This window comes from Sylvia atricapilla, chromosome Z (assembly GCF_009819655.1).
Source record: "Sylvia atricapilla isolate bSylAtr1 chromosome Z, bSylAtr1.pri, whole genome shotgun sequence".
NCBI classification, from domain to species: domain Eukaryota; kingdom Metazoa; phylum Chordata; class Aves; order Passeriformes; family Sylviidae; genus Sylvia; species Sylvia atricapilla.
Window position 1 is genome coordinate 42282659 of NC_089174.1, and position 144179 is coordinate 42426837.

The 144179-nt window shown below is 43.4% G+C and overlaps 1 protein-coding gene across 2 annotated transcripts; it reads left to right on the forward strand.

Moving 5' to 3' along the window:
- Positions 1–4500: 4500 nt before the first annotated feature.
- Positions 4501–108119, forward strand: PSD3 (pleckstrin and Sec7 domain containing 3). 2 transcript variants are annotated; one of them, XM_066339219.1, is made up of 16 exons: positions 4501–4563; positions 16725–16833; positions 29568–30630; positions 32045–32425; positions 45359–45565; positions 45667–45747; positions 49261–49373; positions 52180–52238; positions 55822–55911; positions 77915–77958; positions 85715–85908; positions 88331–88401; positions 94202–94359; positions 95197–95341; positions 98511–98654; positions 105061–108119. In XM_066339219.1, the coding sequence occupies exons 1-16, from the start codon at positions 4543–4545 to the stop codon at positions 105271–105273; spliced, it is 3093 nt and encodes a 1030-aa protein (XP_066195316.1). In that variant the 5' UTR covers positions 4501–4542; the 3' UTR covers positions 105274–108119. The 2 variants fall into 2 exon arrangements, with proteins under 2 accessions (XP_066195316.1, XP_066195317.1); XM_066339220.1 differs by lacking the exons at positions 4501–4563; positions 16725–16833; positions 29568–30630; ... (4 more) ...; positions 52180–52238; positions 55822–55911 and adding an exon at positions 67284–67668.
- Positions 108120–144179: the final 36060 nt, after the last annotated feature.

The window sequence follows — 144179 nt, forward strand, 5'->3', positions numbered from 1 at the left end:
GAGCTCTGGCTATAAGTCCAAACAAATGTGACAACCTGTGAGGAAAAAGCCAAGTGAAGAATAGTGATAATGTTGTGGCTTGCAGCCACAGTGAAACTCACAGTGGAAACAGTTTCACAGTTTCTCACAGTGAAACTGGCTAACTAGCCAGTGTGTTCACTGGCCCATTCCATGCTGTAGCTGTCACTCTGGGCCTTACTATAATGATTTATAATTGACTCTTTTAAAGAAATAATAGGAAAGTTACCATCTTTACACATGCCCAGATTTTCTTACTCTTACTCACGTCCAAATTTGTTGTCCCCCTTATGCTGTTGCACCTTCTTTTCCACTCTTAGTTCAGAAAAAAATTGGTTGTGACGGTCACTATATTATTCTGAGTAAAACAGAAAAAAAATATTTTCCCAGCTGTGTCCAGAAAATCCAGACACACAAGGAAAATCCAACAAATAATTAACTCAGACTTTCCATCTGTAGATAGTGGTGTTTCTGGTTAGGCTTTTTTAACAGCATTATTTTTTTATATTGTTAGCCTTCTTCTCCCTCAATACAAAAGAGAGTCTCTTTGATTTGAAATGCAATGTCCTGAGAAATTTTCTGGTGAGTACACCTAGATGATTGGTTACTTGTCATTTTCTGCCTTTTGAAAAGGAAAGATTATCTGGAAGTGAGTTTCCTGTAATACTTCCCTGTGAGAAGAGAATAATGAGCAAGACAGCAACATTTTTATTGGCAAAAAATTACAGAGTTTATGCAATGGTTACACTTTGCAGAACACTGATTTTAATACACTACTTTTTTATTTTTCCTTCTTATTTTTTTCTTCATTATGGGGTGGTATAGTGAGGTAGGGTATTTTCAGCTGTGAGTTTTTGACCCAGACAATTAAGTTTGTCTTAGAAAGTGGTGGGAAGAGACTGGTGCCATCTGGCTGGAACAGGCACTGACACAGCAATGCTCAATCCATGCATCCACCTAGGTGCTGCCCTGCTGATGAGAGAAAGCACACTATGACCCCTGTGTTGTGACCAGAAGCAGGTTTGACCCATGGGTTATAGTCAGAAAAACAGGTTTGGTTTGCTGCCCTGCTCCCACTATGGTGGTCAAGTGTGAGCTTGCTTGGCAAGCACACCTTGGCAGCCCTTGACACTGCCTGTCTTATCCATTTTCCTGTTTATTGGCCTCCTGGTTTTTGTACTCAAGACTCTTTGCAAACAAGCAGTACACTATAACCACTTTTTTGCCCTAGGTACCAGTTTTGCTACCTGGCATACCCAAACTTGGTATTTTCAATACTGTGACCTGGGCAATCTCAGTTGAGAACATTACTAGAGCAGTCTTGGCTTTGCAAGGCTCCGCTCCTCCAAATACTCCCAGCAACTGCCTTTGCAGTTTGGCCACTTCTCACACAAATGCCCCTTATCCAAGCTGTGGGATCCAGCTGTCCCTCATGGTGCTTTCACACTTCTGTCTGCTGCAGCCACCAGCTTCTGAGAGTCTCCCATTTCATGTACCCTGCTCAACTTCATTCTGCACCCATGCCCAGTGTTGACTCCCTGCTCCCTATCACTGTCCATGGCTAGGGAATTCGGAGCAGCTTGGCCACTGCACAGGCTGAACTTGACTGCTTGCCATCTTCTGAATTTTTAATTTTTTTTTTTTAATTTCTATTTGGGTTGTGTAAAAATACACGCGGTATGCTTACAACTGAATTCTTTTACAATTAAGAGCTCTCTCCAACTGTGATATGTAGCTCATAAGTACTTAGCAAGCTGCCAGGTTTTGTGCCAGCTTTTTGTGACTTTTATTTTGTTTAATATAACTACCTGGAAATTTATATCAAGTGTTTGGACAAAAAATACAGATTTCCTTCATAAATATACTAACCCCACCACATTTTTCTGCTGATTGCTCATTCATAGAAATGTTTTAGGATTTAATAGGGCCCTTCTGCAGAAAACAATGATCAATAGTGTAAGAAACACCAGTTTGTGCCAGTTTCAGGACTCCATCACCCTTCTTTTCAGAGAAGTTAACGAAGAACTAGATGCACACACAGAAGAGGCTTGCAGGACCATCCTCCCTCGGGCTGGCAAATGCTCTCCTTTCCCAGGCACAGAGCATATTCCTGGCAGCCTAAATGTCTGGGTGACTCAGGCTAGGTGCCAGGATCAGAGAGAAAAGGTCAAATTTCTCTCAACACAAATAGTGGGGGGAAAGCTTCAAACTGGCGTGCAGTGGCTGCATCAGCCACCTAGGTGCCCAGGGCAGGGGGATGTGCCTTGCAAGGGACATGACCAGCCCCGCACTCCAGCCCTGCTTTTGCTCCCAGCTGCCTCCTGGCCTGCAGTCGCATGACCTCAGCCTGTCAGGGAAGAGGCAGGCAGAGTGCATCAACTCCCCGGAGATTCAGGCGCTGGGTGGTTTATTTTTCCGCTGCATTAGCCATTTCAGATGGGGTACAGATGGGGAATCAGCAGCCTGTGCTGCTCCCACACCGACTCCCGGGGCCCCCAGGGTGTCTGACAGATGGGACAAAACCCTGTCGGGGCCAAAACATGTTTGGCATCACAGCTGCGGCTGGGGGAGAGGAGAGGGGTGAAGCAATTCAGCACGCCGGCACAATTCAGCCACAGACGATGGGCACGGAGGAGCTGCATCACAGGGACCTCTTCGGGACCCACGCCAACTGTTTAAGGGGATGGAAAGACAGGTTTTCACTCACCTGTTCCCAAAGGACAGAAACAACTGGATTAGAGTGTTGCTGAGCAGAGCAGGGGACAGGTCCTATGCTGCTCCTGGGGTGGATAGTTAAAAGACAGCCTGTGGTGCTGGGGAGCAGGCAGGAGTCTTAGGATTGGGAGAAGGGAAGTTGTAGGAAAAGAAGAGAATGCCTTCTGAAATACAGTGTACACCACTGCCACCCAGATGACAGAGACAGCACAGTCTGCTGACACGTGATGTGGGTATAAAGCAGGAGCACTACTCTTTGGGTAAACGTGGAGCTGGAACTGCTGAGAAATAGTGGGTTCACTCTAGAAGCAGTGTGTATTCTGCATGCCACAGCCCTATTGTGAAGACCATGGGGAGGTGCTGCTATATGGAGCCCCCAGACAAACTGGAAGAGCCCAGAGATGGTGCTGCTACCCCTGTCTTATTGCCAAACAGGGAAAGCTTTAGGCCAGAGTGCTTCAAGCATTATGCCTGGATGTACGTTTATCCTGCTGGAAATGGATTTTTTCCCCATGGGACTGAAGAAAAGCTGAGATCGCCCAGTGCTGGCAGGGAGGCCGGCTCTGGCACTCAGCTATGAAGCGAGTGGGGAACAAAGCAGGGCTGTCTCCTCAGGCACAGAGGTGCTGCTCTGTCTGGGTGTGGTACTTATGTCAGTGACTTCATAGTGATGCACTTCTACCACCAGCACTGTCCAAAGCCTTTCAGAAGAGCACAGCATTAGACAACAACCTTGCCTACCACCTAACACACAGATTTTTTTTACCCATGCTCATAATGAAGCAAACATACAGTTTATTCAGTGCCTCCTGGTCCTCAGAGGTTGTTCCAGAAAGCCTATCCTCAAATTTGATTGGTTAAAACCGAAGAAGTTTTCAGCGGCCACTGAACAAAACACAGATATACTAAACTTACAGAAACTGACAGCCTTCTTTATTCAGTCTGCCAGCTAATTGTGTGGTTAACTCTTCTATGTAAGCTAATGAGATCTGGAGGTATTTTCTAAGCCACAGCTCTTGACAGGGAAACCCCACTTTTACTTAAAAGAACAAGGCTCAGAGGTCCTATTTAGAGAAATTATAATGATGTGGCTGAGTGCGCTAAAACCTGACGATGCAAGAGAGCTTCCAGCAAACCGTGAAAAAAACAAAGGTGGAAAATCAGTTTCGAGTGTTCAGATGGGGTTACTCCGAAGACATCTGCTCTCTTCTGCTTTGTGAAGTCGGACTGCGAGGGAAAGCCCCAAGGCTTTCTGAAGCCTTTTCTACAAAGGCTTCTGCTTTTTCTTTTTTTCTTTTTTTTCCCTCTTCGCCCCCCCCCCCCCCCCCCCCCCCGCCTGCGAGCCGCACTGAGGGGATTTAAGAGCAGAGTACGGCATGTCCCAGCCCCCGCGGGCTTTGGACGTGTTCCTGCTCAGCGCTGCTGCTGCGGGCACGCGGTCTAGGTTGTGCTTTTCACCCTATTGCTTTGCTAATCCTGAAATAATTTTTTTTTTTTTCTTTCTTAAAAAATCTTTTCAAGGAACACGTGGTGCACTTCGCTCCCCTCCCCGCCCCTACATCGCGCCGACCCCCGCCCCCGTCTCCCTGCCCTCCCCTCCCGGGCCGCCGCCCCGCCCCGCCCCGCCGGGCCCGGCCCGGCCCCGCCGCCCGGCCCGCGCCGCTCCGCGCCCACCGCGCTGCCGGGCTCCGCTGCGGGCCGGGGGGTGCCACGGCCCGGCCCGGCTCGACACAGCCCGGCTCGGCGCGGCCGGGCTCGGCGCGGCCCGGCAGGAGGGCGGCTGCGATCCGCCGCGGCCGGCGATGGGAGATGGAGGGAGCCGGCGGTGCGGTAAGGGCCGGCGTGTGCCCGTGTGGGTGCGGGGGTTGCGCTCAGCCGGAGGCACTTTTTCCCATTTACTTTGAATTTTTACTTTTTCTTTTCAACCTCCCCCTTTCTTTTTTATTCTTTCTGTTTTCTTTTTGTTACCCTCTTTCCCTTCTTCCTTCTTCCCTTATCCCTTTTCCTCTTTCCCTTTATTGTTTTGTTTTTCCCCTCAATTTCTTTCTCTCTCTCTCTCTGTTTGGGGTTTTTTTTTTTTTTTTTGGTTGTTGTTTTTTTTTTTTTTTTTTTTTTTAAATCCTTTTCGCGGTTCCCTAAGGGAGAAAGCTCGGAGCCCACTTCTGTGCTCGTAACTGCTAGATCTCCAGCTGCAGCGGGGAAGCGGCACTCAGGGCTGGAACCCCGAGCTTGCATATCGTGCAGTTCGTTTCGCTTGTGTCTCCAAGTAACTTGTCTGTGAAACACATCGGCACTGTTGCTGCGCTGACAAGCTCGCGCAGTCTAGCCAAATTCTTGACTTAAACAAGATGTCAGAAAAGTCAGCGTTTGGCTGAGTAGTAGCATTGCCACTTTCAGGGCAAGAGTGGGGTTTAGATGATTTCACCAAAAGTGTAAAACTAGAATATTAAACTATGCAAGCATGCTTCTGTGCAGTTGAGCTGCTATCTTCATCCTTGCTCCCGGGAACTGGAGCTACACTTTTCAATGGGAACATAAGCATACAGTTGTCATGAGTTTGAACTTCACACAAACCCACTGAAGTTGCTAACTCCCATATAGATATTTCCGTGCTACAAACATCAGTTAACCTGGCACCCACAGGGTCCAGTTAGTATATTGTAAGGCAAAGCCACATGTATCTGTTACTGAAGTGATTTGGGTGTGTAGTAGGCAACTGCAAGTACTATTAGTTTTGTACCTTCAGTCACACTTTAATTCCGTCTGGGCATAGGACCATTAACACAGAAAGTCAAATGCAGTATTTGTAATGGAACTGGAGGTTGCACACCCGGTGTTTGAAGCAATTGTAATAGACCGCTGAGAGTCATCTAAGCCTTTCTGGTTTAGCTAGTAGAAAGAAGCCTCTTTCTACTCCAAATGCTTTTTCATCAGTCATATCCTTAGTTGATGTGTTTCAGCACATGAAATGCTCTCTGTCCTAACTCTGTTAATTTACCCAGAGTTGGTTTTGGGGCATGCTTTTGGTGTGAGAGAGCTGAGGTTTAGCATGTAGGAGACCCTGTGCAAGTCGTCCCATTCAGTTAGAGCCTTGGTTCATTGGGGAGTGTAAGAACATCCTTTGCGGTACCTGGGTTGTTAAGAAAAAATCCAAGAAACTTAAATGCTGCTGTTTTCAAAACCTGAAACAAGTTTTGAAGCAAAAAACCTAGAACTTCTTCTTAATCCACACAGAAAATTCTTGCACAACTGACCTGTGTGAAAGTGGTTCTCTTGTGCTATTTGTGCTTAAGTGGATTATTTCATTTATTATTTTCAATTTGATCTCTGTGCCATTAAACTGAGAAGGAAAAGAGCAGTGAGGATCTTAATGAATGTGCTAGTGGCGCTTTTTTTTTTTTTTTTTTTTTTTTTTTTTTTTTTTTTTTTTTTTTTTTTTAGAAAATCCTTCTTTACTGTTGTCAAGGTGCATAGCTGAAAGACGTGGATGTTGTTCAGAGTATTTCCTCTCCCTGCCTCCACACCAACACAGTCCTTTCTGTTCTTGCCCATCACACCAGGGAAGTCTTTCAATTGATTTTGCAGCTTTGATATAAGAGATGGTTTGGGGTTTGATCCCTGTGGACTGAAGAGGCAGGCTCTCTGTGGGAGTGCCACGGAGCATCTCTGCAGGCGCTTGTCTCTGTGCGTGTGTTGTGAGACAAGTGCTGGAAGATTCAGCGTTTAGGCAGCACAAGTTGTACACGACACAAGGCCACCAGTGCTAAAGTAAGGGTGCTTGGGCTGTGGCTGATAAACTGTCTTTGTGCATGCACAGTAGCTGATTGCTTGAAACCATCCCTGCTTCACGGAGAGACCGACTGGCAGACCTGAGGGCTGGAGTGATTTTTCTCAGGCATGTGTTTCTCCTTGGAGAACCTCTGTTTGCTTGCAAGGGTCTTGAGAGAGAGCAAGAGGCTGGGGTACTGCTGGGTGCTGATTTAAAGGTAATTTAGAGATAGCCCAATGTGGTGGCCTAGTGAAGGGACCCCAAGAAAAGAAGGGACAGGGTTGTATCTGCAGAGTAAGATTATGTGGATGAGTCCCTAGGGTACTGGGGAGCCATCTACCAAGCTGCTGTTCTTCAGCTGAGGCTGGACAAACCTGTGAATTGCTGCCAAAACCCAAAGACTGGGGCTGTCAGAGTATCCTGCTCGAGATCAGCTCTGCCTTGAGAGTGCTGAGGATCCCCAGGGTGCAGCAGCTGTTAGAGTTGCTTGGCGTGAGTCTTGCTGAGCTCACCCAGCATAGGTGGGAGAATGTTCCTGGGCTCAGCAGGGACATATGCCACCCACCATCCTTGAAGGGACATTTCCTTGCAAATGGTCCCTGATGGAGAGCTGGCTTCTGGTGGAGCAGGGATTTCTCGATTTGCCTGTCCCACCCAGACCTGCTCTGTGACCTAGGTGGTTCGTTGCATTCTGACTGGTTGTAAAATTGCGTGTGGCTCTTTCCCTCTGGAAGTTTGGCTGAGAAGTGGGATATGTGCTAGGGAGCTTCTCTGGACAGTCACTGTACAGCCAAGTGGGTCTGCAGATAAACAAATTCAGGTCTTGTGCAGTTTGTGTCCTAAATTTCTGAATATCTTTCTAAACTGATTGATGCCCTCTAAACCCCATGATCACAGAGACTATTTCCAGACCTTATTTTCCTGTTTTTAGTGATGTGAAATTGAGGTTGGGGGTATGTGTGTGTTAGAAATAATTTTGCACTGTTAGATGAAAAGGCTGTTTGAGACTGGCTCAAAGTGTCTGCCTGACACTTTCATTCTGGATGTAAGTGTTCTATTACTCTCAGGAATGGCACTGTTTGAAGTATACTTCTGCAGTATGTTTCCAGATACTTTCTCCGAGTGCAGCTCCTCCTTGCTTCTGAGATGTTTCTTGCTGTTTTGCCAGCTTCTGTTTGAGACCACAGACTCCTGTGATGCTAATTCATCCAAACGTTTCTTCTCTGCATTAAAGAGATGAGCAAGGCAGTTTGTGGATGGTGCTTAAAAGCAGGGTGGGGTGAGAGCTAGCCCTCTGGGATCTGGCTTGGTTGCTACAGGGTTGAATCAGGAGTCAGAGCAGCTTGGTTATTATCTAGCCCTTGAAGCTTGAATGGCTCCTGAATTGACTGTACTTCCTGGATGCTGTAAGTAAAAAAACCTGTTTGGGCACTGGATCAGGCTGTCGTCAGGGATCAAGCTGTCCATCAGAGTGTGAGCACTGCATTTCCACCTCCACTGAGTACCTCAGCCACCAGTGATGGCTGTGGGAAGTATGTGGTGTTTGCTGTGGCTTCCCTTGGTAACTGCACGGAAAGATTTTCAGTGTTGCAACTGCTGGGATAAGCCAAAGGAAACCAGGCTGGAGCTGGCTTCTGAGGAAGGCCTGCAAGGGTAGAAACACACTGGTCACTTCTGTGCTTGCCAAGAGCATCATGTCATAGCCACAGCAACTTTCTGCTGCCTGGTGAAAAGATGGTCTTGCCCAGGACCATGGGTTGGACTTGATCACGATGGGTTCCTTCCAACTCAGTGTATCTTATGATTCTATGACTGAAAAGAGGCTCTTGTCTTGAAACTGTGTTGCAGTAGTCTGGGAGTAGTTTTAAGAAAACAACCTAAATGGCACCCATTACATAATACAAGCCTCCCTTTTTACAGAAGCAATGAATGAGGCTTGCTTTCTCGTTTTTGGCATGAAATGGCACAGTGGAAGAGGTGGCTTAAAGTGTACTCATTATTTTTTTACAACAGTTTTCAAATGGGAAGTGTCATTTGAGTAATAACTGCTTCTCCCAGGCTGAATGCATGCCAAGTGTGATGACAAGATGCACTTAGGCCTGGGATATGTCTGAATGTCAGACAGAAGAATGCTTGCCAGGGAAGCCCTGTTCTCAAGAGGAAACAAATTCTAGTACCAGCAAGTTCTGGTTGCTGTCAGCTGTCTTGTCTGTGGACTTGCTGTGACTTAATGAGGAAGAAAGAAGAGGTATTAACTTCCTCACTAGTGGGACATGATCGCCAGCTGGCCTGTGTTGTGCTGCTTGTGGGGGATGTAACATCTCTGGTGTCTTCTGCCTTCCTGCCACAGCTGAAACTGCCTGTTGGCTCCTGACTGCTTGTGGGGCCATAGCTGCCCAACAGTGCTGCAGTCCTTAAAGTGCACTCTGTTAGCAAGCAAACAGTCTTACAACAATATTTTGAGTCTCCCACTGCCTGCCCATCAGGAGAAATTTGTTGATGTGTTTTCTTGCTTCTGCCTCAATTGTGTCTGAGATAAGATGGCTCAGATCAACCTTCAGTCAAATTTCTGTTCCAAAAAACTTCTGTTAAATCTAGGTAAGAAAAAACTGCTGAGGTGAAAGCTGTAAAATTAATTTAAATATATGATATGAAATAACCATGCAGAATCAATAAGCTATGTCTAAGTTTGCAGGAGATACATACCCCTTTTTGTGTAGTCCATTGCTGTGTTATAATTCTGCAGTTTGTGCTTGCCACAGAGAAAATGCAGATTTTTTCACTTCTGCAGATGTAAATTCTTCCATTGTAGAGTGGTCTGATGGTCTGATGGTTGGGTGTGGGGTGTTGTTTTTTTTTTTTTTTTTTTTTTTTTACCCATTCACTGAAGTGGAATATTTTAATCACTTGGGGATACTATCTTAAAACTATATTAAATTTATAATATTGATTTGGAAAATTAAGATGATCTCCTCAATACCGTGTCCTTCCATCCATAAAAGCAGTGTATATTTAGCTGGACATAAAGAATGTACAGCCCACAGCAAAAGATGCTCTTTGTAAATATTCAAGGGACAGCAGATGTTAGCCTGGGTTCTGGGAAGAATTTAGTTGCTTAAAGATACAGAACTAACTTCTGGTAGGCTCATAAAGCCTTTAGGTATACTCAAATTTTAGCTTCCATGGAGTAGAAATCCATGTGGAGCAGACCTGTAGCCTGTCTAAACATTGTTCTGCCATCTGAGATACCTAAAGAGGATGGAAGCACATTACCTGCTGAAGAAAAGCAGTCTGTCAGTTTGCTAAATATACTGGAACAGATTGAACAAAAACAGTAAATGCAATATGTCTACTACATGCATCACTGAATTCTCTGGATAACTAGTACTCTTTGCACAGTTTTTCTTAAATCATATCCTCACCCCAATGCTTTTTGACATAATTTGAGAAAAAATACTTGCACTGTGGCTTTATAAAAGTTTGGGGGGGTGTTTCATTATCTCTGTGTGTTATGTCTAAGAACATGGTGGTTCAGACATGAGCTGAAGAGCTGAAGCCTTTTTCTCAGAGGGCTTGTTTTGATTCTTGTCTATACCTTAGAAATAATGCACAGATATCCAAAGGTCCATACAGCATGCATCAAAAATCACTCACTTGGCAAATACAAAATGCTGAGTGGCCTTTAATGGTAAAATGTAATCATACAGACTTTGAATTAATATGCTGTCCACAACCATGTAGTTATAGCTCAGACAGCATCAGCCTTTGCATAATAAAAATTAATTCTGTGTAACAGCTGACTTCTTCCCAACAACTTCAATGAAACAACAAAGCAAACATTTCTTTAAGGGGAGAAAAACTCAGGTGCAGTTCTAAAACAAGGCGACCAGACTGGAAACAAATTTTACCTCCTTGATACTGCTGCTAAGGCATTAATTTGAGGGTTTTTTTGTCACTGTTCCCAGTTTCTTTTCCTAAGCAGCAAGTCCTTTGCTTAATTTCTGAACTGAGCCTCTCTTTAGACACTGAACTTCTGTGAAGTCTGCCTTTGCTCAGGGAGAGCAGCTTTGATAGTATCTGCATCCTTTCAGTTTTGCTCTCTCCAGCCTGACTGCTTCCTGTGAGGCTGCTTATAGTAAACAAATCCTGTAGTGCTGGGAATAATGGCATAGGAAGCCTGCAGTGCCCTGGTGCCTTTCAGTGATCCCTGGGGTAAGCTGTGGAGTGTGTTGTGGTGATGACTCAAGAGGAGCCGGCTGGATGATACCAAGCCTGAGGTCTGTCCACTCCATGGCCATGCCAAAGCCTGGGTGAGCAGGTTAATACTGACTCACTGCACTGATGTAATCACTGATGTGGATTCAAGGCTGCTTTAGCCCAGGAGCATGTATGTGGTCATGGAGGTCAGCAGAGGTCCAGGAAGAGTTCAGCTTAGAGATTTATGAGAAGGATGTGATTTCAACATCGTTGGGGGTTTGAATCCCTTGAACTTGTTCACCCTCCTCATCAGATATATCATTATTTTGGTTTCTGTGACATTGCTTTGCAAGGAGGTTGGTGGTTTTGACTACAAACTGTACGAGGAACCATGTCCTTTTTGGTGTGGTGCTGACTCCCAATACCTTCTTTTGTTGTCTTCTGGCTGTTGCATTAAAAAAAATGGTGCTGAATTTCTGATTGTTCATTTTTTTCAGGCCCCTTATAATTGCAATCACCTCTGCCGCATCTCCCAGTTGCCTCCTAGCTGAAAAGTCTTTCATGATCCTCTCTAAAGTCCTGACTTCTCTGCTGGAAAACAGCTATAGGCAGTGCTCTCACATAAGCCTGTTCTTTCCTCCCCACCTTCTGGCTTTCTACACATATCCCTACATCTCCTGATGGTTAGGAATTAGTTTAAAACCCAGGCTGAGATTTCTTCTCTTTCAAAACCTTGGCTAGCATTAAGTTTTAGCAGCTCCAGCTGAGATTTAACCGTGCAAAGCTTCTGTTTTTTTTGAATTTTAATCTATTTTACTAATGCTTTAGTTCAAGAATTGCAAACATGTATTAGTGTGGGGAGGTATGAGGAAAACACAAGTATGATGTATGAGGTCACGTGGAATTAAGCACTACAACTCTTGCTAGTGGTCCTTCTGTGAGCTCTTCCTGTGATGTTTGTGCACTAGGTTTCACCAGTTAGCAAGTTTATTTTAATGCCGGTTTTCTGTATTTAATCCTGTTACTTAGGAAAGTGAATTTTAAAAAGCTCAACAGGCATAGTCTTTTCAGAACAATTGGTATGACCTGTCAAAAGCAGTGAAGCTTGCTAAGCTTTTGGCCATGCAGGGATGATGTGACAGCAGAGGCAGAGCTCTCAGTTCAGGGTTCTGTAAAGACTTGTCCATGACATTGCAACTTGCTTGCGAAGGTTTTAAAATCTGTGGGAACCTTCTGTCCATCATTCCTGCTGAGTGCCTAAGCTTATTGTGTCAGGGTATTTGATAGGTTGCTGACAGGCAATTGAATTTTTTGCTGCTAGAGATATCGGTGAAGCAGTGAGAATGGAACAAGCATAGCCTGGGATTAGAAATGGTCCAGGTGTGGCTGTGAAGTTTTCCATAGTAGACTGTGATTTACAGGCATTCTTCAAGGCTCTTTTCTGCTTTCTCACAATACTGCAGCGTTTCCCTAGTAGCCTCAATGAAACCTCCAAAAGGTGCTGCCATTGCAGGGATATTGTTGCCTGCTGTCAGGATGCTGACATCCAGTGGTGATATGGTTGAGGGAGAAGGCAGGGAGCTCTGGGAAACAGAACTGTGCACATGTGAAAGCATGTAAAACTGAGGCTTCCTCATGGTATGGCTTAGCTGTGGAGACATGCTGGAAGATGCTTGCACCTGTCTGTCCCAGCTAACTGTTCTTCATGAATGGTCCTTAGGTCACTTCCTTCTGATATTTCCCCTTAGCATGAGTGGTCTCTTGCTGTCCAGAATTTTGGCTGACTCTTGCTCTCTGAAGACTCATGCTTGAGGACCCATCCTGTTCCGCTTTTTCTCAAGCACTTTTCCCAGGTCTCCTGGAAGGAGTGAGTCTGTCTTAACAACATCTGTCCTCTCAGGGACTCTGAAAAATTCCAGACTGTAATCTGCCGTTTGCCATTTAATTATCTCATCCTTTTTTGAATACTTCTTCATTACTATTAGACATTTTCAAAGAAAATGTATGACCTTAAGTGTCAGGAGGCATGGGTTTATAGTGTTTCTTTGTGCTCGGACTGACCTGTTCCTTCTCAGCAGCTGCAGAAAATGTTATCCCAGTCCACGGAGACAGATCCCAGCTTTCCTGTCAGCTCAGCTGAAAATGGTGGTGAGATAGCAAGAGTTTGATGTTCTTCAGTTAAAGCTCTGTGACATGTAGGAATGTGTCATAGTTTGAGACAAGTTAGGAGGAAATGTTCACCCCAAGACAGTATGAAAAGATAAAAAGGCCCCAAGACAAAACCAGTTTGCCCCATAGAATGATCCCAACCAAAACCTTGGTGAAAGTCAAAAGAGGATGCTTTGGTGCTTTTCTTCTGTGGAGAAAGGAGAAACATTTTCTTCAGCTTTTTATGACTCACTCTACCTATCTAAAATCCACTGGGATTTTTGGACAGCAGTTTGAGGGGAGCTTGTGAGTTGAAATGAAATTCATCCAGAGAGAAACTGTGATTCAGGAAAGGCAGCACCTGGGTCTCATCAGGGGCTAAAGATACCTCTCATGGGTGAATTGTTTCTCCTTGCAGATCGTGACCTGCTGCTCCATTTGCACATCCAGACAGCAGAGCAGAGGCAATGTGTGTGCTTGGTACTGGGCTAACTTATCTGTCCTTGGCAGCTCCTGCTTGAAGTAGCAGGAACCCTGTGATCTTAGCATCCTGCTGCTGTTCAGTGCAGTGCTGAGACATTGATTCAGCAGCTTCATTCCTGTGCTGGCCTGAAACCACCACAAGCACCATGGGCTTATCCTAAAGAATCTCTCTGCTCCCTAAACATCAAACAGAAGGCCAGCAAGATGGGACCTCTCTTGACCCATGCCAGTGCCTTGGATGAGGTCAAAAAAACTCGTTCAGTGTGTTGGCAGGAGGTCAGAGGAATGAGGACTGCCAAGTGCAAATTTATGCAGCGTCATAAATGTTATCTAAAATTCACTGAGAGGCAAATGTAGTCTTCCTAAGTCCTGACCAAGAGCTATGACCTAAAGAAGTAGGCTTGATCAAACATGTTCAAACAGACAGAAAGCACTGCAAGAGTGATGCATAAATGGAACTTGCTGCCTCTCTGCCCACAGCATCGCTGGAGCAAAAAATAATATGTATATGGCTTGTGAGAAATTTATGTACAGCTGGGCTGATTTAAGGGTATTGGTGCTCTAAGCGTCACCCTCTCCAGCAGTGACAAAGATGAGATGCATCAGAAGTGGTGGTTAAAGCCCTCTGAGGGAAGCAATTATGAAATGAGCTGACCTGGATGCAGATTTCTTTGCCCTAGAGCTGAGAGAAAAGGCTTAAGCAGGAGTCTTATATCCCTTTCAATCTTGCTTGTATTTAATCTTTGCTAATGCAGCTTGAAAGCACCATGAATGTTTGTCCAGCCCATTTCTGGGCTCCTGATTTCAGGGCATCTTGACTTCTGCAAGGCTTGGGTGAGTGGTAGATCAAAAGAAAGAAAGGAGAACACATGTTGTCTCTTGATTTGGACATTGGTAAAGCAATAGTCTTAAAAAACTAGTTATGACTTCAAAGCATCCTCATTCTTTTCCTCTCTTGCATTTTTATTTTTTTAATATTTCTTGTTTGGATGAAATATGGTAAACTTACTCTTAAGCCTGGATCTGGACTTACTTTATACATCCTTTTAGTGCTCTGACAACCTAAATAGATGTTAAATACAGCTGTTCCCGTACACAAGCCAGTATCTGTAATTCTCATCAGCAGTGTTGAGCACTTCTGAAAATCAAGTTACTCCTTTCAGATTAAAAGACTAAGATCTTGCAGCCTCTGTTAAGGCACCTAACTCTGATAGATGATGCCCTATACACTGAAACCCCATTAATTTGACAATTTACTTGTGACTGTTACTGGATGATGCAGAGGGTGCTGTGAGCTGGAGTTTTCTTCTTTGCTTTACAATAAGGTACAGGCAAATAGAGATCCTTGGAACATGTGTTTCCTGGCAGGGATACTCAGTGCAGCAGATGTCTGTGGAACGTCAAAGAGCAAGGCTGAAGGATGGAGAAGCAGTGTCCCAGAGAGGTATAGATCAGAAATTCTTTACTGCTCAGGAACTGGATTGTTCTGTTTATTTTATTTTCCTTTTCATTTATCTGTTACTAGGATTTGGCACAAGGTAGTTGTTAGCCATCCCATCCGTTCACATCTATCTGAGTAGGCTAAATTTTTGTCTGGCTTTGTAAGCTATTCCTGTCTAAGCTGTTGCAGACAAAGAGCCTTCTCCTGTGTACCCTGGCCTCAGCTATTTCTTTTCTAGCCCTCCCTACCTCCCTGCCAGTGAATGAATGCAGCCCTGTAAAGGCAGGACAGACATGGAGATTTCTTCCAAGCTCATTTTGTCATGCTTGTGATAGTCATCTTTGTACTAAAAAGCACTTTATCTGTTCTATCACATCTTTACCAAAGGATTGGATAGGCTGGTAGCATGTGCATCTACGTACTGGAAGCCCTAGTGCAGAGTAGTTGGACTAGGGAACGGTAAATAAATTAGTCCAAGACCCCTGTTAGCCCAAGATCTGCTGTTGACTTAGGGCAGAGTGTTGGACTACATCTTGCAGAACTGGCACAGTGCAGAAAGGTAGGAGAAGAAATGGGTGTAAAAGGCCAGGAGAACCTGGAGCAAAACCATTCTAGAGCATGGGGCAAGATAGCTATTCATCAGTGTGCTCTTGGAAGAAAATGTAATTGTTGGACAGATGGCGCTGGAGGAATATATGGATTTGTGATTCCATCCATCTCTGATTAAAGAGCCATGACTATGGGTTCCTGTGAATTATGTGTCCCTTGTACTTTGAACTTCTGTTTGTATCTGATGCTTATCCTGAGTATTTGATAGAAGTGCATAAAAGTTATTGTTGTCCTGGGGGGCAAAATGTTCCATTAACTTTGTTTTTTAAAGACTGTTTTTGTGAGCTAATGCTTCCACCAATGTAAACCATGCCGTAGCTTGCTATGCCACAACAATTTTCTGCTTCATATGAATATAAAGTTCACTGAAGAATTTATAGAGTTAGTGATTTATTTTATCTGTCACTTCAAACAGAAGAATTATGGGCTCTGTCTTGCCCAGCTGAGAAGAAACTTAATGCTGACTCTAGATGTTTTTTGTACTACAGTTTATTGCTGGTGTGTGCTTTATCTTAGAGATTTGTTTTGTCCCTACCTGTTCAGAAAAGTATTTTGATCTTAGTCCTGTAGCCTTTCTCTCTTCTGAGAAACCAGATTTTGACTTTGTCAGAGTGTTTCTTACAAGAAGGGAGCAGTGGGAAGGTGCTGGTGGCATCGGGTGTGGGTAAAATGGGTTGCTCAATCCATCTGTCCATCCACTCCTCCAGGTGTTCCCCTGCTCAGTGGGCTCACCACCCTGTGTCCCCTCCCTGCCTCCTGGCCAGATAAGCAGGTTTGACTTGTATGGATGGTATGGTTGTAAAACCAAGTTGAGCTCCTATCCTGACCTACACACTAGGTTGCCCAAGAGGGACCCTTAGACAGTACTCGTACCTGCTTGCATCCTTCTTCCTTTTTTTAATCATCCTTGTTGTAGTCCTTGCTCCTCACTTTCTCTGCCCCACTCTCTTTTCAGAGAAACAGCCTGCCCCATTTCTGGTTTTCCTATGGGTCCCAGTTTTATGACATACATACTCTCAAATTTGCTATTTCTGGTACTATTCCCTTGATATTTTTAACCCTAATTGGTATTATTGAGATAGTTGGCCAGTGCTGCTGGTCTTTCAGTGGGTAAGCTGGCTAAAGGGTAGGTATAGAGTGGTTAGGTGTTCTAACATCTCTGTTAGATCTTTGTTCTTATTACTGAAATTCTTGGGTTCTGAGTTGGCCCTTGTCTACTCTGGATGATCTTGGTGGTGGCCAAGTGAAATGAATACTTCAGAAATGCTGTCTGAAGGGATTTCATATTCCATCTGCTGTTTTTTAACTAAAAGGTAGATAAGCTTTGTTTATTTTTAACTCTAGGCAGAAGCACTTGTGTGGGATAAGGATGTATCAGCTCATGCCCAGAATGTTGCCAAGGCCAAATATGAATTTTTATTTGGCTTGGAAGAAAAGAAGTCTTCAGGAATGGGTAAGTGCTGTTTATTACTATTGTGTGGAAAAAAACCCCAAAAAACCAAAAAAACAAAAATCCCTTAAGCCACTCAGGAAAGTTCTGCAGAAGCTGCTCCTTTAATGATCCCATGAGGGCTCCCTCACTGTGCTATGCTGCCCTTCACAAGTACCTGGCTATAGGATCCTGCTGATTTGGCCCCAGAAAACAACAGTGTTTCCTTTTCTTATACTCCTGCCATTCTTTCTGGCTTATGTGGGCCACCATGATGTGACAGCAGGGACTCCTGCTGGAGACACATTGGTGGAGAGAGTCCCTGCACTTTTCGTTGTTCAGCCACGAATTCTGCAGTTGCACATGCTGAAACATGGCCATTTCTGCCTGGAGGTCTTTCCAGAAGTGGTCTTTCTACAGGTAGAGCTAGGTAAGATTTTAATTTAAATACTTGAGGTGGTACCCAAACTGCTCTGCCCTCTGTAGTCAGTAATTCCAGAAGTCCAGGTGCAGTATCTAATGTTATGCCTAAGTATCTGTCTTGTTCCTGTTGTCTTCTCGTAAATAAATACTTCTTGTAAATACATTTTCTACCTTTTAAGAGCCCAAGTTTAGAAGAAAATAAATGTAGTTGTTGTAGCTGTTCCTCTTGCTTCATCAAAATTATCAACAAGCCCTGCCCTCTTTGAAAAAGTATTTCCTCAGGCTCTTCTCTTTGTACCTTGATCCTTTCTAATTGCAAACTTTCTGGAATGTCACTTAATTAAAGACTCCCTTGTTGCCAGAAAAAGCCAGCACTTTGTTCAGAAACAAACTGTGTAGGCTTCTCAACTTCAGTAAAAGGAAAAAAAACCAAAAAACCCAGCAATAATTACAATAATAACAATAATAATAAAAGATAATAAAAAGCAGAACTTGAGTTTCTTCCTGGATTTTTAAAATTTGGTCATCCACTTAGGAAATCCTAATTGCAAAGTGAAAAAAAATCTATATTTCCAAAAAGAGAAAAAAAAACTCAAAAAACCCAAACCAAAAGGACCACATTTAGGAATTTTTAAAACCTTTCCAAATTGCCACAAAATGTGTATCAGTTTATTACATGGATCATGATGACCTAATTTCTTGCTTGGAAAGACACAGTGTGAGAGCACTGTCAGCAGGCATTGGTACAAATCCAGAGATTGGTATTAAATAAAGTATGCTGTGTCTAATAAATCCAAATGAATTTAATGTTATTACCAGCCAAAACAATTATCAAATATGACAGGTATTCTGAGCTGAGTACTGAGCTCTAAAATAAAGGGTGGCAAAGAGTAAGCCAGATATATTGACTTATGTGCCTGATTCTTTATGCTGCTTCTTGCCGTTTTTCTGGATCTCCTTCTTGTCTTGTTTCTGGACCTCCTCCTGTTCTTTATTAATGAGAAAATACCATTAGGGGCTAACAGTTAGCAAAGTGGGCCTGATTTCAAGGGACCCTCACAGGAGGGTTTGTGAATATTTAACAGTGGTTAACATACAACATTTGTGAATTGCACTCAAAAACTGGGTGACATTCTGCCTACCCAGACTGATCTCATACAAATGACTGATCTCGTCACAGACATATGCATCCTCCTCCTTCTCTTCCAAGTTGTTTGACCACCATGGATAAATAAAAGTGGTTCTGCCCCTTCTAGTTTTCTCTTCAAGTGAGCGGGTTTTAACTGCTTATTAACTGGAGGTGAATGAGGACAGGGTGACTGAGGGGACAGAGGTACAAACGTAGGGCTTTTGTTCACCAAATCATGCTTTTTTTTGGATTTCATGTATATCAAATATGTCATGACATGCGCTTTTAGGGGAAGAGCTATGCTTTAAAGTCTTTCTGTTCTTCTCTGTGTTAGATGGGAAGGAAGAAAACACCACTAAAAATCCAAATAAACATGCTATTTTCTGAAGTTTCCTTTAAAAAAAAAAAGATGTGCCTTTTAGGGGTCAAAGTATGAAGTATTTCAAGCAAATGAGTGACAGGGGCAGGGCTAGGAGAAATGTTGGTGTTTAAACTTGATCACGAAAACAGCTTGTCATTGTGGGCAGTTAGGCTGAACTTTAATTTATCTAACCTAAAGCAGCTGACCCGTGCCATGGCTGGCCTCAGAAATGAAATGTAGCATGTGAGCTGCTGAACAGCTTAATTACTACTGCCTTCTGGTTTTTCCTTTCCTTTTTGGCCACAGCCGTGTTACTGCAGCCCTGCTGATGGCTGCTGAGGGTATACATTTCTTGACTGAGTACTGAAACACTTGGATCAGACACACCAATTCACAAAGCAGGAAAAATAATGGGGGGCAACTATGGCAAACACTTCTGTTTACCCAGGTGGGAGATGGTGGCTTTTGTTAATAAGCTCCTGTGCTGATTTTTACCTTCCAGGTTGAAGCTGCTGATCATTTTCAGATGACAGAGGAGAAAATAAAAAGTTAGATGGCTTTAGAGGAGGTGTTTCATCAATGATATTCAAATGCTAATAAAGCTGTCACATGTAAAACATTTTCTCTCCTTTGCTGTCTTCAATCTGGTTTTATCTGGGATATTTGTGATCACTGATGTCCTAATGTGCTCTTGTCTTTAATGCATGATGCCTCTTGTCTGGGTCCTCTCCTCTCTTGTCCATTGTCTATCCTGCCCTGGATGCATTACTCGGAGCAGAAGCCAAGATCCAAGCCCCCAGGACCATCCTGTTGTGGAAGGTTTCAAGACCACACATCTCCCTGCAGACCCCTCCCACTGGGGAGGATGCACCACACTGGTCCACGTGGCCCTGCACAGCCTGGCCACCTTCCTTGGCGAAACCCCAGCCTTCTGCCTTCCAGCTAAAGAAAATGTTTTTTAGAAACTGAATTTAGCTGGGTTGGACAAGACCTCTTCTCAGACTCACTGACATAAAAGGCCACTTGTTGTATGTGGAAACATACATTCCTCCTCTGGAAACTGCTGTGGAAACAGTTATCCCTATTGAGCAGACTTTTCTCTGGGCTTGGCTGTGCTACAGGCCTGATTTTTATGACTTTGCCATTAATACATTTAAATACCAAAAAGAAATAAAAGTCACAGCCACATGACTTAGTCTTAAAAGTGCTTCCTTGGTGAAAAAAGTGGGGGATACTACAAAATAATTCCTTAAACAAACACGAAGGCCAAATACCCCATAATTCCTGTTATATGAGAAAATAAATCCAGGCCTGTTGTTAGGAAGAAAATAGCTTCTTAAGATTATTAAACAGTCTTTTCTCTGATGCTTCTGAGAGGAGAAAGCTTTCATCCCTCCTGTGTACCAGAGGTTTAATCTCATCCTTCACAAAAAGGCCCTGTACAAATACTGCCTGTGTTGCTATGCAAATCTGGTCTTTCCCAACAGCTGCTGGAAGAAGCTTGGTTTAGAATTTCTGGTGAAACAAATAGCTTTTTGGAAAGCCTGTCACTTGCTGTTTTGTGTTCAGTGAGGTGTCATGAGGCAAGTGAGCTCATTTAACATCTTGCTTCTGCCAAAAGAGATGGTCCCAGACACATACTGCCACGGATTGTCTTGTGCCAGTTCTTGTGCTCATCTGTGTGCTTAGCAAGCTCAAGCCAGCAAAAACTGAGTAACAACTTCCCCCCCACCCCCCCCCCCCCATCTCTGCCCAATGATTCCAAAAGAACAATTCTAAGAAAAGGGCTTATTTTCTACTGGCAATGTGTGCTGAACCACCTTTGCAAGGGGTCAAACAATGTCAGGTCTGACATGTGAAAGAAAATCAAACACATACTTTGACCCATACAACATACCCATTCCTGAACCGCAATCACAGAAATGATTGCTTTTGCTTTAGAGTTTCTAGAACTTGAATCACTCACATACTAGTAAAATGAGCATCACTCCCATACTAGGTTGTCCTTAATCATCTTGCTTGTTTGCTCTGTTATTTTGAGGCATGCATGTCCAGCTCTGCAGCATCCTCCTTGCATTGCATGGAAGTGGCACCTTTCTGATTCTCACTGCAGGAACTGCCCTTAGACCACATGCACTCATTTCATTGTTCTCATGATCGCCCAGACTGCTGATTGTAGTCTTGCCCAGTGCTCCAACCCAGTTGTTTTCCATTTTTAGGCACCACCCTTGCCATATTTTCATCTCTTGCTCTTTCCATCTCCAGGCAATCCTGAAAGTCTGGGCTCCTTGGTCTGGTATCTTCTTTTGCAGCTCTGCTTTCCTTAAAAGGTGCAAAACTGCATTTTCTGAAGGTTAGAGGACTGCCTGATTTTCACATTAATTTTGCTTAATTATGGTGAAGGATTAGCACATCAGATGTCCTGCAGCATTTACCAGGAGCACACACAAGGCTGAGATACAGAAGAATTGGAGCTGTGGTACCCTTCTCCGCTGTAATTAAAATTCCATCATCCTGTTGTGCATATTTGACTTTATCAGCTTGTTGTTGTTGTTTCTAGTGTCCCACTGCATTTTCTGATATATAGAAGACCTGCAGGAATATTTAAATCACAGCGTGTAATCAATAGTTTTGTCATAAATATCCATGGTGTTTGATTGGCATTGATTGACAATGATGCGAAAAGAAGGTTAAGTTTTTAAATTTAAGTCTCCAGAAGTACTGTATTAGAAGGTACTTTTCCAGTTGAATTATAGGAAGTGATTACCTCTTTGGCACCAGCATGTTCACTGGCCATGCTGAGTGCTCCTCTTTCACTCCGACATTGAGTAAACCAGGTCATTCTGGATGTTCTGAAGAGCAGCAAGCTCTTACAGTTCTGTCAGAAGAGAATTGTTTATATGGGAAAACAAATGCTAGTGCAGGAGGACAGGTTCTATTGTGCTCTGCATCTTGGCTGCAGAGGTGGAGAGGTGAAGCTGTCTTTTTATCTCCTTTGAAATTGTGAGTCCTGCTTCCTGGGGCGGGGAGAAGCTGAGACATGTTCTGGATTTGTCAGGTGTGTGTGATGGATGTCTGGGTTTCCAGTCCAGGGGAGAGGAAAACTAAAGGGGGCACAAGGCATTATGCTAAGTCCCTTACTCCACAAGAGGAAATTGTATGTCTTGTGACCTCCACTTGAAAGCTAGATAGTTCAAGTTATCATAACCTACAGCTGTAGGGAGGAGATTACCACATCCTCAACATTCTAAACAACAGAGCTGTTTGAAGGCCAAGGGTTTAGTACAAATAATCATTAAAACATGGGCTGTTTGTTTATTGTTTTTTAAAGGTGCAGAATTAATCACTCAGAAGTTAGGAAATGCCAGACATAAGACAGTAAATGTCTCCCTGGCTGTGCTCTGTTGGCTGAAGCTGAGAGTCATGCTGAAGTGAGCACACAAATATTTGGGGATCTTGTGATACTGGCAGTCTGTCAGTGTCTGGCTACATCAGATGCTCAGAGCACACGTGGCACTGGCTGAATTTGGCTGAAGCTGGCAGGACTCAGCAACATTTTCCTGCAGGCAGTCAGGCCATCCCCTTTCATCAGGTAGACAGAAAATAGGGCATGCAGATCAGTGGGCACAACAGGAGAGGATCAGCCAGCTGACTTAGCTTGTTATTGGCAGGTACAGTGGGGCACAGCTGTATTTTTACCTGTCACTATGGCCTCCTCGCCTTGGCCGTCATCTGGTGAGATCTGCAGCACATCAACACAAGCCCTCTATTGTGCTGTAGCCTTGCTTCATTTCTGAAGTTTTCTGAAGGAAATGATGCATGTTAAGTTGCTGTTGATGCGCACATGGAGAAGGCATTTAAAATGATGTGGGTAGATGCAGTTACGGCCTGGTACTGGACTGAAAAAGTGTAACACAGAGTACAGCATGTATTTTTCCTGTTCGCAGTTCACTGCTTTAACAAGTACCTTCTGCTTTAGATCCCTGTGTTTATTTAACTCTATCCAGCTTCCTGAGGAAGGGAGTCTCATTTGCTGTGAGAGCCTGCTGAAAAATTTCTATGCAATGTCCAACTGCACCTTTAGCAACAAACACTTGGAGCATGGGAGATGCACATGTCCCTCTGTGTCCTACTTTTGTTTTAGCTGGGCACACAACTTGAGAATCATCTCCTAGAGGGCTTTAAGAACTGCCTGGCAAGACTACTCTTAGCTTGGTTAATTTGTCCCAAACCATGAAATGTAGTAAAGGATATCCTTTTCTGCAAATGTACCTGGTTTCTGGATCTACAAAAATCTAGAGTTTCTGAGATCTGTGCTTAGAAGTGAGGGATTTTTAAGCCAGTTTTGCTTGCTCAAAGCTACTTTCCAAGGGTTTTGAGAGGATTCTTTAAAAATACGGTGTTTAAAATATATAACATTAATTACAAGTGAATTTAGAGAGGCTGTAAGGTCTTTGTAGATGCTGAAAATGTCAAAGCATCTGTGAGTTGTCACTGCTTTGGAAGTTTCTTCTTCAGTTGAAGGCTCTTATGGAGCTTTTAAAGTAATTCTTGCTAATTACTGTGTGTATCTACACTTAAAATATCGCCTCTTACCTGCTTCCTTTCTAAATTAAAGCAGCAGAAAAGAAAATTTCAGATTCTTTTTCGCTCTGTTGTTTACATTTTGGGTTTCAGACTTTTCCAAACATAAGCCTTAAATCAAAACCTGAGATTCTTACAGCCATGTCATTCCAGAGTGGGGGACTTCAAAGAAGAAAAGTGCATTAAATATTGTAGGACCCACTTGCACTTTTATGTCAGGATAAGGAGTCTGGATACTTCATTTGTATTCCCCCCCTGTTACTGCTCGTCCTAGCAGCTTTTCCACTCTACCATTTTGCTTTCCAGGGTAATGACTCTTGGGACTGAGCTATCTCACTGACCATCTGTGGCCCATACAGCAATTTGTAGTGGATAATCCCTCACACTAAATCCTCTCAGCACGTGCTGCATGTTAGTTTTGGACTTCGTCCTGTTTTGAGCTCTCTGTAGGGCTGTGAGTGACTGCAGCAGGGTGCCATCCTTGCAAGCAGGAGAAAGGTGTGGGGGTCTTTGGAGAACACGTAATTCAGTGCTGTTGGGGTTATACAAACTGTCCCAAACCCATGTTTACCACTGGGAATTAGTTAAAATCTGTGGGGAAAAATATGAACCAAGTCACAGCATTGCTTGCATAAAGCTTTCCATCAGGGATAGGGTTAGAACTTGAGCAGTTGTAAAAAAAAATCCACACAAACTCTCAAAGAGGCATCTATTTTACATGCTTTCTAAATGGTCATTGCTTTCTAAATGCATAGGATTTACATTCTTATCCTAGTGGATTTTCTTACTCTGTTTTCCAAACCAGTGACAACTTGGCACCATCACATCACTACCTCCAGCACTGGGATTTGACTAGCAGAGAGGTTTGTGACAGATTTACCATGAGCATGGTTGTCCTGTGGCAGACTGAAGTTTCATCTAGCACAGCCTCTGGTACCCCAACCTCCCCAGAATTTAGGGAACTATGCAAGAGCGGTGCTGAGCAGTACCTTTTTGAGAATCTCTTCCAGTGTGCAGCAAGCTGTGGGTGTACAATTTCCTAAGCAACACACTGCCCCTGCATGCTTGCAGGGGGATTAATTTTTTTCCCTGAAAAATTAGTTCAATTTCTGGGTAACCCTGAGCCACTGGCTGTCACACCATGATCTGGCTGTTCAAGCATGGTGATTGCAAAGAGCATGCAGTCTGTGCATGCTTTTGGGCTCTGTGCCAAACCTCCCAGTGACCACAGCAGAGAGTCCCTCTGGTTGTTTCTTTTTGGGGTGAGGGTTCTCAGCCAAGACAGTCAATTTTTCTGCAAGGGCCCTGCCGTACTTGTATTCCCCTCTACCTTCCCTGCATGTTTGCTAAGGCACAGAGGCATTTCACCAGGATTTATTTCTAGGCAACTCTCCCCAACCTCTTCCCTCTGTTTCCCTCACACTTTCACTCAGCTTCCCCATTTCCACCAACTTGTTGTTTTTACATAATGCCGCTGTAACTTTTGACGGGATGAAGATCCAGCTCCACTTCTCTTTTTTGGAGCAAGCAAACTACCCAAAAGCCTGGAGTGCCTGCAAGCTGCAGAAAATCCTGCGCCGAATCTGGTGTGGATGTTTGCAGTCCAGTTACAAAAGCTCCATGTTTGCATTATGTTAATCCCCTGGCTTTGGCGACGCTGGCCAGGCAGGACCTATCACAGCATGGAGAATGACATCATTTGGGAAAAGAGCTGCTGCACAAAGCTGCCAGAGGCTGTGCAACGTCCCTCCCCTTTTACAGGGGACTGCTGCTCCATCTCAGCAGGAGCAGGTTTCTTTATCAATTGGAATAGTTTTAGTGACTGTAGAAGTTGTAACATGATGCAGTGCAGGAGGAGATACAGATATGTGTAACCCTCCTCTTAGGCAGGCTGCAGTAGTGATATAATACTATAAATCCTATGATTTGCTCATTAAGTTCTGTCACCTAGAGATTTGTTTCATCTTAATGCGTACATTGTTTTTTACTTGCCCTAATTTGCCTTTTACAAAATAGTGGCAAGAAATACCAGGAAAACGTAACTGAGAAGATGCTGCATTCAAGCTCACCCACGTGCTACTTGTGATTGGCGCAAGGAGCTGCAGAGACATAAAATGCAGGATGACTGGGCTGCTTAGCGAATGCTTCCAGCTCACTAATGCCGAAATGCCATAAAGCATCCTGCATTCCGAGACCAGCACATGACTCTCAGCATCGCCATTCTGTCCGATTTTCCCCTTACAGAATCAGTTACAAAAACGGCAGCTAAGCACAGACGTATCCCTGGCATGCTGTCAGGCAGCCTTGCTGGAGGAAATTTTTTTCCCCCCCTGCAAGCTGCCAAGGTGGACTCCTTAGCTGCGATAGACTGAATGAGACTGCAGTTCCCCCATCAGTTTCATAATACTCAGAAAGCATCCATTTACATCATTGTATGCTGTGCAGGGCAGCAGCTGCCAGGAAATTTGAAACTATTTTGATTCCAGTTGACTAGAACAGCAGGAATTGAATTAGCTGGTATCGCTATAGATAAACTGATGATCTGTGCATTTTATTTCTTTGACCAATGGGTAACTGCTGGAGCTACAGTAACCTCTGTGAGTAAGGAGACTGTTCAAGCAAATATATCTAATTTCTCGAGCTATATTATATATATATATATATACTGTATAGAGAGAGACACTCACACCATTCTTTTTTAAAATGTACCTGTAAACAAAATGTCTGTCTATGCTTTTAACTTGTGTTTTGCTTCCTAGAATTTCCTTTTATTGTGCTGTAGACAAGTTTGTTTGACATGGAATGGTTATTTACCTATGAAATATCATATCTATGCCTGATTTAAGTCATTAATTCTTTCAACGTCTAGTCATCAGAAAGGCTGCCAAATGCTGTTAGGTTATATCTGCCCAGTCTCAGTTTTCTAGTCACTCACCCCCTTTCTATTTTAGCTTTTTCTCTATCCATTTCTTTCTTTTTTTTTTTTTCTTCCTTTATTTTTTCATTTTTGAAAGAAGCCACCTTCAATGCAAAGTAGAAATTTGTGTTACCTGAAAGTGTGTGTCCTTTCTTTGTTTGTTTGATGATGGGTGTTTTTTTTCCCTGCGCATCTTCAGTGCAGTCCTTAAATTTTGTTGTTGTCTTTCTAGCCTTGTTTGCAATGCGGTCATATTGGGGGATGGGGTTGGACAGGATATGCCAGTAGCTGCAGCAAGACATGATGCTGTGGTGGTGGATGGGAATAAAGGAGGAGTTTCCCTTAAAGAGCTCAAGCTCCCCTAAGCTCTTGTAGCTGAAATAGCTCTCTGAGGAAAGGGAAAGGCTTTGCAATTTTGGCAGAGAGAGGCAGATTGGCCGTGGTTTACTTCACAAAATAGAAACCTTGGCAGTCCTGTGCATGGTGGTACCTAACATAACGGCAACAGAACACTGCTTTGATGTCATGTATGAGTTTTTTTTCAGTCAGAGAATTAGGCAATATTCCTGCATAAAGGCAAGAATCCCACTGACTTGTACTACAGCTTCGGCAGCAGCAGCAGTTCATCTAGAGGAGGACTGCTGACATCTCACTTTAGGAAAGCCATTTCATTTCTACTGTGGTAGTGCTGCTCTCTTGCCCAGATGGAACACAGCTAGCAGGTGTGGCAGAGGGGAGTACATGTAAGCACTCTCCCTCTTCTTGGACATCTCTTCGTGCCCGCATGTGCGAGTGTGTGCTCTGTACGTGTACCTCTTCTGGAGTCTGATGGGCTTGCTAGATGTGAAGTTCAGGAGAAGTAAATCGGAAACTTGCTCAGGATTTCTTTCCACCCTTAGCAGTGGCTGTTGGTGGCAGATGGGGACGCGCAGCAGAGCATTTAGCATTCACCACCAGGAATAAGGCCCTCTCTGTTTCCCTCATGTTGGTTCAGAAGCTAAGATAGCAATTAGCAGAGAGGAGCCTGGCCCCTTGGCAGGATCTGTGTGCGGTGCCTTGTTAGGGCTTGGCCTCCGGAGCACATTGGCTGCCTCCCAGCCCCACAGGAGGCCGGGGCTGACACTCGGGGCTTCCTTCCAGCAAGGCGGGATGTGTGGGTTGGAGTGAGGCACAGGGGGTCCCAGCTCTTGGGGCACTATGTATTGCCTTTCTTCAGGCAGTGCAGCCAGAAAGTGTGGCCCAGGTGGCCTGGCCAAGTTTTGTCCCACAGAGTGCTGAGGGCACACACTGAGCATTGCTGTGGGTGGATGTGTCCAAGAAGGGTTTATGTTACCATCTACAGTAACAGGCTCTCTATCTTAAGAATTCCTGCCTCTAGACCGGGCTGAGAGCAGTAAGCACTAAAGCTTCTGCTTTAGGGAAGACTAGGGTTGTGGGATGAGAAAGAAGCTTGGGGTTGCTTGCTTGGGGTTGTTCTAGTGCAGGTGTAGGGACTTCGTAACCACAGAGCATCACTGTCATATATGAGTTTGTCCTGCTGGAAGTGTCCCACAATGGTAACCTAGTAGCTGTGCCATGAAAAATACAGGCTTGAGATGCATACAAGCACTGTGTGGCTAAGTTGTGTGCAAAGAAGACTGTTGCTTCAGACACTTAGGAAAAGCACTGTGGGTGCACCCACAGCCATGTGTTGAAAACCTTGCTATGAAGATGGGCTAGTGATGCAATTGTGGACAGGGCATTCTTGCTTCTTACATCTCCCTGGGACCTTGCAGCAGAGAAGAGGTCCCTGCTTTGTCCAGTTACTGTCCTGAACAGAAACCAAAGTCTTCCGGATGAAGTTTAATTTTTATTATATAGTGATTAAGTCAATGGCATGGAGGCATTTGGAGAACCCATGGGGAAAGATTTGCAGGCTTGGCAGGGTCCAAGACTGTCAGTTTGATCCTGCCCAGTGTGTGGTATTTACCCTGTGGCTAAATATACTGGGATATACTGGCAGGTGTAAGCTTCTGGTTACCTTAACCAACCACTGGCAGAGAGGTAGCCATATTAATGCAATTCTGGACTTGTGTTAGATTATCCTTTCTTTCACCTTGAACTCAGCCTATCATTAACCACAGCTACATGGCTCCCTCCTCAGAAACAGGCCGTGGTCAGTCTGCTCAGATCAGAGCTGGGAATCAGTTTGCAATGTGGCACCTAGAGATGCAGCTTGGGACCAAGCCATTCAAATGCAAGTTGGTGTCTGGTTTCAGAGCTGTCAGCCCTGATGCTTTTAAGAGTAGGTGTTCAGGTCTTGCCACCCCGCAGTTTGATTGAAAACACTTCTATAAACCTGGCCAGTGGTGGTTCCCCCCACCCCCCCGAAGGAGTGGGACAAATGCAGCTGTTGATGGTTGGCTTTTTTGTTGTTTTGGGTTTTTTTTCCCCCAGAAGCTCAGTTCCTCCTTGTGCTGTGATATAAGGTGGCCAATTATCTGTCATTATGTGATCCCTGAAGTCCCTCCGGACAGATGGTTCTCTGTTACCTCACAACAATAGGAGCCAGTGGGTGCTTGGCGCTTGGAAAATGGGACCACTCATTTTTGCTCCTGCTTTGTTTACATCAGTTGGAAAAGCAGCACAAGGAAGGGAGGGGTAGCAAGGTTTTTGTGCAGCAGTGTACTTGCTGCAGTAGAAAATGTGAATTGCTTGGTATGCATTCATTACTGTAACATGGCCTTCAGCTACCTGAGTTGTTAAAGGAAGAGGGTAGTGCTGGCAGAAAGTTGAATTCCTCATTCATTGCTTTGTAATTTAGCTAATTAGTTTTGTCAAGGCTGTAGAACATAAGGGGTGTGGCTGATTATCTTCCCAGTGTTTCACCTTTACAAGTGCAAATTACCTAAAAATGTAAAACCATCATGTGTGGTGTCTTTTTAAGGAAAACCGTCATGTGTAGTGTCTTTTTTAAAGTAAAATCATCATGTGTGGTGGTGCATGCTGTGGACGGCTTTCAGACATCTGAATCTGTGCTTTCTTAGGCCTGTGCGCTTGGCCTGTGGCCTCAGACTGTGCCTGTGCCACTGGGACCTTTTCTGAAGTGTAGCAGACATTTCTGGCATTCCTTCCTCTGTAGTACTCACTCCCAAAGTAGAGCTGCCCAAAAACTCTTATATAAAAGGACCAGCTCTGGATAACTGCAGTGTGAGTGTGTGCAGAAGTGAGTTAAACTGAACAGTATTTTCCCTGCAGGGGAGAGCGTTATTACTCTGTTAGGAGTGGGCCGGCGAGAGAGATCAGGCTTTTTGCTTGGTGCGTATGGTGGATAAATCCAGGGTCTCTTTCTTTTTTCTTTGCAGGTAGTGGCCGTGGCAGCAGCAGTTTGCCGCCTCATACCATCATCAATGAATTTCCAGAGTATGGCAGTGTAGAGTCAAGCAGAGAAGCGCCAGCGGCTCCAGCGACGTGCCAGGCCGAGCCTGTAACGTGCAGCCCGCAAAGCCGGGACAGTCACCAGGGCGTCGGGCCTGTTCCTCTGGGCACGGCTCCTGCCGATAACGTGAGGCCTGATGCAGGGGCACTGCAGCTTCACACCTCAGAGGAAGGTTTGCAACCTGCAGGTGATCTGCCAGAGATTATGAAAATCTCTCGACGGCTAGAAGCAATAAAGGTGCAAGAAAGAGCAAATACTTCTCTCGATTCTGAGACACAAATGGAAAAAAAGAGTGTTACTGGCAGCCAAAATGTGCAGGCAGCCAGAGAACCAGTTCAAGCAGGCCAAGAAAAACTCTCAGACATGCTTCTTCCATCTGAACGAACAGCTGAGGAAAAAAAGCATTTGATCATGGAGAAAGATCTGGCTTCAATATGGGCTGGAGAAAAGCAGTCCGAATCCTCACAAGCCATAAGTAATAAAGCAGAGGAGATCCACGCAGGTCAGGAACCAAGCTGTCACAAACCATCTGTGACAAATCTGGAAGCAGTCAGCAGTGTGGAAAGGGGCACACGTTCTGAGGAGTTTTCAGAGTACAGTCAAGGCAAAATGCAAACAGGTCCTGAGAGAAGGCTTGCTAAAGAGGCAGCTGTGAGTAAACATGTAGAATTTCAAGGTGTGGAGATCTTATGGCTGCAAAAAGCTGAGGATCAGAGAAGAAAGAAGCACTCACTGCTGGACTCTGTGTCTGTGGAAAGGAAAGCATTCCCCAAAACATCCAGCCACTCTATGTCACCAATTGTCTCCCCAGGCTTGATTTCCTTGCCAGACAGTGCATGTAGTGAGGTCTGTGAAGACCCAAGGCTGGGACCCACTGCCTCTGGAGCCACTCCTCCAGCACTGCTCAATGAAAGTGGAAAGGATGAAGTGAAGGACAGGAAGAACTGTGGTGAGGAGGAGATGGCTGTGCTTGCAAGAGGCCAGGGGAGGTGAGCTGGTCCTAAGAGGGGGGCAGGGGTCAGGCAGGGGTCGCCTTGTCTAGGCATGTGGCTTGTGCCTACCTGTTTAGGAGCTAATAAGAAGTAGCAAATATTTGTCTGCTGCCTGTGGTGTGGTGTTTACAGTAGTAGTTCATAGCTCATGGTTGGCTAGTGCCTGAAATTGGTACTGAAGCCACTCCACACCATCTCACTGAAGTTTGCTGTCCATCTCAGGTTTTGAAACATGAAGATCAGAAGTCTTGCTGTTTGCACAGTGATGTCCGTGTGATGAAGCATCTGTGGCAGGTGTAGCTGGGATCTGGACATGTCATATAATTAAATACAGTTGGCATGCAGGCCTGGCCATACAGATTTTCTGGTTTCATTCAGAGTTTGTGCAAGAACAGTGTGAGAACCTCTGAAAGGTTGGATAATAAAGACATTTTATCCAGGGCCATGTAGATCATAGGAGGATAAATGCTACAATATGTACTTTCTATATTCTATCTATCTATCTGTCTCTCTGTCTATCTGTTTATATCATTTCAGCAGTAGATATTGCAAGAATGGCAATCTGCATTTGTGTCTTGATTTGCTTTGCATCCTGATGTGCTTGCTTTTCTTTCCTGATGCACGTCTCTGATGAAACAAAGGGTTCCACTGGTGTGATCTGAGCAAACCATGCCCACTTTGACCTGGAGAGGTGTTTGCTGCTGAGACAAGATCCCTACAAGGGAGGCTCTCCTGCCTCTGCACCTCTGGATCTCTGGCATTTTGCTTTGGCTAGTGCATGGGGTTACTTGGACTGGCTACCCTAACCTCTGGCATGTTAAGGAGCCCCACAGTATCTGGTGCAGTGGAGAAGAAAACTCTTCAGGGGGATGGTATACCTTTTCTTGCATCAGCAACCAGGCTGAGTTTTCTCCTTTCAAATCTCCTCAGGCTCCTTATTTTTAATTGCATATGCTTCCCTTTGTATTTTGGAGTGGTTTCCTTCAGCTTTTTGCTGAAGACCCCAGTCCTAGGACTGCAAAGATAGCAAATTGTCCTTCAGTGGCAGAGGCTCCATCTGGATACGTATCTCCAACACCTGCAGCCTCTGCTATGGCACTGGTATTTGGATAGATCTTACACATTTTGCTTTCCTCCTTTGCACATAAGCAGCTGATGTTACCTGTTAGACAATATTAGGCTGTCTCCTAGCCCTCTTCTTTTACCTAGAAAAAAGTTTCTTTCTGTGTCCCTGGAGAGGGAGATGTTGCCAGTCGTAAATAGAGGTAGTGCAAGGAAAAACCAGCATTTTACCTGCAGTGCATAAAGCTGCATTGACCTTTCTGCTCAGAAAGGTGGAAGGTGAGAATGGTTGCCCAAAGTTTAAACCTTGCCCCCAAGTTGAAATAAGCTGTTTCTGGTTAATTTTCAGGATGGTGGAGGAGGGGGAAGCAGCCACAGGAGGATACGAAGATTTCCTTGGGCAGAGGCACTCTGACGTCTCCACCGATGTGTACAGCTCACAGTTTGAAAACATCCTAGACAATGCATCTTTGTACTACAGTGCAGAATCGCTGGAGACATTGTACTCGGAGCCTGATAGCTTCTTCAGCTTTGAGATGCCACTCACTCCAATGATCCAGCAGCGCATGAAGGAGGGTGGACAGTTTTTAGATAGGACATCACCCTTGGGGCAGACAGATGTCCCTGACAGGGAGGTGAAGGGATGTGGTGAAGGCATCGCCAATGGCTTAAGGGATGCAAGTGAAACACTCTTCAAAGGAGATGTCACAGAAGTCCCTCGTCTGGAAAGGTAAAAGTAGTGGGTGAGCTTTCTGCGTGCCTGCTGATTTGCCCCAATCTGTGCTTACTTCTGTGTACTGTCACATAGTGTAGTTCTGACTCTTTTAACACTTCAAATTTTCCACAGAGATTAATTCCCAGGGTGACTGCAGGAGAGGAATAAGCCATCTAAACCTGCCATTCATAAGGAGAGTACAAATTTATTATGAAGATTTATTAGGCAATGCTGATGTATTGATATATAAGTCTGTCTGGTATTATCACATCTCTGGGACCTGTCGCTGGAGGAGTTAGTTATTGGTTACAAATGAATCTTGTTAAGCTCCAGTTCCTGCCTGAATTTATTGGCAGCAACTTTAGGAGCAGTAACACTTGGTGTACACAAATGAGTTGTCCAAATGCAATTTTTGATCTGGATGTTAAAGATGTGTCTCTGGGCACAGTGTTTCCTCTTCTGAGGCCAGTGGGAGTTTAGAATGTTACTTCTGCTAGGATGAGATTTTGCTCCCACCACATTTACAGATTAGCTGCTTCTTTCGTTTGTGCACATACTTACTAAAAGAGGAGCAAGCATTGCAAAAATGTTCCTAATTTCTGTTTAGGTAGAACGGGAGGTGAGAAAACCTATTGAAAGGAAAAATGATGTGAGAAGCAAAAACTAGGCTGAGTGGTTGGAAAATACTGTGCAATTGTAGAAAATCACTCCATGTCTGAACTTTTGTAATAGTGTGCTGTCCAAGAGAGTGGGGGCAAGTGAAAGGCAGGCACAAAGTGGGAGGTTGAGTTAAAAGCAGAGTAGTGAGGGTGCAACTCACCTGCAAAGTGGTGAAGGACATTGTGAGTGACAAAGATGCCTCTGGTCTTCATCCTCCAGGGACAGGCTATTATCTAAGAGTTCTACTACTATTCCCTTAGATGGGACTAGTCTAGTTTCCTGGGAGTAAGCGTGGGAGTTCTTTTATCTGTTTTATTTCTTTTGTGCTAAAATGAAAGAAGTCCTTTGAGCAGAAGTAGTTTCGCTAACTTTATGGATTAAGGTACAGTTTGCTCTTAAAACAACAGGCAGAAGGACCTTGAAGTTCAAAATATTTTCCCCTCAATCATGCAGTAAAAAAAGGTGTTTAGATCTTGGGCATGCATGGTGCCTGCCAATAGGCAATAAGTGACTACTAATCTGCAATAACCTGTATGGAGCCAGAAACTGAGTTCAGTCCTGAGACTTACAGCTCCTTACTTACAGCAAAACCAAAGACTGACATAAAACTGGACAGGGGAGAACAAGCAGCATATTCAGATCCTGATTCTGTTACCCCCTAGTTGGAGTATCTAGTATCTAAAAGATACTGCCAAGTAAGGCCCACATTGGCTCATCAAGACAAAAAATTATCACGAAGACAAGGTGTGCTTAGATGAGTCACATCAGGTACCTGCCTAATGTGGATTTCACTTGGAATTAATTTTAGTTTAGATTTGCAGCCATACTGATAAACCAGCAGTAGATGTTTAAATAGTTTTTTCTCACTTAATTTAAAAAATAAGAAAAAAAAGTATTTCTGGTTTGTTAGAGACAAGCCTCAAGGGCTCACCTAAGGTAGGTGCCAGTAGAGAATGTCAGCACAGCAGGATGGTTAGCCACAAGTATGCCCAACAGAGTAATCCTCCCAGCGACAATCTTACAGCCAACACCACCCTTCCTCCTCCAGTATTCTAGTATCGTGTTGTATTGCACCAGGCGTGTATGTTGTGTGGTGACTGGCAGGCGACTGACAGGTCGTAAGTACTATACTTTGTTGGAGCCGGTGGGGAATCACGGTGTCAGGAGCGCGTGGGTGAGAAGCAGTTGTGTGCGTGCTGGGGGCGGCGAGAGGTTTATCGTATAGAGGGGTCAAGGTGGTGTGTCCTGGTGATGATCAGGTGAAGCAGAAATAGCCTCCTGAGCCCTGGCGGCTCAGGGAGTTTGAATCCGAGACTTAGGTTTACTTAAGTCTGCCTCTGCGATGCGTATGTGGCACCTCTCTGCCTGCTGCTGAAGCTCTCGTTTCCTACCGTGCCGAGAGCCTGCGGTTGTGCTGGGGGCTGCAATTCCTCCCGCGTAGTGCCTGCCTGGCGCTCCAGAGGGCACTCTCCGCAGTGGTCCAGCCCTCCCGGAGGAGGAGGGTGGGGGGACACAAGCCCTCGGCCCTGCCGTGCCCGGCCTCGCGCGGGGCCGCCGCGGCGCTCCGTGCGCCTTGCCCGGCCAGGGCTTCCGCTCCCGCAGCCCCCCCCGCCGGAGAGCGGCGGGAGAAGCCCCTCTCAGGGGGGTGCGGGTTGCCGTGGGGGCTCGGCATGTGAATACTGGCAAGTGCAAAGGGAAGCGGGTGGATTTTGGCTGCGGGGGATTTGGGAGCAGAGCAAAGGCAGTGTGCGCGACTGCAAGGAGCATGAGACCCTCCCCCCCGGAAACGGTACTGCCAACCCGAGGGAGCAAAAACAGAAACCAAAATCTCAGCAGTGCCCTGTGCACTGTGTATTTTGATGATATAAAAAGTGATTGGGGAGGGAGCATGGTTCCAAGTACTAGCATTAGTTAATAAGTGAGTGGTGAGAAACACGAGCAGTTCTTCCTGGCCCAGAGCAGAAGAGGCCGGCCGACTTGAGAGCAAAGAGCTGGTGGTTTTCTCCCTGGAAATTGAAAGCCATGTGCCAATTGGGAAAGAAGGAGCCGTGGCTCCCACTGGCCATGCACTCTTGATAGCAGGTAACTGAGCACCATAGCCCCTTCTGCACCAGTTTGGAGGGATCCAGAGAGTACCTCACACAGGGAATGAGGTTTTGATGCGTAAGGACGAGAAAACCTGGCTTCGTAATGAATAAGCAGGAGGGTAACATCCTTCTCCGCTCTTAGGAAATGCTGGCTTTGGGAGGGGTCAGCTCTGGTATGTGAGGGCCGGTCACATGCCTTCAGAACTGAAAAAGAGGAAAAAAAAAAGCTATTTGAGGCTTGCAGGCTGCAAGTTCATATGAGCTCCTGGGTGTCTGAAGATTTCATCCCTGCTGTCCTCCCTGTCAGCTGCTGGCCGTGGTTAAACGCAGTAAGTGCTGGCGAGAGCTGTATGATGGACCTGCCTGCTTTGACAGCCACCTGCTGTGCTTCCTTAGGGTAGGGAGATGTCAGCTGCCCTGGGTCTTCCGCAGAGCAGGCAGGCTTGCTTTTACTAGTAGTCCTTTCTTGGCATAGCTTAGGTGCTCTTTGTGCCTAGCCAGTGGAGGAGGGATGGCTGGGGGACAAGGGCGTGCAGCTTGCATTCCTGTGGGACTCTTCGTGTCTTTGAGGGTGGAGTTTATTCTCTTTCAGTTCTCTGAGATAAGCTCGGTTGATTAGAGCATGGTGTTAACAATGCCAAAGTTGAGGGTTTGATCCCTGTGTGGGCCATTCACGTAACAGTTGGAGTCGATCCTTTTGTATGCCTTCCAGCTCAGAATATTCTGTCATTCTGTAGCGATTCTCTGGGGGAGGGGGGCGGGGAGAAATATTCTGCAGCTGAAGTAGCCTTAAGTTTCCACAGGAGGGGGTGAGAGAACAGGGGGAGGAGGGGTGGTGTGTGAGGTTTCGGAGCTGAGCGGCAGCCTTACTGTGTGTCAGGGCACCGTGGGATCCTCATGAAAATAGGCTGAGCTGCAGGTTGCCAGTGTGATGAAGCTTTGTAATGACAGTAAGGGCGTTGCATTCGGGCCGTGTTTGGTTACCTCGTCTCTTTGTTATCCTTGCAGAGGCATGCAGTCCCCACTGTCACACCCACGCCCCAGGTGCTGTACTCTCTCTTCCCGTGCCAGTGAGCTGTGTTAAGGCGAGCAAGGCTCTGCCTTCCTATCTGGGAGTTCAGTCTTACTTTTAGACGCAGTAAGAAAAACTGTTTGAAAGCTGCTACCGAGACACGGAGCTTGAATTTGCGTTGCCTGGACTAGGTGTAATCATTTGCAAATTGATTCGGATTGGTGATCCAAGTCAGAGTGGGGTGAAGGGAACGTGTTTCCAAAGCAGTAAGATATACTTGAGGGGAAAAGGAGTTAACTTTTCTATGTGTACCACACAGAAAAAGCATCTGTGTGAGTAAATATGAAGTGTGAAATTATCTCTGTGATGATCTCTATACTTACAGACTTTAATGACTGGACTTCTTTTAGTCTTTTCTTTTACTGCATACTTTGCAGCAGGCTTTCCATTCCCCTTGTAGGCTAGAGTCAGAATAAGAAATTTATAAAGACCCACAAAAAAACCAAGAAAAAACTTGCGGCATTTCTTTTCCTGCCGAAAGTGCTTTTTCCTGTTACCTTGGGAAGTATTATCTCTGTTTGCAGGAGGTTGCCCGAGATTTTTGTAAATCCAGAGAGAAAATGAGAAAAAAATCTGTATTGCAACTCCTAATCCTCAAAAAATGCTAAATATTTGCCACCTGCCATCATCTTCAAAGAACTGCTGCTGCTCAGCAAATTCTGTAAGTTCTGTTATTTTTTTCTCCTAGAGATGCAAACACAAATTTGGTTGCATATGTATTCAAGAGGGGAAGAAAACAAACTCCCTAAAGCAATCTGGTGATTCTCAGAATAAATTCACAAGAACGTAGCCTGAAATTCCCATGGGTACCAGGTTACTTTAAATTGTTGAGGCCTCTTGTAGCAGTTCCCATGGTGGATATTTTTCTTCTGTGTATAGGTAATTTCCAGCAGTTTCTTACTTGGCACTCTGCTTATTCCTTCTTTAAGACAGTAAACTTTGTTGACAAGTCCAGTTTTGATTCCTCTCTCCAGGCTGATTCTCTAAATCTTTTCCCAGTTTATCAGTACCCAGATGCCAGTTATAATTTTGGTTTTCAGTTTGCACACTGCTATTTTTGTCCAAAGAAGCTTGTATTTGATTTTCCAATGTAGTTACAAGACTCAATACTTAGGAATCTAGCATGTAATTTTTATACATTCGTTTTATTAGTGTGTCTGGCAGAGGTCTGGTAGAATCTTTTTGCACTTTGAAGATTCACTTAGAGACCCAATTGAATTTTTCATTTAGTGTCAAATCTGGTGAAATCCCTGTTTCTCTGAGTGGATGTTTTTTCACCTTCAGACATGCCTCAGCTCATGGCAGACTGGGACTTAGGAGATATAGGTCAGTCAGAACATGATACTTCATATTTGCTGTCAACCAGATGCCCAGGATAAGGAAGTGTATTCAGAGGAATGGCACTGGTTATTGTCTTAGAAAAGCAAATGCATTAAATGCATCTGCAGCTGGTGAGCAAGCAAACAAGTGCTGGAGCCCATTTGCTGGCACATGGGCTAATGCATCTGTCGGTTATTGAGCCACTGGTAACCGCAATATGCTGGCATGGGTGTATGTTGAATCCAGGTAAAGAGGAAGTGGCACAATTCACAGAGGTGCATTTCTGACACCACTGGCATTTTGAAGCTGAAGATTTGCCTTGTTATTATATAGTCTACTAACTTCTAAAATGTTTTGTTGCACTGTTCACCTTGGTATTCCCTCCAGGAAGGGTGTCATCACTTTATCAAGGCTCTGGAGATAGCTGTACAGAGTTTGCCTTTGCTCTGGCTAATGAGGTGCTTGGAATACCAGTTTAGTGAGAGTTTGTAAATCTGCTTCTTCTAGTTCCTAAATAAACTGTTGTTCTATGGAAAAAAGGGACTGCTGACTTTTCGCCTCTTCAGTTCTCAGCCTCCTGTGAAAATAAAACAAACAAATCAAATATCCAGGAGCTCACAGAGACAGAAAAGAAAAATAAAAAGTGGAGCAGCTGATCAGCTTGCTACACAAAGCGCCTCAGTATAGAGCTGTCAGCAGCTCAGCTTTGAAGCTGGCATCTGTTGGCACATCTCCATTAAAGTCAAAGCCATTTAGGTCAGGAAGGCTTGATTCACCAAAACCGAGGTGTCTCTGGCAGCTCTGAGCTGGTCTCAAAGTGTAGCCTGCCATCTCATCCATTAGCCACGACTGGCTGCTAGTCATTCCCCTCTCCATGTTACTGGTGGCTATATCTCTTCTTCCTCTGTGTGTTTGCTGGGATAGAGAGAGACACAGCCTGGAAGCTGGTAGGATGGCATAGAGAGGCATGCATGTCCTCAGATGCTGGAGCAGCGGTGGAGAAGAACAGGGCAACAGAGCACCCAAACTCCTTGCTAGTACAGCTGGGTGAGCTGTGGGTTGGTTAGTAGTTGTTTTTTTTTTTATTTACAATTGTTTTTGAGGACAGGTGGTTCATTTTGCTGCATGGTTTAAATGTAAAGCTCCTGTGTGATACCAGTGCCAATGCTCAAGTGCTTCATCTGCACATTTGCAGGGATGCCTGAACTGAAAGGTGTAAACACATGTATTTTTATGCATCTGTTTTGCTGCCTGCCAGGAAAGGACCAGCTGGACCAGTTGCCTGGTGAATACGCTCTTCCTGGACCAGTCTCCCAACAGTTAAACCGAGCCCAAGCATGGCGGGGAAGTACTCAGCTGTCTTCCCAGTTTTGGTCCTATCCTGGAGCACCCCGTAGGACGATTATAGGGAAGGAAGGTCCTGTGGGTGCTGAATGCAGGGATGGTGGCTCTTGACAGATGGAGCAGGCGGGGTCTGAGGGGAGAGCCTGAGGATTCCTGAAACATGTAGGGGCTAAGTGTTTTCTGAGCAAGGTTGTAGGTGTGCAGTGCATTTGTTGTGTCTGTCTTTTTATTTTTATTGGGGCAGATGTATCAGATCCTGAGTATAGGACAATCCTAATGATTTCAAGAGACCAGTCTATGTGTCTATGCATGTCAGAAATATCCATTGCAGGGAAATATCCACTGCCTTTGGATACCCCCTGTGGTGAGGACCAGGTTTTCACTTTCTAGGCATGGTGATGTTAATGTGATTAGTGTCCCTTTGGAAGCACTAACCCTTGCCATAGCAATGTATGAAGCCTGAGGTCAAAATGGAATCAAACCTGGAGTATTTTTAGCAAGACATTTGTACTTGAGGTGGCAGCAGGCCAGCATGGCTGTGTAATAAAGTACATGCTGTCTCTCGGAAGGGCTGCAATCCTGTCCCTGCATGTGGCAGGACTTCTTGTTCTAATGCTGTGGTCCTGTAATGACAAATGCATTTGCTGTGTACAAGCCTACAGAAATGGTGTTTTCTGAATGCTTTCACTGCTAGCTCACTTTTTAACAAGCAGTAGGAATTATTTTAATGAAAGAAAAAGACGGATGATTACAGGAAATAAGAGGTTATTTTTGAACAGCAGTATGCATTTCATATTTTTTGGTCTGAAATTGACTTAACATATATGTTTTATTGATAACAAATAGGGGATTACAGGGATTGTTACTTTTAACTTTGCTCCTTTCCATGTGATATGACAAGATTGAAGTACTTTTTAATAGACACTTAGTGGTTACTCTGGCTTGTAGACGCCATCCTTGCTTTGTAAGTGCTGGCTGATGCTGTGCTTGTGAGACACCCACTGAACTGAGTTGCAGCAACGTGCAGCTGTGTCAGTCCTCAAAGAGGGATCAACTTCAAAGCATGTCTTTGAAAAGAATCCATACATAGGACTTCAAAGCTGATTAAACTATTTGGAGTAAAATAGCATACTGAGTCATCTGCTAGGAAAGGGCATTTTTTTTTTTATTATTATTATTTTTCTCCCCTTCCTACAGTTGTATCTTGGAAGAGCCAAGATACAACTGGAGCTGAAGGTAACTGGCAAGGTAAATCATTGCTTGAAGTGCTTTTGTGCTCACTGTCTCTTGGCCCTGAAGATGCTGGTTGGGAGCTGCAGCACAGCCGTTCCTAGCCCGTTTGTGTGGTCGGGTCATTTGTGCAGGAACTGAGTCATCACATCCCACTGCTGCCGGGATTTCTTCACTTTCTTCAGTGGGGCTGCTCGTTTCAGAGCTGGGCTGTTCAGGCACAACTTTCCAGGTCCTTTTAAACGAAATTCAGACTGTGCCACTGCTTATGTCTCGTCTGCTCTGAAATGTGAAAGGATATCATCCACTGAACAGCCAAATTTCTCTGAAGGGTTACAGAACAGGAATTTGTTTCTACAGGGAGGACATAGAGGGTGGAGTGGAGGAGTGAGGGCAGGACCTGACGGTTTCTGCTTTGTCCTTACCATGCTTCTGAGGGGCTGTTGAACTAGTATTAGAGCAGGCTTCTCATGGACAGAGTTGATGGTTATGGAGGGAATGCTCTCCTGCTTCAAAACCAGGAGAAGAAGGTTCAGAGTGAAAGCATTTAAAATAACAGAGCCAGCACTATCCTGCAGTGGGTGATTATCAGCTACAGTGTGGCTCCCCAGTGGATGCCTTACCCCTGCTGAAAAGGACATTGGTTTTGGCCCTAGCTTCAGCATGTCAGAATGTGTCTCCACCCTTCCTTACTTGTAATTATTGCTGCGTTTTGCTCTGATGGGTTTTGCTGGCAAATGCTTGACACAGCCTGCCTTGGAGTAAAGCTGATGTTGAAGACATTCACATTTGTTTGAGAGAAAAGCTTGGTTTTCCTCCTGTTCCATCCTTCTCTCTTTCCAAAATGTCTGTGAAGGTTCCAGCCCTCTCTTCCAAACTCCCCTGCAATTGGTGCAACCAGTGCACTTCCTCCAGATGTATATGCCAGATGAATTAGTGCTCCTTGGGGAAGGAACATATGCATCCAGGGAAGTCCATGTGCCACAAAGCATATGCTGTGCATCAGTGTGGTAAAAGTGAAAGGCGGTGTCAAGCTGGGATCACTGAAGTGGCTGTGATGAGGACAGCACTTACTTAGGCTAAGTTGTCACACCCTGCCACTCAGTGTCAACTCTGAATGTCACTTCTTTAGCTGGGCCAATTGCTCCATGCTTTTACTTCATAAAGGAAAATGCTAACATACATTTCTTCCTTGGAACTAATCAGAGAGTTTTATCTCTATGGATTTGCTTCAAAATGAAGAGCATACCAAGGTTGAAGGTATCATAAATGCACATTGAGGCTGAGGTTTCCTCTTGCAGCCTAGTTGGCTAGGGGGTTGGACCACTGGGATATGAGGTGCCTGTATTGTTACCATTTTGTTTCTGGCCTTGCTGTGTTTTTTTCAAGAAATTGCAGCCAATCTTCAATCAAACATTGCTGTGCAGTTTCAGTTTTGGTAGCAGCTGGGAATGGGAGATGGGGGCAATAAGTGAATCTAGAATATTCTTAAACAGATCAAGTGTGCTAAGTGCTGAACGTGACAAGATTGAGATACCTTGGCATTGGGATCTAAATCGCTGTAGAACTGGTCTATAATAGAATAAGTGAAGAAAACAGTATAAAATCCCTAGCAATTACACCTATTATGGTGTAATACAGGAAAGCCGGAAAGCCTGGCAGAGCTTACTGTCTTCAGGTTACATGTTTTATCTGTGAGCTTGGAGAGGTGTCTGCTGCTGTTAGAAAGTATTGTATTTACCACAGTGGCTGCTTATAGAATTCCTGTAATTTCTGCTGGATATAGCGGTCACCTCCTCTGTGCATTCCATGTGGATCTGGGGATGCTTTGACAGGAGAAAGGATGCATCAGGAGTCTATTGCTGGGTACAGAAATAACAAGGTCTGTAGACGTCTGTAGACCTGGTTTCTGGCCACAGCTCATGTGCTGTGAGACCAGAGAGGTCTGGAGTTTTTTGTAGCTTCTGTTTTCTGTGTTTTCTGATAGCAGATTAATATAAGTGTCTCTGGATTAAAATCAGCAGCCATTGCTGGACAGGCAATTACTAGTAATATCATTACAAGCACTTTTGGCCTTGAATCTAGGATTAGGGGGAATATAATCTATTACATTTTTCCACCTGTGTTTTTCAGTGGAGGTTTTTCATTTCTACGTGATAAAGAGTAAAGCTGCATGAGAAATCTGTGTCCAGCCTTGCTCTCTATTGCAAAGCTCTATCTTGGCACTTTTTTTGATGGTAATGCTGCTGTGGATTCTTTATGTGTAGAACCTGTAGACTGCAGAAGAGAGACCTACTTTCAGCCTTGGTTGCTCCTAGCCCTTGATTAGAATTCATCATAAGCATTTTACAGAGGGAGGCAAGTATTACTGAGTTCAGCAGATTAGTAAACTGAGGCACAGAGGGAAAATTATGCACCTGGAAAGCGCTGAAAGTAAGAAGAGATGTCAGCCTTTTCCCTGAGTAGCAGCACTTGGACCCAGCTACAATATCCTTCCCTGAAGGCAGCTTGCATAGTAGCCATGCACAATCTTCATTTCCTAAGCCCTCAGTGGTATGAGCACTGGGTCTTCAAGCCACCTAAAGCCAGTTGAGAACTGTAGTCTCGCTTTACTGCTAAGAATTTGCCATTTCCCCTGAACAAGAAGCTTATGTTACAGATAACCTGTACTGAATTGACAGCCTTTTTGTACTTCGTACTTCTGTATGAAGTCCAAAAAGTACTTGCTTAGTACTTACTTTTTGTACTAGGTACAAAAAGTTCTTACTTAGTCCCCCTTTTTACTAAGTAATAAGCTAATCAACTGTCAGAATTAAGTACTGGAATAGCAGAAGGAAGCATCCCTTATTCTTCCATGCTTGTATGGGCACCCTCAGTCAGGATGAAGCTTTAAACTGGAGAAGCTGGAAGGTAGGGTTTGTTATGCAGCCCTATTGACTAGTTTTGGCAAGCAGGGGAAAGAGCATATCCTCCCTCTTGCTGGGTGTTCCTCCTTCATATCCCAGCCATGGCTCTGAGAGGCAAAGCAGAAGCTGGGAGCTGCTGTACTGTTAATTTCACTAAGTGGCAGATGCTAGCACTTCCTTTCTTTCTGAACTTGTGATGGTTTGTGGTAACGTTGACTTCCGTAGTGCACTGGTTCCTAGCAGGGTACAGATGTTTCTTGTCAGCTTTGGCCATCTTTCAGGCTATAAATACTACCTTTAATGAAGAGCAGTGGTGAAAGAGGATTGCAATTTATAGTGAGGTGAGGCTCTGTGAGTTGGCATGGCTTATGAAGCAGCATTTGTACATGAAAGACTCCATCGATCATGTTAGCACACCTGGGTATGCCTTGTTCTTGTCAATTGTTAGAGAGGGGAATTTGGAACAAGTTGTGCCGGATTTGAATGGTCAAGGTGTTGATCAGGGTTGTGTCAGGATACTCTGTCATTTGCTTTCTTCACAAGTTTGATATAGGCCTAATTAAGAGAATTTCAGACATGGGCTAGTGGTTTTGGATAAGGCTGAGGAGGTGTTTTCCACAGCAGTGACGTCAAGATGGGCTTTTTTTTGTTTTGTAGGATAACTGATGGCTAGTAATACTAGTGTTGTTGAAATTGTATTTACAGTATTAATTTCCTACTTGGCATTGAGACTGACTGCCTTTTTTTATAATACCATTTTATTTACACTGAAATAAATGCAAACCAATGCAAATTCTAGTTTCTGCAGGAGCAGGTTAGATTTCTGTTTTCCCCAAATACTTGATAAAGAAGTTGTACCTAGAAGGTAGATGTGGGATATTTCTGATGCTGTAACAGCACTGAAAGATTGGAAACAGAGGTAGAATGGGCGAATATCCGTTCTGTAAATGCCTTGTTAAAACACGGATGAGAAGAGAGGTAGGAAAAAGGTGATGATTTGTGGCATGCAGAATACCAAATATTTTTATTTTAAGCTCACCTTATGTGAAAATCTCATCTTTGAGGAGTCAATAAGTGGCTGGCAGACATTTGAGTAAATGGCTAAACAGTTGTTACTGGAGCAGAGCAATCAGTTGTTTTAACCATGGCTTGTCAAGTCTGAAAATTACAGTGGTGTGTGAAGCTGTGGTATGTTGTTTAAAGCGCTGTGTGTTCAAAGTAATTTTAACTCATTCCACTCATATCTGCCCTATGCATGACCCTTGCTGATCATTCATTAGCCCTGTGTAAATTGGGTTTTAGTAGAAAGAATTCCTATGTAGTATAAAAATATAGAAATAAAAATGGAAGTGCTGTCAAGTACACACACACACACATATGCAGAGCTGAGATTTTGCAAAAATTTTCATTCCAGTGTCAGAGAAAAGCTTTTCTAAAGCTGAAAGCCTTCCTTTGTGCAGGGATGTATATGTGGGGGTGCATTTTTTGGTGTGGTGGGCTCTTGCGTCTTTCATAGGAGAAGCAAAGCAGGCACACAGCTCAACCAGAGCTTTCCTATTGTACTAGAAGTGGGAGGAATCTATAAATGCATGATTTGTATGAAGTGGCCTGGGACTCCATGCTGAACATCTTGACTTTGAGCAACTGATGAGGGAAATAATTATCACCATGGGGGAGCAGGAAGGAAGTAAGGAGTTCTCCGGGTTGGCATGGGTGGTTTATGTCTCTCATAATCTAAACTGGGTTCCTTGCTCTGAGTCCTGCTTTATCTAGCAATGCCTTCCCATGGGATGTCCTCTGCTCATGGGCAACACAGAAGCCACTGAGAGTTCTGGTGATATTATGTTAGATTCAAGGAATTGTGTTGTTTCCAGGACAACTGAGGGAGAATGAGGAAGGGACTTGTTCTGACTGAGCTTGGAGTAACTGATCATACTAGCTTAATCACTGCATTTCTCCTGAAAAACAGTTAATTTCCTCCTTTTAAAGAGGCCTCTTCAAGCCCAGCAAGCAATTGGGTTAAAAAATACTAATGCAAAAATCACTCAGATGCAGTTGTAGGTTGATAATAGCAAAGAGCTCTCTGAAGTGAGCCCAAGTTGAGGATACTTAGCACAGTCAGAAGTAAAGTCCATATTTGGCTGTCTGCTAAACACCCTTAACTTCTGCTGACTGCTAAGTGAATGTCCCTGTTCCACACTCCTCCTTCAAATAAATGGATTTTGTCACTTGGCATCATCTTGCTTCCTTACAGTTAATTGCCTTCTATTCTAAGATGAAACTAATGTTACGTTGTTTTTCTTCTTTCCTTATTCTGTTCATCTCACAGCAATGTTGAACTACAGAATGTAGTGGTATACTCCAGTGCAGCCATGGGGAGCAATGAACTTCAGGAGAAAGATGCCATTGGAGCCCCTGGCCATGATCTCAGCAATGGGAGCAGCAGCAATTTGGAAGCAGCCAGGCGCCTGGCTAAGCGCCTCTACCATCTAGACAGATTCAAACGCTCTGATGTGGCAAAACATTTGGGTAAAAAGTATGTGCTGATATGAGGCCTTTGGCCACATTCTTACTGATGGTTCTGGAGAGGTTCACTTTTGAATGATAACCTTTATTTATTTATTTGCTTTTCTTTAGCAATGAATTCAGCAAGCTTGTGGCTGAAGAGTATCTTAAATTTTTTGACTTCACAGGCATGACGCTGGACTGTTCGCTCAGGTACAGTTCATTAGTGGACTTTACATTGGCAGTGTAATAACAGTTCTATTTGCATGTTGTCCTGATTTACATGTTGTGCTTTTTGGGTGTAAGAAGATGAAGGGAGGACTGTGACGTATTTTGGGACAGAGGTTTCCTCTTCTGTTTGGCTTGGTGTGCTGCCGTATTCTAGTGCTGCTGGAGAGGTTGCCACATGGAGAAGGAAATATTTGGGTGGACCTAGTCAGGAATGGTCCTTGATACAGAGAAGTTGGAGAAAAGTGTCCAGTTACTCTCAAAACAGGAGACTTGTAGTCTGCCAGATGCCAGTGAGGAATTACAGTGTTTCTCACAGCTGATCTGCACAGACTTTCTGGCTGATGCCTTTTGGAGCATACTCTGCTTTGCTGCAGTGCACTAAGACCAGGGTTTGGTGTGGCTCAGCAGCTCCTCTCTTTGCGTCTCCCTGAGGAATCCAGAAATGTGCAAAAGAGCAAAAACTTATACGTGGAAAAAGCTGTAGTGAGTTTGGTAACCATCGGTGTGGGTGTTGGAAAACTCAGCCCTTCCCATTTCTTTTCTTTTTACACTGTAATCAGACCTCAACAATGTTTGTTTTCAGTTTTTTTTCTCAGAAGTCAGAACACCAAGTTTTTGTAGCAGTGGCCTGTTAGTGCAGTTGCTGGTGTTCTGATGTTTAAGAGGATTTAAATGAGTTTAACTCATTTGACTGAGGTTCCTTAAGTGGGGATTTTTTTTCTAATGGAAATCTGGGAGGAGCTGTGCATGCCCTTCTTAGCCCCTTTGCAAATGCATTTCTGGGGGTGTGATGCCATGAGACCGTTGCAGATCCAAGGCACCCACCAAGTCCTGCCTGCTGAGGGCGGTGGAAATGGAACATGCCTGCACAAGCATGAACCACCTGGTCCTGAGGCATGGGGAGTGGAGCCAAGCTGGGGCCCTTACTCAGCATAGGGTGGGAGCTGCTGGGCAGTGGGAGGTCTGCTGCTTGTTTTAGTACTCCTGAAGTGTGATGCTAAATATACCCTTCCTTCAGATTGTGAAATCCAACACATAATTGCTTTGTGCCATATATTTAGGAGGTCTCTGCTCCCTGTAGATATCCTGTTAATATTAATAGTTATGAGCGTCTCTAAAATGTGCCCAGGCTCATGTAGGACTGATGACATCTGTCTTGCCATTTACTCCTGAAAACCGAGATTTCTGGGCAGGTCCATTGACCTTACTTTGCTGAGCGGCAAAACCAGCCTACAGGAGGATTTGTATTGTCTTCTCCCCTTTCTCAAAGACTCCTGCTGTGTTGCCCTGCATGATCATGTTGTCAATGTATTACACGTATTCTTGGACCTGACCCTGTTACCCACTTCTTTTCCAGTTCAGTCTGGATTAGTCCAGGATAAATAATAGGGTTCTGTTTCCACCCCTAGGGGAGTAGGTTCCAGGTGTATGTCACACCCCTCCAGGTAAAAAACTGAGGCCTGCACCCTGCTGCTGGAGGAATGGAGAAAAACACATTAGCAATGTTGATGGTGCCACCACTTTGCTGCTTTGAACTCCAGTTCATACTGAAGTCCCAGCATGCTGGGCACAGTGGCACTCAGTGGTGGTGTGACTTCATTCAGGTTGTGATAGTCTGTTGGTTCCTGGGCTTACACACTGACCATACAGGACTGTTAAAGGGTGAACGAGTCTTGCTGATCACTCCCTGTCTCTCCAGTTCATGGATCATCTCATGGATGGAGGTCACAGAGTCCTGGATGCTGCAGTCCTGTCAATGGTGCAGTGATGTTGTAGTCATTGGTACCTGTTGTTCTTCAACCCTCAGCAGTCCCAAAACAGAGAGGTCTTCTGAGAGACTAGGCAAGGTGTTCAGCTGTCTCATTTCCTCTGCCTCCACAGCAGCTTTTTGGGTCCTTAAAATACCCTCTTTTGAAGCAATCTGAGCTAAGGATGCACGAGGCCTCTGGGCCAGTCACAGAGAACTGTTTTTCATTTCCAGTCATGCTCTCTCCACCTTCCAATGCAGCCAGCTGTTGGGATCCCCCTGGCACCCCAGAAAGACGTGGATTCTGTCCTCACATATCCTGATGCCATTGGGGTACATCATGTCCTGGTGTGAACTAAGGCCTTACACTCCTGTGTGTCAGATGTGCCAGGGCTCTGGATCTGCACAGTCCAATAGATCTGATGGTCCTTTCCTTCTGAAATCTACTGTAGTTCTAGTAATGTAGCTCACGTGTAATTCCCTTCAAGAGAATCAGAAGTAACATCAGCCCTTACACTAAAAATGAAATCTTATCTTGACCAGAACCAGGACAGGAGCACAAAGTAGGAAGGACAGAGAAACCCTTTGAAGATTCACTTGTATCTACTTGTGAATTGGATTATATGCAATACATTACGTGTGAAATTAAGTTATTACCAGGCAGATCACACTTTGTGTGGGTGTGAGATTGTTGCAAGTACAGCCTGTCTCTGACCTTACATCAGAGAGAAAAAAATTAAAGTTTGTGCATTGAGACTAGATAGATGTGAATGTTCCAGGAATATATTCTGTTCCTCTCAGATCTGGTGTTAGTTTCAATCTCATGGGATGTTTAAAAATTGTCTGTTAGACAGTCATTCTGTATGTCTTCTTATTTTAGATCCAGAAGTTTTGTGTAGTATTTTCTTAGAAGCATCCTGATAAATGAATGCAGGTAATCTTTGGCTGTGAGGTGCATTTTTCTAGGTGGAAAAACAGCAGTGAGGTTAAGAGGAGGGGTGGTCAAGTAAGAGAATAGAAGTGAAAGGTGTGTCCTCCCTACCTCACAGGCTTTCTGGCTGTATCCAGTGAGTGTGCCCAGATGTGCGTCAGCCCTGCACCTTGGGCTCTCATGAGCAAGAAGCTCAGGAGGGCTAAGTTACTCCTCATGCCATTGGAGTTCAGTGGGAGGTGTTGCTACTTTACTGCCCTTTTGCTTGGATATTTTCTGCAGGTCAGCTAGTCACACTGCTCCCTGACTGATGTGGCCCGGGCCACTCTGATAAGTGACAACACATTTGGTGTTAGCTGTGAGTGCTGTGCACTTGCTTGACTTCACCACCTAAAAGACCTTCTCTGGCTTGGAGAGAAGTACTAATGAAGTAAAATTAAAAGGTAGAGGGGCGGTGGGTAATTAGACTAGAATAGGGAACATCTTGGATATCTTATTGTGCATAAAAAACACATGTTCCAATTCTTGCCCAAAGAAAAAAAATTGAAAGTAAGAACAGCTCTTTCAAGTGGTGGGATTACTTACTATTTTGTATATTCTGTGGCTGACACTGGTAGTAATTTAAATCTTCCTTCATTTACTGTAATGTTGGAGTTAACTGTGCATGGAATAATAGTCCAGTTTCCTAGAAAGTCTCCTTGGAACTGAATATGTGCTTACGTACTGCTTGCTGTCGTGTGCTTTGCTCTGTGCACTGCGTGAAGCAAAATGAGATTTATTACCTTTATTTCACTTTTTTTTTCCACTCCTTATTTAGGAGTTTCTTTAAAGCCTTTTCACTTATTGGAGAAACTCAGGAACGAGAGAGAGTTTTAATCCACTTCTCCAGCAGATACTACCAGTGCAACCCAAATGCCATTTCTTCTCAAGGTAACTTTGTTTCTGATACTGAAGTCTTTGCTTGTTGCTGTCTTTCTTCATTCTCACCTTCAGCAGCACATACGGTTTATGCCTGGAAAATGAAGCTATGTAGTCACTGTACCACACTTTAGAGACTGTCTTTGGTAATCACTGAAACCCTCAGCAAGAAAGATGTTTAGGCCTCCTCAATCTAAACCTTTAGTTGTGGCACCTCCAGATTTGTCCTCAGTTTCTGGTCTCGCTGGCTTTGTTGTGTGGGTACTTGTGCTCCAGTGGCACTCATGTGGACAAGAATAAGTCCCATGTCAACAGGAAGAGAGGATTTTAGTTTTCTGTGCTCCATTCAGTGTTTGTGTCTTCATGCATTGGCATGAGGCATACCAGCTCTTGCCAGTCGTGGGGGTGAATTTTGGGCACTGTATCCAGACCCTGGCATGGTTTCATCTCGACTAGCTAACATCAGTCAGAGTGCTCTTCCTTGCCAGTGTTTTCAGTCAGTTTGGAAATAGATGATGGAAACAAACAAGCACATAGATCAAACCTGAGAATACTGGGACTGCGGAAGAGGACAAATTGTCTATTGGTGTAATTGCTGTGTTCAGCCAGACGTGTTGGCAGAGCCTTGTGGCCCTGTCATTGCAGCACATGCTGATCACACACTGAAGGAGGAGGTTGAAAAAGAAGGCAGTCATGGGTTTAGCTGTACCTTTAGTTTCAAGTATAAGTGAGAAAGATCTGCTACACTTGGAGGTACCACTGTGCCTCCTTACCCCTTGCTTTGTGACCTACCCCTGTTGTAGTGAGGTGATGTTTGGGCACTTCATAGCTCTTCAGCTTTACTGGCTGTCATGCAGGGGAGGGAAGGTGGTAGTAAGAACAGGATCTACTTCTGTGTTCTCTCTATCCTCTGCCTATTCCCTTTCTTATTTCAAGGCACTTGAAATAGGCAGTCAGGTAGAAGGAGTGTGTCATGTCCAGAGTGAAATAATGACTTGCCTGATGATGTGGGTGCCTTACACTAGTCCAGAGGGTGCAAGAGGGAAATTGTGACTTCAGACCCTGAGTAAGCATTTAAATCTTGCACACTTAACCCAGGATCCTATGTGCACTTTGGGCACCACAATATAAGAAAAATAAAAAGCTATCAGAAAGTATCCTGAAAACAGATATGAAGATGGAGAGTGGTCTAGAGGGGAAGCCAGATGAGGAGCAATGAGATCACATAGTTTGCAGAGCCTGGAGGAGACTGAGGGGAGACCTCATTGCAGTCTACAGCTTCCTCACGAGGGGTGGAAGAGGGGCAGGCACTCATCTCTTCTCTGTGGTGACCAGTGGCAGGAGATGAGGGAATGGCTTAAAGCTGTGTCAGTGGAGGTTTATGCTGGACGTTAGAGAGAGGTTCTTCTCCCTAACCACCTTCTCCAGAGGGTCGTTGGGCACTGAAACAGGTACCCCAGGGAAGTGGTCACAGCACCAGCCTGGCAGAGCTCAAGAAGTGTTTGGACAATGCTCTCAAGCACATGGTATGATTCTTAGGGATATCCTGTGCAGAGACTGGAGTTGAACTCCATGATCCTTGTAGGGTGCCTTCTAAACTTGGTTGGAAAGTTTATTCTAAAAGGGTTTAAAGTACTACTACTTTTTCTGAGGTGGGCACGAAGAAGATACTTGACAAAAGTTCCCCAAAGGTTCACAACCAGACTTCCATAGCAAACCTTAGAAGTTCAGGAATTTGGAAGATTTTAAAACAAACAGTAAGTCAAAAGAAAGCATTTCACAGAGCATTGACTTAGCAAACTTTACTCATCCAACATTAATTACCCATATTTCAGAAAATGGAAATTAGGAGTAGAAAAGACGAAAAAGAGACAAAAAGAAAGGGTGAAAATCAAGATTTAGCTGCTGGCCTGGATCCTCGTGTGGTTTCAGCTTCCATAAAATCCAAAGACGATAGGAACACAATCACATATCCTGGGGTCTGGTCTAGTTCCTGTGGCAAGCAACCCCAGGGAGCATCTTCCAGTACTCCGGCCACCCCAGGGCTTGTCTGCGGCTCCAGGGCAGGGTGTGGGGCATTGCTTTCAGTGTGCCAGTGATTGGTGGCAGTTCTGAACTAGGGGCTCCAGAGAGTGGAGTGTGGAGCAGTGCACCATCCCATTTTCTGCAGAGCCGCTCCCCCTACCCACACATTTCAGTTGTTTTGAGTAATCATTTTCTTCAGTCTCTCAGTCCTCCAACCCTGTTCTGTGGTTCTATGAATCTGGCTTATTGCTGAGGGCTTTGGCCACAGGACCAGCTTAAGAACCCCTGGAGTACTCTCTACCCAACATGGAGCTAAGGCAGCATAAATAATTGAGTATGCTTCTTCAAAATTAGGTCTAATTGAGTTCTGAATGAGGACTGAGCCAGAGGGAGAGAAAAACAGGATACCCTGCTGCACCCACTCTTTACACAAGAAGAATTGTATTTTACTTTTCCCTTTCTGCACTGAAGTAAATGAAGAAGAAGGTCTTGATTCAGACTGTAATATTGGTATTAGCAAGCTGAGAGTGATAGCATGATTTCCTGTCTTTCTTGCCTCATCCATGGGTGCTGCAGGACAGTTTTGACAATTACGAAGAGATGAAAGAAAGACTGTTCTGGTTTGGCAGCTATGTGATGACCTCATTGTTCATTTATCTAATTATGTGTATTTCTTGACAAAACAGATTCTTATAAAGAGAACAGATTCAATTAGTCTACGAGTCCCAGTTTCAGCTTCTTAATGGTCCAGATGTGGTTTTGCATGTGACTCTGGTTATTTCTCTTTCTGCAGATGGAGTTCACTGTCTCACGTGTGCCATGATGCTGCTGAACACAGACCTGCATGGCCATGTGAGTGTGCACAGCTTTGTGTAGAGTGTCCCTATTCACACCATGCTGGGACGGGGTGGTTTGTGGCATTCTCTGTGCTGGTGGCCTTCTTTTAAAGCCCCTGCAGACAGCAGACAGTGAGAAGGCTGCACTCCCGGGCTGTTGTCCTGGGTAGGCCTTTCCAGCGTGTCTTGATCAGTCATGTGTAAGCTCGCATTGTGCCTGGTGTTGCCATAATATCTGAGCATACTCCCTGTCCTCAGGCCTGTCTTTCTGGTGTGCTGGTGTGCTCCTGTAGCAGGCCCTGACCAGGAAGCTGTGCTTGGGGCTGGCTTCTCCTTTACAGTGTGTACAAACATGTGGGAAGGCAGAATAAAGAGGGATGTGAAGAAGTTTTGGGAAGGTCACAAAAGGATGGTGATGTTTGCAGGCATTCAGTTGCAGGGGGCAGATCTGGTGGAAGCAGAGTTTTGCACAGACAAATGATGGGTGTACTCAGAGCCAAGAGAATGGAGGGGGGATATGGGCATGGTGAGGGAGAGCCCTGTCTTTCTTCCCTATGTTCCTTCCCTACACACCTCTCCCCACTGCTTGCCTGGGTGAAATAGTATTCTGGTTGGAGTCCTCTTAGTCACACTGCTGCAGAGTGCCATCAGCCTTAGGATGGTTATTTCAGCCCCTATGGTAAAATACACCTGCTATTTATTCAAGGTATTCCCATGCTGATGGGAGGCTTCCTCTGTCCTGGAGTTAGGATGATGTGTTTAAAAACACAGGGAGCATAGCATGATAGTGTGCAAAAGTGGCCTCAGCTGGGTGACTGGGGCTTTTCTCTGGCCTTCTGCTGCACTTGCAAGGGCTCTTCCAGAAAGGTGTCCCTTGAGAACTCTCACACACTCTCATGCAGGTGTTGCGCTGGGCAACAGGACGTGGAGGCACCCTGGCTGTGTCTTAACTGCTTAGCCCCTGTAGGGGTGCTGGTGATAAAACCAAGATGTCAGTGCTCACAAGGAGTTCTGAGACCCACCTCCCATGTAATTGAATGCTTTTGTCTGAAGATTGTGGGAGCAGGAACAGTAGGGAGTTGTGAGGAACTTTTTCTCTCACTCTTCCCTACTGAAGGGCGTGTCAGTCAAGTGTGAGTGGGGAGTACAGGAATGTGGCCCAGTTTGTCTCTTAAGCACACATGACTTCTCTTGAGCACACCTGAGTCTTTCTGTGCAGGTATCCCACTCCCCAGAGTGGTGGGCAGCCTGGGGCTCCTGCTTTACAGCCTGCCTGGCCTCACAGACTAGTGAGGGAGACGAAATAATGGTTACACATCAGCCTGACAGCCATTCCCATTGCTCCCTGTGATGCTTTAGTGGGCCCTACAGTCCTCAGTAGGTATAAATTATCTGGCTCTGACCCGTCATTGCTGCTGACGCTGGTTGTTGCAGTGTATAACTTCGGAGGCGTATCCCACTGGCAGTTAACAGTGTGTTATTACATATACACAGCTGTAGTATTTGCCAGACTCCTGCTTGTGTTATGTCCATGGGTGTGTCATCGTGCTCCCTCCAATCCCTCTGATTTCCTCTAATTTTGGTCATCTTCTTACTGCTTTGCATTTTTCCACATAGGTGGTGAGTTTGGTGTTTTTGATTTGTGATGCAGCCTTTGCAGATATGCCTAATTGCCTGTTTTCTAGCAAAGATAATGCTTTGCCCTATCCTTACCGGGATTCTGCTAGAGCAGGAAGCAAATGAGTCACAGGGCTTGTCTATACACTGAGCTCTATTTGTTACTGACTTACTGATCATAAGTACAGACACTTCTATTTCGCAATCAGCTCAACTGCTTGTAGGGCTGTAATGCAGCTGCTCTACCTTCAGTTCACGCTTGTCTTTAACTCTTGTAGACAAACTCTTACTTATCCTCCTTTATTTTCCCTGTCTTGTTGCACTTACATTTGTAAGTAAACAGTTTTTGCTAGGTGTGTCTTGGAAATGCATGCTTACTTCTCTGCATGGACATCATCACCCATAGTGGTGCTAGAAAGTTTTGAGGTATCTCTAGACAACCAGGCACATCTTCTGGAACCTCTGTGTGGCACTGGATAGAGATGTTAGCTTTGGTCCTGCAGCAAAACACCATTTGTCTGCAGTGCCACATTGATGTTGGCTTTGGTCAGCATGGGGAAGCTGCAGACTGCTGCCTGGAGGAAACAAATAGAAGTAGGCTGAAGTTGCAGGGAGAAAGGAAAGCATTTGTAAGTCTGCTAGACCAGCTCCAGCCTGCACTTGAAGACTGAAGTTATGAGTTGTAAGCTTTGCAACCATAGAGCTACAGTTACAGTCTGTGTGTTGTGGAGCTGTCCTGTTGTGGGAAGCCATGAGTTGTTCCAGAGTTACTGCTTGCTTGCTTTTGTGCTGGCCGCAGGCTGTGGGATCTTCCTTATTGGCTAGGTGAGGCTGATGGCCAAGATTCAGTGGTTTTCCTGATCATACATTATGGAGGGTAAATAGAGGATATGCACTTTGAGCTGTCATGTAACTTTTAACATGGAAAGACCTGTTGAATTACCAACTGGTGCCCTTCCTTGGGCTCCAGTCCTGTGCTAATTTGAGATTCTATTCTTGGCCAAGGACAAAGCTCACACAGAACTCTTTTGCTGTATTTCTACAGACAAAGCATGCTCTGACAGTGGAAAAGTCTTCGCATCCGTTTTCCAGCTGACAGTGGTGCTATCCTCAAAGATAGCATGACCATCACAGAGCCCTATTTTCTCTTCTGTCTATACCATGTTTCACACCTCGTCTCAGGCTGCTTTCCTTTCCTCGATGTCTTTGGTGTCCTTTTTTATCAATGTAGTGTGTGTCTACGTGCTAAGCAGGGGCCTTCTAGCACCTGGTACAGACCTCTCACCAAGTGTAGACACCTTCTCTGGGGGGTAGTGGAGATGGAATTCAAGGCTAGTTTACAGCAGCCTCAAAACTCTGGATGTAGTTTGCCTCCTACACAGCCAAACTGTGCCTTTGCACTTGTGGCTTATTTGGGCAACTTTCAATCTCAGACGTAGACAAAATGAGAGAAAAGAGAGCAAGCCTATAGAAATGTCGAAGCAGTCTTAGCCTGTGCATAAGAAAAGGTAATGGCTACACCTGGGCGTTGCACTCCAACTCAGGGCAATTGCCAGTGAAAGGGAGCATTGGAAATTGTAGGAGAAGAGTTTGGAAAGGGTCTCAGTCACGTGTTTCCTTGTGCCTTGCAGCAGATTTAAGTAGAGCTTTTCCATCAGAGACTGGTAGAGTTTCTGGAGACATGGGGATATAAGCACTATGCGAATACCAGAGATCTTCACCGTTGTCCTCTTCATAACTCTCAGTGTTAAGCTGAGGTTTTTGGGGGGGTATATGTGGGCCTTTGGGTGCAAAAGTACTTTCCCTTTGCTAGCTATATGCATACAAGGATGCTCATCTGTGAGTAATCTCATGAATGCTTTCTTAGTGCTGCCTGGGCTTAAAGGAGAGAAGGAAGATGCATTTCATTTGGTGTTGCTTATTCCTGTCATTTTGGAAAGCAGCAGGAATATGATGTTGCATTTCTCTCGCACTCCTTTCAGAACATTGGTAAAAAGATGACCTGCCAAGAGTTTGTTGCCAACCTCCAGGGGATGAATGATGGTAAAGACTTCCCGAGAGGGCTCTTGAAGGTAAGGAATTAACTGCAGAATGTGGGTTTTGTTTTTACTGAAAGATGGTTCAAAACAGAGAACCTATCTTGCATTTTCTGAATTGTAATTGTCAAACATGACAAGTGATGGGCCCTAAACATACATAATATATATATAATTTATTATATAATTAATAAATTGTGATTAATATATAATTGTTTATTCTCTTGTTTTCCCTCTTGCCTTCACTTTATAGTGAAGGAGACTTTGCAGCACAGAGGGGTGAAACTGAGCTGCAGCAGGTCTTGCCCCAGAGCTGTGTGCCTTATAAACTCATGTGGTCATGCCAACCCAGAGTGCTGTCTCCTGATTACTGCAGACAGAAGCAGCCAGTTGGCTCTGAATGCAAATACATAAAGGCTAAGGCTGATCTGTGTGTACAATCTGGAAGGCGTGTGTGTTTTTTCATCAAAGGTGCTTTGGGGTATTCACATTAGAGCTGGAGATGTAATTTCAGATTATAATGTGCTGTCTGGCACAGACTGCATTGCTTCAGCCTTTGTTCATTAAGTTTGTGCCAGGAGTTAAATCTGAAGAATGGGGGAAGAGGCTGAGCAGGACAAACCTTGTTTTATTGTCAGTAAAAATGAGAATGTTTCGCTTCTTTTTTGTCTGATTGCTAGCATGAAACAGTGCTTTGTTTAGATGAAGACAGGTACCCATACACTGGAGTTCATAATTTATTTTTTTTTAAATGGAAATAAAAATAAGAGACTGCCGCATTTGAGAGGTGGCCCAATGCCTACTGAGGCAAACCAAATGAGTTGCCATCTCTTCTGAGGATTTTGTTGTCAGGACCATTGTGAAATGCAGATGTACCTGCACAGTTGAATGCAGCAGAATTTGTCTTCTAGTTCTGGTAATTTCTTAATTTTTTCATTTTTTTCAGGGAGCTTTTTTGTTGGGCCCTCCTGTGTCAGTTCTTACTAAGCAATTTGGAATATAAATGCAGCCCCCCTTTATTTTAGATTTAATGTCTTTAATTTTTGAGTCTGTACATCTGTCAGCAGCCACACTTAAATTATTTTTTCCCCAAGGAATCTAATTTCTCAGTTTTCCATAGAGGGATGTGTTGAGATGAATTTGCTGGCTAATTACAGCCCTTACTGAATAAATAGATTTCCAGATTGTGTTTAAATAACCTGAGTGTACTGACAAGAGACTTCCACTGGTGCTCACCTGCTGTTTGTTTTCCTTCTCACAGAATTATGCAGCTAGAGCTGTACCTTGGTGTTTAGTGCTCACCTGCTAATGCTAGGGATGTCTGACTCTTCACCCAAAACAAATACCAGGACTCAGGAGTTTTTGGATATTGATAGATGGAAGAAGTTCGGTGTTGATGTCCCACTTCGCTCAAGGCTTTCTGCCCTTTTCTGTGTGCTGCTTTGATGTCTTGGGGACAGAGGTGGTGCCTGGCTTTGGTTTCTCATCTGGCTTGTCTGAAGATTTGATGAACTGACGCTTGTTTTTTACTTTATCAGTGGAGGGGAGTGGAATGAGTGATTGTGCTACTGTGTTCACAGCAGCCATGCTGCCACTAAATGTGTAATTACAAAGACTTAGCAGAAATTAATTTTTGTATTAGTCTCAATAAATTAAATTCACAGCACCCTTCTTCAGCACAGCACCAAAGTGCACATGGCTTGCTGCTGCATTAGCTGTGTAGCCGCTGAGCATGGGTGAGGTGGTGAGCCTTCTCTCTGCATCCTTGCCGAGCTGCCTGGGAGAGGAAGAGCGATTTCCACAGGGTGGCAGTGTGTCCCTGTGGGAGCGAGGTCCTGAGCATCACTGGTGACTAATGCAGACCTGTGGCAAAGTGAGTGGCATTTTCTGCCTCTGCCGTCTCCCTGTGTTCTCTTCATAGCCCTGCTGCACCCTTGTATGAAGCTCTGCAATTCTGCTGAGCACCCAGAGCGGTGCTGGAGGGGAAGGAAGACCAGGGAGAGCTGAGTGTTCACCCAGGACTTGTGAAGCTCTATACAGCATTTATTGTGGATCCATTTCCCAGAATTTGGGGTGCAAATACGAATGCCTGGGCTATCCAGAACAGCTGGTTGACAGGCATCAATCAAACGTTGACTTCAGTCATCCATTCACCCTGTAGTGAATGGATGGAGTGTGTAGAGTGTGACCCTGAGTGTTTTGTCTGGATAGGAAAATAGCATATCAAGGGGCACACATAAACACCTGAGGAGGTACACACTTCTGTGTGATCAGGCTCAGAAAACTTGGGACATTAGATCAAGTCACTCCTTTTTTTAACCTCTGTCGGGGAGCTATCTCTATGTTTTATTAAGTTTTTTTCCAACAATGAGAACACTTTTGGTACAAACCACAAGGCCTTCATGACTTGATTCTCTGTGTGTTGCTAGCTGTGCTTTGAGTACAGATATTTCAGTCAGGTTTGAAAGTAAATATGGGAAACACTAATGTGATCTTGCTCATCTTGTGTCTTGCTGTCTCTTCATTTAACATTGAAAAAGGTTTTGCTTTTGTCCACTCGTCTGCACAAAGATTCATTGCCTCTCCTTTTTCCTCACTCCTTTAGCCAGATCTGAGGTTGCTTTTAAAGTTAGGATCCATAAAGACAGATGCACCAAACTGATTTAAAGTGCACTTCTCCCCATGGGGTCTGCTTGTGGTATTCATGTACTCATCACACGTATATATGTAGAAGGGGAAGCCATGGCTAGGAACTCCCTCCTTTGAAAGAAAACAAAATCAATCTGACATTTTTACAGTGTCAAGAACCTCATGATTACAGTGTGGGGGTGGTTTCTTTCTCACATGCTCGCACCAGCTTTAATCTGCTGTAGTGATACCATCTTCACAATGATATGCTAGGAAATTGTACTGTGTGACCATAGCCTTCTTCAAAGCTGGGCTTCACAAGATTTTCTGGAGTAAGGAGGAGATTGGCTTGGAAGGAGCCTAATTTTGGCCATACATTCTTGCTTCAACTCCTGAGGACAGAGTGGTCCTCACAAATAAAGTGCTGGTATGATGCTGGTCATGACATTTTCCTCTTGTCAGCTTGAGACAAGGTATATGGGATTCCACTCCAGGAAGGTGGCAGTTACAAGACCTTTCCTATGTAAGGAGAGAATGTCTTCTGTGGTCTTCTGTGGTCCACAGAGAGCCTGCAAGAAGGCATCACTGAGGAAATGGATCCTGCTTTTGTTAGGCAGTTCTGGGAGGGGTACTCTGTTGTTAGACTGTGTGCAAAGTACCACCTGTCCTGCATAAGTAAACATCCTCTCCATTCACCATGTCCAAGACATCTCATTTGTGGAATCAGGGGTGTCAGCCAACCTGTGACATGGTCTGACTGGTAGCTGTGCTGCCCCATGACATTAACACTGGATGTGGGGAAGTCATACCTGGCTGTATGTCTTTTGGCAGGAGGTAGCTCTTCACTGACTTGTTATATCATCTGGGAACCTTCTTCATGCTGAGGTACCTGGGATGCTCTGCAGGGACTTGGCTAGACTTATCCTGTCAGGGGTTGCTGATGGAGATAAGATGCTAGTCTTGTATAGAAGATCTGCTTTTTCTCAAAGGCAGTTTTTCAGGTAGGCCTTGTCTCCTGCAGAAGCACTGTAATGAAGTGACCAAATTAACTTGGGAGTTGCTGGTGCTGAACTCTGCTGAAGAAACAATTATTTCCTTAATTTCCTAAATGATCTGAATTCATGATCAGGGTCCCTGGGATATGCAATTTCCTATAGAAGCTGCAAAGTAGGGTTTATCTCATGTTGCTGTCAGTTCCCTGTACTTTAATTAAGGGTTTTTTTGCCACTGTCTTTCTGCCTCCTCTCTCTCCCTCTTTTTTTAATTCCCTTTTAAAGCCCTCCAAAGCAAACACTCTATATAAAAAGAATTACTGGCATCTTACTTCATCCATTCTAATAATTTCAGGTTTTTAGTAGAGAGAATGAGCATCAGGTGGCTAACTTATCCCTGCACAGCCTCAGCCCCTCTTTGTGGAGAGGAACTCACACTAATTGGACTGCTGTGTGCCCCCTGAGTGCTCATCAGAGTTTTTCTCTTCATTCTTTTCATGGCTCTTTGGCAAGAAATTCCCACCTTTAAGGGAAACCTGATGAGGTCGGGGAGATGAAAGCATGTGACAGCATGCCAGGATGGCCCCAAGAGGACCCCACTGTCTGCTGTAACACCCTGCAGTAGTGGGCAGAAAAGGCAGAGGACCAAGTGTCTTTGCTCCACTGAATAAGACAGAACTCTGCCTCCTTTTTTCTTTCCCAAAATAAAGTTTTTTTCTCTTAAAAATGTTTCTTTTGGAAATAGTATTTTTGGGCCATTTCTCATCTGTAGGAAGTAGAAGATCTGTTACAGAAGGCCCCTTCCAGCTGCTAGGAGACAACAGAGTCTAATCTGCCAGCATAAAAGTCAGGGAATGCAGGATGAAATCATGAATCCTTGTCTTAAACAGTTGTTTGTAAAAGCATACTTTCCTTTCACTCTCAGAGGAGCCACAGATCCGTAGTGACTGTTGGGAACACCTGGCTTGTGTTCACTCTTCTCCATCCTTGCTGAGAACCTTCCTGCCGTGATAACCTTTGTTTCCTTCAACTTGGAGTTTTTTGAGTGTTGTCATTTGTCCTATTCAAGAGCAATAACCATTTAAAGCATGCCTCAGGAGAACTGAGAATTGGACCAAGTTATGAAAGTATGTGTATTGCTTTGTGTCTCTTGAATTACAGAGATTCCTGATATCTACTTGTCATGTTAAAATGCAAATATACTTTTTTTTTTGCATTTCAGGAACATACCTCAGTGCATATAAAAAGAAAAATCTATAATCTATATATTTTTTCTCAAGTCAAATAAACCCAGGTATTGAGTTAAGGGAAGCCTCATAATGGGAAAATAGTACCAACTGTGTCTCTGAGCAGGGGAAGCAGAACTTTAAACAAGGCTTAAACCATCAAATTTTTTGGAGGTAATCTAAGAATTAGGATTACTCTGCATAGTTTAGGTGTGGTGCGAACAATTGCTTATTTTACTGGGAAGCAGGCTGGATTTCAGGATGGACCTATTCTGCTTTGACAGTGTGCATTCCTCTGAATTATTTTTGCTGCTTCAACCTTTCACCTCTTTACTTTCCAGTTGTTATTCAAAAGATCTCACCTAGCCTACCAGGCTTTTGTGCCAACAAGGAGTGAAACCCAAGCAGAGTCAGCTGAGAATTTCCATTGCTACTGGCTGCAATTATATGGCTCAATACCAGCCTTATAATGAGCATTTGGGGGGTTAATTTTCATCTGTGGAGGCAAGCTATCTGTAGTGTCTTGTCCAGCTTGATCAGACAAGGGAATTATTTGATGTTTGGCTTTTCCAGCCTGTCAGATAGCCAAGGCCATCACTTGTCTTCTACTGTAACTGAAATGCATAGCAGGTCTCAACCTCCAGGAATGATGCATTCTGCCACTTTAAAAGAAGAATTTCGGGCTCTTTGCAGACTGGGAATTCTCTAATACAATGTCACATATGCATTTTGGTCCCGATGACATATTACTCCCACCTCCATGTAGGTAGAAAACAAATTCTGAAAAACATTCTTTGATCTTCCACCCACTGATTTGCTTGAAATTTAAGTTCTGTGCTGCATCTCAAGGGAAGGAGGAGTAGGAATATAATTTCTTAAAAAAAAAAAGAAAAAAAAAAAAGAAAAAAAAAGAGAGAGAGAGAACATTCCTCCACCAGCTTTAGGATTATTGTTGTATAAATCTTTGGTATTCCTTCCATTTGTTGTCACACCTTTCAAATAGCATTGGACTTTGGACTATTCTCTCTGAGACCCAGTTACATTGTTTTCTTTCAAACAAGAGTATTAGGCTGCTCCTTGCACTCAGAATTTTTTTTCTCCTTTCCTGTAATTTTAAATGAAATACTTACTTTCCTTCTGAGGTTGCGCTTTCTTGGATGATTAAGTATTCACAAGATCCTTCTACAAATATGGGGCAAATCCAAGGCACCAGTTTTCTTACTTTTGACGGATGGGTTCTGGAAGATGTCAGGAGAGGTTGGAAGGATTTCACCTGCTTTTTGGGCAAGACAGCTGGACATGACTCCGTAGGTACATAGACTTGTGGAGAAAAGGGATGTGAAAGGCTATGCCTGTTTTTTCTCCTTCCATAGTGCAATGCCTACAGCTACCAGTGACACCCACTTGAAACCTGTGATGAGCTTAGAGTGGCCTCAGTTTCCTTGCTCCCCCTCTCTTCTTCCACTTCTCCCTATTGTGCCCCTTCCTTTTGCCCTCTTCTTTATTTCCCCTACTTCCTCTACCCTTATCTCCTTGTCCTCCCCTTCCTTTTCCTCTTTTCCTTTTGTTGATTTGTTGTGTTTGCTGTTTGAATCAGAGAGAAGCCTTGGAGGGTGGTTGTTTTACTTTTTATTTTTATTCAGATCTCTAGGGTGAGTGGTTTATTTCAGTGGTGTTGACTTGAAACGTGCACTTCAGGGACAGTGGCAGAGATTGTTTGCAGCTGATCTAAAATATTTTGTTTTACATCACTTCTTTAATCACTTTCCTCTGAGTTTTTGTCACACCTATGCAGAATTTTAGAGTTTTGATGTTTTTATGGATTTGTTTAAAGTACTGCTGTTTTCTGTAGCTATATTTGTGAGTTTTAACTTAAGGAACTTGGTGGTCTGTGTTAGTTTGCTACCACATGGCTCACTTCATTTCTGTGAGCTGTATTGATACTAGATGATAATTCCTAAAAGGAGGAATTAATGAAGAGGAACTTTTCCCCTTGGATACTATAGTTCTTTTCCAGGAAGTACAACAGCTAGTCTGTCAAACAGCTGTTTTCAGATCTGCTGCAAGGAACATGAAGATGGCTGAAGGCATCTCTTCACTTGCAGTGCTGATCAGCATAACAGGGTGCACAATTCTTTGCATCCCTGTTATTATCCAATGGCTTGTTTTCACTGAGCCTGTGATCTCCTATCATTCTCAGCAGGGCACTTACCTTAGGAATGGTTTCTTTTGGCACAAGATGCAGTGTGGATCCCAGAAATAAAGTGATACCAGGATTCATTTGATCTTCCACCAGTCGTTGTGGTTTTGTCATTCTGCTCACTTCTAGGTGCTTATTGATGTAAAGAGTCAGTTGTAAAGACTTGTGCTGGGACTGTGAGCTGCTGGTTGTGGATGCTCTTTTAGCCTTCTTCTCATGTAGCCTAAACCAGAGATAGCTCAGTTGCCTTCATGCAGTCATCTATCATTCTCCCACCATTCTAGCTGTTACCCTGCTAAGATTCCTGTTGAATGTGCATGTAGAAAAAATGAAGTGGCTGCTTTAGTATTTCTGCTGTTCACAGGAGACATTTAGATTTAATCTTGATTGTCAGCTCCCCTAGTCAGCAGGCCTCAGAAATTGTTACCTTAATATTACAGGAATTTTACTGTTGTTCAGTTTTAAACTCTAGTTATGTAGCCATTGTGTAAGAGTAGCTTATCTATCAGAATTAACTTTTCCTTTCCTTCCTGTCTTGGGAAGAAGGAAAAAAAAATGAAAGAGGAAAAGGTGAAGGAAAGATCTAATGTTGTTATTCAACAACCAGCATTTTATAGCAGCATTGAATAGTTTTGTCTTTCTGTGCTACACAAATGCGTTACTGGTTTTTGAGGGTATGTTTTAAGTAATCAATATGCATGTGTTTATGTATTTTGTCAGCCTGTGTTGTTTGTATTTGTCATTGACATCAGGCTTAAATGATGCTAATGTGTCTTCGTTTAAGGACCTTGGAGTTCTTTAGATACAGTAATGTGGTCCTTAGGTTTGTATCCCAAAAGCCAATATTGAATTTTTCTTTGAATTCTGCAGTTTTTATTCTTGTGTTGTTGATTTGCTGAATGATTTTAGGAAGACCAAGCAAGGACTGAGTACGTTTTGCCTCCCAGGGAAACTTGACTGGTGGGAGGAACAGATGGGAATGAGCTTATTTCAGGGTAAGTTGGAACAGCTGCCCATTTCCTTTATGGGTGATGGGGTCTGACATAGTGCCTTGTGACAAGAGAAAAGCTTTTGTATGGTTTTAAAAGGATGAAATGGAAGGAATGATAGAGACTGTTTTTTTGCTTCTGCATCTGTTTTGACTCAAAGTCTAGAATTTTCCTGCTGGTTTATGGTTTGTTCCTCAGAGGAACTGATAGGGAAGGTCTCTATATAGAGTCACAGTCCTTTTGGCCACCCCATTGGTGTCACTGACTAAAAGAATATTTACATTCTGCCCCTTTCCTACCACCTCTTTGCTGACCTCTGTACAAGAGGGAGATCCTGAATTCTTGATACTCTGGGAGGGTCCCGTGGGTATGGTCAGCTCTGATTTTTCTGATACTGTGCAGCTATTTCAGCCCCTCTTTAAAAACATCTCTTCTGTCTTCTATTTATGTTAACAAAACACTTTTATCTCAGAAATCCTTGTTGCTCAGTTACAGACATAAATCAATCCTGTGTGCATACTAATTTCTAAAATGGTGGGTCTTCTCTAATGTCGAAGCATGGTCTTTCCCCAGAATAACAGTCAGTGTGTACACAGAATACTGGCTCAGTCAGGAGTACAAGATTTTATTATCACTTGCAGATGAAAATCAGAGACACAGATGAAATCTAAACTGAATCCCCAATCTGAAGATATTTAAGGCTTCAAATGCATTATCTCAGGATCTTTGGGAGAGTGTGAGCTGTGAGAACTGTTTTCCATACCAAATAGAGGAAAAAAAAAAGAAGAAAGAACATTCTGTCGTCCTTGGAGTTTTGGACTGCTGCAGATACAGAATTGTTCCTTTCTGAAGTAAGGTTCCTGTCTTACCTGAGGATCTGCTAACTTCAGCTCAGAGAATGCTAGATGAACTGCTGCAGTTAGGCAGCAGTGATGGTGCTGTGGGCAACAGAAGAGAAATATTGCTTTGATTCAGTCTAGCTTGTGTTTAATAATAAAATTGCTCTGTGTAATTGACACTGGCCTAGGTCTGTGTGTGATATTTAGGAAGTATAATTATTTCAGATCTGTTGAGGGTGCTTGGGGAGTTTGCCTTATAAATCTGAGAGCAAGAATAATCTGCTAGGCAGGGGGCTGCTAGGATGGAGAGTGATTTGTGGCCATTTACATAGCACCTGTCAGGACCTGCTGCTTAGCTCATCTGGAGCAGTTTGACTGCAGTGCAAATTTCCTTTAAGAAGAGATTTTCTTTGAAAAGCTTTCCCACAAGCAGTGGATAATTTCATATGGGTTAAGTAACATAAAACCTTTTTTGCGAAGTGGCAGAAGTAACTCAGGGCATGATTATTGCCAGAGAAAAAGGTTCCTTTTAGTTATCCTCTAGCAATGACAGGTTTGTGTAAAAAAGGTGCACATTTGGGATTTGATCTTAATGTGTAGGAATGGGCTTGCTAGATCTGACTGTTGTGAAAATGAAAATGTGTTTTTCTTGTTGGCCAGAAGGAAAGGTGTCTGTGCCTCAAGCAGGATGGAGGCAAAATCTATGAGGAATCAGAAGTTTCCTACCCCAGGGACAGTTTTTGTGTTGATATTTAGGTAGCTTGTTCCCTGTTCCACTGACTGTTGTCCTTCAGCTGGGCCCACATCTATTTCAGTCTGTTGGAAGGATATGCACCTTGTAGCATCCTTGGGGGCAACATGAGCAAAGGGTTAATGCTGTCAGAAAGGCTACTGCCTGCTGGGGAGACAGCAGCATCTTTTCTGAGCAAAAATGCACCTAGGACCATCATGTGGCTGTCTACCCATTCACACCTGTAAGGGTGTAAATTTCTGATTGCAAGAGGCTGGGAAGATGTAACTTAGGGGAAAAGTTCACTTAGTTCACATGGATTTGATTTACCCCTGGGTGCTGTTGGGTTCCTGACGTGGGGTAAACAAACTCTCACATGGCTTGGCAGACATGGACGGGACTCAGGTGTGAATGGAGACTGGAGCCTCTTCACGCAGCTTTTGGCTGCCTGGTGTATCTCAGCATGGGACATCACCTCATCACACCAGGCAGCAGTGTCTGAGTGTACAGACTTGCTCCCTGTGTCTTGGTGTGGGTGGGATGATAGCCCCCATGTCCTCCCACAACTCAGCACCACTACTGCTGTGCTACTTGGTGGTATGGGGCAGGTTGCTGAATCTGGTGTTAGCCTTGCTGCAAGTCTTCCAGCTCCTCATGCACCCTCTGCACAAACTGTTGGCCTTTTCTGAGTGTTGGACAATGTCCCCATTGTCCGCTTTTGCCTTGCTGCTCACACAAGCTGCTCCACCTGTCCGGTGTGTGTAGGCAGCTGTCACGATCCTGTGCTGAGCTGAGTACAGCACAGCAATCTCTCTCTCTCTCTCTCTCTATCACACATTGGAGCACGTTGCCATGGCAATGCACAGTCTGCTGCACTCTGGGTCTCCAGGAGCCAGAAATGATGGTGCTTTTGCAACACTGAGGTAAACATCTCTTTTCCCATATTTAGTGTATCCACCCCTCAGTAAGAGTACTAGCTGCTTTTGGCTTCAGTCTCCCCTTGCCCACTGCATGAAGGCAGATGGCTCCGTGCACGGAGAGCATGCCTGGCTTCTGGGGCAGGCTCCTGTGGGTTGGAGCCATGCCTCTGGCAGTGGTAGTGGCCCTCCCATCACTGGGCTGTATGGGTTTGCCCCAAGAGAGAAACAGTGTGCCACTTGGGAGCTGCATCACTTGTGGGGTCAGCCACTGGAACATGTGGTTTGCTTGTGTAGGGGTATGGCTATAGCTCTCATGGCTGTCGAGTGGGGAGATGAGTCCCTAGGTGCTTGTTCACAACTCTTCTGCTGGTTTGCACTGATCACTTTGGGAAAGGCATCTCTCTTCTCCTAAGCCCCTTTTAGAGTGTGAAAGTGGTCTTGCTCTCTCTTCCACCTTGGGAAAGCATCCTGAGGACTCTGGCTAATGAGTGCAAACACTTGTGGAAAATTTGCTGTTTTGTCTCTCTGGGGCTTGCCAGTACATTTCTGTGGTGTTGTGGGTTTTCACTCATTTCTCCAGTGCTTTGAGAATCCATCAGTATTTCTCACATCCAAAAGGCTGTAGCTGGCAGGTGATTGAAGACTCTTTTTGCAGTGTTCTTTGTTATTGCAGGCAGTAATGAGCATGGCAGGCTGTTGCGGGCAGGGAAGTGTGGCCACGTGAACTGAAAATGAATATCTTGCTTGATCTGCTGGCATTTATTCCAGCATCTTTCTCTCCACCTCTCTCCCTCTCACTGTTGGTGTGTGTATGAAGGGGGAGTTGATGCTGTAGAGGGGAGCGGAGCAGAGCAGGGGAGGAGTTTCTATCAGCCTCGTTCTTTTTCTTTTTTTTCCTCCCGTTCAGTGACGTGAGCAATGCCTGGAACAATCAGGCTGGCTCCAAGCACTGTGCCTGAAGATGCTGGAGAAAACAGCATAGTGTGCTTTAAGCAAACACCAATTGCTTGAGCCTGGGCTCTCCAGTCGTAACCTTTTCAGTTCCTCTGCAGGGGATTGGGAAGTTTCATTAGCTTTCTCCTTTCCAATCCCATACACTTGCTTTTGGAAATGATTGGAGTTAACAGTGTTCAGAGCACCAGCAAAGTCCGGGTGAGAGCCACAGGTTCGGTGAAATACTCCCGAGAAGAATCTCTCTGGCGGCAGTCCCATCGGTCAAAATCTATGAAGATCTCCAACTCCTCTGAGTTTTCTACTAAAGAAAGCAAGGTAAATTACTAAATACTAGTACCGTTTTGCTTGGTTAGGCGTGGGGTTGGTGTTGTGGAAAGGTTATGCTTTGGAGGAGTTGAGGGCTCTGGCTGATCTGCAGTGATCACAGAATTACTGTCAGGTCATGAAAAAAATCTCTGCATTTGAGGAGAGAACTGAAGGTGAAAGAGCTCTGGTGGTACAGTGATCGGGTCTTAGTTGAATGCCGTGTCACTGAGCTTGGTGCAATAGTAAACAGGGAAAACTTGTTAGTGACTGCTAGCTGGAGGTCTGCTTGGGAAACGTGCCAGAGTTGGCAGGTGATGTCCTTGGGATTATTGGTTTAATAGGAATTGTTTTCTGTAGAAAAATAATTTTTACTCCTTATCTACTGCTCTGTGGTTTAGTAGATGTGGATACGAGGTGAAAATACTGTCTCACTTGCATGCATGATTAAATATTGCTGTCAAGTATTTATTAGGAAGGCATAGTTTGTGCATGTGTAGGAATACATTAATGTATTGTAATGGTTGGTAGCACAGGCTATTCCCAGCTGCTACAATGACTGTGTGCAGCATCCCTTCACCCAGCCCAGCCCAGTTATTCAGTTCCTAAGCAAACAACCCCCACTCCATGCAGTGTCTTTTTTTTTCCTCATCTCTCTCTCCCGCACAATAACTGAGAGGCACCTAGGAACTCCTGGCAAGTGCTTTAAGAGCTGTCTCTCTCTCAAAGGTGCTCCATGTCTCCAAGGGTTGGCTGAACTTCATGCAGTGACCAAAATATGCCTCTAATTTTGTTCTTATTGCCACTCGATACTGACCTTGGGATTAAAAGATACAACCACTTCCAAAGGTGTGCTGAATCAATATTTCAGAGCATCAGCCAAGCATTTAACTGCTTTGTGGATCCATGTGCATGCAAAGCTGGCACATGCATCGATCTTCCGGTAGTGTCCCTTCCCTAAATCTCTTATCAGTTCTGTGAGAATCCTCCTCTGCTGTGCTGAAAAGACAACCCCAGTGCTGCACAGTAGTTCCTAGCAGATCACTCTCTGTTAGCTTACAGGTTGTATGGCATTTCAGAGCCTTAGCTGTGTAACTTAAATCACAGGGTACTGCAACCAGAAATAAATGTAAGTATTTTTTTCAGTTCATGAGCTTTTATTTTCAGGACCTTATAAACCATGTCTGAGAAATAGTGTATTGCTGAGTTGGGGCAGAGAAATAGCATTGCCATCATTTTGAGGCTGTTGCTGATGCAGTATGTGCTTCTCAAACAAATACCAAAGTAAAGGCTGCGTCTTTCAGGTGCTCTAGGACTCTGCTCTACTGAACACTTCCACCCTAAGCATGGGAATAATTGCACAGTATTTGGTGGGAGGATTTATACATGAAAACTCTTCTGCATATGATAAAAACTCAAGTCTTTTGACATTTGGATGAATTGGATGAATTACCTAATCTCTGTATCTTCCCTCTCCTGGGCTTTGTGTCTATTGTATATGCATGGTGTAGTGTCCTCAGGGCTGGAACTTTCTCCCAGGAATGGTGTCTGACACAATTTGCTAGCTACTGCAGTAATGAAAGCTTTGTATTTATTCCTCTGTGGAATTCACATTTCCTCCTTCTAAGTGCTGTAGGTTGTTGTTGTTGGAGAGATCTACTTCTTTTCCTGCCTTTGTCAATAAGCTGGGAAGAGCACTGCAGCTTTGCTTCAGTTTCTTGTGCTGTTTCTTTATTTCAAACGAAGGTTTTTATATCTGTAGGGCATCTAAGATCTGTAAAAGCTGTGTTGGGGGGGGCTGAGAAGATCCCAGCATTCCCTTCAGTGGTGCCTGCCTGGTTGATAAGCAGCTGTGCAAGTGATTGGTCTCGTGATTTTGGACATTCCTTCTCTTTCCATCTCTCTGTTCCCCATTCTGATCTTTGTCTGCCCATTTATTTTGCTAAGACATCACTGATTTAAAGAACTGATTTATAACTGAGCTATGGATCTTTGATACTGTTGTGTTTGTGGAAGAACCTCAAAGTTGTTAATCTGTTGTGTGGTAAAGGAGCTCTTTTTATCGGTGTTACTGTGCATATATGTTTGCCCATCACTTCTCAAGAAATGCCTTCAGTTCTAGGCTGGGCTTTTCTGGACACTGATGCCATGTAGATCTCCTCAGTATTAAGTAAGGTTTGGTTTGTAGACTTGTCCTCTTCATGTTTCTGTGGGTGTGTCTCCCTCTTTTGTGTCTGGAATGCCTTGTATTTTATCTACTCCCCATATAAAGTGATTGCAATGCTCAAGACCTCTTTCTGTGATTGTTTCAGCTGACTTTGGACAGGAGATAGATTTAACCATTTGTGCCTCAGAAACATACTCCTCTTTTACTTTTCGCTAATGTAACTCAGCCTGTTTTGGTAAGCTAGAGAGTATTATGTATCCTCAGGCTTTAGTTAGTATGAACAAAGCACCAACATGGTGCCCGCAAATGAGGTCTGCCTGCTGTCAGTGTCAGAGAAGCTAGGTAGCCCAAGTACCTTTCATCTCCTTGACACAAATCAGGTAGTGCGTCCGTGTGGACAAGCTTCACTAGGAGGATGCATCCTGGACATGTATTACAGGCAGGCACTGCAGCTTTAGACCAGCAGGAGAACCTGTGAAAAGGATACTGTGAATTCTGTACCATTGTTCTCTGGGAGGCAGGCACCAGTCCAGATTGCATGCAAGGTGAGTCAAAGGATCTTAAGATCATCTGTGTGACCCAGCATGCTCAGTAGTCTCTTTTTCTGGCAGACTTCTTTTCTGTAGCCAGGGCCTGAATTGCTGAGTACTTGGACCTGTCCTGCCTGCAAATGCACAGGGCCAATAAAACAGTTTGAAATAGGCTGTGTAAATGCTCCACTATCAAGAAATACTTCTATAGCCTTTTCTCTATTTTTCAGTAATAATTCAGTATGCTGCCTTTATAATAACACTGATGAAACACTTCAGCAAGGACAGAAAAAAATCTTTTCTAGCAAGCCGTGTGTATCTATACAGAGGACGCATTTCATGTGTGGCATTAATTTCTTGGCTCTCAGGAGCCGCAGCTAACCGTCCTTTTATGTTTTACGGTGATATATCTGGCACAATCTTTCTTTCCTGTTTTTTTAGTTCTCCCCCTCCCCCTCCAGATTTTTAACAGAGGAGTTTCTCTTCGAAATGTTCTCCTCCAGTTGGTGACGCACTTGAAATTCCCTGGGTGAAATGATCTCCTTTCCTTCCCCCTAAAGCATTCCTATCAACCCTATCTCCTCCTACACCAAAACAACATTCGTCGGTTCCATATGCTGCTGAACAGCTCTGTGCTGTTTTATGAATAATGTATGCTGGCTTGTTAGAAGAACGTTTGTTGTACAAACCAGTGGAATTTAAAATTGAGAGCAATATCAGCAGACATGAGATGCCATGAACTAATGCACAGGCTTTTTGGAGTACTATTCTGTCATCCTTGCTGCATCCCCATCAGAATGGGGGAAGATGCATGAGAAATTGACGGCGTGTGGGCTTTGAATCTGGCAGTGAGCTACAGGCACTCAGTGATCAGAACCTTTATCCTCCCCTTGCCAGGTGTTACAGATCTGTGCATGAGGATGGGAGAAAATGTCAAGATCTGGGTTTTGAGGGAGGATGGCAAATAACAGGTGGTGGAGTAGTATAGATCTGTATTCTGAGTGAGGGCCAGCCTTCAGGCAGTCACAAAATCAGCAAGCTACTAATAGCATATAGCAACATGTTGCTCCAGGCCTAGCAGAAGGCAATGATACAGAGCTACGCTGAGGTCCAAAGGATGAGTACATGAACACCTATTAGGACTCCATGCAGACACCTGTGATGTCTAGTATCTGTTGCCTCTGTTACCTGTTTCATTTTTGTAGAGTTCTGCTACTAAAGTTGTTTTTTCTCTCTCCAGTAAGCTCATTTGGCAGGAGCCAGAGCTGATGCTGATGTCTGCTCAGCTCCAACGGGCAAAGCCAATGGACAGGTGCTGAGTGACTGAGGGACTGAAAAGACTGAGCATGTCTTTTCCCAGACATGTATCTGGGGCTTCCTTGCTGCTTGGAGTCAACTATGCCATTATCAGCTGGAGGAGTAGAAGTGTATCCAGGCAGGACTGCTTCTGGCAGTGGTAGCAGGAGAATGTGGCAAGGGCTTGCGTCAGAGCACACATGCATCCCTGTCCTGGGGGCATCAAAAGCCACCCAGGCTATCCTCTGCAATGGTCAGATGATCATTCCTCCAACAGTGACTCCAAAAATCAGGGAAGAACTGGGTGTGAGCAAAGACCATGGGAGACAAGAACTGGAAAAGACAGTCTGGGTCATCAGTGCTGTCTCTGAACTTAGTTTTGGTTTTGCCTATTTGCTGTCTCACAGCAGGTGTTTCTGGCTCCTCTGCTATGCGTGGAGCAGGTGTAAAAAATGTGTGGTGTATTCCTTTCTCTCTTGGCAGGCTTTTCTGCATGGGTTAGTGCAAATAGAAAGTCAGTAGCTTGCTTCAAGAACCATCCCTATGTTGCTCTTTGAGGGGAGGAATTGTAAAGTGCCTTGGAATCTCTTCAAACATCTTGCACTCTACTGGCTGGGCTTTGCAGGCCCTGTGCCTACTTCTAACTGAGATGATTGACCACTCTCAGTATCTGGGTAATTTCCTATGTCTTTATCCCTGTGTACACACCTGGTTGTGCCTTTCTTTTGTGCACTGCTTCTGCATGCAGAGGCTGACTCAAAGCATTACTGGCAGCTGGCAGGTGACAAGAGCAGCCTCTTTAAATGGGTCCAGCAGTTTGTGCATGTGACAAGATATTGAGGGAGGTGAGGGTGGTGAATGACCTTTTTTCTCTTGGTAGCTTTGTAAAATAAACAGGACTTTTCAGAAGTATTCTCTCCATAGTTTGGCTTTTCTTTCCAATTGGCATAAAAGTACCAACTAGTGAAAGTTTTTGAAAATCTAGGATTTTTGCATACCTACTTGCTTACCAAAGGGAAAATGGGGGTGAAATTCAGCAATTTTTTAGAGTTACAGCCTTCCATTTAAAAGCAAAGTGTATCTTACCTAGTTTAGGAACAATTAGAAACAAATCCCACAAACATGTAACATCTCACTTTTTTTTTTACACTGCAGTCTTCTAGGGGCCAAATTTGAGCTGTGGGAAACAGCATTGGAGTTTAAACAGGGAAGGTACCTAGGATTTTGCATACTGTTCTGCTTTATGCAGCAGACAATTTCTTTTATTCTTCCTTCAAAATTGCACTTGTTTCTCCAAGGAGCTAACAGTCTTGTGGGGCTTGAGGTGTGGTGGACCCAGAGATCAACTCTTACCAGAAAGGGGAAATGCCGTAAAGCTCTAAGGAGTAGGTCTTTGTGTTCTGGGTCACAGGCATAAAAGTCGAAGCATTGAAGTCAGACACCATTCCACTGGTGGTATCTGGTGGTTTGGATCCTGTCTAGAGTAGCCTTGGGTAACAAAAGAGATAGAAAGTCTTTCCACTTTCTGACTGGTATCGGTCCAGCTTGGAAGGTGATACCTATGCAATATTCATTCTGTCATTCACTGCTGTGGTTCAACTTCTTGTTTTCTGTCTTACATAGCAAATTTGCCAAACACTTCCCAGGCTAGCAGGTAGGAAATCAGTAAGACTGCTTTAAATGAGAGCTTTTTTCTTTTTCTTTTTTTTTTTTTATTTCCCAGAGACAAAACACAAGTTAATAAAACCTGTCCTTGCAGCTAGCTAAATACAATGAAAGTCATGACCATGCCATAATCTCTGATGAGCTTTGTTGCAATTTAGTGAAGCATTTAAGTGTTTGTCTCCAAGTTTGTTTGATTTAGTCATACTCTGGAGAAATGTCTATTGAAAAGAGCTGCTGTCTAAATCAGGGCCTTGGGAAATAACCATGAAGTAAATCAGAGAGCAGGTGCTGTGTTGTGCATGCATGCTTCTGGTTGCAAAACGTGGCAGGAGGAAATTTTGCTTCTCTGGAATGTATGAGAGCCCAGGTAGACATCAGGAAAGTGTTAAAGTATAAATTATTTTGGAGAAGTGACGTAAAGCAGGTCTGAAAGTCTAGTGAGTTCAGTAGCAAGTGTGCAGCCTTCGCAGCAGTCTCTGCCGGAGAGAGAGGCTGGGGGACAGGCATGAAAACTCAAGTATTTGCATCCCCGGGGAGGTCTGCTTGCTGAGGTCTCAGTGAACATGCCTGGTAGACACACAGAACATGCCTTGTATGCTGCTGCCCAAGCTGTGCATACTCTCTGCAATTTTCTTTGTGTTTCATGAATACCAGAAACTTTTCAACACGCTCTGTTTGATGGTCTGTGGGGGACACCATGTCCTTGGTGAGATGTGTGGCCTATGACTGGGTTGGTGTCTGTTACTCCCGAAAGAGGTGAGACAATGTCTGGCTCATTAGTATAGGTTAGGACAAACCTAGCTCTCTTTCTACAAGGTAGAAGCCTGGGGCATTTGTTATCCCTGCACCAGTCTGGACTGCTGCTTTTGTGTGTTCTGCTCCTTGGCTGCAGTGATCCCTAGAGATGTGCTTAGCAGTGAAATCTCATAAAAACCTGCACAGGGCAGGTGTTAATTTTCAGAGGTTTTGACCCAATCTTGTAGGCATTTGATCCAGAGGGCAACAAATGGGTATTCTCAAGCCAGGTTTTTGCTGTTTCTAAAACTCATTAAAGTAGATGATGAAAAAATTTCTGCTCCTGAAAAACTGGAAAGGCAGCTGGAGGAAGTATGCAGCCTCTTTGCTTTGTATTTGGAAATAATTTTCTGGCTCAAAATGTAAGAGAATATTTTAGTCATAGCAGAAAGAAAAGAATAAGTCAAATAATAAGACAAGGGCTTTAACCAAATCATGTAAGAAATGCTCGGTGACTGCAGGAACCAGTACCAATTAGAATTGTTTGTATACAAAAATGGAGTTGTGTCTAATTCTGCTGAACTGGCAGAAGAAATAATAGCTCTTTCTTTTGCTTGCTTTCTGCAGAGTGGTCTTAAAATCTCTTGATAGGTTTCGCATGAAAATCGAGCAAATGCCTACAAATTGCCAGAGATGCCCATCTGTTCACCTTTGGCTGTTTGCCTTTGGTTCAGAGCTCCTTATACGACTTCAGAGAAGATAGGTTCTGTAGAGATACACTCCAGACTTGGAAATACTTAATCGAATTTCTCTGAATGGCACAGTGAAACTCAGTTAGTGGTGAGGCCCTCTTTTTGCTAGGTTAGTGTCAATAGGATGAGGCATGATTATTCCTGGTGTTCATATCTGTTGTATTGCTCTGAGAAACCTACTTTCTTGGAACACTGTGACCAAGAGTTGCTGCCTGTGTAGCATCAGCATGAGGTCAATTATACCATGATAATGTTTGATCTGCTTATGTATGGTTCAGTTAAGCCAGATTTCCACAGAGCAGGTATTAAGGGTCTTCAAATAAGACTTCCAGATTCAGAAAGGAGCCAGTGGATGACAGGATGAAGAGTGGGATATGGTCATGGTATTGCTCATGTGAATTCAGCTGTGGCATATGCACAAGAGACTAATTTCAATTCTCCAGTTTCCAAATTATTTTTAGTTTGGGTCAGCATTAAAGCTGTCTAAATGTTACTGTTTCTGTTGAGCATTATGTCATAGTTAATATAGTATGTGATTTTCAGGCTTGTTCATACTTGATGTGCTACTTTTTGCTAATCATGTGCATCAACAGTTCTTCTACACGTTAACATATTCTGAGGCTGTGTGGGAGTTATGTGCCAGAGGGAGTAAATCTAGCTATGTATATAAGGTGAATTACAAATGCGCATTTTACATGTGAGAATCAGGGACATTCCATACCGAAATACTTCACTTAAGTGACCTGTTTGAAGAACTCCATTAGCTTGTAGCAATACCAAGAGTTTAATCGTTGTATGCATCAACTCCTGGAGGGCTGAAGTAAGACATACTTAGCCAACTGATATATGTGCTTTCAAAAAAAAATCCATCCCAACTGCCTGATACTCACCCAGTTTTAAGTCAGGTTTCAGATCCTTTTCTTTGCAGGCTTGTGTCAAAACCAGAACTGTTACCTTTGGTGACAAGCCTATTGGGCACCTTTCCTGTGAATTAAAAGAGGAACGGTGTTAATGAACAACAGTCCGAAATAGTGATCTTCAAGCGTAAAAGTTGCTTAACATTCATTTTCTGTTTTGCACTTAGAAACTGAATATGTTTATGTTTAGGTATGTGACTGGGAAAGCATTTGGGTATCTCTGAGCCTCAGGGACTTTGGATAGGTATTCTGGCAAATTTTCATGGATTGGTCCATATGGTGAAATCTTGAAGTCCCCATTAAAGCCATTGACAGAAAGGTTCATTGAGTGTCAGGAATAGGACTGAACCTTGAATTTCAAGGCCATAGTCTTGTGGCTTTTACAAACTTAAGTGAAGTTCAGATTCATGATGACCTGAGGAGCTAGAATGTACTTAACACTGTTAGAACCAGTGAGAAGTATCCCAGAGTCCTGAGGGAATTGGCTGATGTAGTTGTCAAGCCACTCTCCATGGTATTTGTAAAGTCCCCTTAGTAATAAATTCACCATTGTATGGTGAAGTCCTAGGTGACTGGAAAAGGGAAAACATTGTACTCATTTTCTAAAAGGGCAGAAGGGAAAACCGTGGCAACCAGGGACCTCCTAGCCTCACCATGTGCCTGGGAATATCATGGTACACATCCTCCTAGAAGCTGTGCTAAGGCACGTGGAGAACAGGGAGGTGATTCAAGACAACCAGCACAGCTTCACCAAGGGCAAGTCCTGCCTGACCAACCCAGTGGCCTTGAATGATGGAGTGACCATATTAGTGGACAAGGGAGGGGCTACATGTGTAATTTATCTGGATTTCTGTAAAGCCTTTGACAGAGTTCCTCACAATGTGCCTGTCTCTAAATTGCAGAGAGGTAGATTTTATGCATGGACTGTTAGATAGATAAGAAAGTGGCTTGGATGGTTATATCCAGAAGGCAGTGGTCAATGACTCCTGATAGGCTTTAGTGGCAAGTGGTGTCTCTCAGGTTCATATGGGGATCAGTGCTATTTAATTTTTTCATTCATGACATTGATGAAGGGATCAGATGCACCCTCAGCAAATCTGCAGATGACACACAGCTGAAGGATGAGATGGCATCCAAATGACCTGGGACAAGATAGAAAAGTGGGTGCATGGGATCTCAAGAGGTTTTACAAGACCAAGTGCAAGATGCCATAACTGGGTCAGAACAACCCTCAGTGTCAGCACTGGCTGGGGGATTGAACAGAAGGAGACCAGCCCTGTGAGAATGACTTGGGGGTGCTGCTGGGTGAGAGGCTGGACATGGCCGAGCCATGGGCACTCCCAGCCCAGAAAGCCAAATGTGTCCTGCATCCAAAGCAGCGTGGGCAGCAGGGGAGGGAGGGGATTCTGCCGCTCTGCTCTGCTCTGGTGAGACCCCAGCTGGAACCCTGCATCCAGCTCTGGGGTCCCAGCACAGGCAGGACATGGGACTGTTGGAGTGAGTCCAGAACAGAGACACCAGGGTGGTAAGGTGGATGGACCACATTTCCTATGAAGACAGGCTGAGAGAATTGGGATTGTTCAACCTGGAGAAGAGAAGGCTTAAGGGTGACCTAATTGCAGTTTTCCAGTCCCTGAAGGCAGCCTGCAAGTAGTTTTTACAAGTGCATGTAAGGAAAGGACAAGGAGCAATGGCTTCAAACTGAAATAGAGTAGGTTTAGACTATATGGTAGGAAGACATTCTTAACTGTGAGCATGGTGAGGCACTGGAACAGGTTGCCCAGAGAAGCGGTGGATGTCCATCCCTGGAAGTGTTCAAGGCCAGGTTGGACGAGGCACTGAGCAACCTGACCTAGTGAAAGGTGTTTCTGCCCATGGCAGGAGTGTTGGAACTAGATGGTCTTAAGGTCCCTTCCTTGGTTATTCCATGATTCTGTGTTCTTAAAAAGGCACAAAACACAAACCACAAATAACCTGCTGGAGAAAATTACTGTAATCGCAAAACATGCCTTCAGTATTTTTTTGTTAGGTGAAATTTCTGCTGAAGATTCTCACATTGGCGTTAGCAGATATGGGACTTTCTTGATCAGCGATGGCTTGCTTGCAGATACTAGCTGGGTATCTTAGCTCAACATGTTAATATATGTGGTGGGAGGGGTCAAACAATAATTCCATCTCATTTCTCTCCCTTTGCAGGCCCTCTACAATTCAATCAAGAATGAGAAGTTGGAATGGGCAGTGTAAGTATGCTTCTATTGTAGAAACTAGAAGTTTAACAATAGTACCTGTGTAGTAATCTGTTTATACATCCTATGTCACTGTCTGTGTGGGCTCCAAAGCCTGTAGAAGATAGCCAGCGTACATAATGAGTTTGCTTTTTTGCTAATGAATGACCTGGCAATACAGCCTCATCTGTTTCTCCAGCAAGAGGAGGGGTTAATAATAGGAGCCAACTGCATTTGTAATGAAAGAGGACATTTCATTTAGTAGGAAACTTCAGCCTAAAAAGAGAGAAATTAAATCCTCTGTTGTTCTATGACTTTATAAATAAAATAGAAGTTGACGTCTCCCTTTATCTTTCTGTTCATTGTGTCAGAACCTCTGAATAGAAACACACTTCTTGGATTGAGTTTCCTGCTGTTGGTTTATTGTCTTGGTTTGTCTCCTGAATAACTATGGATAACTTGACAACAACCTAAGGTGAAAGATGATAAATTGGGCAAAGTTCCAATATCACTCCCTCCTATCCTTAGTTGCTTTTGACAAGCTAAGACTTATTAATTATGTAAATGCTGCAATCAGGAAAAAGCTTCACTTTCTGATTGTGTTAAAACTGACATTTCTCTGTGCTTCGGTTTCATGTGGTCTGGTTATGCTAGGAATGATAGAAGTGCCTCCTTTTGATTTTGCCTCTTGCAGAACAGTGGATTTTGGTCTAAAATAGGAAAATTATGTCTTTTATATATATTATCTGTATAAAGCTATTTCCCTGCATATATTTACATATCTGAAACCTCACATTCTTGGCAACAATGTATGTCTGGAATGCAGGCTCCTGCACCTCTTGTGCTAGAAGTTCTAGCAACTACCATAGGTATTTCCGGCCCAGTGGCTTCTGATCTTCATTGTTTTAAGTTCATGATGTGCAAACAAATTTCTTGTGGGCGTGTGCAGCCTTACAAGGGCAGCTGTTCCAAGTGGGATTGCTGTCACAGTTCAGGAATGTGTTAGGTAATGCCAGAGTAGTAAAGGTGTGCTATTAATGGGAATCAGAAAGAAGTGCCATCTCTGATGAGCATCAAGTCATGATGGGAGACAATTTCACAGACTGTCTTGAACCTGGAACACACTGTGTGAATCTTACATGTCACACCAAAGCTGTTTGCCAGGCACTGTCACAGGTACTTTAAAACCAGCAGAATCCATTATATGGCTTTCTCAATGTCAGAATTTTCCTCCAGCTCTTGCCAAGAGACTGTATCATGTCTAATACATTTGGGCAGCCTCCAGATGGGAGCTGGCTCTGCTCCTGTGAACCTCAGTCAAGGTGATTTATGAGATATTGGTCCTGTATAGGTGATCACTGCTTTGGCATTTATGTAGTCCAGTCCATGTCCTTTGGGAGAAAATTCCAAGCAGGCTAGAAGAGGGATAATTCAGACTCCTTCTTAAATAAGGCTTTGTATAGATATAAAGCGACCTTTTACAGGAGAATGCTCAAAGGTGCCAATTGTATGTTCCAATCTGAGACTGACATGTAGCTAGGACTGATGATGCAGTTAATTTCCATGATGAGAAACAAAGCTCCTTCTGGGCACAGTCTGTATCTTTAGAGCTGAGAGTACTGGCTGGAAGTGTGAAGATACTTCTCTCATTTTTATAGAGATGTGTGGTTCATATAAAGTAATAATCCCAAGAAGCCCTGGGCTGCCTGAGCTTGAGGGAGGAGGCACATAACTCTTTTGTTCTGCTGTTGTGATCTGCAGAGAAAGCTGAATGGGAAGGAGACATGGTCAGTTTTGTTCTAATGGGACCAAAGAAAATCCTCTCTCCCTTTCAAAGATTATTCTTTTGCTTCCCTGATGTACTTGGCAGGGTAAGAAGTGGGAGATAAGGCAAAGGTGAAGATAGAACTGCAAACGTCAGTATAAGCTCTCCTTCAATGCTGGCATTTTGAAGGAATGCTTTTCCTCCAGCCAGAAATCCTTTGAGGATCTAAGACACTCATGAGCTAAGCAAAGGTGTAAGAGCTGCTCTGGAAGTACATTATTTAGTGATTTAATGGCTATCAGTAAGTCCATAGGCAGGAAAGAGCAATGGTGAAACACAAGATAGGGAAAGACTGCTATCCAATCCTTATCTTACTAGTTGTGAGCTAGATGTGTTATCATCTTAAACAGTTTGCAGTACATTTCCAGTAGAATTATAGTCTGATCCAAAGCCCACGCAAAGAAAAGTCTTCTGTTGACTTCAGTTTTGTAATCATGAGAAGTGACACCTTAATCAGCAGATGTTCTCCAGAGACTTTTAGTAGGAGTGTCCATTTATCCTTTTTGAACAGGAAAGGCTGAGTACAGCTCTAAAGAGGAAATTGCATTAAAGTTTTTCTTCTGCAGTAATGCCTGGTTCAAGTTCTCCACAAAGTTAGAAGTGAATCACATACCATAATCTGTAAAATAAAGAGATCTGACCTGGAATTTACACTGAACTGGTGAATGTGGGATCCTGAAAGCACACTTCTGCTCCACACTGCAAGCCCCAGAGGTGTGAAGTGTTCTTCATGTCTGTTGTGGATGGGCTTAAATTTGAAACAAGGGAAATTTGAAATCAACCTTTAAATTTTTTTTCTATCAGTTTAAACCAAAGCACAGGTTTGCCTGGATAAACTAAAGAAATAATTTCATTTGAGGCTTTTATGAACTGATTGTTCTGTCTGGAATGGTTTAGGAAGAGAAGAACCAACTATAGAGGCAAAGAGATTGCCTGGCCTCCTAACATCCCTTCACTGTCCCAAGGTTTTTAGTTGTTACTCATTCTTTGGCTTTCACATTGATCATTGTCAGCTTTAAGCTGAAAAAGAAAAATCCGTTTGATTACAAAGGTGCGAGAACTAAATATGTTATATTTGCATAATGTCTACATGGAAAAGTTGTGGTGGCCATTATAGTTTTTCCTTTGTTTGTAATACTGTGTCTGTTTACTGTTGAAGGTAATAGGAATAAAAGAAAATCATCATCTTAAAATAGCTGATCTAGAATTAATATATAAACTCCCAAAGCACTGCTTACAAAATTACTTAAGCCAAATGGCTGCATTTGAGCCAGTTGTGTCCCAAAATCCTCCTCTCAGCAGAATGGTGTAGTTTTCAGGAGTATTACTTGGTTTTTAACTAGCCAATTACACAACTCTCTATCCAGAGAAGTTTACAGCGATATGGTATATTTTTTTGTTCTTCTGGACTACACTGAAAAATTATTTCCTTTCAGCCAAAACAAAACAGGTCGTTCAGATTGTGATAGTGGGAAAGCGATGCTGCCAAATCAAACTGTGATGCTGAAATCAGGGTAGTTATAAAGACATCCGTGCTGAAGCTCACCTTTTTCTAGGTCGAACTGAGAAATCTCTCCCTATTATAATTAACTTTTGTCTCCAGGATGTTTCCTGTTTGCAACTTCTTGATTAGTTTTAGGGCAGGGTCAGGTGGTACTCAACCTGGTTCTCTTCTTTTTCTCTCCTCCCTCTGGAAAAGATGCCAAAACTTCTCTTAAGTCAGTTTCCTAATACAGATGCTGTTAATTCCACAGATGCCTGTTACAAACCTGATTTTTTTTTTCAGTTACAATATTTAAATAGATGAACTCAGCCTCCTGCTCTGTCATACAAGTTTGTTATTTGAACAAATGCAGAGACAAAGCAGAGTTTTAAAAATTAAGGGTTTGACCACATTGTTCCAGATCAGTGATATCAAAGCTCTCTGAGGCAGACCCTCAAATCAGACCATGAAGTGTACAGAAATGATTTTGTTACTGAGAGAACTGGATGGTGCTTTTCTCCCAGAAGACAGAAATGGATCTTCCTTGTACAGGGTCTTCTTTGGAGAGGCAGAAAATGCTTATTTTCACCAAAATGGCAGCATCTAGATTTTTATGTTTTTACATCTCTGTGTTTAAGAATAAGGGGCAAACTCTTCCTAGTTGTCAGTTATCATGTATTTGGGAAGGAAGACATTTCTTTTTCAATGCTGACTGCAAGTGACAGCACAAGCAGATCCTGGTTTTGGTGTGGTAGTTCTCATGGGAAGTCAGAGGGCTGGTTACTGCTCTCTCTGCAGGTCTGTTTCCAAAGAGAGAGGCTTATGGAGGTGGAACTGAAGCTCCTTGTTTTGGGAAGCCTTGCAAACATCATGTGCCATCAGCAGAGTCTTAGAGAAACTCTACAGATGGTAACCTTTCCCTGTCACCAGTGCCCTTTAGAGCAGAGACACTGTAGGTCCCATTTCCTATGAATGGAAAGTGGGACTTAAAAAAAGTTTTGCAGCTATCAACCCTTTTCACCCATCATCGAGGGGTCACCAGAGGAATTCTTTCAGTCCCAGAGCAGGGAATGATCTTCCTGTGCTAATCAGGGGCAGAAGATCTTGTAAGATTTCTGTAACCCTAATTAAACCCTCATGATGGTGGTTTGCTGACTGAAATGTGTTGTGGAAGCATTGTGGTGTTTTCCCCCCTAAAGGCACGATGATTGTGCTATGTCCTGTGTGGAATGGAAGAGAGAAGCAGTGGTCCTGCCCTTTAAAAGGACCTGAGTTACGCCTGCGTCACACCGCATCCATGACTCTGATCTTACCTGCACAGACATGGCCACTCACTGACTCTTACCCACATCACTGGAGGCCTTCACGCTGGGGGTGTTACAGCACATGAGTGATCTGTGAGAGCCATCTGAGGATGGGCAGGTGGTCACATTCCCTACAGTATAGGGTTTCAAGCAAAGATCAGTTTTCAGGTTTATGTATCCAGATGCCCCCTGAATTCTCTGCATTTCCTTCTTGCAGAAGTACCCTAATGGCTTGCTAGAAGTAAGCTCAAATCCCTGATAAACAGTATTTGGGACTAATCTATTCAACAAGATTTGGAAGATACCTGAGGAAAAGCTAATACTTTTTTTGCTGAACTTTGACATTCTGAACATTGACTGAGCATTTTTTGCTACTTTGACATTCCTCCAAATCATTTTACTTTCTTCTTATATTTGACCACTGAAGTTAAACATGAAGTATTTGAATAAATGAGTCTCAGTTCCCCTGGTTTTCATTCGTTTCTTGTTTGTAATGAGTCCTTCTTGCCTCTCTGTCTCCCTTCTGTTGCAGAGTGACTTGTACATCTTTCCCTCGTGCATATTGTCAGAGCACTCAGCTCTCGGAGATGCCTGAAGCTTCTTAGTCTTAAGGATGTCCCATTTTCATGATAGAACAAAAGACCAGTTACATTTTTGTTCAGTGCTGCCAGCATTCATGACAGCAGATGCTATTTTGTCCTTTCCACCGTGTCTTTTGAGGAATTCCTGTTTTAACAGCTGCCCTAGAAGTGCTGAGTTTAAGAGCACTGCCTCCAGCTCTTAGTGGTGTCCAGGATCCCCATAGGATTGCTCATCACACCACTGCAACTGCTTTGTTAAGGGCACTAGTATATTCCCACAGGGCAATTGATTAGTATACAGTAATTCACTTCCATAGCTCCAAAGGGGGTAGCTTATTCTAAAAAAGTGTTAAGCCTTTTACTGCAGTTGGTCTCTGCTGACAAGGAGAAATCTGCTGTGTCCTTGGCCGAAATCCAAGAATTCACAAGGCACTTCTGTGTGACAAATCAGCCTGCGTGCTTATGCCCCTTGAGAGGTTTTAGTCTGGATTAAGTGCCTCAAACTCATGTTGAGAGAATTTGCTTCTGGAATGGACATATATCTAAGAAACACATAACACACAGTGGCTAGTGAGTGTAGTGGACCCATGAAGGGTGGGGACAAACAAAATTGTCAGAAGTGCCTACACTTTTTCAACTGGGAGAGGGCTTCAACTAAAGTGTAGTTGAAGAAGTCCTTATTGCTTTGACTAATGAAAAATGTTTGAGAACTTTCTGTGCTGGAGTGCAAAAGCACATATTAGTAGACTAAAGATGCAAGGACTGCTCTTCCTTGCAGGAGTCAGGTCTTCAAGTAAAAGTTTCTTTCCTCTTAATTAGAAGACCTTACAAGACAACATCATGAAGATATGGTGCACCTCCTTGACTATATTTCTATAATTCATATGAGATGGTCAAAGTCAAATGCTTGGGAACATTCCCTGCTACTACAGAGTTCACTAATACAGTGCCCATGTTTCTGGATTTGGTGTCCCTGTTGTGAAACCAGTCTCTTATCCTTTTACCTCCTTAGACTAAGTTATTCTATGAAGACCATTTCATAGAATCATCGAATCATTTTGTTTGGAACGATATAGTTTGGAAAAGATCTCCAAGACTATCAAGTGGAACCTTTGACTGAACATCACCTTTTCAACTGGACACTGGCACCAAGTGCTACAACCATTTGTTTCTTGAACACCTACAGGGATGGTGGCTCCGCCATCTCCTTGGGAAGTTTATTCCACCCTTCAGTGATGAAATTTCTCCTGATGTCCAACCTCAACCTCCCCTGGCACAGCTGCAGGCTGAGTCCTCTCATCCTGTCACTGGTTGTCTGGGAAAAAAGGCCAGCCCCCACCTGGCTACAACCTCCTTTCAGGTAGTTTTAGGAAGTGATAATGAACCTCCTTTGCAGGAGCCGAGGATAATAAGATAGATTTGTTGCTGTAGCCTGCACTCCTTGGAGGATACTTTTTTGAATGGTCATTCCTATAAGCAGCCTTGGTAGAAGTGAATCCCTAAAGGAGCTTCTGGATTGATACATTCCTTGCTAATCCTCACATAATATATGGTTTTGAACATAATAATGTGTTTGGAAGATGTGCCTGAGCTTACTCTCTCTATCAATCATCTGGGTCTAGTAAGATGCAGCAACTTGAGGTTGTTCCCCAGTGGGTTGGCAATATTGGCCATCATTATGCTTAAATGATAAATTCTTTTCAAATCCGATGCTGGTCTCAGGAAGTGTTGCTACCACAGCTTTCCAGTGACAGCCTTCATAACTCCCTGACACACCTTTCCTAGTCACCTGGAGGGGAAAGTATGCAGACTTAAAAGGATGAAGGGCTACTTTGTAATCTGGCCTGTTCTCTGAAAACATTGCCCTACTCTTGTGATGGACACCCTTTATTTTCTAGTTTGCCTAGTCCTTTTTAACCTTTGCCTGTGACAAGTAAAAGGGTATTTATTAGTCAGGCAATGCTTGTGACTTGCATTGTTGTCCCCAGGAGCTATGTGGAATATATTGCCCTAATAAGTAACATTTTGAGCAGCATTTTGTTTCCAAAGTAAAGATAGCATAATTCACGTAGTGTAGTTTTTATTTTTAAATGACTGATTTTATGCTAGTCTGCAGAAGAAAATAAAGAAAAAGAGGTAGAGTCTGTGTTTCATATGCTAAGTTAAGGGGTAAGCCACAGTGATCTGTGGTATTTTAATTCTTTTCATCTACATGTGAACTCAGGAAGAAATTGGGGATTTTTCAGCTGAACCCAGCAGGCAAATATTTCCTATTTTAGCACACAAATAGGTAGAATTAAAAATAGACGAAGTTGGAGGACAGAGAACACTCTTGAAGTCTTGTTTTGAGACATTAATGGAAACCTGGGCTTTATTGAAAATCTGTGTCCTGTGCTGGTGAAGTAGGTGAACTGAAGCTTCCTGTGATATGTCTACATTTTGATGTATTTCTAGATTTCTCCCTAAATACGGCCCCTATAAAGAGAGATATGTTTTGATGAGGAGTGTTCAAAAATTGTTGAAATGAAGCTGTGCTGGTCAGTCCATTCTTCATGCATGATTTTCATTGCTTTTTAAGGGATGAAGAGGAGAAAAAAAAATCTCACTCAGATGGTGCAGATGAAAAGGATAATGGGAACCAGACAAAGTCTGTCAGTCGAATTGGCAATTCAAATAACCCATTCCTGGACATCCCTCACGACCCCAATGCTTCCGTGTATAAAACTGGATTTCTGGCTCGGAAAATCCATGCAGATATGGATGGGAAGAAAAGTGAGTAATTTTTCAGTTGTAATGTGTTATTTTCTTGTTATGTCTTCACAATGCCACGTACCAGTGAGCCCATATACTTCTCAAGGCGAATAGTGCTGCTTCATTAGGGGAAATAGCAGCAATAACAGCAGCACAACAATTGGATTATCACACTCTCACTGTTAGGCCAGAATTTACAATGCACAGTCCCATTTGAAGCAGCTCTAATGCAGGGGTATAAGAAGTAATGTGATACAGCAAAGCAATATGATTTTTCTTTTTGTGCTAAAAGAAAATTAATATAGTGATTTACAGAATCGAAAACAATTTCAAGTGAATTACAGTAGTGGTTCTGCAGTAATCTGATAATTCTCCTTTTCCTTATGTGACACCAGATTGTTCCAAATCTCCTCTCCTCTCTGGGTCTGTCTTTAAAGAAAGGCTATTCTTTACCTCTCTGTGGAAGATGATGTTCCCTTCCTTACTTTCCCAGCCTTGGGTCACATATCTGATGAAGGGCAGCAGCTTTTGGCACCACCCAGCTTTTTACTATGCAGTTCCTCCCTGCCCCTTCCTTGTAATAGTCCTGCTGTGTCTCTTATTTACTTGAATTATCTTCTTCCCTTCTTGTCCTACTTCTGTTTGTGATGCACTAATTATCAAGGGCCTCTGATGCACCTGTGTGTGTTTGGTTATTTGGATATCTTCATTTGTTGTCTGTAGATCTTGGAAAAAGCTGAGGTTAGTCAGAGCATCTGTGTTTTCCCCAGTCACTGTTGATGATTTCTTACTCATGGTTTGCATCGTTGGGTTAAATCCCAAAGACAACGTCTGGCTTTATGATGGGTTTCTAGTAACAGCCAGTGTGTCCTAGCTGAGCTAAGTTCTCTAGTGTTCACATGCTTTGCTAGTCTGTTTTAGAAGGTGCAATTGAAAGTCAGTATTTTCAAAATGGAAACTGACAGCTGGACAATTGGCTCCAAACAGAGGTGTCAAAGTCAAGTTGACCTAATGCTTTGTCATAACTAGATACTCTAAATAGACTCATCTTTATTAAACATCTTCTTATTCAGCCTTAATAAATAAATTCATAATAATGCACCTTTATTAAATTATTTCTTTAATTATAAATACCAGAATTGCTCATTATTCAGCACTCTGGACACTGGCATTCTGGCGGGAACTCTATTATGAGTAATGTAATTAGGGCTGTGTTTTTAGAAATTCCTGTACAATTTAAAGGTCTTTCTCAAAAAAGTTGCATTTTGGTTTTCTAGACACAAATAAAACTTTTTTCTTGTTTGTTTGTTTGTTTGTTTGTTAGACTTTCTAATATTTCATTTCCTAATGGAGTTTTTGCAGGGCAGAGATTAGCTTGTGTGGGATTTCTAGTGAAGTGATGTGCTAGAATGCTCATCTGTATTTTCTCAGGAACCTAGTTCTGAGGGCTAAAACACTCAGGCACTTAGAGGAGAAGGACTTAACAGAGGCCAGTGGCTGGAAACTGAACTGAACATGTGCCAATTAGAAGTAAGGTGTGTTATGCCAGACGATAATGGTTAACCTCTGGGACAAGGGACTCTTCATCTTAGCTTTCTCTCTTCAGATCAGAATGTGATGCCCGAGTGTCATGCTTTAGTTGTGTGAATATTAATTTCATTATATAGCTTCAGTGATACACTATATGGATGCTGGTCAGCAGTGTGTGCTTGGTGGGGAGTGAGCTTAGATGCAGACTTCTTGTCCCTGGTGCTGTGACTGTACAGTCTGTGCCTAATTCTCTCTGTCTGTTGCACTTGAATTTTGGACTGGATCCTTCAGCCTTCATGCTGAATTTACTTTGCTCCCTCCCTTCGCCCCACCCCAGCTTGTCTCTAGGAATTTATGGGCTAGATTTGTTGTCTCCGTTATGTTCTTCAACTTCTGACTGACTTTGGCATTCTTGTGGGGTTGAGTATTTTGGTTGGCACCATTCTTGTTTCTCAATGCCAAGTTGGGGGTGCAGCAGCAGTAAAGGGGGAAGAATGCTCTGGGGACACACTGCTTTCTGAGTAGTATCCCACTGGCTCTGAGCAGTGCCTGCTAGCCTGCTGTGGCATGTAGAGAGACTACTTCCTCCTGAAAACTGCTGTGGTGCAGAGCTCAGATGTTGTTGTGTAGGGGCAGTGTCTACCTGTCTTCAAGAGCCCAAAGATTGCATTTCTGTGGCCTGCTTTCTGCATTGCTGCTGTTCCTTTCTGATTCAGTCCAGGACTGTCATCAGGATTGTTGTATTACTCCCTCTCACAGCAGGTATGTGCAGGCACTGTGCTAAGTTGCATTGTCCTTTGAAAAAGATAGTACAAAGGAGGTTTAACACAGGACTAATGTAGCTCTCCGGTAGCCTAGACAAAGTATAAAAATGGATCTGAGTTAAATGGGTTTTCATTTGTTTTCTTTCCAGCTCCCCGGGGAAAACGAGGCTGGAAAACCTTTTACGCTGTGCTGAAGGGAACAGTCCTGTACTTGCAGAAGGTAGGGGAAATCACTGTCTTTTGAAAACTAATTAAAGAGGGATAAAACAGCATGCATCCTCTTCACTCTCTCAGCTCACCTCCAGGCACCTTTCCCTCTGATGCACAGTATGGCTGATCTCCCTACCCCCACTCTATTAAAACACACATTCAGGCATGAATCCTTCATTGACACCCTCTCCCTTTTCACAATTTCAAGTGAAAATTGTCTGCATCCACATGTACACCATGTAAGTTCCAGTGTATGCCGCTGCTGTTTCACACAGCTGAAGAAAATAGCTAGCTTCACCAGTAAAGACAGCATCACCTCTCTGTGCATGTGTCATGCACAGCCTCTAGGCTGCTTTTAACTTCACATTTCATGTGTATGACTTTCCCTTCTCTAAGGTTGTCCTCCTTTTCCACCTTTTCATAGTATACTTTTCTGCAGTGCCTGCAAGACCAGGTGCAAAACAATTGAATAACAGCTTGGCCTTGGTAGGAATCCGCAGCTTCTCTTCCTATGTGAAATTGATGGATAAAAGGATACTTTTTTTATCCACAAAGAAAAGACTGGTTTCTAACAAAATGTGCTTCCTGACAGCAAGATGTCCAAAAAAAAAAAGTCAGATGAAACCCTTCAAGCCTTTTCTTACAAGCTTAAATATATTATAGTACATTTTAAACTATACTGTTAGAACATGAAATGCAACATATGAGTGAGAACTGTCAAAATCAAATAAATGGCAGCAGCTAAGTAGGTTGTTATGGCTTTTTGCCCTCCAGTATAGATTAAATATTCATGGAATAGATATGCTGCTTGTCCAGACTGTCCTATATTGCAGAAGTATTCTTCTTTGTAAGCTGTTTTACATTTTTAGTCAAAACCTGATAGTTTTGTAACTATCAGGAATGCAAGTACATACTGCTGTTTCCTCCTCACCTGCTGTGGCTTTCTGAAGTTGTTGGAGCCAACATGAATAGTCTCTTGAGAAGAAAGAGTGCTTTGGATCAGATTATTATAGCATGAGGTTTACAAGGAGAATGCTCAGGGTGCAGTACCTTTTTGAGGGGGCTGAAATCCAGAAACAGACAAAACAATCTGCAGTCAGTATAGAAGATTTGGGCTGAAAGATAGGTGTGATATGCTCAGAGCCAGTGCAAGATGCTAAAACTAACTCTACTGAATCCCAGGTCCTTTTGCTGGGAGCAAGTGCCCTTTTCTGACCAAAGTGGATTCATCTGCCTCAGTTTCTGAAATAAGTAGTCTTTAATGTTCACCTGAAAAGACTGCATACTTCTCTGAGAAATAAGAAGGCTTCTTTTTTGTACTACAATAATTGATTTTTTATTTGATATTCAAGGGAAAGAACTGAGAATGCTGTCTATTTTAGCACCTTAATTAAATACTTTTATGAGTATTGCTGGCATGTTAGTTTAAAATGCTTTCTCTTTAATAAAATGTGGAGATACTGACGTAGCATGTAAATTTTCCACAGAACACTGCCCTCCTCGCTGTTGCCCTCCATACTTTCAGGGGCAGGGAGTAAGTTCACATATGACTGCATCTTTGCAGAACGAAATGCATTGTTGGATTTTTTGTTCTTGTTTGTTAATTGTGTATTTTGCACTTGAATTCAGTGATTACAGGGCAGTACTCTGCAGAGCTGCATTCTCCTATTTGCATGGGAGCCATCCATTGCATTGAAGCCATCTCACTGGAGCACACTGACAAGCAAGGGTTTTTCTTTCATGCTTATGAGAGGTTGACAGAAGGGTGTGATGGAAAGTAACTAATTCAAGAGTGATGGGGCAGCTGTGAGCCTCCCAGGGGTGCCTCTGGCCCCTGCTCAGCCACATGCTGCAGCTGTGAAAAAGCCTGTGATTTCAGCTTCAGGAAGTCCACCAGGGCTTTCCTTCAGCACTCAAATAAACTTTACACTCTTAGGGATGTAGTATCATAGAAGGTAAAGGTGCTAGAGTTAAAAATACACAGCTAGGCCAAGTAATTATAGTAAAGGTTGGTGAGCTGCTGTTTCCTTTTGTAATATACTATGGGCTGAAATTATAATTTAAGGAGGTACTGAAGCATTTTAGAAATGTACTGAAGCTTCATTTTTTTGCAGAAGTGCATAGTTCTGGCAATAGTCCTGGCCAAAGGATTTCCTTGTCTCAGTTCACCTTCTCTCCTGATTATAGAGTGCAGTAGAGTGGGGTGCTTTCATGTCCTCTTTCTCTCATTCTCTATATATCTGGGGAGATGACATCTGTGATGGTAGTTTCATTGTACTGAGTGCTATTTAAATAGAATAGAGAGAAATCTCACTGTACAGATGTTGTCTACACACATCTAAACACATGTACAGACCTCTGCACTATTGCTTTTTGTGTTCAACCGCAACTCAGCTTTTCCCACGAGACACTATTGTAATATAAATATTAATTGTTCATAGCAGCTGTGATTCCCTCTGTGGGCATTGTGGTCCCAATTCTGCTGTCACTCTGTATTTCTGTTCTCCTTGTTTTGCTGTCAAAGTCCATCTCTGAAAGAGTTCTGTAGGTGGTGGTCACTTGAGATTTACTGAGGACTTTGTCTGGGCAGCCTTGTTTCCTGCTCACCTTTTTTTTTTTTTTTTTTTTTTTTTCATTGGAGTTATTCCGGTGCTAATTCCTGTGGTGCAAATTGTTTTGTTCTTAAATGAGTGATTTAGGAGAGATTCTGAATTAGTGAGCACAGAGAGCACCGGAGGAGCTCAGTGGAAATGTTCACAGTTACCCAACTAAACGTGCCTGCTCAGTATCATATGCAGTAAGAAGTTTGACATGTTTGGGATGTTGGCTGTGTCACTGGGCATCCTCAGGCCAAGGTTAATTTCCTGTCCTTTGTTCATAGCAAGAGGAAATTGCAAAGTAGGAGCTTGACAGAATGTCTGTTCACTAGACTGACATGGAATGTGATGTGCATACACAAGAGAAGCTTATAAGGAGAGGACATAAGGCTGACCTCGCTTCCTTGCTAGAAATTGCGTCTGGTCAAACAGTGCAGAATGCAAACCTTTGTGTTTTGTTTGGGCTCCTCTGTGAGGTTCCCAACATCTTTGCTCTTCAGTGTAGCACTTAATATCTTGCAGGCTTCAGGTATTTATATAGATTTTCTCAAATTTCCTCTGTTAAAAATTAAAAAAAAAAAAAAATAGAGAAAGGCCAGACTGATGTAAAGTGTTTGGTGGTGAAACTTTCTGAAAGAGAATTTTGCAGGTGTCATGATGCAGCTGCATGGAGATATCTGTCCATGGTACAGTGACTGATATGAAAAGACAAATGTCATTCTCTGGTTTACCAAAAATGTATTTAGAAATATGCTGACTCTGGGTCATTAGGATGTGGGAAGGTCATTCTTCAGGTGTTTGAGAAGGAAGAATTCAGCATGCCGTTGCATTGTATGCAGCACTCACGTCAGCCTTCAGTTGAGAGACAGATCACAATTTCTTTCTGGCTCCATATATATTTCTTGCCACTGTCTAGGTCTAACTTTAGAGAACCGCCTTCCATTTCAGCTCAAACCTGCATGCTGACACCAGCACATCATAGCACATGCTGTCCTTGACAGCTTAGGTGAAAATGGATGTTCCTACTCCCCTAGCATTGTCTACCAGTCAAGAAGAGCTGAAGGCCTTAGAGAAGGAATTTTGGCAGCACATCCCTGTCCTTACAGCTTTCTCTGAGGCTGTCAAAGTATGTGGAGACATTTCTGGTATGCCGATCAGTGCCTTTGGAGAAACTGGAAGAGCTCCAGCTGTCAAGGTAGTTTGCAGCCAACTGATCTGGTGGGATTAGCAAGGATTACCATGAATGCTTTCTGTTGGAAAAGGAGGGGTTATCAGACAGGGCTGCTTCTGGGACTGGCCTAATGTGGACTTCTTCTGAAACAGGTTTAGTCACCAGAGCAGGTTGTAGACATTGGATGCAACTCACAGAGGAAGCTAGGAGGCAACAAGCTAAGTGATAGCTGATGCTGTGTCTAGGGAGTAATATGAGGTAAAATAGAATATCATATTTCTGAGGCCTGTCTAAGTTCATTTCTTGGCTCTGAGGTTTTTCCAGTTTTCCTGGACAATGGAGCCAGTCATTTTCCCCAAAACTACCACCAAATAAATCAGCTTGTGAATTCTTAAAGGAGGAAGCTTGACCTGAGGCCTTGCCTCCTCCATCTTCAAGACTTCCTTGAAAAAGGTTTAAAGAATGCCCTAAGTGGGCATAGGCAAAATCCATCAAGATAGACAGAGGCCTCCACATCTTGCTGAGTCTCAAATTATGAGAGTGGAAGGACATTTGCTGACTGCCAGCACTTGAAAACCTCTTATGTCACAGATCTTTAGGTTGGAGGCTGCCCTTTGGTCACCTATGCAGTAATTTCTTCTGGGTCTGCCAGAGCAGTGGTAGGCTGTGCCCTTGCCTTGCTCCAGATGGAGGTGGTGGGGTGGCAGGACTGCTGGGTAGCTGCTTTTTCTCAGGTTAGGTGTCTGAGCAGCAGTGTGGCGAGTTGTGGGCCTGCAATAGCAGGACCTTCATGAGAAAGAAGGAGACATGGCAGAGGAGCAAGATATTTTCTCCTACCTTCCAAGAGGTTGTCACCACAGCTGGTGACTCCCCATCCACTGAAACTCAACCTGGAGAGCCCCAGCCCAGCCTGGCGGAAAGCTCAGATGCCTCTGGCAGCGGCGTAGATTCCTCTGGCTGCAGCCTGTTTGGTGTGTTGCCAGAGAAGTTCTGTAAGCTAATTCATGCGCATTACCCAGCTCTTTTCTCAAGCGGGTGCCTCCCTGGATGTTGAAGCTAGTGCTATCCCTGCATGCACTCTGCATCCTGCACTGTGTTTCCTGCTAAACCTAATCTCATAAATTGTGTTCAAGTGCAAGATAGTTACCATGCCTGCAGGGAGTTACTTCACTGCTTTACAGCTGTCACACTTGATGTGTTTCCAGGTGAGACTGATTTCTGTGATACACTAAGGGGGAGAAATGGAGTCAGTTATGGATTGCTTTGGCCTGCCCTTCAGAAACAAAGTGACACAGCCTTGCTGGCAAATCACTTTTCTTTCAAAAAGCTCCTGGTCTTCCCAAGCCATTTATAGTCATCTGGGCTTTGGGTAGAACTTGTGGCTATGTTATGCTCTTGTCTAGCTTCTGTTACTCAGGAGATAAAAGACTGCTTCCAGGCTGATGCTTACAAAACAAGAGTCCCTGTTTTTGTCATCTAGTGTTAGGAATGGTACTGTTACTGTGTCAGAAACCCAGATAGAGCTGTGCTTGCCATTTGTTGACTCATCAGAGAGATTTAAGGGAGTTTGCTGTGATTTGCTTTGTGGATACTGGTAAGGAGGCTTCTGCAGTGTGTGAAGACTTGCCTAGGAGTACCTATAAAGGTAATTGGTTGAGAAAAATTAAAATCAGTCAGCAAAAGCTGAGAACCCAAGTAGCTGAGCAGTGAAGGTGGGGAGCTGATTATGAAGGATTCTTGAAATGAAGACCAATAATCCACAGCTGCTGTCATAGTCAAATACTTCCTGCTTACATCTCATCCTCTCAAGCAGGTAGTAGAACTACTTCTCTCTCTTGGAAAGACATCAAAACAGAGGAAGAAAGAGAAAGGAAAACATGTTTAAGGTAGTGGAAACCGCAAGTGTGCATGTCAGGTTGCACTTTGTTCATGTACTTTATTACTATTACTGAACTCTGGAGCAAGGTTTTTCCCTAGGCTAAGGAAAAAGGAATAGCACATATAGAAGTAAAATGCCATTTTCCCCCTTCTATCTCCTGCAGGATGAATATAAGCCAGAAAAGGCTTTGTCAGAGGAAGATCTGAAGAATGCAGTTAGCGTGCACCATGCGCTGGCATCCAAGGCAACAGACTATGAGAAGAAACCCAATGTTCTCAAGCTTAAAACAGCAGATTGGAGAGTCCTGCTTTTCCAAGCCCAGTAAGTGCTCTCCTTGCACCACTCATTGAGGAAGGAAGGCATTGCTGAAGGAGAAGTAAATTCCTGCCTGGACAGGTTAAAACAGGGGCTTAAGAGGTTGAATCTGTGTATTTGAACAGAAATAAGATTAAGTAGTGATGTGATTAGAGTGCACAAGTAGTGCATGAGAAAGAAACATCAGGTTTTAAGAGGCTTTTTAATCTAGCTGAGAGAGGTATAACAAGATGCAGCAGCTAGAAGCTGAAGCTCCAGGAAATTCAATTTGGAAACAAGGTAGAAACTTAGAACAGTCAGAGTGATCAGTCATTGAAGCAAATGACCAAAGGCAGTCTTGGATTGTCTGTCTCCTGATGTCATCAAGCCGTAGCTGGATGTCTTTCTAGAAGATATGCTGTGGTTAGAAACAAAGTTACTACTTAATACAAGAATGTTTTGATTAAATTTTTCATGCTGTGATATCCAGAAAGAACAGATTACCTGCCTTTTGCTTCTGAGCCCTGAGATCCATATGAAACCTCCTAGAGATCTATGGTGTCCAGCACAACTGGGACGTTAGGACATATGTCTGAATCAGGGCATTAGTTGGCTCTGTCACCTGTGTTATTGGGATTGGATTAGGAAAATATGTGTGCTAGGGTGAGGTATGGACCTAACCACAGGTCAGTGTGTGACTGAGTTACTTAGCACTAACTGCTTGCAAATATAGACAGGAAGACAGAGCAGACTCTTAAGAGTTGTCCAGTTCTGGTTATTCTGACTTCTAAAATGCTGTGGAAGGGATAGAAAGAGGTAGAAGGGGCTGAGTCAGCAAGTGCTTAATATGCTTTGCTTCCTCAGGAGCCAAGAAGAAATGCAGACCTGGATCAACAAGATTAACTGTGTGGCTGCTGTCTTCTCTGCACCACCATTTCCAGCAGCCATTGGCTCTCAGAAGAAGTTCAGTCGCCCACTCCTGCCAGCCACCACAACAAAGCTATCTCAGGTGAGACATTTTTATACAGAGTGTAGGTGATGATAATTTCTCTTTCTGGCTGGAGACTTGGTGGTGGTCCTTGTCACTGTTTTGCATCTGTTGCCACTAGCAGTCCTAGGAGGAGAAGGTTGCATAGTATATCTCTGCTCATTTCCTCATGCAGGATTTAAGTGGGAGGAGAAAAGGAACAGACTCAAATACAATTGGTTTATGTTTTTTAGAAAATACTACCACATAAAGAATTTTCTTCTTGTGCTTATGGCTCTGCAGAGGACATTTCGAATATTGATTGTTGGGGGTTTTTTGGATTTGAGTGCTTATGAAAGCCACTCATTTCAGAAGAAGTAGACATGCTCCTGGTCTTTGGCTTATTGAATTGATAAAAGGTGAAAGCTGATGCATCAGACAGGCATCAATTATATTTCTCCCACTAGACTTTCTAGACTCCATTTATCAACTCAAGGATTTCCTGTATAATATATAATTATAAACTGTGTCTTACATGAATGTCTTCAATTTGCCTTGTAATCACACAAGCTTTTAGCATCCTGTGGCAGGGAGTTTCACAGCTCTACTGCTTCTTGCACAAACACACGTATTTCTGCTTGTCTTTGACTGGCTGTGTCAGATGCTTGTGCCCATAGCTTTTTGTACTTTGGGAGATGCAATGCCTGCCCAGAATTCCTCTTGCATTGGTGGGAACATGATACTGATTATGCTGATCAGATTGACAGAGTGACAGAGGTTGTTATACTTCATGACATCTTCCTGTAGCTTTGAAAGTGATCTGCCCATGCTGGATTGCTTCTTAAATGAATTTATAAGGTTTGGTGGTTTTTTTTTTTTAACCATCTTCATAGCTTAGCAACTATCCTTAGAAACCACTGTGTCAAAATCTGTGTTTCTCTACGGATGTGGGTTTTTTGTGGGTTTTTTTAGGTTGCCCCTGCTTTTTCTCTCTCCATGACAGTAGCCTTTCTTCTTATGATGTGGTGACTGACTTACCATCTTCTGTTCTAGGTTAAAAGTTTAAAGCATGTTATGTAAAAAATAATACTAACTTGTCTCATCCTTGTGGTTTTACTTTTTGCTCATGCATACCTTTTTAAAAACACAGTATGGGGCTTCCATAATTTACCCCGATCACCTAAGGAACCTTTTTTTACTCACTGTTTTTCTGTCTGATTGTTTCATTTAGCACGTTGTTTCCTCCTCTCATTGTTTCCATTTAATCTGGAAAGGGAAAAGATACATCACAGTCATGTGGTTTGTGTCTTGAAGAAGGAGAGACACGAAAAGTGGAATAAGATAAGCTGTTTTGGACAAGCAGAAGAATGTTAAGTGTTAAAAGTAGATAAATTCAAAGGCAAGCAGAAGCATGTCTGCTTTCATCTGTCAGTGTGGAAAAATCATCCTGTCAGCAGGATGATCCTCATTTGCAGACGGAAAAAAAAAAAAAAAAAAAAGGAGTTGTCAAATCCCTGTGGTGGATGTTTAGGATTTTGTGGGATGAATCATTATGGACACTACTTTTTCAAAGGGTATGTTACTGGTCAGGCAGAAGTCAGGGTGCCATGAGGCCCTAACGTGGGTGAGGAAAAAGGCTGGACATGATGACAGGTGGTGCAAGATGGTTGTACCAGATTTTCCTTCAAAAGCAGAGTGGTGTCTGATCTTGGTTAGTCCAACCAGAGAGGGATGTGACAAAGCTGTATATAAAGGAACAACCAATCTAGAAAAAGATCTAGTAGGGTGTTGGGTTTTTTCTTTTTTCCTGAGAATGTGCATCACACACAAAAGCTCCAAAGCTGGTGCCCTGGAAATGACAAGTGCTGTATTAATAGCTGCTCAAAGACCTCGTGTCATCAGGCTGTAGAACTCAGTACCACAGGATGTCTCTGGGATGGACTCAGCACAATGCAGAGAGTGATTGGTCATTAATGAGAGAGCATGCACATTTAGGGTAGTAACTAACAGCAACAAGAATTTTTTGACAATCAGTAGCAAGTGGTTTCAGCCCTACCGTATTTAGGCGGGGGCAAATTATCCCACGTGTTTCTTGCTTCAGTTCTCTTGCAAAAGAGTTGAAACACAAGATAAGATGGGTCTTAGCTATCATCATCTGTAGAATTTTCCCCCCTTTCTGCTGTTTTCCGCAGCTCCAGCTCAGCCAGCCGAGAGGTTCAGTCCCCAGTGTCACTCACTGCAGGGCAGGCTTGTCTGAGCTAGGTTTGAAGCTGTGGTCTTCATCTGAGCTGTGGGCTGCACTCAGAGCCACACCACTGAACGACAACACTGGCAGGTGTTCCCTCCTCTGAGACAAGGTGCCTACACATGAGCTGACCTGGGTACTAGCTCTTGGCTAATTCACCAATATCTGCACGATCATGTATCTGTTTTGGACTTACCTAATTCAAACATAATTTCAGATCCAAGAAATGGACAGAAGGCCATCCTGCAGGAGATGGAAACCTTCTGAGATGAGGGAAGGTTAGCTGACAGATGGACTGGAGGAAGTGAGTGGGCCTGGGTTTATGATAAAGGAAATTGCCTAGAAAGTGGGAGTAGCAGCTCCTCACTTTCTCCAACTGCACAGTGGAGAAATGTGCTGGTAGCAGCAGCAAAATAAGATGCTTTTTGGGGACTGGACAGACCTTCCTCTTCTGAATGTTCTAAACAAACAGAAACCACACACGAAAGAGCTTTTGGCAATGCAGAAATAGAAGGAAGGGTCCTTACTCCATATCTTTTCTATCCTGGAAGGAATTCTTTTCACACTGCAAAGACCCGAGGCAGGGTCTTTGCCTGTCTCATTCTGCCCTTGGTTTATCTGCATACACAACAGTCTTAATTAATTAACCAAAAATGTATTAGAGCAAAAGTGTCATGTTGTCACTATTGCTTGGCAGCAAGCTGCTTCCATTGCTCACAGCAAAGCATTGGATGACAGGTTTGCTCTCCTTCCCAGTGATGTCTGCTAGCTGCTGAGTTTTTCTGCAAGCTTGGCCACTCTGAGTGCCTTTAAGAGAGCTGTTGTTGGCGGCACCCTGGGATGACAGACCTTATCAATCTAAGAAAAAGAAACTATAAGGGATTATTGTACAGGAACCTCTCTATTTTGCTTTGCTTATTGGATATTTTAGATTCTGTCACTTAAGTGCATAATTTGTTTCTGAAGGATGAACAGCTGAAGTCCCATGAAGCTAAGCTGAAGCAGATCTCCACGGAGCTTGCTGAACATCGCTCCTATCCTCCTGACAAGAAGCTCAAAGGCAAGGAAGTAGATGATTACAAACTGAAGGACCACTATCTGGAGTTTGAGGTATATATGGAAACATTATTACTTTTATTTCTTGGGTTGGTTGTATATTTGGGGTACAGTCCTGAAGTTCTGTATTTTTCTCTTTACTTCCCTAGGAAGTGTGTTCTTGCTAGACAGAGTCACAGCAATTGCAGATGCTGGGATGTGGCTCTTCTTTCTGATGAGAAAGAAGATCTGATGAGAAGTCAGGTGTGAATCTGACTGATTCACAGCTAAGGAAGTTCTGATGAGAACTTCCTTAGCTGTGAATTTAGCTCCTAGTCTGTTGGAGGGTAGAAACATGGAGAATAGAAATGAGACTCCTGTCCTTCCTGATGTATCTGTGTGAAGAAATTATAAGATCTTCACGCAGAAAGCATCTTACGTTGTAAAACCGTGTTGCCTAGTGTATTGGAATCTCAGTCTCTAGAGAGCGACTGAATTCTGCAGGAATGCAGATCATGGTAATCTGTCTTCCATCAGTAGGTTCTAAGGAACTGATATGCTAAAGTTATTGTTGTAGGCATGCCTCCCTCGTCAGAGCCATTTGGGTTGTATGCCACTGAGATGGATGTCAGGATGAGAAGGAAAACGGTAGAATTAAAGATCACAGGGTTGAGTGATACACCTTAGGCAGATGCATTTCGAGAGATTGTTTCGAGTATCTGACAGAAGCTTTTATCTGTAACGGTGTTTGCCACATTTTAGGACTGTGGGAATGAATGGGCAACCCAGCAGATGTCTGCTATTTGTTGTGACTACACCTTTGAGCTTTTCCCCTCACTGACTGCAAGTCAGTGGCCTTGGGTCTGAAAGGATCCTACTCTATATAGGCACTGCTTGGCAAGGAAAATACATAGTCTGAAAAAGAGGAAGAACAGATAAGACAGATGAGACCAGCAGAGCTGATGCTGGATCACGGCACAAGCCTCCAGAACTGAAGTAAGCCTTGTGCCCTGTGTTATCAGTTTCTGTCAGATGGACTCTTTTTACTCCTGGACTTAACTCACTACATACTTTCGATTTTGTGGAAGGTTATAACCATTGTTTTGAGTTTCAGTTTGCTGTAGCAAAGTCAGTCAGCATGGCTTTATGAAGGAGTCATCATAACCTGACCAACATGATAATCTTTGACAGTGTGATATTTGGTGTGATGGATGAAGGGAGAGCAGTGGATGTTGTTTGTTCTTCACTTTGACAAGAATTCTGACATTGTCTCCTCTAGAGTGCTTGTAGTTAAGCTGATGAAGTGGATTAGGAAATTGACAGTGAGGTGGTTTGGCTGAAGCATTGAGATCAAAGGGTTGTGATCAATGGCGCAGTGTCAGTTAGTTTTGAACAGGGCACTCAGATGTACAGAGTAAACCACACACTTTCTCTCCAGAGCAGATCTTGTAAAACTTGGAAGATCAAGCAGCTTCTTAGCTTTGGGTTCTTGACACAAAGTTTATTTTCTATCACTTTTAGAAGCTTGGTGAGTTAGGATAAAATGTAGGCCTGAGTGTTGAACGTTTGTAGAAGAATTGATGGGGGAGTAGATTGTTGTGGGTTTTTTTTTGGTTCCTGTCAGTTTTATCAAGCTGATCTTTTGAGATATTCCTCGGGTACCTCAGTATAAATCAGAACCAGTATGGCCCAGGAAACAAAAGGTGTCCTCTTCACTAGTGAGAGTCTTGAACAGCTATGCAGTTCAGATAAGTGATCAGCTCTGCAGGAGTGATCAGCTCTGCTCATCTAAGCAGGGAAGTTGTGGCAACAACTTCAGTTATGTGGGAGAAATGGTTATTCAAGGTGCTGTTGTGTGGTGCTGTGTTACCTTCACACTAAGCACAGATTTCACAGGCCATGTTAAACTATAAAGACACCATTCCAAGGGCCATGAGAGCCAACATTCCAAAATATTGGAAGTCAAACAGATTAGGCAGAAAGCTAACTGGATTAGCTTCTTCTGGAGCTAAGACAAAAAAGTGACCTTGCTGAGTGGAAGGAAGGTCACGTGGCATGTGAGAAATACTGAGAGAGATGCTGCTCACCACTGTAGCAAGAAAATTCATGTGGCCAAATCTCAGTTGGATTTGCAGCTGTGAACTGTGGGGGACAATAAAAAGTTTTTAAAATAAAATAATGGCAAAAGATAGTGTAGAGATAACATAAGTCTCTTACAGGATGAGGATGGTCATCTCACAAACAGGCATATGGGCAAAGCAGAGGTGTTGAATGTAATTTTTGTTTCTGTCTTCAATATGGGTGACAGACCAGGGAGATCTCAGTGCTGTGAGCTAGAGGACCATGACTGTGAGAATGGTCAGCTCCCAGTTAATCTTGAAATTGTGTAGGACTAGCTGTTCCAGCTGGATTCCTACAGATATGTGGGGCCTATGAGATTCATCCAAGAAACCTCAAACAGTTGCCTGATGTCATTACAAAACTTCTCTCAATTATATTTGAACAGTCTGGAGAGATCCCAGTTGTCTGGAAGCTGTCTAGTGTTTTCCGAATTTTTCAAGAAGGGCAAAACTGAAAACAAGAAGTCTGTCGATCTCACTTTGGTGCCTGGTAAAATTACAGAGACAATGATTCTGGGAAGTATTGGAAAACACCTGGAGGATGCTGGAGCCATTATCACAGCCAGCACAGCTTCATGAGAGCAAAGTCCTGCTTGTTCAACCTGATTTCCTTTTATGACAGGATAACCCACTTGATCAACAGAAGCCAGTTAATGGAATGTTTTGATTTCATAAAGCTTTTGATACCTTCTCTCTCAGGATCCTTCTGGAGAAAATGTCTATAAATGTGGATAAACACATCATGTGATGGGTGAGCATCTGGCTCATGTATCAAGCACAAAGGGCTACAGTGAATGGGGTGACATCAGACTGGTGACCTGTCACTTCTGCAGTTGCACAGGGCTCTGTTCTCAGCCCTGTACTCTTCAATGTCTTCATAAATCACCTGGACACAGGACTGGAAGGGATGCTAAGCAAGTTTGCAGATGATGCAGAACTGGGAGAAACCATTGACTCCCTTGAAGGCAGGGAGGCCCTGCAGAGAGACCTTCACGAATTACAAGGGCTTGGACAATCACCACCTGTATGAAGTTCAATAAGGGAGAATGCTGGATTCTGCATTTGAGATGGGGCAACCCAGGATGTGTGGACTGTCTGGGAATGAGAAAATGGAGAGCAGTGGCATGAAAAGCGCCCTGGTCAAGGGCAAGATAAATATGAGCCAGCAGTGCCTTGGCAACTCGGACGACCAGCTGTGTCCCAGAGTGCATCAGGCACAGCATCACCAGCCAGGCAAGGGGATTGTCCTGCTCTGCTCTGCACTGGGGTGGCCTCACCTTGAATGCTGGGAGCTATTTTGGGCCCCTCAGTATATAAGAAAGATATGAAGCCCCAAAACCTCCAAAGGAGGGCAGTGAAGATTATGCAGGGCCTTGAGGGGAAGCCGTATGAGGAGCAGCTGAGGTCACTTGGTCTGTTCAACCAGGAGGAGAGGAGACTGAGGGGAGACCCCATTGAAATTACAACCTCTTTATGATGGAAAGAAGAGGGACAGGCACTGTGATGTCTGTGATGACGTGTGAGAATGGCCTGAAGTTGTGTCAGGGAAACTTTAGGCTGGACATTGGAGAGAGGTTCTTCTTCACACACAGGGTGGTTGGGCACTGGAACAGCCTCCCCAGGGAAGTGATTGCAGCACCAAGTCTGACAGAATTGAAGAAGCATTTGGACAACGCTCTCAGGCACAGGGTGTGATTCTTGTGGATGGTCCTGTGCGGGGCCAGGATTTGGACTGGATGATGATTCCTGTGGGCCCCTTCCAACTCAGTTTATTCTGTTATTCTGTGAGGCAGTAAAAATCCCACACCAAACCTAAATGTTGAGCTTTATGAAAATTGCGAATGGAAACTTTGTGAATGGAAACCTTCCCTTTATAACAATGACCTGTCAGGGTTGGCAAGAGGTGGTGAAAGAGACTGGCTGCATAAGGTTAAATGAATAATGAATAAGGGCAAGAGGCAGGTGAGGTAGGATTTTGCAAATGTCTCTTTCAGACTGAGACTGCAGGCCAAACACAATGTCTGTGTACAAAGGGCCATGCTGATACGTCTCAGGAAACACACTAAAAGGACCTGTGAGTCCCTAAGGCAGCAGCACAGTACCATTAGGAAAATGCCATTTTCCTTTTCTGTAGGTCCTTACAATTTCTTTTGTTCACAAATTGGCAATCCTTCATTCTTGTTCCTGACAAAAGACAAATGAGATGGAGGGGATGTGAACCAGGAAGTAACTGGTCACTGTTCAGGTATGCATCCAGTAGCATTTGTTTTTGATGATGTCTTTGCTTATACACCGTAGAAGGAACAGTTTTCATTGCCTGGTCTCTGAGGAGGTACTGCATCTAATTGCAAAAAAAAGTTGCTTAATGCAGAAAATTTACAGTTAGTGAAAGATCTTTTAAATGCTGTCAGGTGAGAGGTGAAGCCAGAGTACTGATGTATGGCTTCCTCTCTCATACTTTATTATGTGCATTCATTCTTCAGAGATAATGTTGCAGAAGCTTTTGAATGGTTTCCACTTCTGTGGTTTTATTTCTTGACAGAAATTTCCAAATTAATCTCTTTTAAGGCAAAACTTCCACTAGCTTTTCCCTAACTTCAAATGTCAGGTCACTGGAAGACCAACTTTGTTGTGGTTGAAATCAAAGTAGAAGTGTGTTCGTTGATTTTTATAATAGAAATCAAGGGTCCACAAAGTCCAGGGGAAAATGGCCATTTGCGCACATGCGGGTCCTGGATTTCCATTCTGATTTCTGAGTCTTGATACTTTGGTGGTGTTTACTGAACCAATATAAGCCTAAATCCATACAGCAGTACACCCCCCCTCCTCTTTATTGTGTGATATTATGCTGTTCCCAAGCTAAGAGCACTGGCTGACCTTTTGCAGAGTGTCTGGTTCATTTTGTGATGAATCATCCATCAGCTCAGTGCATCATTGTCAGGGTTCTTCTTGCTGTTTTTCCATTTCCATTTTTATTAAATGACGCATCATACCTGCTTCATGTGTTTGTCTCTCACATTGTAGAGCTCCAACTCCAGATACGGAAGTCATAGGAATGCTTATTTATTTAATTTGTAGGAGGATTCTGTTGTGATTCTTCTCTATGGGGGGTTGTTTATTCAAAGGATTCTCAAAAGCCAGTCACGTTCTCTTCTCCCCCCCCCCCCCTTATATTCTTCAAAGTGGTTACCAAGCTTTTTGACTTCCTGCTCTCAAAAGTTTTATTTGGAACAGAACTTTATTTTAGAAAATGTAAAATATTTTCTTAAATACTTTTTCCTCTGTCAGGAACATAGTAGCTTGGCTGCTGTTTTGCTACTTTGAAATACAAGTTAACAATCAGTACCGATGTTTACATGTACCATGTACCTTCTCTGACTCCCTTACGCTGAGATGGCAGTAATTACAATGCCTGCACCATGTCTTTAGTGGGTATATCAGGGGCAGGTTATTAAATAAATTCTGTGAAGTGTATTGCTCTGTTCTCAGGACCTCCTGCCCCAACATCTGTTTTTGAGACTCTTTAGGGATCTTCTGTTACCTTATTTTCTTCTTTGAAGAATTGTTTTTCTGGAAAATTACACAATTGCAGTAAACAGAACAAAATCTTCCTATTGGGGAAGGAAAACTCTGGTCTAGACAAGGAATAGAACAAATGGTCATGGAGCACATTAAAGGGAACTTTTTCCAGTTGAAAAATACAGTGTCTGGACAAACAGCAACCTTCATCATTCCCTGTGAGTGATGTAGCAGGGGAAGATACCACGTTGCTGTCATAGCCCTCTCATTTGCTCCTTTTTGTTAAGGTCTGGCTTTTTGAAGATTGTCTCAGGGGCCTAGTAGTGGCCATGCTAGTACTGTCTGAATTTTAACCCTGCTTCGGTTTCTCCCGCACGGATAAGAAAAGGAGGAAAAAGCAAGGCCTGCTGGTGGGAGTGGAGGATTGCACCAGCGCAGGATTTTTGTTGTCTCTTAGTTTAATGCACTTTATCTCCATGTCTGCCTGAGCAATAGGATCTTAGTATGTGTGAGCACAGCTTCGGTCTCAGCATGACTAAGGTAGCAAGCTTTTGTTTGGTGGTGTTACTTGCAGTGGGAGCCACCACTCAGCAGAGCATCAGAATTTGTGTGCTGCAGGACTGAGTGCCTCTAATTACACAGCACACCAGGCCTCAGTCTGCCTGAAATCCTGTTTGTTTAATTTACATTAGCTACTGTTGTTCATATCCACCATTGTTCGCATACATGTTGAGCTCCTGGCTTTCAAGGCCAGCAGAAAGCATTATGTTACTTAGGTGGTCTCTCATGTGTCCCTGCAGAATTTCTTCCAGACTGATTTGTGCCTTTCTTTTCATTCCTAGAAAAATCGCTACGAGATTTATGTTGGCCTACTGAAAGAAGGGGTGAAAGAGCTGCTGAGTGGAGGAGAGAATGATGAGCCAGGACTGAAGAAATCCCACTCAAGTCCTTCTTTAAATCAGGAGTCTCCAGTTAGTGCCAAGGTGAAACGCAATGTCTCTGAGAGGAAGGACTACAGACCAGAAACACCCAGCATTAAGCAGAAGGTCACTTAGGGTGGAAATGACACCTAGGGGAACAGCCATGCAGCAAAGTATTGGTGGTCAAAATTTTTTCATTTAATAACCTGTCATTCACAAAAAATAAGTGCATCTGCCTGAATGGGGTGTTAGTGACATTTTCTATTGTATATTTTGCTGTTTCTGTGCAGATTGTGGGAGATGTCTTTGCTCCTGCTTTGCTTTGCTTTGTTAATTTATCGTTTAGCAATTGAAGCATTGGGACTTTTTTTGTGTTGTTCTGTTTCTAAAGGAGCTGGGGAAGGCATAGAGTGCTGTGACATTTATTCTATCTCCTCCCCATTTATCTCCTCCCATCGGCATGTGGCTTTCATCTCTCAAGTCACTTGTCACTTTATTTATGTGGTGGGTGGGAAAAATAACTGGACAAGTGCTGCAGTGCTGTGAATGTGAGCTGTAGCTGTGAGAAAAGCTGTGCAAACATGCAGCTGCAGAAGGCTGGCTAGAGGTTGGGTGCTGAGAACGCTAGTTTCCTGACAATATGGAGCATGCTGGTACTGGTACTTAGCAGCAGGTGGTACAGTAGATAGTCACTGTTGCTTATTGTTACTGCATTGACCCTGGACGTTCAAGTACAAAGGAATGAAACCTGGAAACCTCTGGCAGTGCTGGGATGAGGGCACTGGAGTAATTAGTTTGCCTCCTTCCAAGCAGAGAGCCTTCTCCTGAGTTTGCAGGCTGGAAGGCATCCAAACCCATTCTGTCTCTGCAGTCAGGAAGATTAGGGATTACCCAGTTGGAATGACTATCCTGGGCTTCACATTAATTTGCAGAGAAGGCTGCTGTAGATGTCAGCCATTAGCATTTTATATTAATTATATATTAAAGACAAAGGGCCTCTGTGTAGTTTTTAACTATACGCTCTCATTTAGCTACTATATAGAGCCTTATGATATATTGTGTCCTGTTGCTTCCCCTTCCAGGGGTTTCCTTGTTGGTGTGTATAGGGAGCTGCTTTCAATTACTCTCATAGTGACAAAGCACTTTGCCTTTTTTCTTCAGAAAGGGATTCTCCTCAGTTCTACCTTTTCTTTCTTTAGCTCACATACAGGTGGAAGAGGCTGTTGCCTCCTCACAGTTCCTGCATACCCTGTGCTAGGCTTTCCAAGGGGAGCACAGGACTGGGAGAGACCACCATGGGTAGATCTTTTCATACCTTAAAGACCTGTTTATGCCATAGACCCTTGTGGTGGCCAGCAGTTTTCAGGCACAGAGAGCAGAAAGATGACATAGAAATAATTTTCCTGCTTCCCAGCCCCTTTTGTCTGGGCAGTGTCATGGCTGTGCAGAGAGTTCTGGCTCTCCTGTTGCCTGGATTTTAATCCCAGTTTTTATACTGGCCCCACAGGGTGAGCTTGCACAGGTCTCTCCCTTTCAGGTGTCTCTTGTGTTGCCCTTTCCCTATATGCAGTAGCACAACCTTGGGAGATAATGTCAAAGGCCAGTTGAAAATTGTTCCTTGCTGTTCATTCTGTTGTGCCTGGCACAGGACAGCCTTCTTGATGAATGCAGTTATTAATGCATATAGAAACATCAAGATCAGTGCAAGGACTGTTAAGAAATTCACTAGTGTTTTCAGCCAAGTAGTCAAAGGGCCTCACATCCAACAAATTGCTACCTGAGTGGATGTGTGTTCTGTCAGGCTTTCCAAGGGTCCAAGTCAATTAATCTAGTTTATTGAGCTGCCAGTCCAGTGGGCAGAACTAGAAGTGATCAAAGAGAAAAGGCTCTTAACAAGCACTGCATGAGTTGCCTACCCTACCGAATACCACCATGCAACAGCTTTCCTGGTGTTGTGCTGACTGTTGGCTGTGGCAGTGACGTTGCACTCTCAGATGGGAGGTTTTGGAGCAAATTGATCCTTGCAGCTGCAGCCTGGCAGCAAAACCAGATGAGACTGTTCACACGAGTGATGTTGGGATGCGCATCCATTTGGCATCTGCCACTGAGAGTAGCCACTCTGTGCAAAAAGTCTGGGGGGTGGCTCCTAACCTTGGCAACATTGCTAAAAGCTGCAGAGTCCTGAGTAGAAATTGGCAGTGCTTCGGCTTTAGAAGTTGTGCATTCTACTAAGGTGGAACTAGCATTTAGTTCTGTTCTTGAAAAAGTGAAATGTCTTCTGCTACTGAGGCAAAAGGGGTGTGGTGGAGCTTATTGCGTGGGGAAACTCAGTGTAGAGAGATGCATGATAGTGCTCATTGGGAAAGATTGTTTGGAGTAATTGAGAGTGGTAGATCAACAGCTCGTGGAGAGGTAACAAAGATCCCTGTTTGTCATGTTTTGGAGGTTGAAAACGAACAAGCAGAACAGAGAGAAGAAATTCAGTTGGGGAATGCTGAATGCACATTTATGGAAGAAAACTTGATCTCTCTGTTATGATTAAGGAGTGATATTCCCCAATTTAGTGTTCTCACTGAGACTCTCTAAACTGCACAGTCCTTGCTCACTGCCTCCTTCCCCTCCCCATCCTTGTGTTGGGCTGGAGAGGAGAATTGGAGGCATAAAAGGCCAAGATCACAGGTTGAGCTAACAATAAATTACTGGAAATGGCAATGAGATAAGAAAATGAATGGTAAACAACAACAGGATTAATAACAGGGTGTTCAAGAATGCTCACCACGCAGACCCCAACAATACCCAACCACTCACTTTCCAATGCTCTGACCCAGAAGGGACATCTTCCCCTGTTGCTGGAAAATAACATGAGGTGGTATAGCATAACCTTCAAGTACAGGCCACGCCCCTGCCTGGCTACTGCAAAAATCGACCCTGTCCTGGCCAGAACCAGTTCATCATTTTATATAATAATAGGATACTTGCAACCCAAAAAAGGTGCAGATCTCTAAATGGCCCTACTTGGCTGTCAGGGTTTGGTTGACTAGATCTCTTTGAAAGCAGGCTAGAACATGCTTGGCAAACCTCTTGTGTTTATGGGGTGCACTGCTTCATAAGGCAAAGAGGTGACATTTAACTTTTTTCTTCCCTGGCTTTTAACCTATTTTGGTTGCCGAAAATTTCAGTTAAATTGCTGAGCTCAAGAAGAAATTACTCCTGTTAAATGCATTTTCTAGCTTTGACACAGAAACTGGGTAATTCCTCTTCAAAGTCATTGCAGAAAAGATGATTTGAACCAATAGGAAAAATCAAAAAGTGAACTGCAAAAAAGATGTTTTTTTCATTATTTATTACATATTTCCATGTATACTTTTAAATGGATTAGGGTATTTTTTTAGGTTTCATCTGGGCATATCGAATGCAGTTTTTCACTGCATTTTTTAGTCATTAAATGTTTGTTGAGCTTAGGCAGTCTTGCTAAGACTGCTGAGGCATACACATTAGTTTACCCAGAATTTATAGTTTCTGCTCCAGTTTTAATTAATGCTATTTTCCTCTGATACTTTACAATTTATAAGCATCCCAGGCACCCATGTAGAAACATGCTTTGGAGCCCAAGAAAAAAATATAATCCCGTTGTGAAAGTATAAGACTCCTGTGATGCTTTGGGAATAGGTTCATCTATCAATCAGTACTATAATTTGTTGCTTTCCCTCCTGATATAACAGGTGGGGCAGGTTCTCAGGCAGTCTAAGTGGTGCTTCTCCTTGAGTAGCACCATTGAGAATCTGACCAGGTAGCTTTGAATCTGACCCTGCACGCTGCCTTTCTTTGCTGAAATGTTTGCCTTTAGGGGAGATCAGTGCTTGACTGCAGTGAGTCAGGTGTTCTGGTTGCAGTAGGTAAGGATATTCTGCTGGTTTCTAGCCCTCCTCTGGGACTTGAGCCGCAAATCACTGGAGCAGCCTGCAGTTTTCTGGGTGTGCTCTGTGCAAGCAGGAATTACTGGCTGGCCACCATGAGCATCTGTGCATGCAGAAGAGCCTTTGCATTGGTCATGCAGGGGGGTGGCATCCTTCCTTGTCACCCTCCCTGTTCCACTATGCTCCACTGTGCTCAGGTGAAGCCTCTGCCTGCATGTAGAGAGCAGGGTTGCAGGCTGGGACCAACACCTCCTTGCTTCCCCTTTCTTAAGGTGCAGACAGTGGTTCTGGAGGGACCCACCCTGAAATGTTGCTGGCTTACTCATCCTTCAGGGGCTGAACCATTTGCTATCCCCAGCTAAGGAAGGAGACACAGGAAAGGGCCCCACTAGTCTGCACCTGACTGCAGAGAGCTGATGGAGAAGGGAAAAATTACCTTCCCCTCCCCCCACTCAGCAACCAAAGCGGGTGAGATACTCTCCTGAAGCCAAAACCACACTCTCCTCTATGAGTCAGCTGGAAGCAGGGTACTGGTTGAGATGGTTTTTGTTCATCAGCGGCTGTGAAAGAGCCTCCCTGGACTGGCTGTGTATTTGTCTGCATCTTGCAGATAAATTACGCATGAACCAGTGAACATGACTACAGCTTCTAAATCCAGTATTTATGTTGTGTCTTTGGTTGATGTAGAGAGATAAGTCAGCCAGCAGAGTGATTAATGCAGCAGGGTTGTGAGGGAATGCTGTTCAGCTGTGTTGCAGACTCAGAGTTTTTAATCTGTAACCAGTCACTTGTAAATGGTTACCAGAAACTTTCTAATGATTAGTCACAGCTCGTCCACTAAAATACATTTCCTCTGATCCTGCCTGCTCCCAGGTTGCAGTCTGTCTCTGTTAAGGGGCTCTCCTGGAGAGCGGTGCTGTCTGCACAGCCTTCTTTGAGGAGGAGTTTGGCCTAGCAGACCTCCAGGGACTGGAATTGTTCAGTGACTTTTCACAGCTCTAATGCCTTTGGATAATAATGCTGGTTGCTCTTATGGCTTGAAAAAGCCAAAAGTTTTGCCTTTCTCCAGTGGGGAAATGAAGTTCTGGCTTGACTGGAGCAGGCCATTTAGTGAAGATGTGGTTATGGCAGTGGCAGAAGTCAAAAATAACAGGGGTTGTCATCAGGCTTCTTGGAAAAATAGGAAAGGCTTTTCTCTGCAGATGGCATACTGCTTACTGTGTCTGCATTCTCCGTTTTTAAGTAAGTTTTGGTCTTATTGCAGTTAGTCTGACAGCTCCTCCTCCTTTTCTGACAAGCTGCTCTTGTCTGTCATCTTAGCACCTCAGCTGCTTCTGTATAACAGGTCTGTTTCCTTCCATGCTTGCAGAAATCCAGAAAATTTGACTCTTCTATCTTGCATTGAGAAAACTGGCTCTGAAGCAGTGCTGCGTTGAATGGATAACCCTGTGAAAAGCGTTTTCACTCTGCTTGTCAATAGCTTGTGTTTCCAGCCACAGTTATAGCTGGGAGGTGGGAGAACGACTTTTAGACTGCCATGATCATGCTGCAGGGATGCAAAGTCCCCCCTTCTGCACTTAGGCCAGACATTTGCAATGTTCCTACTCTTCTAGTATCCAGGTTGTTGGAAACACTGGCTACTTCTGCAAGGTCAGAGGCAGTGTACACATCTTATGTCAAGCAAACCTACAGCTTGCTGCTTGTTTAAATTTTCTGCAGTATTGCTCTCCCCAGGCTCTGGGACATCACATCTACTCTGAGGGGGCAGTTAAGAAGTCCACATTTCTTGTCAGAGCACAATCATTGCTCTCCAGCATGTGTTCTCAGCATCTGGTATCTAGGCTGCCTAGAGGGATGACCATAGAAGCTGTCTCAGAAAGAGCTAGTTTGCAGCTTGTGCTTTTTAAAGGATATTTTTAATGCTTATAGAAACAGTATGTCTGGCTTCTCCTGTCCTCTCTAACAGAGTTTTCCCAGCAGCAAAGGTGTAGCATAGTGAGCTGCTTCACCTGGAGCTTCACTGTGGAGGACATGAGCTCCAGGAAGAAGAGGCTTTGTGAGCATTCAGAGGAGTGATACTACCTGAAATGAGTACCAGTGCACAGGACAGTGATGCTGTAGGAGGAAGCCACCCTCCATGGCTGGTCATCTCCTGGAGACTGTGAGCTCTAGCATAGCCCTCAGTGCTGGGGTTAATGAGAAGCACTGGCTTCCTTTTCCCTCTAGTCCGTGCTGCTTGAGGGGGCTGTCTTTACTGTGCTTTTCTTTTTTTTGACAGCAGCACCCTTATCCAGGGGTACCATAGTCCCTTTGTGAGGAGACTGGTTTACATGAGAGCAAGGAGGACAGGTCCTTGAAAATAGTCTGTATGCCACCTGGGAGTATCTGCTCTGCTGATGGCAACATACAGTTGAACATTGAAAGGAGGCAGCCCAGATTGCCTGAGAGAATGTTTTGTTATGTTTTGTTAGCTGCTTTAAGGTTGTGTTTTAGTTATTTATTAGAGCCCTTCCCTTACCAAATGCAAGCAAAGACTTTCCCAAAGTTGGACCATTGACCTGACTTTCCCGTTGAGGTCAGAAGGAGCAAATTTAGGCTAGTCCAAAGTGTTCTCTCTTCCTTGCCTTTGAACACTTAATTATTCAATAAAAATTATAGATGTTTAATCAATGAGGGACCTCCCATGGCATCTGCTTTTAAATCTGGGCCAGGAGCCAGCTGGAGTAAAGGCCAGAGGTTTATTTGGACCAGTAAAGGTACATCACTTAGCAATGCAAGCATTGAAAGTGCAACAAACAACAAGGGCACGATTTTTCTCTGACATAAACCACTGCAATTAGTAGCCACTCTAGCAGTGGCCCTATCTGTAACTCGCCTGAATGAGACTGGCACAAGAAGATACTTTTTGTCTAAACACGCAAGGTTTCAGCTTGGGCCAATTGAATATCAAGGTGTAGTGACAAAACAGCTAGCTAAGCTGCCATAGAGGCTTTTTTGACACAAAATCCTCCAACTCCCCTTAGCCTCTTGCTGGGAAGAGGGAGATAAATGCTATTGAGTCTGTGTCACAGGGCAAACTCTACCGGTAATATAAGTCTTAACTCACACACTTATGAAAATCTCATGCTCAGAGCTGTCAGATTCTGAAAGACTGTAGGATGAGAACAGGGGTGGGTTGTGGTTGGGTTTTTTTTAAATTTGTACATATTCATGACAACTATGTCCTCTTACTTGAGTCTAGAATTATAATTAGGCTAGAAGGACATAGTTTTTTCGCTGTTTAAAAACTCTAAAATCACTCCTCTGTGTGAGGTACACTCTGAGGCTTATATTACTTGGTGGACATGTTTAAGTGATGTCTATAGATGTGTGTATTTCCTAAGTATAGTATGGCTTATTTGGCTCAGCACTGCAAAGCCTGCTGTTGTTCTTTTCTGAGGCCTATTTGGTCAAAGCACTTCAGCAACTGCAAACGTTGTTAGGATGCTTCTTGTTCTAATTGTTCTCAAATGAGGGTAAGTTAAACAGCTATCAGAGCTTTTGCAGATTCAGGGTGTACTTTGGGCTGCCTTGATCTTCACGTGTTGTCCACCAAGGGATGCCTGTTCTGAATGTTGAAAGCAAGACATACATTTGAGAGTTGAGACAAGAGTTAGTGGGTGGAATTTTCTGCAAGTTTAACACTGGGCTGACTTTCTCCCTGTTTATATCAGCTGATACCTGAACAAGGGGCATCCATGCTGACTTCTTCTGAAAATCATGCTCTGGGGATTTAACACACAGCTTTACTTCTGAAAACGTTGACCTTGTTCTGTGAAAAGTCAGTGAAGGGACATCATGACCAAAGTGTCCAAGAAGGACAGGTGCCTGTGATGTCTCCTGCAGATACAGCTGTACAGCAGTAGTGAGGGGGTTTATTTTCTGCAACTGTACAGATTTCTAGAAGAGTGGCTCATCAGCAGGGAAAAGAAGAGCAGCAGGGCTGAAATGTCTCTCTTGGGCATCCCAGACATTTTCCCTTGCGAGCATTACACAAAGTTTTAACAAGTTGCTGGTCTGAGGAAAAAGATGTAGGGAAACCCAGCCATTTTCCCATTGCACTCTAGTAAGGGCAACAGTAGCATGATCTGCATTATTCTTGGAAAGAGAGAGCAAAACCTGAGGGTGTGGTTCTTACCTGGAGTCATAAAACTCTTTATCATGCAGTTAGGTTGGAGCACTTGAGCAACTTTAGTGAAACTTGCCTTTGCACTTCACTGGACCACAGCCAGAGTGATTATATCTAGCAGAACTGAGACACAAGTGAGCTGCAGCTCAGAATGAAATGAAGGGGACCACCCTGTCACCTTGCTCTAGGCAAGCTGTAGTCCTGTAATCTTTTGTCAGGTACTGGGCTTCTCCCTTGGGTTTCCTGCCCTCCAGGGTGATGGGAAGATGTCAGTTAGCACTGTCTGTTTCAGTGTCACAGTTAAGAAGTGTTATTTACCCTCCACCTGAGCTGTTGCTATGTTGTTTTCTCTTAGGCTGAGAAAGAGGACTGAATTTTCAGTCAATGTTGCTTGGTAGCCATATGGGAAGCATAACTCTCAGCAGTGATAGTGCAGGAAAGCATTTTGCACATGCTTGTACATACACCTTATACATCTCTTGTGTGTGGAACTAACCTTCCAGGGCTTGACAGCAGTCCTTGCAAGACCATTCCTCTGGGTGGTCTCCTATCGCTTTTGTGATGTGTAGGAACCTTCTTTCTGGTAAGCTTGAATTCAGTTTACTTTCATCACTGAATTGCTGGAGTGTTTTTCATGTAATACACTAGAGACACAGTCCCAGTCTCACCGCTTCGTGGTAACTTCTTGGTCTGCTGTGAAGCAACAACATTGTGGTAGCCATTAAATCTTTTCCAGCAGCATGGAACTTACCGTTCTGACTCTTGGGGAGGTCATCATCTCAAGTTTGATGCTGTCCTACCACCAGGACACTGTTTTGTCGCTGGGAGTAGGCGTGGCCAGTAAAGCAGACTGGGTGGTTGGAGTCAGAGCTGTGCAGACTCAGACAAAGTCAAGCCCCGGTTCAGGGGAGATTTTTCCATGTGCTGCTGATGTCCATAAGGACTCAAACATATACTTGCCTACACAGAGATGCTATCCTGAAGCAGAGTTGTCACTCTTTTCTACAGGTATCACAGGATGCCCTCCCTTATTCTGCTTCATGTATCTGGTACTAGAATGATCATTTCCTGATAAATGAAGGCACTTAATCAGTCCTCTTCCTCTTGGAAGAAGGACTTTTGGGGATATTGTTATATCATTTAGAATAATATTTTGGAATTTAAGTTTACATTGCTTTATTTTTCACTTGAGGTGACTGTATATAAATATTTTCCTCTATTTTATCATTGCTGATAAAGTAAGCCTACAGTATACAGACAAATAATTTGCCTTTGATGTATTGAAACTGTGAGATATAAAGTAGACTTCTCTCTTGTGTCCATGTTCCTGACTATAACTCTGTTTCTCTGTGTTTTTATAAGTTGGAATAAATGTTGCTTACGGGCAACAAAGAGCCTGCAAGCTTCCCAATAATTTTTATGTCATTGAACTCAAGCAACCCTATTGAAGGATCTCACATATGTATAATGATATATGTAAATGTACAAACTTTAGAAAGAAATAAACCAAATGTATTTCATGTTCTGCAGCTGCATGTTTTTTATTTGCACCCTGACAGTTGTTCCTGCAAGTAAGAACATGAAGGTAGCTTTACAGTGTCTGACTGTCCTGCTCCTGACAGTCAGGAATTTCAAGGTTTCCTGAACAGAAGCATATGTGTACTGTCTGCCTTACAGTCTAGATCTGACCTGTAGTTGGGGTGACCAATGGAGCCAGTGGCACTTCATCCACATTAGTCCTATGTGAGGATCAGCTAGATTAGTCTGGATTAGTCCAGCTGGAGAAGCACATCTCTCTTCCTTCTGCACCTGTACAAGAGGTGGCATCTCTTCCAGCTGTTTCAGGGTTTGTAGCCTGCAGAGCTACCACTACTTCCTGTGAAGAGACAGCAAGAATAGAATTAACTGATTTAAAATGGGTTTACCAGCATGTGGACTGAAAGAGTGGGGGTGCATTAAATAGCAGTTCAGAAATGACTGGGAATTGGTCTCAAAATTAGTATGAGAAGGTCACTTGAGGTTGGGAATTGCTGCTGACATGGTGTGTGGGAAGAAAGGACCCATGAAAGGCATAAGAGTCAGACACTAAAGAAAAAGATGGAGTGTAAAAAGGTAGATGTGGGACTGGTTAGGAAACTATGCCTATCCAAATTAAGGAGAAACAGTCTGTATAACACAGCAAACAGTGTTGTGCTTGCAGTTATTGGGTTGGGCATAGCTCAGCATGGGAAGTTAGTACACTCTGTGGAGAGTGGGTCACAGGGCAAATGGGAGAGGATGTGTCCAGCACAGGTGGGTCATGCCCAAGCTTTACAACAGGGCTAGCAGCTTGTATTTGGAACAATAGTAAGGAAGACATGTTGTTTCTTACCAAGATTTCTGTAAATGTTTGACTATCTTGAGGTGACTATTTCTTTATATTTTTCCTCAGCCTTTAGATGAATGGTAAGACTCACACTTGGGATAGCTCTGTGTTTGTTTGTTTTTTTCACGCTATGCCTTGGGATATTAGATTTTTTCATTGTTGTATCATCCTGGTTGCTTTAAAGCACTTGGGATTTTTGATTCCAGTGCATGCTTCTGGATTAATATGTTTCTAATGAAAAGACTAAACAAAGTGGTGGTAAGGATGGGTGGGAGTATTTTACAAAGATGTATTAAATGCCTCCTCTAAGCCCAAATGAATGTTTGAACTGTGTCTGAATGTTAATGTCAGTACTGCTCACCACATCTTTTCTTATTGTTTGTTCCTAGCTGGCAGAGTCAACGCTGAGCATTTTCTGGTGGTTTTTCTACCTGGAATCATTTGTCACGTCACGTTGTTCGCAGTGCAGTGAGCTAGAACAAAATGACAGAACACGTGCAAAGTGAAAGACAGATGCATTTATATTCTCTTCATTGTCCATTTTCACTTCAAGCTTCCAAGTGCAGAATATAATTATCAAGGAAGACTGAAGGTAGTTTGTGTATGCAGGAGAAACCTCCACAGTCTACTGCAGCTACACATCTCTTTGGGTATTTATAAACAATGTAGCACAAGAAGGAGACTTAGCCCAAAGTAATGCACAGTTTGGTCTGAAATTGTCATGGTTATCTCTAGATTGGAAATGAGAAGAAAGTACTTACCCATCAGAGCACTGACGTACTGCAGTGGCCTCCTAATCTATAGATAAGGGCAAAATAGCCAGAAGCTTTTAAGGTAGAGCTGGAAGAGAAATCCTGTGATGATAACCCAGGTTTTGATTTTTCAGGTCATTGCATCTGTTTCTTTCCACATTTTCTACTAAATTGATGTTTCTCAAATTACATCAGCCACTATACTAACTATTTCTCCCAGAAAAAGGGCCATCCTAGAAAACACGAGTTACTCCACAACAGCTATCTACCTTGCCAGGTTTGCTGTGTCATGGTCATATGCATTTTATGACATCTTTTCTGGTCCCATTCCACAGCTAGTTTTTGGATAGATCAGTATGTAAATGGTGTGGGTTTTTGTTTTGCTGGCCTGCTTCTCAGACAAGCTAAACTGGGATCAAGTGAAGGAAATCAAGACTGAGTGGACTAACTTGCCTTGGAGAATATGGAGGTAATTGTGTTTTTATTGTTAACTGAAAGTTTGTGGGAATGTTTTTGTCCCCTCTTCCCAGGCAGGATGTATCAATAATAAGATGAGTTTGTCCCAGTGACAACCTTGGGAGGTTGAGACTTTGGGACAGATTTTGTTGAATTTGACCAGTGAGGATAAACTATCAAGGGGTGTGTCTTAGGGAGGAGCCTGGGCAGAGAAATGGAGTAAGGGAGAAAGGGACACACACTTTTGCCAGAAGTGTGGCAAAAAGGTTGTTCCAGGAAATAGAAACAGTGATGGATAAGACAAAAAAAAAAAAAAAAAAAAACAACACCAAAACAACAGATAAAGAACAAAAGAAGAGGGCACCTTCTGAAAGGGGGAGTGCAGGTACCTAGAGATGCATTGCTGTTTTGCAGCCTGATCTGCCAGGAATTCCTTCAGGACTGTGTCTGAAAAACTTGCTGTGAGAGGGTAGGCTTCAGAGGGATAGATTTCCTCTGGGGTGGTATGTCATGTAAAGAGGTAAATTGATGGATTTGTAAGTGAATAGTTGATTTATGTGATTCATAAGATTTAAGACTATGAAATAAGCACTTTTTGTAATTGTGTGGAACAGGGTAGAAATAGTATAATTGCAGATTAGCAGTAGTGGGTGTCTTTGTTTGGTAATCAGTATATTGATTACTTAATAGATTGACCAGTTCCTTAGTAGATGCTGCTAATCACTAAAGGTTGTGATTTTGTATAGCACTTATATCTTGATATTGCCAATCTAAATGGAGGGAGTTGGTTCCTGAGGTAACAGTACTGTTTGAGGGAAAGAACAGTTCCTACCTAGTCTTAACTTGCTTCAGCCACAACACATTGACTAGTGCAAGGATGCTTGCAGGAGTACTTGTGAATATTTGAATTATGCAGTGACCACAGGCCACAAGCTAAATAGGATGAGTCCTTGAGAATGCAGACACCCGTAGAAATGATATATTTGGAGAGCAAGGTCTCTGAATTAAATCTCAGGGAAGGGCTTTGATCATGTACAAGTACTGTTTTCTCAGCTAACACTGCTTGTCTGCATGTGTAAAGGTACTGAAGGCCCTTTATGATATGCAGTCTTAAAATGTGGGGGAGATTAAAAATCTGTGGAAAGAGAGCAGAATATAGCAACGAAGACTGAAAATTCTGTGGAAAAGAAGATTGCAAGGAGGGTTGGCCCAAAGGGAGAGCATTTATTTGAAAGCCAGAGGTAAGACAAAAACTGAACAAGGCTGTAAAGTAAAAGCATGGCAGGCAACTGAACAGTACACAATTCAATTACCACTTGGAAAAGACAGTCCGTTAATAGGAAAGCACCAGCCTCTTGTGAAAGTTGCCTAACCACGTCCCTTTATTGAGTGCTCTTTTGGTGAAAAGTTATTATTCCCCTGTTGTTTGCAGAGGCATTTTGAATATTGCCAGGACTTGCTGTAGGGTCAGGAAAGCATGCTGTGTGCTAGCCTTCTTGAAGCTAGCCAAGGTAGATACTCACTCCTGCACCCAGTAGCTTGGAAGACAACAACATCCCTGGGGCTGTGCACTGTGCTGGCTGGGGGCGTTCTTTGCCAAAAGGAGAGAAAGAGAACCCCAAACCCAACTGAAGCCTTTTTTTCCACCATCACTATACTAAGATCGTTCAAAATAAGTGGTTTAGATGGGTGGGTATGGTTTGCTTTCTTCCTCTCCAAGAAAATGGTTTTTGTTCAGCAGAAACCATCTTTCTGCTCTACCCTCGCTCAGAAGTGCAGTAGATATGCTCTGTCAACTCTTTGGAAGTGATATTTTTAGTCAGCTGGGCAACCATCTCCTCTGCCCAAATGTCCAGTGCAAAAAATAGTACACTTCTTTTTAGGATAATTCCAGTCAGGGCTTGTAAACCAAGATGTGTGTTGCTGAGCACTTGCTGCAAGTGCAGTCTTCAGCACAGACATGTGCCCTGTCCTTTGAGAAGAAATAATTTGATCAAGGTGGTGGTGGGAATGCTGTGGTCTGTACCTAGGACGGGAATACTTTCCATGTCTAGCTGCCAGGACAGTTTTGTGGGGCCTTGCAGCCAGCCAATGATAGCAAGAATGGTGTAAAACCCAAGTCCTGTTATCACATCCATACCCACGCTGCGTTTCTCAGGCAACTGAAGTGTGGGTGGCAGTTAGAGGGTTGTAATTGTTTCATGGGAGAAAAAAGGCCTATATACATACGCAGAATTAAAAAATGAAGTGCTCTTCCTTTAGCTGGCAATTCTGATTGCACTTTGGACAAATTGTCAGAATCTGCATTCTCACTGGCAGGGATCCAGGCTTCCTGGCACACTGATTAAATGGTGTGTGGGCAAAATGTAGGCAGATGATGGGACTTGGTACATTGAAACCTTGCAGAGCTGTGTTTTTCTTTGCTGCTGCTTTTTTTCTCTCCTCCAAACTCCTTTCAGGCTAGTTTTTTTGCTATCCTTCACTAGATCCTTTTTGGGGTCTGAGAAGAGGTGTGAAGCCACAGAGGTAGCTGCTTGAGGTGCATAATCTGTAGCTGCTTGTTCCCCTGCAGGTGAGTGCAGTGAAGGTGATCGAGAGAGCAAAATGTTGGGCTACAGCAATATAAAGGGAATTTTTGGATGTAGATGGGAAACCTCTTCTGTGAAGGACCCAGTCAGCCATTAAGACACATGTTCTGGTCCGGCTTCAGCCTTCCTGGGAGCTCCGTGTATGACAGCTCCTCCTGGGTATGGTATTGCTTTACTTCAGTGAGCTGCTCTGCCTTTCTCCGTCCTGAGGCACTGAGCTCCATACAGCTGACAAGCACTGAAAACTGGGGATTTGAGAAGTCACATTTCTAATCAATGTGGTGATTAGATCTCACAGCTGTAGCATTTGCACTGCCATTGTGTGAAAACTGGGGACTGTTGCATTGTTCCAGAATATGTATCTGCCTGTCATGGTGGGCATCTTTGGTTTACACTGACTTGCTTGCTCACTGTTCATTTGGTTTCTCCTCGTTTCTCAACAATACCCATTGTCAGTAAGGTAAGATTAGTTGTCCAGCCTTTGAAGCTACAGTGACATTCACTGGAGACAATTTTCATGAACATAGTGCTGAACTGCACTGTCAGTCAAGGTTGCCCCACTCCCATGTCCGAAGTAACTACAAAGGGTTGGACTGGATAGCTACACCTCAAGTGAGGTAGTCCTGCTTTTAAAATGGATGAGCTGCACTGCACTGAGCACTGGTGTGGACCTCCCAATTCAGGGGCAGGGTGGCCTCCATGTAGCTTCCAGAGCAAGATGATTCCCTTTTCAAAATATGGACATAATAATGAACATAAAATCTCAATCTAATTTTTTAATTCCGCAGCAATTTGATTCACTTCTTCAGCTGATTCAAACTTCTTAAGAAATCTGGCACAAATAAGTCTCTGGAGGTATTTTGCAGCCCTCTGAGTTCTTTCTGCACTTGTGATTCATCAAACATGTCTTGATGTTTTGTTCAGTGTGCAGCGTGACTGACAGGGCCTCTTTTGCCAAGTGTTAGGAGCTGCAGGGGCTCCTGTCTGCTGACGGTGCAGTCTGGGCTCAGCCTCTCATGATTGCAGAGAAAGGTCTGGTGCTCCTGGTAGGAGCTATCAGCTCCAGCACAGCTGCACTGTGATGTGCCTAGGGGGCCTGAGAGGTTTCACCCTCAGCTTTCCCAGGAGCAGACCAAGGCGAGAGCTGCACTTGTGCCTGCCAGTTTTGCCTATACTACTTAAACTGCAAATTCCTCAATGCAGGAGCTTTGGCTGTGTGTATTCAATACCAATAAATACTAATCCTAATATTTTGCAAACTGCTTGGCTTTCAGAGGCTGCTATGTGTAACACCTGGCACGGTGTTTTATGAGCCCTTGGGACAGTTTAGTTTGTTCAAATGTGTACTTGGGCTTTGAGTCACTAGTGTGATCAATCACAGGAGCAGTCTTTTCCCTCTGACTCACCAAGGCTGATTGCTTGAATGTGAGGGGTTTAGATATCCACTTGATTCAAGCATTTAAGGAGTTTGACTTAAAAATTCTGGCTACTGAAATCACTGTTGTAGCAGCTGACCCCAGCTCCCAGAAGTTCAAGAAAAGACCACTCAAGTACTTAAGACAGAGAATATGTACTAGCTTTCATCAGCTGTGAATTAAGCATTTTGGTGGAAAAACCCGGAGATTCACTGGGGTACTAAACCCCAAAAACTGTTCCTGTTAATTTTCTCTGATCTGTCTCTCATCTAAATAGCTTTAAAAGTATGAAGGAAACCAAATCTGCACCAAGTAGTGGGATTTTCCAGTTTCTCATTCAACTCCATGGAGCCCTGATTTTGCCAGAGGGCGCTAAAATGAGAGAGGAGAAAAAAGCCCATGCCCCCTTCTTTTCCATTGAGGTACCTCCTGTTAAAGTAAAACTTTTGTTTCGTATTTCCCCAGCATGTACACCTTGAGGCCTGGTGAATTTCTGCAGTCCTTACACTGTCTCACCTTGATGGTGTAATACAGCTGTGGTTTTTGTTGTTACTGTTCTGCCTGCTGGTATTACTGGTATCATTGGAGTATGTAATTCTTTGCTTATCAGTGCCCCTTAGTGCTTTTGTTGTTGTTCTAATTGACCACATCAGGTTGTATCTTCTCTGTGAGCTACTGTCCCTATGTCCTCTACAGGGAAAACAAAGCACATAAAGCCTAAGTAACTGGGTCACACAGGAGTTAGTGAACACATCTGGAAGGTGAATTCCCCTTTTCCAGAAAAAGCAGTGAATCACTTTGTGTTGCACTCCTTTTTTAGCTGCCTCCACCACTTTGACAGCGTTATGATCTTCTTTATGAAGATTATCCCTTCTTAGTCTTATCCTTCATTATTGCTCTCAGCTTGTGTAGTTGTGAATTGTCATTAGAGAAGACTTTAGCAACTGGCTGAATCTCTGCAATTCTGGCTAAAATCTCTGTTACATGTGCAGCTCTATTAACTCAGTGCAGAACCCTATTTTTGGACCAAGCAATAGAACTGAGGTATTTTTGGTCACCTGTGCAGCAGTCATTGAGTTCATCATTTGAGTTCAGAGTTCTGCTATGCTAAGCAATGTGTAGGCCTCTCATACCTCCAGACCATGGATTTACTCCAAAGATTTGTGCCCAAACTGAGATTCAGGGGTAGAGGTTTATTGAACTTTTTGCCATTAAATTTTAGTCGGGTCAGGGCGCACTGACTGGCTGCAGAGCGTGAAGATTAGCAGACAAAATAGTTAGGAAAGAGAGAAGAACAAAGACAAAGAAACACTGGCTATTTGCCTATGATCAGATGATTGTTACTGTTAAATGTTCCTAAAGCTGGTTTTACTCACAATAAACAAATATAGGAGCTCTTTTGATTGAGGATAGAGGTTAGCTCTGCCCTAGCAGTTCTGCCCTAGGACTTCCATCCTGCCAGATGAGAGAATGAAAGCACAGCTTCAAACAGAGCTAAGCCCTAGAGCCTTTCTGTTTTTCTACTTAAGCACAGCTTAAATTATACAGCATTGACACAGTCTCCTTATTAATTTCACTCTATAAGCAATCATAAACCATTTAGTTTTAACATTAAATATTCAAGTTCTTCTGTTTGTTTTTAAGTTCTTTATGTATAATTTAAAGAATTTGCTAACACAGAAATTATTAAACATGGATATGTCAGGTGCCAACTAAGGTGAAGAGGAGGAACAAGGATACTGGAAACTGAAGGATTTTTCAAAACTATTACAAAGTGTTTTGAATGCATGATTTTTCCTTGGGTGATACAAATAAGAAATAATCCTTGATACTATGGCTAGGAATGACCTTGTTGATAATGTGATAGAGCCAGCACTGCTCAGTCTGCAAAGCACTGGATGGGGTTATTATTACTGGCGCTTATCTGTCATCGCACGATGACAGCAGATTAGCTAGCTGACAGCTCTGTGTCTTTTGGCTTTTGCAAAGGCTGCTCCAGAAAACATCACCCTGTGGTTCCCACATGTTTGAGCTTGGAAAGCCCCAGTGGAAATTTCTCAAGGGACCCATCTTATGCCTAGTGTTGTGGTTTTGAAAACAAACCAAGTGAGAGGCTCTAAGTCAGAAATAAATTTAATGAGAAGAAAAGGAAAATAAATAGAATAAAATAAAATAAAATAAATACAAAAAGAAAAACCACTGACAGAGTCAGAATACAACCTGATCAGGGTGATGGAAACAGTCCAGACGAGGTGGTCTTCCTGAAACAGAAATCTTGTAGAAAGGTCTGGTAGCTCCAGTCCTCTGGGAATCCAGTGGGTGAGGGCTGCTTCTACTGTCCCAAATCCCAGCTTATATCCAGATGAGAATGCTTGGCTCTTCCCCATGGGCGGAGCATCTCACAATGGGATGATGAGTCATGGAAGAGGGCCTTGATGGTCCATTAAAGAGAGCTAACTCCCAGAGGGAGTTATCTCTGAGTCATGCAGAAGGCATTGATGGGCCATTAACTGAAGATGGTGATAGAATACATCCTAAACTACAACCCAGGACACCTAGTTAAACTGCTTTTCACTTGAAAAAGAGGTGCCATGCTGTGCTCTTCGTGTACTGTGTAGCCATAAGATATTTGTAGCATTGTCAGAAATAAGAACTCCACCCAGCAGGATGACAGTACATCATTCCAGTATCTCCCAGTGCTATGCTCTTTACTGGCTTTCCATGTATGTCCCAGGGCTGCCTCCCTTGTAAGTGGAGGACGGAGAAGTGGGATTGTAGAGATAGAGCTTTCAAGCTGAAAGTCCATCTTGCTCCTTTGTGGACTTGAGCTATGTCTGTAATCCATCAACTTGTCAGATTTTCCCTCTGACTTTCCAAAATTATATTGCCCCTGGCACAAAATACGCATGGCCCCAGGAACATCCAGGTCTTGCATGCATCTTCTGCCCCACAGCATGCCAGCGTGTAGTGCTGTGCTCCAAAATCCTGAGCTGCAACAGGATGCAGCACCTCTTTCCTGCCAAATTTACTCTTCATCATTCTCTTGTGGCTTTCCCAGCTTCCCGGACTCTCTGTGGGTGCATAGCTGCAATGCTGTCTTGCTCAGATGTCTGCTGTCATCTGAGCCCAGATTATTTGAGTTCATCCTTTTGATGGTTCAGCATTCAGCACCCAAATTTCTCCCTGTTAGCTCTCCCACTAGTTGCACCCTCCTGGCTGCTCTGAGCTGCATAGGACTGGGAAAGCTCTCCCATGTTCAGCTGCCAGATAGGGATCTGCACGATTCAGAGAACAAGTACCCTGCCTGGCTCTTGCCAGTGCTGCTCTGTCAGTGCTGCTGGAGGAGTCAGAAGGCTCAGAGCAATTGTGAGCAATGCTCCTCAGAGGTAGATGAAGAGCTCACCTCACTTCTGGGTGGCTGCATGAGCCTGTTTTTCATAGAAGGGATGAAGGATTGGTGACTGCAGCCATCAATGCCTGTGGGGGGGAGAAGAAAAGGCAGGAAGCCCTTAAATGTGCTAGAGCAGAGCTCAAGATGTCTTGACAGAGTATAAAAACCCTGGTAACAGTCCAAGGGATTTTGGTGCTGTGGGAGAGTGGCCAGGGAAATCTGCCATAAGAGGGCTTGGAAGGCAGAATAGGTTGAAGTACTGAGCAGTTGGCAAGAACCAAAACTCAGTGCTGTGAAGAAATCTGGATCAGAAGAGCATGACAAGTTTTCCTGGCTGTCAGAGGATGAAGGAGCAGGAGGGGAGGTTTACAAAGGGGCAAGGTCAAGCAGGAACTGGATGAGAGAAACACTAGCACCTCCATCCTTTGCCCCAAGCCTTGGCCTGGACGTCTTTTGCTGGTGTTGGTGCCAGCGAGACATGAGTCATTACTCAGAGCCTGAATGTACATCCTACATTACTTCAAGCTTCCCACCTGATCAAGTTGTGCCACAGGGGTTGATGGGCTTGGCAGGATTAAAGAGGGGAAAGAACTTGCTAGATGAAGCTAGATGTTGCTCTTTGGTCAAAAAAAGTTGATACTATGATTAAATCATTCACCCTTTCTGAGGATGTTAGTGGACTGTAGGCATACAATGTTTCAAGAAAAGCATTACCCATTTAAAAGTCAGATTAAGAAAAGTCTGAAACAAACTATGTTTCTGGATAGAAATAGAAATTTCTGGAAATCCAAACACTTATTCATTATTACTGAGAAGCCAGTTGCTTCTAAAAAATTGGCTCCTTGTTGCTTCTTATATTTTGAAATCTGATGCAGTTGCATGTGGGGACAGTTCAGTGGTGGGAGCTTTCACACAGATTTGTAGCACAATGGGTGCAGGAGCAGAGGGAACAGTTTGTGCCGTTGCATCACAGAAACTAAGAAAGCCATATGTGAAATATCAGCCATCCATCAGCCACACAGACATACATCTCCATTCTTTTCTCTCCAAATGCTCCTGTTTCAGAAGGCAAAGTGGAATGGTGTGCTGTACAGGGAATGCAATCACTGATTGCAGAAGAAAAGGCAATCCTTGGTCCTTGGTGAAGATGTTATCATTCAAGCTTTGTGCCTGTTCCAGAGAAGCTGGGACTTAAAATGGTTTGTGAGCAAAGGGAAGGGAAGGATGGAGCTGGGCAAACCACTGGGCATTTTAAACAGCTTTGATTCTGAGTTGGAGCTTTATGTTAAATACCATGATTCATGTCTATTTATTTTGTTAAGCAGTGAGCAAGCAGAAAGTCTAGCAGCTGAAATGATGTGCCTGAAAGACTCCTGGCAGGCAATCCATCAAGCAACTATTGATTAGTGCTGCCACAGGAACCATTTTGCACAGTAAGACCTTTATTCTTTTCTCTGACAAATGCTCCCTTAGATGTAAATTAGCTGAAGGTGTCCTTCTCTCACTTATTAGGGCTGAACTGGGAAGAAGGTTTGCTCTCCTAAGAGCAGAAGCATGGAAAGCATAGCAAGAGCCATGAGGAAAAAAACCATGGGTAAGATTCCAGGGCTTCAGGAGGTGTTCTGTCATTTTAGAAAAGGAGGAGAGAAAAGAAATAAAAAATCCCTTAAGGAAGATAGCATGCTTTAATTGGAAAGTGCTACGGTGGGCTATAATGGCTAAACAGAAGTTTGCTGGTAATAGTGCTACTGAACAGTCCACCCTCACTCACTTCCAGTAGTGCATAATGTGAAGGAAATCAAAAGGGAGGAAGGTGCAATGGAGGTGCTGTGATACCATTTAGACTTCCACTACATTGCCTGTATTGCCTCGGTAGTGTGTATGTCAGTACAATGGATAAGCCAACCAAGCTTTGCACTCCCAGAAGGGGTCTGAATGTCCTTGTTACCTCCCCTCAAATAGTTAATTTGCCTTAATTTTCCAAATATTACTAAACCCGTTGTAAATATCTGACTTCAATTTCCAGCTGTTGGTTCTTCTTGTACCTTTCTCTGCTTGATTAAACAGCCTGTCAGAATCCAGAATATTCTGTCCTGCAGGGATGACTTTGCAGTGCAGTCATGGCCTATTCAGTTATTTCTTGAAGAGCTAAACAGATTGAGTTCTCACTCTTTCCCACTATCAGGCATCTGCTCTTGTTTTAGCCTCAAATGGCCATTCTAGTTTTCTTAATATTCCTGCTCATGGGCATTAAAGAACAGTGTTCTCTGACAGTTATTACACCTTGGGTTTCCTTCACAGGGGGTGCAGAGACACAGCTTGCCTCTCTGCAGAGACTTTGCAGATGCAAAAAATCCTGCTCTTAATAGTTGGTGCTGATAGCCAGAACAGAACATTGCATTTTTTTCTGGAATCCACAGTGGTCTCTGGGTGGATTTGCTCCAGATGGATGACCCTGAACTTCTTCTTGCCCTCAGCAGTGAAAATATGTGGGTAATATTATTTCTGCTGGCACTGTGTTGAACTAATTATTCCTTGTTTTTTCAAAGAACTGAGCTATGCAGATCTTGTTCTTGCACCATAACTGAAACCTTTTCCCACATTCAGGAAGAATATGTGGTGGTGAAACAATCAGTATGACCCCTTGCTTGGCTGTTTGTAAAGGCTAGATGGCTTGCCTTGGTCTGGAGAGGTCTCTACATGCATGATTTTTGGTGTCTGTGTGCATGATTTTTAGTGTCTCCATGAGTGATGCATACTTGATAGCTTGATGCTGATGCTATCTCCCTCCTGGAATTAACTGGGTTTTGCCAGATCCTAAGCGAGTTCCTGAACTGCAGTACGTGCTGCTGTGCTCTGTCAGCAGTTCAATGCATCCATAAACATCAGCCCAACAAGGCAGTACACTGGCAAGCCTCACAGGTGAACAAGATTGGCGTACTGCTGAGCACAACATCTGGGCAGAAGTAATACTGGGAGAATAGCATGAGTTTTTATGCCCATAATGCTGTGTCTTGGGTTTAAGCTATTTAGAGGAGAACACTCAAATGAGCTTTCTCTCTTTATAGGTACAGCCAATCCCTTTTCACGAATAAGGAGCAAACACGAGTAAATATAAGTGAAAAAGCAAAAATAACATGGCACAAGAAGCCAAGCTGCCTGCCTGAGCAGACTTTAAAAGCACCTGCAGTACCATTCCCTTCCCCCACCCAGTTCCATTTCCTGGCAGGGTCTTAGGGAGACGAAAAATTTTGAGCAGATAGATATGGATAGCAGATAGATATGGAATGCAATAACATTTGGGTTACCCACAACATGCTATCATGAAAAAGACAGTTGTATGGAGCTTGTGCCTAAATGCTGTTGAGAGCGAGTGCTTTTGCTGGAGACTGGTGTGTGTAAGGCACATCACCCAGGGGCTGGATGGTGACACTGAGTGGAAGGCTTTGCTGCAGCTCAGTTGAGCCACAGCTCTGTCAGGTTGTCTTGCAGGCAAGGAAGAGGAGAATCTTTCTGCTCCTCTTCCCCCTATATTCAGAGAGAGGTTTTTGTACTTTCTCTGGCAGCATGCTGTCTTCATTGCTCATCAGGGTCCTGGTCTGGGTTCTGATGGAGGAGGTAGACTGACACCAAAGAAGGCTTCAAGCATCAGCATTTTATTGCTTTGTAGTACAGCATTTTATACCCTTTATCTTACATGAATTCCACATGTGCACCTTATCTACCCTTCTGTGGTTGGTCAGGTACAACCTCAGCATTCCATGGTTCTTCACCTTCAGTATTGTTCACCTCTCCTACACAGTTGTAGCCTATACGGGATGAGGCTTGGCTGCAGACCCATTCCCAATCAACACTAACTGTGTGCCTACAGGTTTCCTCTACTACCATATTACTTTATTTCCTATCCTGGCAGTGTGCAAACACCCTCCTAAGCTGTACTGTCTGTATGATATAGTTTTAGTTTAGGTTTAGGTGACTCAAGACATTACTGTAGTTACACGCCTAGTCCATCTCCTGGAAAGGCGTTACTGGACTGGAAATGAAGCAGTACATTTAGGCACAGTTCATCTTGCACCACCAATGACTTGAAGTAGCATTAAAACAACTATGCTGTGAGGTATACATCTTATTATGTCCAAGAGTGTTAGCCCATGAAGAAAATAATATGGCAGAGAAGGAAAATGAGTCCATCTCTTCTAAACCACTGCCTAAATCCACTTTGTGTTGTGGATAAGTTATTTTATTACAATGATTCTGGCTGTTGTTTCTGGACGACTTCAACTCCTTTGGCTTCAGTGTAATTTTAGCCTGTGCTTAAATGAATTTGAACTGCAGCTGGTGTGAAAATAAAAGAGTCTTAGCAAAACTGTGACTTGGACTCTTCAGATTTTATATCTTTTGCTTGCTTGTTAATTTTTTCCTAATTATTTCAGGAACAGGTAGCAGGGGAGAAGGTAAAAGCTTCTATAAAGATGTCTTCAATCTCAGACATTTAAACAGCAATTAATTGTAATCTCTTGTAGTTTATTAACTTGGGCAGGGTCTGCTATCACAAAATATTCACAAGAGCTGAACAGGGAATTCAGCAACAATGAACTATCTGTATGCACTTGACTGAATGTTCAGTTTATTAAACTATATCTGTACTGCAATGTGAAGACGCTGTACTGTGTAAAATGCTGTGACCTCATATGTTTTACTCTGTCTTTTTAGTCATTGAGGTGTCTCAGTGACTTCTCTGTTTTTCCTTGGGGCCATGTTTACTTCATTGCTCATCTATTAATTTCTTCTATAAAAGATAGGCAGAAAAATTACCAAAAAACACTGGGCAGGATCCAGACAGGGTACTGGAAGAAGAAAACTTATATCTATAAAATATTGGTGATATAGTTCTATCAATAATTTTTCAGGAAAAGAGTAGAATGTACACCTGCAGGCAAAGATACACCGACTGCAAGGACTGACAGCAGCTGGTAGGGTCTCATGGATCACTTTGCTTCTGTGGTACCACCTCATTGTCACAGCTCGGTGCTTTATTTTGCTGTATGTGTTTCTGCGTTCACTACTTGCAACACCTGAGGGTTTTTTCCTGTTGCATGTGGATGCCAGCACCATCAGCAAGATGCCATAAGGATTGATCTTCTGTATGCCCAAAATGCAACAAGAAGAATTTTCCATGGGCCTAGCAGCACTTTTACTGATTATTCTAGCTGTACAATGGCCAGGCCACAGAAGTGGACAAGGAGAGTATGGGACAAGGAAGCCAACACAAAGATTGAACAGTCCTTACAGGTTTATGATTGTAGATTTCATAAGCAGTGCTGTTCAGGCTGAAAATTCCCATATGGAAACCTTTAGGAAAAAAAAGACCCTGTTGGTGGTAGTACATAATCATTGGCTGCTGCCTTAGTCTAGATGTTTAGGCAGTGCTGACAATGTCACCCCCACTGGTCACAGTAACGGAAGGCAATGGGACCTGAAAGCACTGGAAGAATGGTGGCCACCCACAAGGATTTCCGGGAGTAAAGAATTCTGGCATGCCGTGGGCAACGCTGACAAATCTCTGACTGAGAGAGACAAAAGCAGGAACATCTCTTGGAAGCTAGCATAGATAGAATCACAGGATCATTAGAGTTGGAAAAGCCTCTAAGATCACTGAGTCCAGGCACTGCTGTGCTCTGTGTGTCACCTCTGCAGCAGTCTGGCCACAGCCCTGGGGTCACTGCAGCCCCTTTCCCATTGTGTCACCAGTTGTCTCAGATCTTTACAAACTATGTGGTGTTGCCTGTCTCTCTTTGAACATGGGACATAGTCAGAGGGCATGGTTCTGCAGCACCAGTATCCCTTGTTTTAATACATCCACTGAAAGCCCTGTTTCATGATCATGCACTGAGGGAGACAGAGAGCAGCATCTCCTGGAAGATGGGAAATAGGCAAAGAACACCCTTTTCTAGATCTGACACTAATTTTTTTTTTTTTTGCATCAGAAACTGGACAAATGTTTGTGTGCTTTCACTCAGCCAGTGAGTCAGAGGGAGGAATGCAGGACCCATTCTTGTCCTGTGCTCATATACTGGCTTTGTGTGTATCCCTGCTACAACTTGACTATCCATGCCATGAGCATAAAGGAGGATGGGGAAAGGAAACTTTGTCAACCATGGGGAAAGTCCTTCTTTGTGCAGCCAGAGGCATAGGACTGGCTCTGAGGTGGGTGTCTGTGGCACCATTTGTGCTTGCAAGGACAAGGGCTGACAAAATGGTCAGAGCTGCCTTTAACAGGGTCATGGAAAAGCAGCATGGCCACTGCTGAGGGAAAAGTAGGGAGTCTGTCCTCCCAGGGCTTCTTCAGTTCTGGCACTCACCTTGCTCTCTGGCTTGGCTCCTGGCAGTGGTCTCTTGGGTTTTTGCATCCTCTGCTCCTTGGACATCGGAGTGAGCAAGACTGGGAAATAATCAGCACCTTGGAAATGTTCTCCACTGATGCACTAATTCTTGTATAAGTGCTTGCCTCAGTGCACCTGACAGCTGGACACAGGATGGGGGAACCCACAAAGCAGTGCGTTGCCTCTGGAATATCCTGTAGTTTAGTTACAGGCTTTGTTATTTCTCTTCATGTGATCTAAGCCTATATTTGCAAATCTCTCTGCATCCATGTTATTATGAAAGTGGAATTACTCACCTGCCCATCCACCAAGCCATTAAGTGTTTGAGACATAGCCTAAAATTTCCATTTATGACTTCTCCTTCTGAAATGAAGTCCCGATCCTTGAAGTCCTGATCCCTGAAACTGTATGAGATTCTTGCCTTCCTCAGAGACTTCTCCTGAACTCAGTTTGCACTAGTCCAAATACTGCTAGGCAATTGTGCAATTCACCTAATCATTGCATGTTCACTTTCTGGGGAAGTTCAGGAATTGCCTTGGTGGCATGCAGACTCCACATCAACACCAAGGTCTAGATGCTGCTTTACTCATTATTCATTCTCAAATGGTGAAAATAAGTGACTCAGCTCCTAAATGTTTCCTACTGAGCTTAACACTTGTGTGGAGAAAAGTTCCTGTTTGCCTCCACCTTGCTTTCAGTTGCAAAAGACCATCTGAGGAACACTGACAGCGTTCTCCTTTATGATCTTTCCATTGCACCAGCCACTGGAGTAGTTAAGTTTTCCTTTTTGGTGCCAGTATGTGGCATGCTTACTCCCTTAAATGCCCAAAAGTTAAGCAAAACATTTGGCCAAGCCTTTAGAAGTAGTACCTAGTTGGAAAGTCACACAGTCCTTCCCAATATTGCAAGAGCTTTCCAAATCCAATATCTAATTTTGGCTGGAAATCAGTCTGGTTTCTATCCCCAAGAGGAATGAAGTGGTATTAGCGCTTCCCTGCTGAAATTACAGGAGCAGAAGAACTAGGTACTTTTCTGCCATAACATGATAAATTTGTGAACAAGGTGGCGTGTCTGTGATATAGAACAGCAGTCCATGATCTTGCCATTTCTACAGTGGTGTGCTGATGCAGTCTGCTCAGTGGAGCCTTGCCACTGGCAATTACAGCTCTGTCTTGTGCTGGGTTGTAACCCTGATTGCAATATGTTATGTCACTCTATAACACAGATTGACGAAGATGTGGCCATGCCATCTTTCTCCCAGTCCATAACCATTTCCTGTCCTGCAAATATAGCACATGGGACATCATCTCTTCATAATAATAAGACTGGAGAGATTTTTCCTAGTGGATGTTGAAAGTTACTGGCACTGCAAATGCAGCTTTGCTAAGAATCAGCACTCCAGGAAAGACAGATTGGGCAGGCTGGGGATGGCTATGGTGTCATCACAGGAGTGACTCCCTACAGGCTGCTGGAAGAGGGGTGGTGTATGAGGAGAAAGGCAAGCAGCACAAAGGCAATTGGAAGTCTAAGTGCGAACTGCCTTCAATGTTGTTTTGCATCCAGGAAAAATTACACAGACACATACATGACTCCAGGGTAAACTTCAGCCTTTCTTATCTCTTTGGGGCAGGGAGTCTCCTGAAGGACTCAGAGAACTCAACACCACTAATTAGATTTATGAGCAGAAGACATGTCCTTCGGCTGTTCATGATAAACATGGATATTCCTGAAATGGATAGGATAGTGATGTGGCCTAGATCACCCTGGACTCCTGTCTCAGCAAAGGGCTAACCATCTTTCTGTTCATGCTGGCTCAGGGAAGTGGAGGTCCAGGAACAACTGTTATCCAGCCATTTCTGTGTCATTATGCGGCACATGGGGACGTGCGCATATGCACATGCTCATGTGTTGTGCTCTGAGCATGCTGATGGAGGACTGTGTGATTCACCTGCCAGAGGACGGTGCACAAAAATCATGAGCAGCTCTCTGAATGAGAAACAAGTCCAGCTTGGCTCTGGAACACTGCACAGGGCCACGTGCCAGTGCTCTACCTCCAGCAACTGGGATGACTCTGCCTTTGTTTGCACAGCAGGTAGACCACTATTTGCTGAAGTATGTATGGCAGCTGACACAAATATGGAATATTGGGCAAATATGGAATATTGATTGCGTATCATGCAATCTGCCCATGGCAAAGGCAAACAGGCCATTCCTGGCTCTACACTGGTCTTCTCCTGCTACATGCTGCCCCTATTTTCTGATTAGGAATGGCTTGTTAAAGTGCATGTCTGCTCTTTCAGGAGTTCAAATCGCTCTAATGGACCAGGCTTTACATAGTCTCTCCTGTGATCTGTCCCAGTGAGATGCCACTCTTGATCTTGATGGAGTAGGAATGTGGCTTATCTGGAAGGGGAACCTAATGTGGAAAACATCAGGAATCCTGAAAACACAGACAGTGACTTTAGGACCTCTTTCTCTTCACCCATACCTGAAAGGTTTTATGTTCTACCTCTTGCCCAAATTGCTGACAAGAAGTGATGATTTTGGCCCATGCATATCAGCAGTGCAGCAATAGCAAGGCATGGAGAATATATTCCCTTATCAGAGGACTATTACTAAATATCTTTCACTTTGTTTCATAATATTCCTTTGTTCCGGAATGAAGATTCCTGAGTGATGAATATAATTAGCATCAGGTGATGTTCACTCATAATTAAAAGATTTTTGATTCCGTTGTATATGATTTCTAGGGAGCTTACTTACATTACATTTTCATGATTTATTTTAAATTGTGGCAAAGCACTGGAGTCTATTCTTCTTGGAAAGTGATGTATGACAAGCTGTGGGATGTTATCCCAAGTGGATTCAGACTGTCTTACATAGTAATTTTACCATTTTGGTTGCTGACTCTCAAAGAAAATTTGAGGGTGATTCAGATTCCTAAACACATGCACCCAGCAACATTTTAGATATTGCTATGGTGTCCAAACCCTCCATTCAAAACAGGCAGATTTGGTATGGCATCTGTGGGCCCACAGGATTCACAGACTATTGACTGCAAGGTACACCTAGCCCTTTGATATACATTACAAATTTTTTGCGTATTTTTGTTCTCTGACATTGAGAAGTTATGAGGAAATTAGCTCCCATGGTTCATAATTTCTATATTCTATGTCATGCCCATTTTTTTGTCTACAGTTGGGGAATCCAGCTCCTCCACCTGTGTCCATAATGCTCTTATGGCTACAGATCTCACTGGTCAGTCTTCTGTAGATGGCCTTTTCCTTTAAGAGAGATTAAGAGAGTCCTGCGGCAGCAGCAGCAGCACAAAACACATGATGTCTCCTCCTCAGGAGACACTTGGCTGGGAGCCTGTTTTGTTGTTTGATATGTCCAGAATACACATCTCCTTAGGACCTCTCCTGAGTCCTGAAATTAAAAAAAAACCCACCCAGCAGCAGAAAATGACAAATTGTTCTAACATTATATCCCTGAAAGACTGTGTGACTATTGGATTTGCAGCCAATGGGTATTTCTAGATTAGAAGAAAGAAGAAGCTGGTCAGGATATACTACAGAGAAGGGCCTTGGGGGTTTTTTTTATGTACCTATAGTCAGTGAACTCCAAAAATCTTTTCTTCCATTTATAGCCTGTTAGCAAGCAGTGGCATTGACCTGAGCTGTGCCAAATACTGCTGGTTGTGCCATGCTGGAACTTGGTTCTGTCTGAGACCAGGGTCCTCTTTCTACTATTTTCACATGATAGACACATAGTGAAATAGTTTTTCAATGTCCACGAGGTCTAGTTTTCTTGAGCATAAAATCACACCCCAACTTCTTGTCAAATCATTCCATGAGCAAAGGAGTTCCTTTGGACTAGGTTTCAAGAGTTTTTCTCCTCCAGTTCAGGAGTAAGTCCTTCTAAGGCCATATTAGCTATTGAAGGAGTTGCCATGGCTGTGTTTGGCCAAGAGCTGTGTGTTTTCAGAGCAGTGCAAGAATGCACAATGAATATGCCTGTGATTGCTCTGCTCCTAAAAATACCAATTGGCCAAGAACCTCAGCTGTGTAGTGCTGTGTACCTCAATGAGTCTCCCACAGAATTTGGCAGATCAAAGACCCAAGGGAGGAAACTGAGGCATAACAAAGTGTTTCATCTATCTTGATACTGTTTGTGGTGGCCCTAGAGTGAGAGAAAGTGGTACAAGATCTTTTGCCAATAATGAACATTACTTGATTCCCATGTGTCAGGGGTTTTAGTGACCAGGTCTTTCATATTAAGTTTAAAATGAAGATTTACTCGATGCTATCCTTTCTCCTTCTAGAGTCATGTCATATAGTATTTCAGTATTTCAGTATTTCAAGTATTTCACATTTTTAGGACTGTATGAATGTATTTCATTTCCTGAGGGCCACAAATTCTTCAACAGCTCAGCAGAAAAATAATACCTAGTATGCACTGAAAAGCCATATCTGTTCCATCCTGCAGACTGAAATGCCCATAACCAAGACCTGCAGGGGATGCCTCTGAGGAAAGATTGAGACAAAATTACTCCAGATAATTTTGCAATCTCAATATTGAGCATGATATCTGAACTGAAGGTAGGATTTGGGATTACTTGCCTTGGGACAGGGATTGCTTGCTTCAAATAGCTCTAAGGCTTAAACAGTGTTTTGTCGAAAGTATAGGAAATTGTCTAGTGTCCATTTGGTTATTACCAAGTTATCTTGGTTAATTTGGCTGAAAGAGAGCTACAAGATGTAAAATGGTAAATCGTTCTAACATTGTGTGTTAGATACTGATCAATCCCATTGGAATAAATTGTCCTACAGCAAGTGACCTTCCTGAGGCGAAAACATATTAAGAAATATTTCTGAACTTCTTAGCTTGCATTTAATTTAAGTAATAATGAAGAAAATTTAAAATAGATCAGGACTAGCAATGTGTTTCATAATTTGTGTAATACTGTTTTCTTAACTGTACGCTAGGGATGAATGGTAGGAGTTTATGTCCTATTGCAAAATTAACCAATTAATGCTGTTCTTTCCTGAATTTTCACAACAGTCTGGAGACTTCTGTAGCACAATGATATTCTTCTGTCTGAAGATCTTCTTCTTTCACATTTCACTGCTTATGATACAGACTTATAGGAATACCTGCCTCCTTTGCCTTTAACTTACTGTCTTGTCAGTAGCTGCCAAGAGAGTTCCTCCTTTATCTTCTGTTCTAATGATGTATGTATTGGGGCTGCAAACTCTTTTTAAATTTCTTAGTATTTCCCCTGCTCTCATCTGGTATAACAGAAATGCTCTTGAGCTCCTTGTCGAGGGCATGGAAAACCAGCAATAGATCTTTCAGAATTGTGTGTCCTTTTACCTCTCACATCTGAACACCCAATCTGGAACATACAGGAACTCCCATGCTTTTCCTGCAGACAGTACCTTCTTTAATGGCCTATTTGCTTTTGATACTGTCTAGTGATGTGGAGTTCTTCCATAATAGTTAAGTGTGAAACTTCTGAGCTCTCAGTATGAGATCTGTGTGTTGACATCCAATTTCACACAGAGTTCAGTGGGAAACTGAACTCTGAGTTGGATGAGGCCCTAAAATTGCTTTGTTTTCCAGTTCATCAAATCCTGTGTGTAATCTAAGAAAAACAACTGGAACTTTCTTCTGGCTGAATTAGAGCTTGTGGACTTTCAGGAGGTTCAACTATATACCAACTATATACTTGAGGGACAAGGAGCAAGGGGAAAAATTAGAAGGCAACTGCCAAAAGTTGGTGGTACGGACTTGAGTAGGTGGAGGGATAGCAACAGAGTCATCTTTCGCCCAGAGAGTGGTTCCAGTTGACTCTCTCGGGTTCCCATGGCTGAACATGTGAGTGGGAAGGGCTGCTTGCCATGGCACTTTGGTCTGGCTTGGAAGGGTTGAAGTGGTGAGTACTGGCCCTCTGTAGGGGAATAAGGGGAAAAACATGCAAGACATGACACTCAGACATGTTTTCTGCTTATTTCTCAGCAGACCTCACTGGGTGGTCTTCAATCAACCAAGTCTTGTAAGGTTGATGTGTTTCCAGTCAGGATGCACAGAAATGCTTCACTGTAGTAAGTCTATGCTGGATCATTTCTGGATCACAGAAATCACTTTATGTGATTTCTGTGTAATCACATAAAGCACTTTGGAGGCCCTCCTTGAAACCATTGTGAGGTTTCACAGGGAAGGTATCTGATAACCAAGTGAGTTGCCTCTATATGTATGTAGAAAAGATACAAACACTTAAGACAATCAAAATGCCCAGACCCAATAAATGAATGAGAAGTCTCAGAAGGTGGTGAGGACATGCTGCAGCTGTATTCAAGGAGTAGTTTACAATGGAGAGTTTTCAGTCTGTGGTGTGCACATCAACCCTGTCTCAAGTACTTGTCTCCAAAGCCGCACCAGTTCCCAGATTCACCACAGAGAGATGGAGTTTGCAGGATGTAGATTATCATCTACATTAGATTATCATCTGCGGTGGATACTGAGTTTCATTTAGCAATCACTTGGCAAGGCTGGCTGCACTGCAAGCACAGTTCATGCAATTTCAACTGTGTACTCTCTCCAGGGTATTGTGTCATGCAGGAAAGGCCTCTAACTTTTAAAAAGGTCGTGACTGGACTTCCAACCAAAGGACTGAGATAGCCCTTCTTTGTCCTTGGGGAAGAGGTTAATTTTCCAGTTAATATGGGTGTAGATAGAGAAAGGATGGTGTAAGGTCTTGGAAAAGAATCAGGCTGAGATTTAAGTAAGTTCGAGGCTAGAGGGGAATATGCCTCATTCTCTTGGGTTATTATGCAGTCATTTACTGAGATGGTTTACCCAAGTGCAAAGACCCTTAGCACAAGTTTGGCTTTACTGTGTCAAAAGAGAAGGATGTTTCTAAGTGAGAACAAGGCAGGAAAAAAGTGATCAACAAGAAAAAATTATAAAAAGGGATGTATTCCTGCAATACAGACCTCTATGAGAACAGGTGAAAGAGGACTTTGTTACATGAGAAAGAACTCAAAAACTGAATTTACAATGTATATATTGTTATTCTCAGCAGGATTTTAAATTTAGCAAGAAACAAATCCTTTTTCATGTCTCCTGGTTGATCATATATCTGGAGTGTTTTAAAAGAGGAGACATCTTTCCAGCTTGTGCAGCCATAGCACACAAAGCTAGTGAATAGATCCTACCTGAATTCCTGTTAGGTATATGGGAAGCCACTTTTGTGCTATACAGATATTGTAAGAATAATCTGCCATAGAAACTGGCAACCATCTTCATGAATCTGCTGTTCCTTTTTAGGGATGGAGTTGCTGGAACTTCAGAATATTTTTTTTCATGGCACATTTCACAAGGATTGGTGCATGCATGTCAGGACTTTGAATTTTGAGTTTGATGTTACAGGAGTGTTGTAAACAACAGGGGCTGATGGATGGACCAGGCTATACCATCCTATGTGCAGTCCAAAATTTTTCCTCTGGAATAGGTGCTTAGGGGAGGGCTGGCAGGTAACCACTCTAACACTAATTAGCTGGCTGACACAGGAATATGTGCCTCCAGACACACTGGATTCATCAGCTGTTTTACACTTCATGTGATCCTGAAGGCCATAACCTCCTAGGGAATTGTCCATGTAAATTTCACTTGCAATTTCAGGATGCAAGAGTCCTTGTTGTCCAGACTCTTTCCTTTCTCCTGTTCCTGGGGCAACCCACTCTAGAGAGGATTTGAAAATTTAGCTTCCACAATGCATACTGTGGTCATTGTATGACAAGTAGTAAGCAAATATATCATTGCTGTAAGTCTCTTACTCTCTATACCTGCATTCAACCATGATAAAAAATTGGAGAAGGGCATTTGCTGAGCATCAGCAAGTGCAGCAGAAGGAGTAACCAGACAGAGATACACACACTGACATATTTCAACAGGCCTCCAGGAAAAAACTAATACTGTTCCCTGCTGAAGTCAATCAGTGCCAGCCCTGTGCTTCAACAACACCAAAACCTACCAACCTGGGCTGGGAGAAATGAGCCTGTTCCCTTGCAAACCCTATCAGAGTAATCAGTAATTCCTCTTCAGAGAGATACCAGACTTTGTTTCCACACGTGTAAACCCATCATTGTAGATGGAGGGCAATCTGGCCAGGAAAAAGCCATAGAGTAAAAGTTGTTGTTTCACTGTAAGAAGACCTTCACTGCCAGATATTGCAAAGTTACTAGTAGCTAATTAGAGCTGACTTAAGTGGTATTTAGTGTGTTATTCCAGAAGAAAGCACTTTTTCACAGAGAGCAAATGCAACAATTACACAGGTGCCAAATTATGAATTGTCATTCGTATTTTCATGTATTTGCATTTTCAGACTCTGTTTTCAGAATTCTAAAATTTATGCTGATATTATAAAGCTGTGGAAATTACTATTTGGGGATATATGTTTCATTTTTGATAAAAAATATATTAAAGATGCTACATTTTTTCCCTTCAGACAAATGACAATTGGAAAGTAAAAACAAAAATTAAATTCCTGATCAAACACAAATGCTTGTTCAAACCACCAGTGATAAATAAAATAAATAAAACAAATGAAATAAAATAAAATCCAATTAAGTAAAAATTATTTATTATTCAAATTCAATTGCAAGGGCTGGGTGGTCATTTCTATTTTTTACTCTTAAAAACAATTTTAAAAGGAGATTATAAACCAGGATTTTTTAAAAGGGAATGTTTTGCTTTAGAAGTGTCAAAACAAAAAGGTTGAATGGAATTACTTTTTAATCTTGAGCAATTTAGTTAATTCAACCCAAAACTGCAAATATGGTGATTGAGTCATAGCCTAACTTTTCAAAGCCAAGAACTATTTAGGCTGAAAATACTTTGCTGAGCTCTACTTCTGCCTCAAAAGAGAAGCCTGCAGCTGTTTCATAGTGAATTATCCATGGAGCACTGAGTCCTTCCTTTACCATGCCTAATCAGCCCCAAATTTGCCTTAATCCATTAGCTTTGTTTGCTCTGTTGTCTGTCTCTTCTTTATCTTGGGAAGGAATAAAGGTGACAGCCCAGAACCAAACAGGAGAGGATTGTCCTCTTCAATTGCTTGCAAAGCAACTCACAGGGTAGTTTTTTCCTCTAATCAAAGTCCTGTAATGCCCCTAAAACACAAGAAAAGAATTTTTTAAGATCTCTCTTGTGAAAGGAAAACTATATAGGAACAGGTTTTACCATGTTCAATAATGGAAGCTCATTTCAGGCTTATTTTTTTCCTGTTTGTTTTTTCCTTTTGGCTGTTAAGGAAAAGAAATACAGGCAGATAAATGAATAAATGCAGCAATTTAAAAAACTCAACCCTGCTTGGCTGAGATGATTAACCACATACCCAGATATGAACTACTGAAGGAGTCAGGAGAGTGGCTTTCCACTATTTTGTTCATCAGCATAAATAAATAATAAAAGAGAGAGATTAGCAAACAAGAGAAATCAGTGGCAACTTATGAACTGTTCACTAGGCCTACAGGTGGTTGAATTTTTCAGGAATGAAGGCATATTTTATAGAAGTTGGTAGTTTATGTAAGATTCCCCTTCCAGTCCCGCAATTGCTTACAACTCAGAGCTTGCATTACAGATGAGTAAATATTTAGCCTTCATGGCCACAAAGGAGAGTTTGATGTTGAGAATGTTAAACCTTAAAGACAAGAAGGCAAATAAAAACTACCTCAGCATTTGTCCTTTGAAACAAAATAAAGAAAGCCTAGCAGTTTTAAAGCTAGACTCAGTAGTATTCATTCTTTTTCTGTTTGTAATTTCTGTAGTTTCTTCTAAGGCCTGTCAGTTCAACCCCCACATTTCAACCAGAAGTAAGACTTCTAGAAAACCACAGGATATACATACAGTTGCATGCACCTCTGCTCCTCCTTGTGGTGGAACACCACAAGGTATGCATGGGCTGGGCTCATGCACACCCAGCCTCTCCAGTAGGAAGGGGCAGTGTCATTCTATTCCCAGCCTCTTAGAGTAGGTTTAGTGGCATTTCTAAGAGCTGAACTCAGGATCGCATCTAGGTCAGGACTGCTACTGAAGAGAGTCCTCATTTTGGTCTTCAGGGTGCATAAGCATCAAGCAGCCAAACATCTTCATAGTGACTGGTAAATGCAGATTTCCTTGGAAAAAGCCATCTCTGTTAGAAGCAATGGGAGCATGTGGAAGAGATAGAAAGTGCCTTTTGCATAAAAATCTGTGGTACAGCTCCTGGCTGGGAAAGTGCTCATTTGGTCCTGGACTAGAGGTAAGTTAAGGCACCCAATGAGAGCTGAGTGGTAAGACTGAGCACCAAGAAGGCTGAGGCCATTTGGTAGTCTGTGGGAAATCTTGTGCGAAAGAAAATTTTGTCAGGTTTACATCAAAGTGGCCTCAGGAAAGTGCTTGGAGGAAAATACAGATCAGCAGTGGAGAGTTAATAATTTCTTTTCACTGGAGAGGAAAAGCCTAGCTCCAGCGCACAGGCCTTGGTGCACTGTGGTGTGTTGACTGAGGCAGCACTGAACCTACCGTGTGCTCCTGTGCCCAGCAAAAGCTCAGCTTTGGTCTGGGGACCTGGTGAGTGGCTGGTGTGAGGCTGTCCAGTTCCAACAGCAAAGCAGACATGTTCCTGGGACCTTCCCACTTGTCAAAGCCAGTTTTCACTGCCCCTGCAGGCCCACCTCAGTTTTTTGAGGCCTCGACACTGTTCACTGAGAAATTTCATGTGATTTTATTTACCTGTTTTAAGTTAAAAAAAATATATTTTATGTTTGCCTTAGGTTGAAAAATGCATTTTTATGTTCCAACATGCAAAGGACTGGAAGCAAGCCTCAGTTCTTATACCAATATAAAATAGTACCTAAGGATGTGAATGCCTTTAAATCCTAACACTGAAAAATTTGAGGAAGAAATTCACTCAATAACAAAGAAACCAATGCATTAAAAGAGCTGCATTCCCAGAGTTCTCCTGGCATCAGACAGATCTAAAATCAAGTTCACATGTCCCTGATTATTTAACAGGAATTCTTAAAATTCCCTCAGGATAAGTAATTTGAAACAACCCACAAAGCTATTTTGCTCGTTTCCTGGGGCAAATTTATGTCATAGTTTGGTAGTTACAATGTTATCAGCTGCCTTGGAAAAACAGGCTCTGTTAATGTGACCATTACCTAATTCATGCCTGGAGTCTGATCCTTGGAGATTTCTAAGCCTTTTAGTGGTCCCTTGAATGGCCTCTTTATAACCTTAAACACAGGGACATTTAGTCAGGTGCTTGCCATAGTAGGAAAACAGGACAGTGTATAAGAATAACCATTTTTGCTTGATGTCCTACCATCTGCACAACTGCAGACTTGTGTATAAACACACATGACTATTTTTTCACCATTATACATGAAAACGAAAATTACCCAAGACTCTCCGGAGATGTGAGTGTGGAGGAGATGAAGGTACTGGTGGAGCCTGATATCTGTGTCTTCTAGAGGAGATGGAATCAGAAAATACTTTTAGCTCTTTTCCATTTTTTTTTTCCTGGTTTTACATCCCTTAGAAAGGACATTAAGTGGAGGGCCTGCCGTGCTGAGGACAGTATGTGCTTGGGTTTCTTTATGCTCTTCACTCTCTACACAGCCTTGGGGCAAGCCATTTCAGTCGTAGGTGCCTTGGCTTCTCACTCTCATGTAAAGCACTTACACATGGCCTTAGGGGCTGCAGAGGGTGGTTTCCTCTCACCTGGATCACTGCTGCCTGCTAGGATCCCACGGGGAGTGCTGAGGAACAGCCACAGTGAGTCAGGAGGAAGGTGGTATCAGAGACCATCAAATCAGCCAAGTTTCCATCTGCTCTGTGTATCCTCTGCCTGGTGAAGAGGACCCTGAAGTGGACTGGCTGTACTTTCTGCTTCCAAGGCTGCCCTTGATACATAGAGCTGATGCCCCTGGACTCCAGCAGAGCTGGAACATGCCTTTCTGTGGTGTGTTATGTGGCAATGTCTTCAATGACAGGCACATGACTTGCACAGTAAATGTGACAAACTTTGCAACTTCAAAACAGAAAATGTGTTTGCCAGATTTGTGGCTGTAGATGTCAATCATGGCATCATTTGATGCCCTGAAGGCCAAGTTGATGTACTTGATGCCTACTTTCCTCACAAGCTGTCTCTAAAAAAGAGACCCCCTAGGGAAAATGTGATTTTCCAACCTGGAGAACCTGTCTGTGGGGTCTGAAGATTTCCATGACTAGGGACCCAGGCTGGCCATTTTTCAGGTTTCTCCCTAATTTCCATTGTGTTTGGAGTTGATGGATGAACAGTGAGATCTTATCACTGTGGCCCTCATCCTTCCTCTCCCCTTATCTTCTTTCTTGTGTCTCCTCTTTGTTGCCATCTCTTAGTTTTGGCAAGAGTATCTCTGGGACATTGACCGTAGCAGCACATGTTCCTGAAAATGTCAGCATACTTGTCAAGATAGCGAAGTAATACAATGAAAGAAGTAGGTGGAAATAAATACTATTTCTTGTTTGCTTACTTGTGGCAAATAGAATAGATCAGTCAGGGAAATTTTACTGTGTGTATGTAAACTCAGCCTATTTTCTGGTCATAGTTTGAAGGCAAATCATGAACTGAGCTCTGGCTTTGCTTGAAATCTTTTAAACCTCCATGAGAAGTAAAACTGATAACTATAAAGGTTAGGAACACAAAATCACTGCTGGATTTCTCCGTAGTTCTTGGAGGCACTGCATAAGTGTGCTTTGACTGCAGGCGGGCTGAGCTGTCCTTTGGGGAGCACACCCTCACTCCACGAGCGCCGAGTTTGGTTGTCCACAGCAGGAGAGTTGGGCCAAGGGGGTGTTTTTACTTACCAGTTGCAAAACTCCAGAGAAGCAATGCTAAGTCAGCTGAAACTTTAAATGAAAATTAAAACAAATCCCCTTTGGGATGAGATGGAAATGTCAGCCCAAGGATGAATCTGTTCTCAGTAAGTTGCAAGCAACTAAAGGAGATACGAATTGGAATCCAGCCTTGGCTGCACCACACACCATCTGTCAACCTTGTAGAGTGAAATAAAGGGAAAGCTGAGAGCCTGCAATTATCCTCTCCCTCGTTGGATAGCCCAGAGGCCAGAGAAGTGGATTCTCTTCCCTGGTACATTCCTTGTGACGGAAATGACACATTCATTTTCCCACGGTGGTGTTGCTGTACATTGCTCTCTCATCCTACTCACTCTCCCCTTGGCAAGCAGGAGCACAGACTGCCAACCTGGGACCTGTGTGAGAAGGCTCTCTTCCCAGAGTTAGAGATATAGATGTAGCAAATTGTAGGAGAACAACATGGGAGAACAGGGGATGCTGAAGTCTCTCTACCAGGCACACTGCTGGCAAAATGCAGGAACTTGCTTCTGCCCTTACAGGCACCTGAGCACTACTAGTACTGAGCAGTTTTAGTCAGCCAAAAATCTCTCTCTCCTTCTCCCCCATGCCCTTGCACATTTTCGTAACCTTACAAAAGTTTCAGACAACGTCATCTTTAACCTACTGCAGGCAGGACTTGGGAGCCACGTGAGGAAAA

Excerpts from the sequence above, each read along its gene's own strand:
- PSD3 (XM_066339219.1), top strand. The coding sequence starts at position 4,543 with ATGGAGGGAGCCGGCGGTGCG. Across the intron at positions 45,748-49,260 it reads ACGCTGGACTGTTCGCTCAG|GAGTTTCTTTAAAGCCTTTT; the intron begins GTACAGTTCATT and ends CTCCTTATTTAG. Across the intron at positions 49,374-52,179 it reads AAATGCCATTTCTTCTCAAG|ATGGAGTTCACTGTCTCACG; the intron begins GTAACTTTGTTT and ends CTCTTTCTGCAG.